The sequence below is a fragment of the Moschus berezovskii genome, chromosome 11 (genome assembly GCF_049115385.1).
Source record: "Moschus berezovskii isolate FMDL1 chromosome 11, NW_MosBer_1.0, whole genome shotgun sequence".
NCBI classification, from domain to species: Eukaryota; Metazoa; Chordata; class Mammalia; order Artiodactyla; family Moschidae; genus Moschus; species Moschus berezovskii.
In genome coordinates, this window is record NC_142470.1 from 24914706 (window position 1) to 25058884 (window position 144179).

Genomic DNA, 144179 nt, shown 5'->3' on the forward strand with positions numbered 1-144179 from the left:
ACAGTTTCCCTTTGATTTGTGGGGTACATCTATGAGCAGATCCCCAGTGTGTTCCACAGGCATTTCAATGACTGACTTCCTTGTCAGGCCCGCACATGGTAGGTTTCCCGCTTGCCAGTCATTGCTGTGGGTCCCTGCCCATCTATTTCTATCTACTTGTTCCTAGATGGAGTATTTCCTGTTGGTCACTTTCAGTTGCAGCTCCCTGCCCACCGGCCTCAGCAGGGTATCTGTGGACCAGCTCTTTTAGCAACACAATGAACTTCGCTGCCATCCAGCAGAGTACAAACCACACCTTCTTCAATGAGGTGAGCTCCATGCTGAGAGAGGGCCCCAGGCTTTCAAGTTTATTTCTTCTTTAGAGGATTTCTATCAACCTTAGGAAGTTCTTTAGAGTAGTCTTTGTGTGTGTGCGTGCTAAGTTGCTTCAGTCACGTCCAACTCTTTGCAGCCCCTTGGACTGTAGCCAGTCAGGCTCCTTGTTCATGGGATCCTCCAGGCAAGAATACTGGAGTGGATTGCCATGCGCTCTTCCAGGTGTTCTTCCCCACCCAGGGATCGAACCCATATCTCATGTCTCCAGCATTGGCAGGCAGGTTCTTTATCACTAGCGCCACCTGGCAAGTCCAGAGTAATGTTTACTTCTTTTCAAAGTAACTGTAACTGTTATAGTTAATAATTCCTTATATTATTATTTTTTTCTGTTCAAATAGCTGTTTGCTACCTGTCTCCTGATTCAACCCTAACTGAGAATGGTTTCAGGAGATAGATATACAACGTTGAGATTCAGGGTTGCTTCGGTTGTGTCTTTGAACTTGTGGGCAGTGCTGTATTTTTTTGCTAATAGAAAATGAGATGTGTGCAACAGCATTGCCATTAGTCCACTGCCGCCTGTGGTTGAATGTGTTAAAGTGCCAATTGAAGATGCGGCCTATGTGGCAGTAATGATGACAGTAGGCACAGTGGTGTGGGATGACTCTTCAGAGTGCGCTCGAGCAATTATAGAAAGAAAGTGACAAACTCTACTCCTATAACTGTCAGCTCAAGTCACAGATTGAGGAGCAAAGAGCTTACAAGATGGTTCTAAAATACGTTCTTATTTCTTATAGCTGCAGGGCTGATATTGTGAAAAAAATCAACAAAAAATGTATTATGCAAGTTGTTGGATTACAGTAACAGTTGAACTCAGAGTCTTGCCAAATTTCTCATGTGAGAGTGAAGACACTCATTCGGAAAGATTAGGAGACTAAAACTAGGATTGAGACCATCTGGTTGGCCCCGGATGCAACTGACAATCTTGACCTGCCAAGTCACTCTGGATTTCCCTTAGCACTGAAATGACCTAGTTCTGTACACAGAAGTCAGACTTACATTCCTGTACTGAAAATCTTATTATTTAATCTTACCTGGGGTAGGTGCTTCAATAGTGGACAATCTCTCTTTTTAAAATCTATCACCATCACCTTCTGTTGCCAACAAACCCATAGTTAGGGCTAAGTTGCTTCAGTCATGTCCGATTCTTTACAACCCTATAGACTATAGTCTTCCATGGTCCTCTGTCCATGGAATTCTCCAGGCAAGAATACTGGAGTGGGTTGCTGTGCCCACCTCCAGGGGATCTTCCCCACCCAGGGATCGAACCCGTGTCTCTTACATCTCCTGCATTGGCAGGCAGGTTCTTTACTACTAGCGCCATATTAAGGCCCTGATGGAAACAGCTTACACCAAGAAAAACGAAAATTGTGCTACTATATTGTTAGAAACTTGGGGAACATGAGTAGGAATGGATTTTTTGGGTGTTCAGCCAAGGAGGGTAGACTATAGCAATAAATTGGGTCAAATTCATTGGTTTTAATAGGCGTTTCAGAGAAAGCATTAGATCATGCATTGTGGGTAGTTCTAACAGCTTATTATGAAACTGTGAGCCAGACGGAGAGGCAGGATTTGTACAATGAAGAGATCCAGAGGATTTCTGGCCTCATCTCACCCTCCAAAAGACTGTAACTCTGCTGGGGAGAAAAACCACATAAATCCATGTGAAAGCAAATAAAAACCAGTCTCTTAGGAAGGCAGTCACTTTGAAACAATAGGAAAACAAGGAGCACAAGCAGTTAGAACTGTGGTGCTCAGGAGAGAGAAGCTTTCATGGACTGGAGGAGTCAGGAACTGTTTCTTTGAAGGAAGAAAAGGGCTATTTGGAGCTGAAGATGCCTGGGTTTGTGGAGGTCAAGACAATAGAGGTCAGTGAATGGGAGAGACAGGTTTTTACATCGAGACTGAAAGTGTGGCCACAAAACAGGGATCAAGAGATCTGCGGAGCTTGTCAAATATCCTACAGATGCCTAGGGCAACTCAAGATCCCAACAGGGCACTGACTCCCAATGTGTAAAGTACACCCTATGACCTCAGTGTCTTCAGTCTATGCCCAGGGCCGTCATACCTCCTTTCCAGATCCTAACACATAGTCTGATCGCTGAAGAATTGATGCTTTTGAACTGTGGTGCTGGAGAAGACTCTTGAGAGTCCCTTGGACTGCAAGCAGATCCAACCAGTCCATTCTGAAGGAGATCAGTCCTGGGTGTTCATTGGAAGGACTGATGTCAAAGCTGAAACTCCAATACTTTGGCCACCTCATGCGATGAGTTGACTCACTGGAAAAGACTCTGATGCTGGGAAGGATTGGGGACGGGAGGAGACGGGGAAGACAGAGAATGAGATGGCTGGATGGCATCACCGACTCGATGGACATGAGTTTGAGTGAACTCCAGGAGTTGGTGATGGACAGGGAGGCCTGGCGTGCTGTGATTCATGGGGTCGCAAAAAGTCAGACACGACTGAGAGACTGAACTGAACTGAACATATAGTAGGCCTGAACTTCACATTTTACTCCCAGGAGCCCAACACATCCACCATTTACCATCATCATGGTCTGGATCCAAGAGCATTCAGCCTCCAAACAGTAGAAATCACTACAGCTGCACGTTAACCTCCTTATTGATTCTAGTTTTGAGGAACAGACCTCTTTCCCCAGGTGGCTGGGTGGAAATGGCCTGTTCTTTTCAGGAGAAATGCTGCTCCTACCCTAGAAGTTTTGCTAACACTCATACCAAAGGCTGATTATCACAGCAACAGGACTTTGACAAGATACAGTAGACCTCTCAGAAGAGGTCACCCAATTATCATCAGCATGGAAAGAAAAAGCAGTGGACTACTCTCTTTATTCTGCCTTTTGGACACTGATGTTCATGATACTGTCTTGCTTGAGTCTTCTGAGCACTTTTCACAGTTGATTAGTCAAAACTGCCACTGAAGAACAATAATCCTTTCAGGGCAAGGAGCATGGCAGAGAGGAGGAGATGCACCGTATCTGGCTCCAGGTCAGGGTGCATTACAATCTGTCACCGTCTAATGTTGCATCTTCCCTCCAGAAGCTGAGCTGCTCTTCAACTGGAGACAGTGGGATCAGTGCTATGGTGAGTGACTCAGTGGGACAGCGGGAGCCGAAAAGTCTAGCTGACCTTGCAAGAGGAGGTTCTCTTCCATTCTTGTCTTGGATGATCTGATTTCTATCTTTGGTAATAAAAGGAGCTCCTGATAGAGGCGTGTTGTGTTAGAGACAGCAGAAAACAGGCAGGGATCTAGCCTTCAGCAGTAGGTTGGTCACCATCGCAAACTGAAGGAAAAAGATGGGAGGTGAAGGAGCTGGACAATGGCCACAGGAAGGAGATCTGAAGGAGAGAGGGGAAGAAGAGGAACATATTAAGGGCTTAGTCAGTGTCCCTGGAGCTCTGGGAACTGGGAATAAACTCACTTTGTTTGGCTTCAGTTTAGATCCATTCTGTTCCTTCCAGTGAAATGTAGTGGAAAGTAAATAAATACTTGAATAATGAATGAAGATCCCAAAAGTAGATCCAGAAATAAATGAAGGTAAGGGAAAAATAAGATATGTTTTAGTTGAATAGGAAGACATTAAAAATCAACGTCAAATAGTTGATTGACCAATGTTCCTTTGGAATAATAAGCTCCTCACCACTGGGGTATACAGACATTAGCAGAATGACCCTCCCTTAGGAATGCCATGAAAGGGCATTTCTGAATGGTGTCACACTCAGGGATACATGCCAAGCTGTTGCCCACTGGATTTATGCTAATCAGGCTGTGAGTTACGTATGTGAGGTGGTCACTTGGGGTGGCCTAACTCCACAGACCACAGCAGGAAAAGGAGGATTTCCTTTGCTCATGGATCCATTGATAAATTTCATGGATATTATAACCCTGATTTATCAATACTTCAAAATTTGTCTGAAGTAAAGCACAGACTTGTGGAAAGAAATAAGAGAAGACACATAAAGCTGGGTGACTGCCACAAGGCTAAATTGGATATGCCATGAATAATAAAATAAAGATGAAATATGCCTTATTATTTGCAAATTTTAACTAAACCTATTAGAAATATTTAATTACAGCTATAAATGTTGTCATCAAAATGGCCTACCCTAATGTGAACATAAAAAGAATAGACAATGAAATCTTCATTAGTTAATGAAAATTTCGTAATTTGATGAAGTGTCATCCTGATAGATTAAGTTAAATAAATATGGTATGCTCTGTAGTTTACAAATGAAACCCTCAGAATAAAAACCATTCAAAAGCATAGCCTTCTCTCTGTGTTTTGTTCATTCACTCATTCCATGCCCCATCATCACTGCAACACACATGCTATAAAATGTCAGAGCTGAAAGGACCCAAGACGATGGATGGGACTCAGTAAACATATCTCTATGCATGGTTGATCTTCAACACCGGCGCTCAACCGTGGCTCATACAGAGGAAGAAGCACTTGGGGCCAAAAGCACGTGCATTTTATTAAAGGATAAAAAATGTCATCTACAAGGATTTTGCTTTAGTGGCAGCATTACAGACATGATCTGACATCACTGGGTAAAGTGTTCCGCATAGATGCTAATGACTGCGTTAGGTTGAACATTGGGTAAAAGAATGAGGATGCCTAGATGCCTGTCTCTCCCATGGTTGCACGGCCCTCATCTTTTACAGATGGCAAATTGAGTTTGGAAACTCCGTTAACGGATAAAATTGTAAGCACAAGACTTACTGCACGTGAATGAAATAACATTGACTCCTGTAAAAAAGTGGGCCAACCTCAAGAACCCAGCAGGAGGCATTATTGTGTCCAGATCCACTTGGTAAAGGATTTCCTTTCCCCTTCCATGAGTGCCTGTGCTTTGACTGAGTGACAGTTGAGCATAACACCTGAGTTGAAATATATCCTGGATCTAGGTCAAGTCTTCAGAGATTACCTGACATCATCATTTCTCAACCATTCATTCATATCTGCTCATCACCTCATGAGGCTTTGCTTGCCCTAGCTCTATAATATATCAGTCCCTAGACTGTGGCAATGACATCCCACTCCAGTATTCTTGCCTGGAAAATCCCATGGACAGAGGAGCCTAGTGGGCTGCCATCTATGGGGTCACTAAGAGTCGGACATGACTGAGCGACTTCACTTTCACTTTTCATTTTCCTGCATTGGAGACGGAAATGGCAACCCCCTCCAGTGTTCTTGCCTGGAGAATCCCAGGGATGGGGGAGCCTGGTGGGCTGCCGTCTATGGGGTCGCACAGAGTCAGACACGACTGACGTGACTTAACAGCAGCAGCAGCAGACTGTGGAGTCCCCAAGGCTCAATATTCAGTTTTGAGTTTACTTAGGGCCACGTGTGGCTCAGTCATGTCTGACTCTTTGCGACCCCAAGGACTGGAGCCCACCAGGCTCCTCTGTCCAAGGAGTTCTCCAGGCAAGAATACTGGAGTAGGTTGCCATTTCCTCCTCCAGGGGTTCTTCCCAACCCAGGGGTCGAATCCAGGTCTCCTGTATTGCAGGCATATTCTTTACCGTCTGAGCCACCAGGGAAGTCCAAGAATATTGGAGTGGGTAGCCTATCCCTTCTCCAGGTGATCTTCCTGACCCAGGAATCCAACCAGGGTTTCCTGCATTGCAGGCGGATTCTTTTACCAGCTGAGCTACCAGGGAAGTCCCATTCTCTGGGGAGTCAGCACCCTGGAGTTCCTGGGAAGCTCCTATAATCTCTGGACCAGTAGTTTTCAAACCATGAAGTTCAATGTCTTTGTTTTTCAGTGTTCCATGGAGATCAGGCAGTGGGCAAGTACTTATCCAGACCCATCCTCTTCTCCGAGTCAAGCAGCCCTACTTGTGTTTGTTTTACCTGCTGGCACTCTAGTTAAGCTTTTATTTGAACAAAGGGGCTTTTAGGCAACAATATGAAAGTCCAAATATCTAAGCCAGTGTTTCTTAAAATAAACCATATAAACACATATGGAAAATTAGAGTTCCTTGACTCTTTGCAAAGAAATTCTGATTCAGTAGGTCTTGGATAGAACCCAGAAAAACGCTTTGTGGAAAATTGCTCAGGAGGTTCTGACAGTGACATTTCAATACCTGGATAACATGAAAGCTCTCTTCCATAGAATTTTGGTCATGTAGTTCTTCTTCAATAGAACTTTCTGCCATGATGGAAATGCTCTCTCCGGGTGTCACCACGTTAGTTATCATATGTGACTACTGAGCATTTGAAATGTGGCTAGCAGGACTGAGGAATTAAATTTTAAAATTTACTTAATTTTACCTGATTTGAAAGTACTGAGGCTGAAGCTGAAGCTCCAATACTTTGGCCACCTGATGAAAAGAGCCGACTCACTGGAAAAGACCCTGTTGCTGGGAAAGATTGAAGGCAGGAGGAGAAGGGGATGAAAGAGGATGAGATAGTTGAATGGCATCACCAATTTAATGGACATGATTTTGAGCAACTCTGAGAGATAGTGAAGGACAGGGAAGCCTGGCATGCTGCAGTCCATGGGGTGCAAATAGTCCAACATGATTGAGTGACTGAAAAACAACAAAGTCACATGTGATTAGTGGCTGTAGCTTCCTGAACAGTCAGACACTTCTTTTTTTACTCAAAGACCTCTTTGCCTATGCTGAAACACTTTCGGGTTGGGTTGCCTTAATTAACTTTCTTAAGTAAGTAAGTATTAGTCGCTCAGTCATGCCCGACTCTTTGTGACCCCGTGGATTGCAGCCCACCAGGCTCCTTTATCCATGAGATTTTCCAGGCAAAGATACTGGAGTGGGTTGCCATTTCTTATGTCCTATTTAGTATGTATCTGGAATACAAGGATAAATAATTTATGGTCCTTTTGCTCAAAAAGCTCAGAACCTAGTAAGGAAGATTCTAGTCAGGGAAATCAGCAAGCCCGGTCATGTCAAAAGAAATAAAGATTCCAGTCTTGGCAGATGATTTTCATTCTTTCTGAATCCTTCAATTTCTAACATGGATGAGGGCTTTATATCAGTAAGTTTCTCCTTCAATAGAATCTCTCTGAAATTCCAGCAACCACTTGTTGATGGGGAGATCACAGTAATTAAAAGAATAGGCTCTGGAATGAGACAGCCTGGGTCCCCATCCTCAGTCTGACCTGTTTTAGCTGTGTGCCCTTGGGAAACTTCTCCAACCTCTCTGTGCTTCACTTTCCTCATCTATAAAATGGGGATAATATTATCACCTATTCAGAGCCATTGCTGTGAAGAGTAATAAAGTATGCTAAGTGCTGAACCACTGCCTACACACAGTGACAGCCCATAAACAGGCAAATTTCCTTAGCATGGAGATTAAGAGCATGAACTCTGGAACTCAGCTGCCAGGTTTAGAATCCCAGACCTGCCACTTACAGCTCTGAGAACCTGGATCATTCACTTTACCTCTTTGGGCCTCAATTTTCTCCACTGTAGAAATGGGATTTATTAAGCAGTAGGAATCGTGTAGAGAGGTTAGTATGCATAATTCACTAACTGAGTCTAGCTCCTGGTATGTGCTTTTACAAGCATTTGTACTTATTTGTACCTTTATTAATTGTTGGTTTCCTCTCTTCAGTCTATATTTTCCAGATTGTCCTCCCACACAGAAGTCAGAATAATCTCTGGAATGCATAAAATGACCATGTCACTTCTCAAAGAGTCTTTCCATATCTTCCTATCAGTCTCTTAACCTTTCACTTTCTTGTTTGACCTCCCTTCTAATTGGGTTCTCATCTTTTATCTCTCACCCCTGGGGAGGGGGCAGAACAAAAGCATGTGCTCCATCCATACAAAGCCCCCTGCTGGTATTATGGTCTCTTACCTTTGCATGTGATGCTATTCCTATCTGAAACAATCTCCCTTTAGCCCTGGTCCTTCTGGAGTTCTCCCTCTAGTTTTCAAACCTCAGCTGCCTTTGCCAAGAGTAACTTTCTTGACTCCATCCAAACCAATTAGGCTAGATTAGGTTCCCATGTCCTTCCTAACAGGTAACTTTGCATTTATCTTTATCATAATAATTATCAAATTGAATCATATTTATATCCCCTCACCAGACTGTTAATTCTCTGACTTTCATAACCATATCCTTGGCAATTAGCACATGGGGCTTATACTCAGTGTAAGTAACTCAGTAAGTGAGCAATGAGAAATAAGTGACTGAATTCTGAGTAAGAAATGAAGGCTGTTTTCACTGAGAACCTCCTCCCTTTTGTCCAGTGTTCAGTGATCTTCACTTATCACCACAAGAATCCTGAGATGCTAATTTGACAACACTTCAAAAAAGTTGCATAGTACATGGAAAACTACAATTCCACAGATACGGTCTAGCTATCTTGAGGTTACAAGATGAGTTAATAACAGGTAGTTTAAGTCAGCATACCATGCAAGGCTACTTCTCAAATAGCTCAACTCTGTCTAAGGCTAGAAGGGGACATTTATTAAAAACACTGGCAAAGGCTGTCAGAGTGAGACCTTTCATATCCATAATTCCTACCATCTGTAACATCTTATGTTACATAAGATCCCCAATTACCAGTAGCAGTGTTAATCCATCATCTGTCCTAAACATTTTTAGATATTCTTTATATATTCTATTTAGCTCCCTTTTCTGTTTTTATAAATGCACGTTCTTAACTTGCCACAGTTAATTTTATGCTGACTTTATCATATCACAGGACAATCCAAAACCCTTTGGGATGATTTTTCAGAAGCAGTATAGGGTATAGTAACAAGTTATACTGAAACCAAAGAAAAAATTCCAAATCGTTTAAGTAAAAAGAGACATTCAAGTTTTCTCTTCCAATCATAAAATATTACAAATATAATTTCTTACAGGGTTATTATTTCTATCTAGATAAGTTACCCTATAAAATCTTCTATTATTTGTAATAATAAGGAAAACACACTTCCAGTTAATGCTGATGATTTCAGATTGTATCTATTCCATCTGCTCATAATCAGTATGAGAGAGTTATTTACTATTCAAGTTACATTTGACATAAAGAAACTCTTAGCCAAATAAATTTGATTAGTTATTTACCATCTGATAAATAAGAAGGTTCTACTCCTCTGCACCTCTGTCTTTTTTAATGGCAATACGATCATATATTCCTGAATAGAGCTGTCTGCCTTGTGAAATATTGAGCTACTCCTTCATACAAATTTAGAAGCAAAGACTGGAAATTATACTCCAAGAGTCTTTAAAAAAAAAGTAAAACAAACAAAAAAAATTCCTTACCATTGGCACACTTTAAAAATGGAGATGATCTTATGTGTAACCTACAAGATGGGTTCCCATACCAGATCACTTAGGCTTGTCCAACTGTCTCTCCACCTTTCTATTTCCTGACTTTCTCTGAAATGAAGAAAGGTTGCTCAGCCCATGCACAGATGGAGCCTCAGCATTCAGTCCTTCAGGGAGACAATATTTGGGAGTTTCTATATAGTTCCCTAGAGAGTGTTCAGAAGGACTGGGCTCCACTTGTCCTCAGAAGTAAGTTTCTCAAAGAAGCATCTGTTATTACATCCTCCTCCTACCCCATTTCTTTCTGTCTCCCAGCCCTGCTTCCTGGGGCCATCTCCTAAATAAACTACCTGTACGACTCTTTGTGACCCCATGGACTGCAGCATTCCAGGCCTCCCTGTCCATCATCAACTTCCAGAGTTTACTCAACCTCGTGTCCATTGAGTCGACCATCTTCTGTCGTCCACTTCTCCTCCCGCCTTCAATCTTTCCTAGCATCAGGGTTTTTATCAGTGAGTCAGTTCTTCACATCAAGTGGCCAAAGTATTGGAGTTCCAGCTTCAACATCAGTCCTTCCAATGAATATTCAGGATTGATCTCCTTTAGGATGGACTAGTTGGATCTTCTTGCAGTCCAAGGGACTCTCAAGAGTCTTCTCCAACACCACAGCTCAAAAGCATCAGTTCTTTGGCACTCAGCTTTCTTTATAATCCAACTCTCACATCCATACATGACCACTGAAAAAACCATAGCCTTGACTAGACGGACCTTTCTTGGCAAAGTAATGTCTCTGTTTTTTAATATGCTATCTAGGTTGGTCATAACTTTTCTTCCAAGAAGTAAGCATCTTTTAATTTCATGGTTGCAGTCAAGATCTGCAGTGATTTTGGAGCCCCCCAAAATAAAGTCTGTTACTGTTACCATTGTTTCCCCATCTATTTCCCATGAAGTGATGGGACCAGATGCCATGATCTTAGTTTTCTGAATGTTGAGTTTTAAATCAACTTTTTCACTCTCCTCTTTCACTTTCATCAAGAGGCTCTTTAGTTCTTTTTCGCTTTCTGCCCTAAGGGTGCTGTCATCTGCATATCTGAGGTTATTGATATAATTCCTGGCAATCTTGATTCCAGCTTGTGCTTGATCCAGCCCAGTGTGTCTCATGATGTACTCTGCATGTAAGTTAAATAAGCAGGGTGACAATATACAACCTTGATGTACTCCTTTCCCTATTTGGAACCAGTCTGTTGTTCCATGTCCAGTTCTAACTGTTGCTTCCTGACTTGCATAACAGATTCCTCAAGAGGCAGATCGGGTGGTCTGGTATTTTCATCCATTTAGGAATTTTCCACAGTTTGTTATGATTCACAGAATCAAAGGCTTTGGCATAGTAATTAAAGCAGAAATAGATGTTTTTCTGGAACTTTCTTGCTTTTTCGATGATATAATAAGTATAAGTAACAATTATTGATTTGTTACTACATGAAAGACCCTTTGTCGTGTTTTTATAATTAATATAATTCCACAGATGATAAAACTGAGGCACGAATAAAGTTCTCCAAGATTATACATTTAGTAAGTCATGTAACCTGAATGAAAACCTAGTGTGTTTTTTGGACTTTGAGTGACCCTCCCTTCAGTAAAACCATGAACTGCTATCCAATAGCTACTTCTTAAAACATACACTAATGTACCCATGTGCATATATATACACATAGGAACAGATGAATCATGTATTTGTCATATTTTATAATTTGTAAATTCAAAAATGTTTATTCTAAAGAAGTAGAAACAACCACAGGTAAAGAGAAAATAATAAAATAATGAATAATTTGTAGAATTGTCTTGCTAAATACTTTTTAAAGTTGATAAAATGTACCATTTTCTATGAAAATGCAAGTTACTAAAAATCAAATGAAATGTATAGACTACACTAACACGCCTCACAAATACTGAAAATATTAAGACTTTACTGAAAATATCTGCCTAAAAATGTCAGTTGAGATGGTTTCTTAAGTGACTAGTTTCAGATCTTCAAAATAATACATTCTTTTTTTTTAAATTATAGAGTTGATTGAAAAAAGTTGAGTCTTTTAAAGAAGTCTAAGATATGGGTTCGGAGAAGGCAATGGCAAGCCACTCCAGTACTATTGCCTAGAAAATCCCATGGATGGAGGAGCCTGGTAGGCTGCAGTCTGTGGGGTCGCTAAGGGTCGGACACGACTGAGCGACTTCACTTTCACTTTTCACTTTCACACATTGGAGAAGGAAATGGCAACCCACTCCAGTGTTCTTGCCTGGAGAATCCCAGGGACGGGGGAGCCTGGTGGGCTGCCGTCTATGGCGTCGCACAGAGTCGGACACGACTGAAGTGACTTAGCAGCAGCAAGATATGGGTTATCATTTTAGTGATTTATTTGAGCAAGAGAAAAAAATGAGACCTAAGCACAGGTTCTCACTGTTAATCTCTCCAGTAGTACCTAAATCTGAAACTGGAACAGGGGACATGCAGGAAAGAGTAACTAACTCTGCTTGGGGAAAGCATGGAAAGAGTCAAATAATAAGAGTCACTTAAGCAATGTCTTAAATGCATGAATAGGATTTCACAAGACAAAGTAGGGGAAATAGAGTTTCAGGCAGAAAGAATAGCATTATTATCAGTGTTACAAGTATGGAAAAAATACATATGTCAGAAAATTATGAATGCTTTTTATAGCATGGGAAAGTGAGATGCATGTTTGATAGAAGGTAAGTGAGATGGTCCACACAGTCAAAGGCTTTGGCATAGTCAATGAAGCAGAAATAGATGTTTTTTTGGAACTCTCTTGCTTTCTCCATGATCCAGCGGATGTTGGCAATTTGATCTCTGGTGCCTCTGCCTTTTCTAAAACCTCCTTGAACATCTGGGAGTTCACAGTTCACATATTGCTGAAGCCTGGCTTGGAGAATTTTGAGCATGACTTTACTAGCGTGTGAGATAAGTGCAATTGTGCGGTAGTTTGAGCATTCTTTGGCATTCCCTTTCTTTAGGATTGGAATGAAGACTGACCTTTTCCAGTCCTGTGGCCACTGCTGAGTTTTCCAAATTTGCTGGCATATTGGGTGCAGCACTTTCACAGCATCATCTTTCAAGATTTGAAATAGCTCAACTGGAATTCCATCACCGCCACTAGCCTTGTTCGTAGTGATGCTTTCTAAGGCCCACTTGACTTCATATTCCAAGATGTCTGGCTCTAGGTCAGTGATCACGTTATCGTGACTATTTTGGTCGTGAAGATCTTTTTTACAGTTCTTCTGTGTATTCTTGCCACCTCTTCTTAATATCTTCTGCTTCTGTTAGGTCCATACCATTTCTGTCCTTTATCGAGCCCATCTTTGCATGAAATGTTCCCTTGGAATCTCTAATTTTCTTGAAGAGATCTCTTGTTTTTCCTGTTCTGTTGTTTTCCTCTATTTCTTTGCATTGATCACTGAGGAAGGCTTTCTTATCTCTCTCCTTGATATTCTTTGGAACTCTGCATTCAGATGCTTATATCTTTCCTTTTCTCCTTTGCTTTTCGCTTCTCTTCTTTTCACAGCTATTTGTAAGGCCTCCTCAGACAGCCATTTTGCTTTTTTGCATTTCTTTTCCATGGGGATGGTCTTGGTCCCTGTCTCCTGTGCAATGTCACGAACCTCTTTTTTTGGCTCCAAAATCACTGCAGATGCTGATTGCAGCCATGAAATTAAAAGACGCTTACTCCTTGGAAGGAAAGTTATGACCAACCTTGATAGTATATTAAAAAGCAGAGACATTACTTTGCCAACCAAGGTCCGTCTAGTCAAGGCTATGGTTTTTCCTGTGGCCATGTATGGATGTGAGAATTGGACTGTGAAGAAAGCTGATCGCCGAAGAATTGATGCTTTTGAACTGTGGTGTTGGAGAAGACTCTTGAGAGTCCCTTGTACTGCAAGGAGATCCAACCAGTCCATTCTAAAAGAGCTCAATCCTGGGTGTTCATTGGAAGGACTGATGTTAAAGCTGAAACTGCAATACTTTGGCCACCTCATGCGACGAGTTGACTCACTGGAAAAGACTCTGATGCTGGGAAAGGTTGGGGGCAGGAGGAGAAGGGGGCAACAGAGAATGAGATGGCTGGATGGTATCACCGACTCTGTGGACATGAGTTTGAGTGTACTCCGGGAGTTGGTGATGGACAGGGAGGCCTGGCATGCTGTGATTCATGGGGTTGCAAAGAGTCGGACACGACTGAGCGACTGAACTGAACTGAACTGAACTGAAATGAGATGGAAAAATTAAGCTATTGGGTTTGCTTAAACAGTGTTTCTGCGGAATGCTGATGTCCATAAGAAATCATAGATGTTCTGTGGCATATGAGTTCTGTAGACAAATACACTTGAGAATTGCTACATATCACATGCTTTACCCTCCTGTGGAGATCTACAATTAACAAAAAATTCTAGTAGTAAAAAAATAAGTAGATAAAATAATTTGTTTAAACTTTTTCCACAAGTACTTGAAAATTGATTTTCTTTTCATGGAATACCAATTAGCATCTGCAAGAAGATATTTCAAGAAACATGATAAAGGCAATAATATAGCACAGACATTGTCAAGTGTATGTCACAGAAATATGAATGTTAGCTGTATGCAAAATGAATTGAAGGAAGGAGAAAGTAAAGACTTAGTGACCTTCTAAAGAAGAGATGGTGTAAACAAAGCTAAATGAAGTGAGGAGAACTTGACAGATCTTTCCTTTAAAAAGGGTCCTAATTATCAGCTGGAGGAGTAGGGACAAAGAAGAAAGATTTATTAGTATGAGTCTGATCTGAATCTAAAAGCATTATGAACATGAAAATGCAAGATGATATATGGGCCTTTCCAAAACTATTTTTTATGTAATATTCAGAATTCCCTATCATGGAAAAATTATTTTCCAGCTGCCAAAAAAACTTTAATTTTATGAAGGGCATATTGTCTTTGATAAGCAGAGTTCAAGAAATAAAGTTGAACCAACAAATAGGGCTTCTAGATTCCAGGATACATGGCTGTGGACAGCCAGGGCAACAAGCATCGGTTGCTATCCAAGGTGCTGAACCGACCTGTCTCACTACTGAAAACTGCTTCTCTTGAAAACTGCTTCTCTTGCCTTTCTGCCTCTGTCTCAAGCTCTCTGATGGAGTAACAGCCTAGCACCAGACTGAGCAAGACTTAATCTGACTAGTATGCCTGCCTTTGTCAGAACTAGATGACTCTGACTTTTGATCAAGACAACAGCTTGATTTCTCAGCTGGACTCCTGGCATATCTGCTGCAAGCTACAGGCTCTGTGTTCACATAGGTTAAAAATACCCTGACAAGTAGGTAAAAAATTCCTCCAGGAATAAAGCTGACCAGCCAGAGGATCAGGTAATTTGTGGCTGTGGATGGCTGTGAGCCGTAGAAATTAATTCTCAAGTTCTCATTTCAGCACACTCAGCCTTCAGGACCCAGGAGTTTTCCCTTTGCAGACACGTACTGGCTATTGAACTAAGTTGAGCTTCACACTCTTTAGGACACATTTTCTGCCCACAGGAACTTAAATGTCTAATGGACAAATTAAACACATAATTTATGTTTTTAATTGATTTATTTATTACAATTGGAGGGTATTTTCTTACAATATGTTGGTGGTTTTTGCCATATATCGACATGAATCACCCACAGGTGCACATGTGTCCTCCCAACCTGAACCCCCTCCCACCTCTCTTCCCTCCCCATCCCTCTGGGGTCCCAGAGCACCGGCTTTAAGTGCCCTGCTTCATGCATCAAACTTGCACTGGTCATCTATTTTACATATGGCAATATATATGTTTCAATACTATTCTCTCAAATCATCCCACCCTCCCCTTCTCCTACATAGTCCAAAAGTCTGTTCTTTACACCTGTGTCTCTTTTGCTGCCTTGCATTTAGGATCATTGCTACCATCTTTCAAAATTCCATATATATGTGTTAATATGCTGTATTAGTGTTTCTCTTTCTGACTTACTTCACTTTGTATAATAGGCTCCAGTTTCGTCCACCTCATTAGAACTGACTCAAATGTGTTCTTTTTTATAGCTGAGTAATATTCCATTGTGTATATGTACTACAACTTCCTTATCCATTTGTCTGATGATGGACATCTTGGTTGCTTCCATGTCCTAGCTGTTGTAAACAGTGTTGCAATGAACTTTATTAGGGTACATCTATCTCTTTCAATTCTGGTTTCCTCAGGGTGTATGCCCAGCAGTGGCATTGCTGGGTTATATGGCAGTTCTATTTCCAGTTTTTTAAGGCATCTTCCCATTGTTCTCCATAGTGGCTGCACCAGTTTGCATTGCCACCAGCAGTGTAAAGAGGGTTTCCTTTTCTCCACACCCTCTCCAGCATTTATTGTCTGTAGACTTTTTGATGGTGGCCATTCTGATGGGCATGAGATGATACCTCATTGTGGGTTTGACTTGCATTTCTCTAATAATGAGTGATGCTGAGCATCTTTTCATGTGTTTACTAGCTATCTGTATGTTTTCTTTGGAGAAATGTCTGTTTAGTTCTTTGACCCACTTTTTGATTGGGGTGTACTCCGGGAGTTGGTGATGGACAGGGAGGCCTGGCGTGCTGTGATTCATGGGGTCGCGGAGAGTCGGACACGACTGAGCGACTGAACTGAACTGAACTGAACTGTGCATTTTTCTGGTATTGAGCTGATTGAGCTGCTTGTATATTTTGTCAGTTGGTTTGCTTGCTATTATTTTCTCGCATTCTGAAGGCTGCCTTTTCACCTTGCTTATAGTTTCCTTAGTTGTACAAAAGCTTTTAAGTTTAATTAGGTCATATTTGTTTACTTTTGTTTTTATTTCCATTACTTTGGTGGATGGATCATAGAGGATCTTGCTGTGATTTGTGTCTGAGCAGGTTCTGCCTATGTTTTCCTGTAAGAGTTTTATAGTTTCTGGCCTTACCTTTAGATCTTTAATCCATTTTGAGTTTATTTTTGTGTAAGGTGTTAGAAAGTGTTCTGGCAAACACATAGTTTAAATTGCTGTGAAGTGGCCTATATTTAGCATCAAATACATTAAATCCATTAAGAACCAAAAAAGAGAGGTTTAGCATCCTTCTCACTCATATTCATATGTGGCACCACCACCTTTATAACATCTCCCCATAGTGATTACATTACTTCTGTCACATAAAAGGAATTTAAAAATCCTTTTAAATCTATTTAAATTTGGAAGGAAAGAATTTTATGACCTCCTCCAAGTGCTTTTGATAATTTCTAGAGATAAGCTTCTTCAAAGTGTAGGAAGCCTTTTAGAACTACCAGTTCTCAAATCACAATATTAAAGACTTTAGCTCTTGGATGGCTTAGGGGTGTTAATAAAATATAGCTCATGACTTGAGAAAAAGCTTGTTGTGGGGCAAACAAGGACAATTAAAAACTGTAGGCAGAGGGAAAGAGGAGTCTAGAAATGTGCAATTTGATAGTGAAAACTGGAACATTTTATACAGAAAAGACTATCATGATTTTACAAGAACTTTGAGCCAAAAAGACACTCTCTAAAGGAAATTCTGGGACATCAGGCAAGGGACGAACTAGAGAGGTAAAAATACAGCCCGAGGAACTTGATGAGACCTAGGAAGAAAAATTCCCTTCTTTGGAATTTGACTTTTGAGCTGGAGCAGACAGAATGGCCAAGACCTTTTTATTTACCGAGTAAGAGTACATGTACGTGTACTTAGTCAGGGTGGAGGTAACCAGCAGTGACCAGGATTTTGGTATTGGATATATTAATGTACTTAATTAATACAAATAGTTTAAATAAATCAATCAACATTATACAATATTATTTGATTGGTCATTTATATTGTGACGACTAATTACCCTTACAGACCTTTCAAATAGCAAACATCTAGAAGTTCTGCCTGCTTATTGATAATTGAGCAGCATCATCATTTTGCCAACAAAGGTCCCTCTAGTCAAAGCTATGGTTTTTCTAGTAGTCGTGTATGGATATGAGAGTTGGACCATAAAGAAAGTTGAGTGCTGAAGAATTGATACTTTTGAAGTGTGGTGCAGGAGAAGACTCTTGAAAATTGCTTGGACTGCAAGGAGATCAAACCAGTCAATCCTAAGGGAAATCAACCCTGAATATTCACTGGAAGGACTGATGCTGAAGCTGAAACTCCAGTAATTTAGCCACCTGATGCGAAGAGCCAACTCACTGGAAACGACCCTGATGCCGGGAAAGATTGAAGGTAGGAGGACAAGGAGATGATAGAAGATGAGATGGTTGGATGGCATCACGGACTCAATGGGCATAAATTTGAGCAAACTCTAGGAGATGGTGAAGGACGGGGAAGCCTGGCATATTGTAGTCCATGGGGTTGCAAAGAGTTGGACATGACTCAGCACCTGAACAACTGATAACTGATAACTCAAAGCACAAAATCAGGTATGGACTACTGACTGCAAATATTCATTAGGTTTCAGGAATGTATCAGCTGAGCGCTCCTTTACCATCCTTCCAGGAGAACTCTGATTAGCAACCAAATTTCTGGTTGGTATGAAGCATGTGCAATTCCCTATCAGTTGTGTTCCTTTTGACAATCACTCATATGCTTACTCATTTTTTTTTCATGTCTTTTGACTCTCAGCATTTAATTAGGGTCTCTCTCTCCCTTTCTACTCTCTCGAAGGCCTCTTTCTTTTTCCTTCTTTCCAGCTTTTGTCCACACAGCTTTTGTCTGTGTGTCAATTTACAGAAAAATCATTCTTATTCATTTCCCTTTGTATTTTGTATATAGACTCATGGAAAGTCTCTCTTGGAGACTCTGACCCATTGAAAACACACACAATTAGGTCTTAGGTGATCAGCTTAAGAGGTTCAGGGATTAAAAGTAGTGCTCTAGAAAACTTTCAGTGTTTAATCATTAGGAGAGTTGCTTTACAGTTTAAATTGCCTGAAAAATGTGCTTTTATGGAATAGGTTATTATTAATTTTGCCAAACCCAGAAAGTGCTACTACATTCAAGAGAAAAAATAAAAGAGCAAATAAATGCTCTTTTACTTCTTAGTATCCTTGAATAAGTAGGTCTCATGCATCTCTAGTACGTTATGCATCTCTGTAGTTTATGCCTTTTTAAAAAATGGGGGTCTTTGTTGAAGCGCATAAATACAGCTGGTACCAAGAGGAGTTCATTTTGGATGTTTCAGACTTTGGGTATATGAAGAAACGGAGGCTTAGAGAGGTGAAGGCAATTGGTGTGATTTCCTGATCCCCAGAGCAGACATTTAACAAATATCTATGTGCAGCAAGCATCTAGAGCTTCCCTGGTGTCTCATATGGTAAAGAATCTACCTGCAATGCAGGAGACCTGGGTTTGATGCCTGGGTTGGGAAGATCCCCTGGAGAAGGGAATGCTACCCACTCCAGTATTCTTGCCTGGAGAATTCCATGGACAGAGGAGCCTGGTGGTCTAGTCCATGGGCTGCAAAGAGTCGGCCACAACCGAGCGACTAACACTTAGCATAGCAAGTATTTATGACTGTGTGCTTATTACCCACTCAATCTTGAACATCATATAAAAGAAGTGTATCTTTAAATATATGTACCAAACTTTAATTTTCATTTCACACTCAAAACTTCTGTACAAAAAGAGGCAAAGCAGGCAAAAAAATTACAAAGACTTCAGCAAACAACATATGACAATTTTTAAACAGCTTTGTGTATGCAACAGCCTTTACAGATGTAGTGGGAAAATTGGGTTCCAAAGTTTTTGTTTCTTTAAGACAAAATTCCAATGTTTATTATTAACATCTACAAAAATTTGTAGCTGTCTGGGATACAAGATTGAATGAGAAGTAGTTAGATCCCAAGACTGAGTAAGATTCATTTTTCTTTTGAAGAAGCATGAAATTATTGTTACTTAAATGTGATAATGTATTAAAAACCTCAGTTTACCATTAATATCTTGATACAATGGTGATGACTAGGAGCAGACACCGATGAAGCATGATATTAACTAATAGTTAAAGGATAGTATCTAGGAGTTTCTTTCTGGTTCTTGATTAAAACTCCAGCCCCAATGGGTCACCACAATTCAAAACATTGTCACTTTCTTTTTTAACTAATGCCTAGTGGCACATAAAAGGTTTCTGAGAACAAAATTATAATGCCAAAGTAGCAGTGCATCTAAGAAATGTAATTTTCACCTTGTCATTCGCCCAAAAATAAATATCTGAGTAATGGAGTACACTTTTGTTCGAAAATTATGAGACCTCAAATATGAAAGATAGCTAACATTGACATGAATACCGTGGCTAGCACTTTCCCCTGAACAGCTCATGGATCCTGGACACACGTGCATGCAGCACACAAAAATGTGATTGTTCAAGGACACCTGAAGGACAGTCTGTTAAAAGAATTTGTCTCCCACTATAGCTCTGGAGTGGAACCAAGGCCCACCACCTGCTAGTGATCACAGACATTCAGTTAACCTGTCCTGCTGCTAACCAGAGGCAATAGTTCAGGCCCTGGGCTTTTCAGAATCCATGTACTGGTGAATCTTGGCTTTGAAACAAGGTGGCCTGGCTAAACTGGGGCAGGTGAGCAGCTCCTCCCCCCATATGTTTGGTCCCACTTGTAAGAAAGTCGAATTAAAAATTATAAATGTTCTCAGCCATTTACTCTGCAAGTCCTCTCTCTGCTATGGGAGGAAAATAGATCCCATGACAATAAATACTGAGTACTTCTACATTTCTAGTCTTGACAGTTGTTGCTCAAAGACAACATGTGGCTTCCAAGTAAAAGAAGCTGAGTATCTAATGAATTTGTTCATCCAGTGTTATCCCAACTTTTGGCTTCCTCTAGGGTTTTAGAATCCCTAGGTTTGGAAAGGTCTTTGAAAGCCATTTAGTGCATTTCTGTTATGATGACAGAACCCTCATCCAACCAGCTGTACTTGTTCAGCTTGGAAAGCTCCAAGGAAAAGGGCTTTTCCTCTCTTTGTTGACTAACATTTAGATATAGACCAGGGAATCCGTTCTGCCACTGAATGGATTTGTTAAAAATAAACAAAACCTAAGTATGTCTCTCCTTTTCTTAGAGGACTCAAGGGACTGCCACCTGGCTACCAAAATCCAGAAAGTAATGGTGTGACAGCTCATTCCTTGGGACAATGTCATCAAATCCTGATGTACCCTAAGCCAACTTCTGGAATTATCATTCTGTGGGCCACTCTCTGCTTCCATCAGAAATAGGCAAGCAATTAAACAGGCCAGGTTGAAGGTTTATTTAAAAGTGTCCAAAATCACCCTATAGTATGTATGCATAGGCCACATGGTGAAAAGAAAAGGACATGGAATCAGGAATGAGGCATCCTGGGTTCTAGTCCTACAGAGGGGTGACGCTGTTTGACTTCATCCTCACTGGAGACCAGAATAGAAGATTTCCAATATTACACTCTAAACTCTGATCTGCAGACAGAATAACCCTTGTCATATCGCTAATCATCAGGGAAGGTGAGGTGATGCTTACCAGATTCTATTTACAAAGGAAGGATGCGAGAGTCAGTCTTCTTATTGGCTCATGGTCTTATAGGAGTATTGGAGGTTATCTATTTTATTTGCCCATTTTATAGATGAGGAAAGTGAGACACAGAGAATTTAAGTGAATTTTCCAAGATCACTCTGAATCAACAAGTCTAGGATTTAATCCCAATACTCAGGCCCGAGTTTATATATTGTAACAAGCTGGCAGTTCTGTCCTGGAGGAGCTGTCTTTTAAATATCAGATAATCAGAAAATAAAAATCTCCCCTCTAAATTCCCTAAGCTTTCTGATAACTAGTTAAGTTCTAGCTAGATCTCTGCTGCCACATGAATGGTCCCCAGAGGCCATGGCTCCTATTAGGAGGAGTTGTGTGCCCAGCACTCCACAGACAACTGGAATATTAGCAACCTCACCCACAATTTTAGCCAGAGCTCCACTTCCCTGATCCTGGAGACAGAGGGTGGAAGCAGAGAGATGACTGTCATTGTTGCTTGGATGCCCTTCTTCCCCACCTGTCCCCACTTCCACAACAGTCACCAGCCCAGCCACAAAAGCATATCTTTCTATTCTCCCTTCTCCTCCACAAACTGATGCAAACACGCTGATTTTTTCCCCTTGAAAAATGGAAGGGGAACGTTACAGGGTATAAATCAAAATAGAAAAAGAATGCTGATAAATAAAATAGGTGCAAACAGAAAAGTTGCAAGGGTGCGGTGCCGTCTGAGGAAAGAGGGGGGATGTGCTGCATTCCAGACAATGGCGTTTGTATCTCCACCTGCATTTTTCTTTTCTGGGATTCCCCCTCTCTCTGTGTCAGGATAACAGATGTGTTTCTTGTAGCTGGGCTGACCCAGGAAATCAAACTCTTCATGTTTCTCTAACTATACTTCCCAGAGAGATCACACATCTAGAATTAAAACATGACCACAAACTGTTGGGAAGTTCTGATTGTTACAGGCGTAAGGAACTCCAATAGCAAAGATCAACGTCTCCAAATTCTGCCTTTTGGAGACAGGGTTTTTGTTTTAGACATCGAAGGTAAGGCTCTCCAGTCAATTTATGATCTCTGGGTTGAGTCAGTCAGGATACAAATTAAGGTCCATATATTTCAGTGACAAGAAGGAAACGGTTATGTAAATACACAAGTATTAACATCAATCTGTATTAAATTATGTAAACATATACATCTTCTGAGGTCAGTTCAAAGATCCTCTTCACTGAGCAAGGCTTTACTGAAGCATCGCTCGAATCTGTTTGGAAGTCGATTCATCATTCAAGTGCTTTGTCGTGAACCTGGATGGAGAGAAAATGACAGCAGTCAGTGTGCAAGCAGTGTGCTCTGAGAAAGCTTTGATCAGAGTTGTCAGCTCATCTTTAGCTTGGGAGGCACAGCTGATATTTAGAAATCAAACTTGGCATCCGTTCTTTACACAAAGAGCCACACTTCAGCGCCCAACTTAGTCTCAGATTTAATATTCGATCCTTCCTTCCAAAGAAGTTTATATTTTGGTTATTAAGCAAATAGATCTTCTACCTAATCAAATAATTACATGAAGGAGATACAAGCAATCTCGTTTTCCAGGGAGACAGATTTCACATGCTTGAGTGCAGGGTCTTGGTCATCTAGGGCACACTTCCTTAGTCACAGATTGTAAAAGGTTGTTTGCATATAACAACACTGTTTTTTAGTTGCTAAGTCGTGTGTGACTCTTTTGCTACCCTATGGAGGAGCTCACAGGCTCCTCTGTCCATGGGATTCCCCAGGCAAGGATACTGGAATGGGTTGCCATTTCCTCCACCAGGGATCGAACCCACATCTCCTGCACTGGCAGGAGGATTCTTCACCACTGAGTCACCATAACAACATTATCCAACTCTCTTGTTACTGTTTTCTCCTTTTGTGAGAGTGCTTATCCTCATTACCACCGCAAGGGGGCACTAAGGCAGACCCATTCAGAAAAGAAAAGTGGTGTAATGTGTATCCTTACATTTACTGGTCATGAAAAGGAAGGAAAGGAGAATTAACATATAATAAAATCTTGACCGTGATCTAGGCACTATGTGTAAGTTTTTATTTCACTCACACTCACACTAACTCTTTGCAGGACAGGTTATTACTTCCATTTTACAGATGAGCAAACTGAGATTTAGAGATGTTAAATGACCCAGTCCAGATGACAAATATAACAATGCATGATTTATGAACAACTTGTGGTTTCTGATGTGGATCCAGGACTGGCTGCCTCAAAGGTCTGTACCCTCTGACTTCATCACAGTGCCTAGAGGAGACACAAAATGCCAAGAACCCAATGGAACTCGCAGTCTACCACAGTGCCCTGGTCTCCAAGCCGTGCTTAACTGAGTAACACTGGACTTCCCTGATGGTCCAGTGGTGTTAACCTTTCAATGCAAGGGGCACGGGTTCGATCCCTGGTCAGGGAGCCAAGATTCCCACACACCTCGTGGCCAAAAAACCAAACATAAAACAAAAGCAATATTGTCATGAATTTAACAAAGACTTCAAATGGTCTGCATCAAAAAAATCTTAAAAAAATCAGAAGTCAAAAGGTTTCTTAGTGAGTGTGGAAAGTCTGCCTTCTATGAAATGGGCACCAATGAAGGAAAACCTTGGTTTACCCACAGAATTTGAAAGACTCTTAGGTTAATGCTACATCTGTTCTGAAGAATGGTGACTTAGCAGCTGCACCTAAAAGTATCAGCCTGGGTGTACAATTTATTCATGTCATGTGCATCTGAGTTTCTTCCTTTATTAGATGGGGATAATAGATCTTACCATTCTGACTTGTGATGATTAAATGAGAGCATGAAACATACGTGTTGTACATCATAGAGTATCACTGCTCCATTTCACTTATTGAACATTCACTACATGAATGGCATTGAGAGGAACAGAGGGAAATCAACAATGAGTAAGACAGTAGGGACCATAAACTATTCCAGATGGCAATCCAATTGGCATGATTCAACAAACTATACAGACGTGTCACAGCTAAACAAATAAGAATCCTGCCCCTGCAGTGGATTAAGTGCATGTGTTCTTGGGAAGAGCAGGTGCTTTAGCATGGCTCAGGAGCAGTGAGGAGCTGTCAGGAGCATTGGCCAGATACAAGGGCATCCAGACGGGGGAGCAGGGTTCTCAGTATTGGCAACTGTACAGATGCCTCATGCAGGGACCTTCAGAACAAACCCACAAACCCAAACTGGATGCCTGAGCCCCTATCCCAGCAATTAAAATTCATCTGATCTGGGTTGGACCCAAGCATCAGTGTTGGAAAAAGCTACCCACCTAATTCTCATATGCAGCCAGGTCTGGGGAGCAGGGGTGGAGGGGGAAGTGAGACCCAGGAGGCTTCTTCTCCTGACAAGTCCCCACCAACCACAAAAAGTGTGGCCAGGATCTGGTCTTTGACCTGCAGGGTCACCTAGACCAGGGTTTAATCTTGGCTCAGCCATCTGTTGTGAGAACTTTTGCCAAGTGAGTTGACTTCTCTAAATTTCAGTTTCTTCCTTCTGTGAAAAGGGGATGATAAAAATGGGGCTGACCTCAACATGTGTTAGTAGATGTAAGAGGTTAAGCTTGGTGTTTTTAGCCCTCAGACCCTAGCAGTATCTAAATTAGCAGTGGATCTGAAGGGTTGCTACCCCACAGGGCTGAGGCTCACCTGAGGGCATTCAGCAGCCCCTCCACACTGTCTGGGGCCTGCTCCTTCAAAACCTTTATGCAGCCTTTCATCTAGGAAGAGAAAGCATAAGATCTGGTTAATATCTTAGCAATTCTGCCCACCATAGTATCTGTCCATAACAACATCTGCCCGTAATAATACCACATTGTTTGGACTCATAGAAACCAAACATTGAAATGACCAATAAACCTTCCTCCTCCGTCAGGCCAATGAGTTGCTTCTGTGGGTTTCTAGAAGCTTCTAGGTCAGTTTTCATATTATGCCACAATTGAATGTCTTCTGTGTCCGGTCTTTGGGGACAAAGACTTGAGACTGATTTTCTTGTCTTGGCCACCACAGTCAAGAGCAGATCTTTTCGTGTCTGTGCTCAGGGGAGGCTGAGCAAATGAACCGCAAACCTGGTCATTTTACACCACCCTTCTGCCCAGAATGCATTTCTTCCTTTAGCTGTTTGGTAATCTCTTTAAAAATTGTTTAGGACTCAGCTGGAGCTCACCAACGCCAGGAAGCCTCTTCTGATCGCATTACCTTCACCACCTAGAAGTAACCACCACGTATTTGTATCCCTGACAGTACACTGGCATTTCTCAGAGAACCTTAGACATTTTAGCACTCAGATTAATTTGTCTCCCTCCCTAGGCCAGGAGAGGGCCAGTAAAGGACAACAGTTAGGAATATGAAGCACATGGAGGCAGAATGCCTGGGTTTCATCCATCCTTCTTTATTTATCATCTTCATAAACCTGGGTAAATTTCTTAGCTTTTTGTGTCCTTGCAATATAATCTATTCATCATTTGGGAAATACACAAAAGCTAAATCTACATTGTAATAGATCATATTATATTACTCATATACGGGAATATTTTTGGCAAAGGACGAATCCTTCTGGAAAGAATACAGTCAGTCATTTTAAACTCACAGATATTTATGCACTGACTGGGTAAACAGTGCTAAGGACCTCTCTTACAATGGTTACTTAGAAAATGTTCTTGTAGGTTGAAAGCTTTTTCCCAAAGACTTGATACAGGTTGTTGGATTGATGGGGGCAGCCAGAAGCACAGGGCTGAGAATCATTTGGGGGTATGTTTAGGCTCATCCACAAAGAATGTCGTGGTCAATCAGAGACTCCTGTCACAGGTGCAGGATGGGGACAAGCACACAATGAAGAGATTCAGTCCCTCTCCCAAGAGAGCTCAGAGCCCCGTGGGAGAAGAGAGACAAATGGCTCCTTGTCATCCCTTGATATGTGTTCTTATAAAAAGTGCCCAGGGAGAAATGGGGACACAGATTAGAAAAGAGGCAGAAGTGTGGTGGATACTCTATGGGAATTTCTAGTTCAATCTCAGGCTGATGAAAGCCTGGGGTGTGAATAACAAGACACAGTCAGAGATGCATTCAGGACCAGATTCAATATGCGTTTAACAACATGGTCAGGACTTGAGCCCTTGACCTGTGGAAAATACCCTTGATAGGTGTTCAACAATGTAACAATGTGGTTAATACTGAAAGGGGTCTGAGGGAGCAGAGCTGGAGATGGGAGGGCCAGTGGGAGCCCCTGAGAGTGCGGGTGTGAGTGAGCGTGTGAGAGCGGCAGTAGGCACAGCGGGTCAGGGCGAGACGAGAGGATGCGCTGAGGTCCAGGCCACAGGGCTCGGTGTCTGAGGAGGTGTGGAGGTGAAGAGCGAAGACTGTTCCGAGGTTCTGCGGAAAAGCCCCAGGTCTGGCTTTGACCCCGAGTGGAAAGGAGGTGAACTACCTGAGACGGGAGCCCACGAGGAGGAGCAGGTCTGTGTGAGAGTGAGAGCCTTTGATTTGAGGCCGGCCACACGTCAGGTGTCCAGAGGAGGTGGGAGTCTGGGATTCTGGGTGAGGTGTGGGCTGGGGACCGGGCTTAAAGAGTGATTCTGTATTGGATCGCTCCATGCAGTTTTAAGGAAATCAGTTGAAAACGCCGTCTCACTCCAGCCTGCATCCCTCACACCCACAAACACGATCTGTTCTCTAAATGATGAACATCCCTCTGGGCCGTGATGACTCTGCTGGGATGGATCCTCTGCCCGGAGGACTCTTCCTTCTCTCCGTCCACTTGGCAAGATGCCCCAGATCCACCTGAAACATCGCCCTCTTTCTTTGCCTCTCTACAGAATTTGAATATTTGAATTTCTCCCTCATCTGGGTGTCTAGAGCTCAGAACTTCCATTTTGGGCTCCAAAACACATTCTCCGTAAGGGCAGGGGACAGGATCTAGTTCATTATCTGCTTCTTCATAGTTGATGCTGATACCCTGAGGGTTTATAAACCCTGTGCCTGTAACTGTTGACTTCGAAGCAGACTGGTATCTGGAAGGAGAGCCTTTATGTCATCAGAGAAAAATGGCCCATTATATAGTATACATACTGTGCTCTGTAAACCTGAAACTTTCTTAGAGACATGGGTGAGCTTCAATACAAGCAAGCCATTCTTAGTGAGACTGACATGAACAAACAGACTTCATCAGGACTGGGGAGGGTTAGAACTAACATCACATAATGTTCACTGCCTCCGCAGAAAGAGTCAGTGAATGACAAGCAAGGACGAGCTTTTTTTAAAGGTTAAGGCTACAAGACATAATGGTACTTAGTGTATTTTTAATTATTGACTCTCTGACAAGTTAACAAATGGCTGTGGTAAATGAGAATGTCCTATGAGTACTAGGTAATAAATTCAATCCATATTCAAATGATATTCATGGGTTATTAATAGAGCTATTTATGCTCAATCTATAGCATAAAAATGTTAAAGCCTCATGAAGAATACAGTAAAATATTTATTGGTATGGAAAAAACTCTGTAATATACTGCTATGCAAATTATATATGCTTTTAAATAACAATTATAGCAGGGTGCTAATCTGCTAAGTATTAATACATACACACAGACACCCAAACATTTATATAAAATGAAGGGACAAACATATGTGACATATTGATGACACATGATGTCCATGGTGAGGTTAGCACAGATATGTTTAATTCTCTGTATATTAATGTCCTTAATTTTCCCCAAATTTTTATATAAATATTTATTTTCTTGAGAAATAAAAATAATTATATTAAAAATAAGGAAGACTCTACAGAGAACTATGGCTAGCTATGCTATGTAGCCAGACCCTCAAAATGAGTAAACTGAGTTGCATTACGAACTGATAAATTTTCTTATACTCTTCAGACTCACAGCCCCTCTGGGTGTCTGGACCTTCTGTCTGCACAGAACTAGAGCATCAAAGATGCTGCTGTCTATGCATGAATGAGCTGAGAGTGTGCATGCCCCTACTTAGCCATGTCAGAATAAGTTAGTACCAAAGGGTCCTATTCTGTACTTAAAAGGTTTTAAATTAATACAGGGATACACTGCTGGGTGCTGCTGCAGGCAAACACTGGGCTGAGAGGAGTGTCTTTATCCCACAATCAACAGAAAATCACTTGCATACCACCATCGTTTGTCTTCCAATCCTATTCATTCACTCAGCAAAAATTTTATGAGCACTATGCTCTGTGGATCAAAGGCACTGTTAGGCAGTGGAGTGGGCACCAGGTGTATAGATCCTGGTGTCCGCTCTTGTCAACAAACTCAGAATCTGTGTTTGTTGTTTATTCACCAAGTCGTATCCAACTCTTTGTGACCCCATGGGCTACAACCCGCCAGGCTCCTCTGCCCATGGCATTTCCCAGGCAATAATATTGGAATGGCTTGCCATTTCCTTCTCCAGAGGATCTTCCCTACCCACGGATCAACCTGTGTCTCCTGCACTGCAGGCAGATGCTTTATCGTGGAGCCACCAGGGAAGCCCCAGAGTCTGTGAGGGAGTCAGAAAATCCAAAATGGTGGGTGTTCTGGGGCCAAGGAGAAGCAAAGGCTCTGCTCCATGCAGGGCGCTGGAGACGTGTTCCACATGAGAGGACATGTGAGGAGTGTCTTAAAGGAATCCCCCTACCAGAGAAGAGGGCGGGCGCTCTGGGCAGGGCTCAAGCATAGTCCAAGGACAAGAAAAAGCATGAGAATCAGGTAGTGCTCTCTGCCGGGCAATGGGACAGGAAGTGGGAACATTGTCTGGGATTTGACCATGGTGTCTTGTAATCCAGTTATCTCCTGATGCTATTCACATTGAGACACATATATACAAATAAATATGTATATGGCGCATGGGTAAGCTGAAGGGGCAACTAGCAGCTAAGTGACTGTTCACCCCTCAGCCCCTCTTCAGGCGGAGGGGATCAGCGTCTCCACTCTCCTTCTGTGCCTTTGAGGCTGGATGCGTTTGTTGCATGCCTGTGAAGAGGACTGGATTTTTTGCTACGAGGAGAGAATGCCCCGATGGATTTGCAATGGGGAGAGCTCACTCATGGGCAGTTGGTGGGGGATGGATGGAGGGGAGGGAGAGAGAGAAGCAAGGTCTGTTTGGCGACATTCACGAGCCCCTACTGGGAAATCAGCTATCATAACTGTTCTTACATCGATCTTGGATGTCTTGCAGAAAGCTCCCACGGGGTGCACGTGGTCGTAGAGGATGATGACCCCCACCATGACCCTCATGCAGAACATCAGCGTTTCTTCACTGGTAAACCTACTCCTGTATTCCCTGGAAGAGACGAGAAATGGCAAAGGTGTTACTTCTGTGACAGAATGCGTTTGTTTTTGGCTCCACAACTGGCTAGTTTAGCCTCCTCCAATCCTCTCTCGAGAACAATCCTAGACCTGCAAGAACCAGGTTAATAAGCTCTTAAAGAAATCGGCAATGATAATTCTCCTTGAATCTATCCAACCAATGTGAAAACAAGTACATTGGAGGGCAGTAAATTCTCTTCTCTTCTGCCTTCAGCAAGCCAGCTCATCACGTATCTAACTCCCCCACCCATCAATCATGAATATTTTATAGCAGGTCTCTCTGGCTGTCCTAGATTATAGAGAATAATGGCTTCATTATAGAGAAAACGAATCAAGCTCATTTCTATAGAGCAGCTACTGCATCGCCAGTCAGGATAACTTCCTTTGTTAAGATACAGGCTGCAGATTGAATTAGATTAGCAAAGATACCTAAAAGAGATTACATACCATTCACTGGGTTGAGAGTATTTGTGGAGCCTGAATTCTGTTCACTTACCTTGACAGGGTCATTGATGATTCAGATAATTCAGCCAATTCTAGAGGCTTTCTTAACATCAACTTCATTCTGACTTGGCTCCACAATGATGATGATTACTATTTCCATCTTGGAATAAATATTAACTTAAATATAAATGAAATATCTGAAAGGAATGCCATCTTACATTTGAACAGAGCATCACATTTTAGAAGGCACTCTTGACGCCTTTGGCACTCCCAAACTTTCTGCCTTGTAGGTGGCATTATGGGGATCTCATCAGGTAAGGAAAACAAGATCCAGACAGGTCGGACCACTTGTCAGTGGGCACAGAAGGGGCTACAAAATAAATAGAATAAGGGGAAACCTGACACTGGAGTGAAGATTTCCTCATTGCCAAATTGCCTCACCTCAACAACTCAAGCATTTTTTAAAGCTAGCATCTAATTGAAGTACAAAGAAACTGCCACATGCATGAGAGACAGATTTCCATTATCATTTTTACAATAGTCTTACCACTTCTACTCTTGGTTTTAAATAGTCTCTCAAATCTTTTCTCCAACATACTTATAACAATACCCAGTCATTTAACTCAATCCACCATTTGATCTGCATACAACTTCTCCTGCATCTTTGATTCAAGTTTTGATTCAGCCATCTAACAAACCATGCGATCTTTGGGAAGATGTCAGTTAACCAATTTCAGCCTTGTCTTCTTTAGCTTTAAGATGGGGATAACTATACCTATCACCAGAGTTCTTTATGAAATTAATTCAGTTAATATATAATGAAATGTTGACATGCTAACCCAAAAGTTAGAAGCTGTCATCACCACCATCATCATTGTTAGAGATATGTGAATTCTTGACACGGATACACCTCTGATTTAACTTACGGAGTTTCCAGCATGACTTTACAAACGCTTGTCATCGTACTGAGACAGTCTGTGGTGTTCTCTATTGGCAGGGTTTTGTTCTAAATGGGAGACACAAAGGGTGTTAGCCTGTTAGCAGCTTTTATGGGCAACTGGGCAGAAGGCACTTTGTTGCTCAACATCACTTACTTCGGAGACAAAGTGCATGGTGGCGTTGCTGAGGGTTTTCAGCATTGGCGTGGCTTCTGCATAGAACAGGGACATTCGATTGGCCATCTCATTGTTGACTTCATTCTCAATGTCTAGCTGATGAAAAGAAGATGAGAAGATGCGATTGATAAAGAGGTGGTCAACATCTCAAATTGTATCTTCTGGAAAATGAATCACAAAGGCTCTGTCTTCTCCCTGTGCCCCTCCTGATGCAGAAATTAAAAGAGATCTGGAACCTGGGGCTGTCGACCCAGGAGATCCAGGGACTCACATGCATGTTGTTGATGCGATTGCGACTGATGGTCCTTCTGTAGTAGCTGAAGTCATTCTGAATAGCTGGGTTCCTCATCTGAAGTTCAGAAAAGAAGAAAGAAGGTCATTTCTCAGCTTCAGAGGGGGGTTATGCACCCAAAGTCCAGGCACTATATTTTGCACAGATACCAGGACTTCCCTTTGTTACCCAAGAGTCAAAACAACTTTGGGTTAAAAATAGACTCAGAGCTTCATTATTTAAGAATATGCCCTATTTTTACCCTAGGCTAGATTTGAGGGAAAGCACAGTTGCTTCCAAAGAGGAACAGACACTTGAGATGTTTTCTCTGGTTGCATTTGGCAGATTTTGAATTTCCATGTACAAACCACCATCGTAAATAACTTTGACCACAAGGAGTGTGAATTCTTACCACATCACACGTCTATTGAGGAAAGGAGCTACTTCCCTCGTCTTTTTCCCCCGCCCCACAGCCCTGCAAAGCACCTGGACATGCAGGTGCTCAGTATGAATCTGTTAAATTGTCCAAGCACACATGGCCTAACCTTTAGCTCATCGAATCGAAGGGTGAAATGCAGAATTTCCGCAAATTCCTTGGCCAGGGCCTGCTCCCGCTCCAGGTGCTGGGTTGGTGTGTAGGGTGGACAGGTCAGAGATTCCAATAAACTCTGAAGAGCTTTTTCTAAAAGTCAGAGGGATACATACATATTTGAGGTGGACCACAGAGATTTTTCAAAAAGCCCAATTTGAAGCCCCAGTTGACATTCTCAGAGATAACCTGTGTGAGTCTTTCCTCTCCACCTTCCCCCCCAAAACAGTGTGAAATGTGACGTGTGTGGATAAGGAGGAAAAGGAACCCCCCTGCCCTCCATGCCAGAGAAGACTGCCTCCACTGCAGAACTGCCCCGTGGTCCCAAAGCTCAGCTGGACCCTCCCATGTTCTGTTGTCCCAAATCCTAACACTGTAGAAAACCACAAATAGGATCATGTGCATGAGACAGCCATCTATGACCCAGGATGAGATGAGATGGACCTGCATGCATGGGTTAAATTGCTTGCTTTGCAGGGAGAGACTTCCAGTCCACACCAGCCCTTCTCCGCAATGACACTCTTAGCAAATCCCAGGAATATTTTTCTACAAACCTGCTGCCATACCTACCTCCATTACTACCCTGAAAACAGTTTCATTACTCTCACTTGTCTGTTTCTAAACCTTCCTCCCTGCTTTTTCTTCAATATATTTTTCTTGGCATCAAGTCATTTTATCAATCCTCTACAGAAGAGGTAGGAAAACTATGGCCCATAGGCTAAATCTGGTCCACAGTCACTGCTTTTTTGCAAATAAAGTTTTATTAAAACACAGCCATTCTTCATTAATATTTTCATTCTGTGCCACAATGGCAGGACTGAGTGGCTGTAATGACAGGATAGCCCACAAGCCTAAAATATTTATTATCTGGCTCTTTACAGAAGGGTTTGCTAGTGCTGACTTTATCATCCCTAGAAGCCTTTTTCAGTTTATTTCTGAGGACATCACTAGCATTTTCTATCTACAGAAACACACTGTCTTCTGAGGCAGCCTGCTTGACCTTGGTGGATCTTTTTCCGTCTGCTGAGCTGACACTTGGCTCCTTATGATTTCAGTTCAAGGGGTCTAGACACACACTTTGAGGAAACTGAGAAGTTGATCCCTCTTCAACCTGAGAGTCTTCAGGAGCTCTTCTTGAAAAACTGGTTAAGTTCATTGAACTATTCCCTTGGAGTCTCAGTTTCAAATTCTCTCAACATGATGGCGATTATTCCCCCAGGGTACTTCACTTTCTCTGTTTAATTCTTAAAATGTGGCATTCACTTATGGCAGAAGTAGAATAAACATGACCACACACTTCCTAAAGGAAATCAACCCTGAATACTCATTGGAAGGACTGATGCTGAAGCTGAAGCTCCAATACTTTGGCCATCTGATGCAAAGAGCCGACTCTTTGGAAAAGACCCTGATGCTGGGAAAGGTTGAAGGCAGGAGAAGAAGGGGACGATAGAGGATGAGATAGGTGAATGGCATCACCAACTCAATGGACATGAATTTGAGCACACTGCAGGAGACAGTGAAGGACAGGGAAGCCTTGAGTGCTGCAGTCCATGCGGTCGCAGAGACTCGGACATGACTGAGCGACTGAACAATAATAAATCCCCCTTCCTCATTCTAGACATATCATACGTTTTAACCAGTGAAACCTCAGATAGCTTTACTGGTGGGGGAGGGGTTATACCATATCGACGGTCACATGGAGCCTATTGTCAACCAGACTTGATTTTACTCTGACCTCTGCAAAGCTGTCCTGTACCTGCACAGTTTTTTTTTTTTTAAGCTTAAGAACAGAACATTATATTTGTCTTTCTTGTATTTTGCTATATTATTGGGTTGGCCAAAAAGCTCATTTGGGTTTCTCTGAGCTGTCATCTGGAAAATCCGAATTAACTTTTTTTGGCCAGCCAAATAAATTTAACACATGATTCCAGCCAACCAACTTCTTTTTGAGTTAGCAGGTAACATGGATTTTCCAACTTCTCTGTCCTTTGGAAATGTGATCAGGACTTAAGAATAGGACTTAGCTGAGAACAAAACCAAAGGGAAAGCCATTAGTAAAGACACTCAAAACATGCCAATAAATGCAGGGGAAGAAACTCTGAGGCATGTTGTCAGAAATGGACATGACCACAGTTTTTGTATCTGAGTGGCCTCTGATGATGCACAAGAGTGGATGTGGGGCAGTTTCCAATCCCTTGAGCTTTTCCTGCTACTTTCTCAAACACCATCACAGAGTTTCACAAGAAGGACATGAAAATCATAAATACATACTCACCTAGCCTGATGGAAAACTCATAAAATCTCTTCAGCCTCACGACCAAAGGACACACTGCATTCCAAGCTTTTTCCTGAAGCTGAATGTCATTGGGATTTTGGATGGCCTGCCAAAACATGATGGAACTGTCTGCTTAAAAAGAAGTGGTAGGCTCCACATCAAAATGACTTAAGATTGAGAAAGAATTTGAGTTAAAAAAAAGTTCCTGCTGTCTTTTGCTAATGTGTACTGCCTCAATCAGTTCATGGAAGTGTTGTCCAAGATGCTCAATTAGGATGGTGATTTTAGCACTTGAACATAATGCAAATGGCTCAACAATTAGATACCATGTCATTTGACTTGCTTCTCGTATCTTCAATGCAAAAAGAAAAAAAGATGCATGTCTAATTGGAAGCAATTCAGATCTCTTCCATGACCGTTTGATTCTTCTAAAGTAGAGCTAGTGCTCATTATGAAGTGCAGATTCTGTAGATGTTTTCCTTTCTCCATAATATGTATTACATTCTTGACAGTCTGAGATGGCACCTAAATTACCTAAATTAAATGGTGACCCTTAAGTAGAAAAATAACCTCTTAATAGGCTGCTACTTTCTTTGAAATGCTGTTTTGCCTGGGTTTCAGCAGTTTGAGGATTATGATGCTAGCAACATTTTATTGTTGTTGCTATGTCTTGGTTTTTTTCAGAAAATGGTGATGGCAATGTGTGTGTGTGCTGATACTTCCACAAAACTAATTATTTCAAACAAAAGGAGTGTGAGGTTTCTTGCCTTGAAGGCATGACAAACTCTCAAAAGCCACACTGCCAATTTTTTTGTTTGTTTGTTTTGGTCACTGTTTTCTTTTTCCTGCACTTATTATTTTGATCTTACACGTCATTTCAGGATGACAGATGAGCAGGCTCCTTAAGGGAGGTTGTTTATGTCTCTTGATTGTGATAGTCATGAAACCTGCCAAAAATCATTACAGAATGTTGGAAAATTCACATACACCCAGACCTCATGACTCATATTTCAACTACCGTTCACAGATTTCATATGTATGTTTGTCTTATACGAAGCAACATATTGACAAATTATTGTTTAAATGTGAGTCCCACAATTTCAAACTTATGTCAGAGGAGAGAATGGCTTGCACTTTACATGGTCCACAGCATTATATGCTCAGATCAGTGGACTCGAATAAAAGGAACCATTCATACATTTTTAAGGACACATTACCCTCCTTGTTCTTCCTGGTATGCTAGGAAAAACTAGGGCTATTACTTAATCTTGGTGTGTGCGTGCGTGTGTGGGTTTCCCTTCTCCACCAAGGGCGTTGTCAGCTTAGTGTTATTGGCATACATCTCGGATCTCTGGCCCTGCGCCCTTGTACGCCTGCAGGTCTGCGAGGATGCTCTCGGAATCCTGGAGCACGGCGCTGATCTGGTTCCATATTTCCCTCTCTCCTTCTGTGGGCTGGGCATCTAGGCAGACAGGAAACCAAGAGACACAGAGGTTTGTGTTTATAAACAGCCTAGGAAGAGGCTCGGCATTCAATTCTACCCGCTAGACAATCCTATGTGACTTCTGCAGGCATGGTATTTCCTCTTTAACATAATAAGGTGCTAAGAAATGAAAACTAACAGAAGTTTTGGCCATTACTCAGTTCACAATAGTTACAAATATTTCACTCACATTCAACAAAGCTTGTTGGAATCACTGTGTGTGCACAGTCGCTCGGTTGTATCTGATTCTTTGAGACCTCATAGACTCCTCTGTCCATTTGATTTCCCAGGCAAGCATACTGGAGTGGGTTGCCATTTCCTTCTCCAGGGGATCTTCCTGACCCAGAGATCAAGCCCATGTCTCCTGAAGTGCAGGTGGATTCTTTATCACTGAGCCACCTAAGAAGCCCATGGAATCATTGTAGGCACCCCTTTATTTGTATAGATCACTTTTTTTTTGCACATATATTATGTGTCAAGTGGTACACTAGGTAATAGGAAGAATAAACATTACCTTTTGGGATCCAATTCTAATATTTAATAGAAGTGATTGTGACTGAAAGTCTGTGACTCTGAGTCTAGAAGGGAAAGTAGTCCCCCTTATATTTCCATACTAAAAAAACCTTAAAATTTTCCATAATTAATCCTTCAGAGCTATGGCATAGATGTATCTTTGCAGAACACAATGATGTAGAAAACAATAGAGTTCCTTTTTGAACATGAGCTCAAGAAGTGCAGAGAGTTCATTTTAAAGACTCCTGTACTATTCATCTTTGGTCTTAACCATGAAACTTATCCACAAAAATAAGTACTGCATTTAAACTTAAATACTGAAGAACAAATTTTAACAGTCACAGAGACATCCACTTAGTTCCTCAATGAATTCTGACTTGTTTACATTTCTGGAGCCAATGTATGTTCTTGCCTGCAGGATTATTTTGTGAGGGCTGGTGGGTGGAAGTTGAATAGCGGTAAAGATAGTGTTTTATTTATCTCACAATGCCTATAAAATAGGTTTCTTGCCTGGTCTAGTTAGGAAATTAATCTCCATCTAAAACAAAGGCATTGCTAATACAGGAAGAGGACAGATGCCATCTCCTAAAATCTGTTTTCAAAAATCCAAGTCCTAAGGGACTGTATTCTCCCAGCAGACTTCACTAATAAAAGGGTACCTGCATACGTATTCAGTCACTTCAGTCATGTCCCACTCTTTGCAACCCTATGGACTGTAGCCCGCCAGGCTCCTCTGTCTATGGGATTCTCCAGGCAAGAATCCTGGAGTGGGCTGCCATGCCCTCGTCCAGGGGAATCTTCCAAAGCAAGATTCAAACTCGCGTCTCCTGCATTACAGGCTCATTTTCTTCCATAATTGGTTGGGCTTATTTCAAGTCCTAGGCTTTTCCACTTTTCTCTGTCAGAACTGAATCACCTTTTCTTCCAGCTATTAATTAAGCCCTTGGTGTTGATTGCACAGTCCCTGGCTTCTGGGCCAGGTTGCTATGAGTCTAGAGGACTCAAATCACAAGTGGCTGGAAAGAAACTTGTGGAAAGTACTAGCTGGGAGAAGCCCTAATCTGACTGTCTTGGTTTTCAAAGGGAAAAGGACCATGTAACCCTAAGTGACACGTGGTCTTGGCCCATATCCCTAAGTTCATAATTCACCCCACTTTGATCCCCCAGGTAAAGGAACAGACAGGACTAATAAAGTGAGAATCTGATCCACAAGACTGTAAGACTCAGACCTTATTTGCCTAATTTGACACTGTATCTCCAGGATCTAACACAGTGCCTGGCACACAGTAATGGCAGTAGAAAAATGGGCTGAATGGTTGAAACATAGAGTCAAAGCTATGATGTTTCCAGTAGTCATGTATGGATGTGAGAGTTGGACCATAAAGCAGGTTGAGTGTCAAAGAATTGAGGCTTTCAAACTGTGGTGTGGAGAAGACTCTTGAGAGCCCCTGGACTGGAAGAAGATCAAACCAGTTAATCCTAAAGAAAAATCAAACCTAAATATTCATTGGAAGGACTGACACTAAAGCTGAAGCACCAATACTTCGGCTATCTGATTCAAAGATCCTGATGATGGGAAAGATTGAAGGCAAAAGGAGAGGGGACGACAGAGGATGAGGTGGTTAGACAGCATCACTGACTCAGTGGACATGACTTTGAGCAAATTCTGGAAGATAGTGAAGGACATGGAGGCCTGGCTTGCTGCAGTCCATGGGGTCGCAAAGAATCAGACGCAACTTAGCAACTGAACAGCAATTCATATTGTTTTGTGATGGTTTCCTGCTCGTCTTTGAATACCAAGCTATCTGAAGACTGGGCCGGTATGCTTGTCCTCAGTGCTCCCATATGCCCTAACCACTGGAGAAACTTACTAAACGTGTCGTCTGCTTCAATGGATAAATGATGAAATTGACCATATGACAGAGAACTTGGGTGTTGAGAAGCAGTGGAAAAAAATAAAGATCTTACTACCTCCAGATCCTCTCCTCTGTCTTGTCTCCTAAAATGGCTTTACCACTGCTGCATGTCTCACTGTCACCATGAAGATAATATGCATTTACCTACAATCAGACTGGCTATTCACACTTTAGTTAGCATGTTTTTAAATCCTCCATCATTTATCTATGGCCTCAATGTTTCCTTAGTGTGGTTAACATATTAATAGAATATTTGATGAGTGCAAAACTGCATTAATGTTACTCTCCTAATTCTAAAGCTATTATTTCACCTTCTGGAATAGTCCTTTGAGAGACTTTCGGGTCAGCACTTTTGGCATTCTCCAAATTGAGATTCAGTCAGTCACCATGCTTTTAAAATGTCTTGTATCTTCAGATGTCAAGGACAGATGTCTTGAAAAAGACCCAGAAGAATTAGTGATTGGAAAGGTTACTATTTAACCTATCAGCAACCTCCTAGAGCATTTGTTGAGTGAACAGGAACTCTGAATTAAGGTTTCTGTTTTTCTATTTTTATCACAAAGATTGATCTTAAGTCAAAGGTACATACACACACTAATAATAATAATGATGATAGAAATGGGTCTCTGTTTCCAGTTGTTGCCAGTGAATTGTTTAGTGACATTTCTTCTAAGAATCACATTCTAAATTCCTAATCATCACCAGTTATTTCATCGAAATTGAGAATGGTTATAGAAAGCTGGACTGTTCCTGTCTAACAGTGAAGCTGCTAAAAGTGCCTGTGATTTACACAGGCAATTTCAGAAACCAACACTTCTAGGAGCCCTGGAACAAGCCTCTCCAGGCGATGATTTAAACCCCTACTCTAGCTGTTGTGGAAAGAATGAAAATGTATCATGTGCCCTGTGACCTTGAATACATATATTTATTGTCAAGAATTTGCTGAATTCCAAGTGCCTAGAATTTTTAATGGAAAAAGCACCATCTTATCAATTAACAAAGTTCAACAGTATTCGTTTTGTTTATAGGGGACCTATTTATCCTCCTTTGACTCAATTTCCCAGTGACAGTGGATATTAACTGTCAGCATTTTAGAGTCACTGGGGTCAGGGGTAGGTTTCGTGCTGAAGGACTGTGATATTTACTGAGAGCAGAATTCTCGGCATTCCACTGTGCCGATGCAAAGCAAGGTGGCCACCAGCTTTGTTTGTCAGAAAGAAACATCTTTGGTGAACATACCCCAGGGCACAGGCGGCAGGGCTCAACCCTGAGCAAGGCTGTCAAATCAAAGAGTTCTTATCTTTGTAAATCAGCCAAGGATTCACTCTGTCTCCACAAGCCCCGGGAACACATACACCTACCCCTAAAGACCTATTCAAGACTGTGTGGAAAAGCTGACAGAGAATCAAACAAATTAACTGAAGAAAATGTGAATGGAATACAATTTATTTGGAGATGTCTCTGGTTTTGAAGGAAGCCCTGGCATTTCATCATTAGGAGTCATCCCTATCTCTGCACCCACCAGCGGTTGTATAAACACCAAAGCAAGGTAGCACAGGAAGGGTCTGCCAAACCATAAATTAAATCTATAGCTCTTCTTCTCCACCTACTTCCTCATTTCACCCTTCACCCCTTCAGGATAAACTCAGAAGCGTAATAACTAATATTAACATTATATGCGTGTGTGTGTGTGTGAGTCTTTCAGTCAGGTCAACGCTTTAAGACCCCGTGGACTGTAACCCACCTGGCTCCTCTGTCCATGGAATTCTCCAGGCAAGAACACTGATGTGGGTTGCCGTTCCCTTCTCCAGGGGATTTTTCTGACCCAGGGATCGAACCTGGGTCTCCTGCATTGCAGGCAGATTCTTTACTGTCTGAGCCACCAGGGAAGCCCTGATAGGCACATTGGGGGATGTAAAAATGAAAACGATTTATAGCACGATACTGTTTACAAAAAAACAACCTAAAATTGCAAAGGTCTGTCAGAAGATATAAGTGGGATGAGACTGACATATTTATTTGTACAGGAACATCAGCCATCCTATGCCAGAGCCCTGTCCCAAGGGACAGTCAGATGAGGGACTGCAAAAAGCAGGGAAGTTTAAGACACTTTAAGGCTTGTTTATTTCATTCACATGCTGAGGCATCCCTGTGATGTCATGAGGGGAAGAGAGAGTTCCAGGGATGTAATTTTTGAAGAACCAGATCCTATAATAAGTTTTCACTCACTAAATATGAGACCTCAGGGCAAGCCAATTAATTTCTCTTGGTCTCAGATAAATTCTTGGTAGAGGGAGGGGAGCTAGCAAGAGCCTCGTCTCCTCCCTATATGGTCCTGTGGGGGTCTGTGACGTATAGGATCATAAAGAGGATGTTGACAGCTGAAAAGCACTTAAAAAGTGAAAGTGCTAGAAACTGAAAGAATCTTTCTGAATGAATCCCTGCCTTGGCATAAACAAATTGCTTCCCAGGTCTGTTCTGTTCCTTTGCTTATTGTTTGTTTGGGTTTCATTTGTAAAGTGACCAAAGACATCCTTTATTTTCCTCCTTTCCCTTTCCAAGATTATCTAGCCCCCTCTGCACAAAACGGCAGATACAAGAGTACCAGAGAGGGGGAGATGAAAGAAGAGATCAGAAGCAGTAAGAACCATTCTGCATCCCCCCAAGAAATTCCAGCTGATTGCCTAATCTGACATGCACCCACACCCTTGCTCTAAAGAGCAGGAGACTGTAGTTGCAACAAGTCAAAATACGCAGAGCCTTTCTGGAAGTACCAAGGCTTGGGAGTTTTAGAATTTCCCTCTTGACTAACCCCATCAACCACCATTATGGTTTGTGGCATTCCTATTATGCTCATAAAGGTGGATTTTTCTTATAAGAAAATCACTTTTCGGTTACTATAGCCTAAGAAACGTATCTTCATCCCAGCCTAGAACCTGTACTTTTGGCTAGTCCATCACTTTCTCTTTGTTCTAGCTATTACAGATTTCCTCTCTGCTGCCTGTACTATTGTCTCTTTATTGTGTTTGCATCTGACCTCCCCAATAGTTACATACTCCTTGAAAAAGAGTTTGTGCTCTTCTAATGTTCCTTTATTTATGTACCTTATGTCATTCCCCCTCATGCCCCTCTGCTCCACTAAGACCCGACCCCCACTTCTGCTGGTCCTGCCTGAAGCTAGGATACAGAAGATGCTCTGCACATAGTTACTGAATTAGCATCAATGAAGAAGCCAAGGTTCCTAAGCTTATGCTTCATGCCCAGGTCTATGTCAGATACTGAATAGGTCACACATGACATAAGCATAAGATGCCATCTAAATCTTTTCCACAGAGAAGTTCTTTAGGCTAAAGTGAAATAATACCAAAGAGACCTAGCTATGTCAGAAGGAATGGAGAACACTGAAAAATATGTCAGTAAATATAAAAGATCTATTAAGATTACAAATATAAACATACAGAGACTATTTGAGAGTTTAAATGAAAAAAAAAAAAGACACTGCAATGAGTTTATAACATATGTACACAGAAATAAAACATCTAAGAATAGCACAGAGAGTGAGTGGAAGGGTGGTGATTGAAAGTCTACTGTGACAAGTTTCTTAAATTCTTCATGAAGTAAACAATGCATTTTGAAGGCCGATGGCAGTAAGTTAAAGATGTATATAATAATCTCTAAAGCAAGAACCAAGAAGCACAACTAAAAAGTCAGCAGAAAGGACACAAAAGAGTACTAAAAATTATTTGGTTTACTTAAAAGACAGAAAGGCACTGAAAAACAAAGAGGAAAAAAATAATGAATGGAAACAACACCAAGATACACAAATACAAACATTAATTAAATGCACATACAATAATTAAAAGTAAATGGACTAGACATACCAATTAAAAGGCTGATATTATCAGCTTGGATAAAAAAGCTTGGGGCAACTACATATTGTTTATAAGAAACACACTATAAAGAAAGGCAGACAAAATAGGGAAACACATACTGCTGATAATACTAAGGGTAAGAAAACTGTTATGGTCAAAATATGACAAGATTAAAGGTAAATTTAACAAAAGATATGACAGATTTCTAAAAACTGTCAAATATTTCTGAGTGAAATTAAAGAATATCTAAAAAACAGACTATATGCATCCATTCCGTTCCGTTCAGTCACTCAGAAGTATCCGATTCTTTGCGACCCCGTGGACTGTAGCCTACCAAGCTTCTCCGTCCATGGGATTCTCCAGGCAAGAATACTGGAGTGGGTTACCATTTCCTTCTCCAGGGGATCTTCCTGACCCAGGGACCGAACCCGGGTCTCCCGCATTGGAAGCAGACGCTTTAACCTCTGAGCCACCAGGGAAGCATAGATGGGACAAATTAATATTGCCTAGAAGTCAATGACCTTCAAACTGATTTACATAATTATAATCAGTACCCCAGCAAGATTGTTTTTGGACATTAAAAGCTAGTTTTGAAGGATACATAAAATTATATAGAAAAATAAATGTACTAGAATAGTCAGAACATCTTGGGAAAGAACAAAGTTGAAGCACTTCTTTTCCTGACTTCACAACTTATTAGTTGCTATGTTTTGGTATTAATTGGTGAAATGGATCAAGAAGCAATGAGAGAGAATAAAAGGTCCCTAAGTAGCCCCACACATATCATAAATAGTTAACAAATTTATGATAAGGGCATTAAAGCAATCCGCCTGTGCTAGAATAATTTTGTATCACATGAAAAAAGAAATAAATTCAATACCTCTTTCACAACATATGCAAAAACTTGCTAAGATTGATCATTGACTTAAATGTAAAGCTTAAAATTCTAAAGCTTTCATAGGGAAATGTAGTTGAGTACGTTTATGACCATGGAATAGGCATGATTTCTTAAAGAAGATACAGAATACACTTACTGAAAAAGGAAGAAAATGATGAATCATACTTCATCAAAATATAACATTTCTGTTCACAGAAAGAAAATACTCATGGGATGAAAAAACAATAGAAAGATGCTAAGTGGCTGTGTAGAAATATGAGCATAGACTGTAGAACCCACTACAAAGGTCAAACAAATTTAAATCAGATCTACACAACTGGAAAACCTAAGGACAGATGTGTCTAATTTTGTATTAAATTTTGACGCAGCTTAATTATATCTATTTGACCCAGTTCAATTATATTCCATCACTGACTTCAAAAAGAATATTCAACACTCAAAGCAGAGGTGCCACATGTATTTAAGCTGTGGCTACACCCTGTTCAGCCTGCCTTCCTCCCTTTACTGCTGACTCCCTCCTTAACTCTTTGCAACCCAACCTCTGTATTTAAAGCAATAAATCCTGAATCTGTTAGGCAGCTAACTGCCCAACTCATCATTCCCTTTTCAAGCCTTCTTGACTACTCTCAGCATCTGAATCTATTTACACTCCCTCCTTCTTGAAAGTCTGTGTCTCCTGGCTGCTTTATCGAGCCTGTTCTATTCTGTTTCTTCACATGGCCAGCATCTGTTACTTGGGCTCATTCGATTTCTTAGCTCAACACAGGCTGATGGCTGGGTCACCAAACTGGGTGGGGCCCAAGCCCTGCCATCAGGAATCTCAATGAAGTTGCCCTGCTTCTCCCTCAGTGTAGCCTCTCTCCTACTCAAGCTCCCTTGAAACACAAGCCTGCCTGAAGTTCTCATCCACTCAGTTCTTATCTTCTGTAGTTGTCCTTCAGGGATTTCAACTATTCTCTTTGGAAAAGTCTTCAGAAAGTGAAGGTGTTAATTGCTCAGTTGTGTTCGATCTTTGCGACCCCACAGACTGTCTGTAGCCCACCAGGCACCTCTGTCCATGGGATTCCCCAGGCAAGAATGCTGGAGTGGGTAGCCTTTCCTTTCTCTAGGGGACCTTCACAATCCAGAGAATGAACCCAGGTCTTCTGGGTCTTCGGAAAAAAATACACATTGTTTTAAGTCCATTCCAAATGCCACCTTTGTAAGAAAACTTCTCTAATTCCTCTTGAGGTCATCCATTTCTCGAAACTGGAAGTTTCTCCCTCTATTCCCAGGCTGCACCACGCCTCTTCTAAGCCCCTTATTTTATTTTGTCTTTGAACCGTCTGCCTATATTGCCCTCCACACCAGCCTGGGGCTTCATTAGGCAGTGGCTGCTCTTGTTTAGTTCTGTCTCCCTGATGTCACCAGGCTTACACGGATGCTCATGACCATACTCAACATACTATTGCCAGAATGAGCCGAAATCTACACACTCAAGGAAAAATCATGACCTCAGCCCATCTTCCCCACCCTTCCAGTCGTTCATCCTTCTTTCTTGAAAGCCAGCTTTAGGAAATAAGATTGGAAGAATCAAGACATGAAAACAATTTTTTTTTCATGAGACATCTCATCTCCCTCTCTAATTAGGCAGAAAATGATGGCTGTATTACTTCCTGGAAGCTGCCTATGATGAGCACTTAAGGGAATCAAAGCAAAGGGAGGAAGAGGGCCAAAGACATCTGTGCTCCCACCTCAATTCCCCAATCATTCCCTGTGTGACTTCAGCCCAGTGACTCATCTTCTCAGACTCAGTGAAATAATGTTAATCTTCTCTCTGGCAGTAAGGGGGATATAAACAGGATTTTATATATGTCTATAAACTCATAGTTTTATATTTTCCTTAAATACTCTAGTTCTAGTCCTAGTAATAGGCCACCAGACATGGAAATCCAGTCTACACTTCCCCTTCCTGAAGAACTTGGAGCATATCTATAAACGGAGTTTGATACTATGTTATTACCAAAATTGAAATTATTTAAATGTTTTCTTTGGCCACCATGATCTTTCTTTAAATAACATATTAAGAAAATGGCCAGAGTACAAGACTGAGTAGGTCAGAGTCCTCGGGTTGCAGGAGAGAGGAAGTGAGGCCCCTTGGCAATGTTGCTGGGGAAGGGGATGCCCTGAGATTTTGTCTCAGAATTCTGGTGCTTCGGAGAACACCAGCTGAAAACTACTGCTTTAAATTCCTCTAGATTTTACTTCTATCACGTTAAAGGGTTTTCATATTAGACTTGACAAAGAACTCAATATTCTTTGTGGAAGCATGGGAAGGCCAAAGTTCAAGAACAGCTACACAGGCAAATGGGGCCACTGAATTCTAGGTGACACTGTGAGAAGCATGCACACAGGCATGTGGAATTTAGATCTTCCAAAAAAGTAAAGCAGGCAACTCCCTTAGCTGTTCATATGCCCCTGAAGCTGGGAGTGAATGCTGTTTTACCACTATTGGCCTTTGTGCACGCTGAATGAAACAGTGTAAAATACATATGACAAGAAGTAGACAGGACCAATTAAAGATGCAAGGAGTAAAATTAGGGTGTTGGAATAATAGGTAGTTCATTCTGCAACAATTTTTAAAATTATTAATAAATTCTCCTGTAATAACAAAGATATGTATATTATAGAAGAGTAGCAAAAGCCACACCAGTAAAAGAAAAAAAAAAACATTCTTTTTGAAGTATCATATCAATCTGGCTCTTGAGGTCCCAGGTGCCCTCCTTACTAAACTGAACCAAACCCAGCATAGCCCAACCAAACCCAAACAAACCCAGCTAAAACCAAATCAGTTCAGTTCAGTTCAGTTCAGTCGCTCAGTCGTGTCCGACTCTTTGCAACCCCATGAATCACAGCACGCCAGGCCTCCCTGTCCATCACCAACTCCCAGAGTGCACTCAAACTCATATCCACAGAGTCGGTGATGCCATCCAGCCATCTCATTCTCTGTTGTCCCCTTCTCCTCCCGCCCCCAACCTTTCCCAGCATCAGAGTCTTTTCCAGTGAGTCAACTCATCGCATGAGGTGGCCAAAGTATTGCAGTTTCAGCTTTAGCATCAGTCCTTCCAATGAACACCCAGGATTGATCTCCTTTAGAATGGACTGGTTGGATCTCCTTGCAGTCCAAGGGACTCTCAAGAGTCTTCTCCAACACCACAGTTCAAAAGCATCAATTCTTCGGCGATCAGCTTTCTTCACAGTCCAACTCTCACATCCATACATGACCACGGGAAAAACCATAGCCTTGACTAGACGGACCTTTGTTGTCAAAGTAATGTCTCTGCTTTTTAATATACTATCAAGGTTGGTCATAACTTTCCTTCCAAGGAGTAAGCGTTTTTTAATTTCATGGCTGCAATCAGCATCTGCAGTAGCCCAAACAAATCCAGCCAAACCAAATTAAGTCCAGCCAAACCCAATGAAATCCCACCAAACCCAACCAAGCCTAACCAAACCCAATCAAACTCAGCCAAACCCAGACAAGCTCAGCCAAACACAACCAAACTCAGCCAAACCCAGCTAAATTCAACCAAAATCAACCACACCCAATCAAATCCAGCCAAACTTAGCAAAATAACAAGAGAAATAACAAACTGAGTTAAACCACAAGTTAAATCACAATTGAATATAATTTGCATTAAAAATTTTTTCAGAATGTATGAGTTTTGGGAATACTTTTCCTTTTTAAGTAGGTATTTAGGCATACCAAAGATTTTAAAAAGATACCTCCAGAGAGCTTTCGTAGTTTGCTTTGCTGTATCTTAGAAAGTTATTCTAGCATTTACTTAGAAAATCTGTTAGAAGGTTTAATATATATGCAAGGAAGTTTCAACGTATTTTTAATATGAATAAAATACTTGAAACTATAGTTTAAAGCAGATTAAGGTTTGCAACAGATGGTGACTACCAGGACAAAGGACATTTAATTGTGCTTGGTGTTGTGGAATTGCAATTCAAAAGGAGGAGAACACAAGAGTAAGTATAGACACATGAGATCAGTTGCATAAAATGAATGTGTCACTCATTAATAAACATATTCAAACAATGAACAATATAAGAAAGAATCTCTGTCTGTATTCAGCCATGATTCATAAGCCGTTTTCCCTAATTTAAAGTTTTTGATTTGAAAAAAACCTTTCAAATGAAAGCTGCATCTCAAAATTCTGAAACAGTTCTGTATTATCGAATAATACACAAAGAAAAGACAGAGATTACTCCAAAACTACAAAATCTCTAAGTCTCATTTCTGATTTCTGGTATCACTTTTTCTTTTACATCTAGTGATATTTGTTTTATATTACTATGTGTCAATTACTATGTGTACTATTTTTCTTTGGATTATGACATAATAATTCATGAAAATTATTAGGAAAATACACGATGATGATTGACGTTAGGCCTACAATAGCTGACTGCTTCTAAAATCAAAGAAAAGCATGAGCATATTAAAAAGATGTTCTTTGTTTTTTTTTAAAAAATAATATATGAAAAGAAAGGAGGAAATGGTCTTTGAAGACTCAGAGAAATGCAGAGAGACATTTGGATGTGGTTTATGTATTACATAACAATTTTTATAACTCCCCTATCAACAAACTATAAAGAAAGTGAAGATTTTTCATCATACTCTTTTAATTTTTGGAACTTACTTTCAAAATCCAGGAAAAAATGTGGGTAGTTTTCAATTTCCCTGGTAAGGACTTTGAGCAGGTTTCCCATCCCAGCAAGCCTAGGAGAGGGAACACAAAACCAAACACCATTAGCATAAAAAAATATATACTTCTTAAAAGGTTAGATATTTTTTAAATACTATTGAACCCCTATAACTACATCAGAAGACCTAATAGAAAGTATTTTTATACCAGGTGACAAGTGATAATTCAGCAATTAGTTATTGTTCAAAGAATTGGGTAATGGTCATAGGAGGCAGAGTTCAGGTGTATTCTAGAATTTTTTTTCCCCTTTCCCTTTCACTAATCCCCAGAATCCTTACAGTTAATATTTCATCCTTGCTTTATTTCTGTTCCATTGGTGTGAAAACATACCATGTCAATGGACAAGCAGAACAGTGAGGGCATTATTAAATTACCTATCCAGAAAGGTAAATTTCTCAAAGTTCCCAAGAAAAAGAGTTTAGAAAACAGATTTACACTCCCAGGAATCCCTTTTAGCCTGTACAAGAGGTCCTGTTTCCCAGATAAGTCAGAGATTCCTGTGATTTGAAATTTCAATAGTTATGAGATTAGTACTTCATGAAGTGTAAAAATGAAAAGTTGTAACATCCCAAAAGTTATTCACAATGAAACTGCAGCCTGAGGCATTTGCAACAGTGAATCCAACCTACAGAGAAATACAAATCTGTGACATATCTGCAACCCCAACCTGAAAGAATAGGGAAAATGTAGCTATTATTGACGACAGAAGATGAGAGGGTTGGACGGAATCATTGACTCAATGGACATGAGTTTGAGCAAACTCTGGGAGATGGTGAAGGACAGGGAAGCCTGGCATGCTGCAGTCCATGGGGTTGCAGAGTCACACATGACTTAGTGACTGAACTGAACTGACTTAAATAAATAGCAACATGTCTACTGCTCTCAGTTCTAGACATTAAACCTTCTTCTTCTTCAGGAGGCCATTGTGCCTTCATTCATTTTACACGTATTTATGGAGCTGTGATCTGATGTTGGGTGCTGAAGGCATTCCTCTAACTCCTGACTCAGACACCTCAGCTTATGAGGGATAACGGAGCTCAGGGCTGTAATTTTCTACGCACATGGATCCTGAAAGTGTTTATGTTGCTGTGGGGATTAAAAATAACAACAAAAATGCCACTGTAAGAAAGATGTGGTGGAAGAAGAATAAACAAAAAGGATGCTGTGCATTAAAGTACATAACAAACAGTTCTCTTGGGTGCAGCAGGTGGTATAAGTCTCCATAATCCTCCCTCTGAGAAAATACTCACATTCACTTACAGATATCACCCAAGGTCACCCATGTCACTAATGTAAAGCTAGAAGAACTTAGGGAGGACCACTTGCAATCCTACATCTGTTTCCTGTTAGCTCTGTTATCCAAGGCAAGGCACTGACTCTCTAAGCCTGTTTTCTCATCTATAAAAAGTTTTTGAAATGTATCTATTTCATCAGTTCATGGATATTAATGAGACTGAAGATATAAAATGCCTAGCACAGTACTTCTAAGAAGTGCTCAAGAAGCAATATGTGATAATTACCACTGTCATCATTATGATGATTATCTTAATGCCTTCAAATACTTACTCAGAATTCGCCTATGGAAGGCAAATCAGAGAGGTGTTATGCAGCTCTAGGGAAGAGAACTAGAACCAATGAGGGAATAATGAGTGAGATCTTCATTCAATGTCGTGAAAACATTTCTCACCATTAGGGTTGTCAGACTATTGGGTGATTTGCCCTGTGAAATAGTGAGTTTCCTGTCACTGGTGGTGGTGAAGTAGAAATTAAAAATATTGTGAAAATGAGTTGAGCAGAAGATTGGGATACATACTTCTTCAACCTTGCTGATCTTGAAGTATATGAATATTGGGCACGCGTGCATGTGTATTAAGTCGCTTCAGTTATGTCCGTCTCTGTGCAACCCTGTGGACTGTAACCCACAAGCTCCTCTGTCCATGGGATTCTCCAGGCCAGAATACTGGAGTGGGTTGCCATGTCCTCCTCCAGGGGATCTTCCCAAACCAGGGATCGAACTTGTGTCTCTTGCATTGACAGGCAGGTTCTTTATCACTAGTGTCACCTGAGCATGTGTGCACAAGTACACAGACACACAGTAGGAGGCAAACACCATGCCACTCTTGTCCAAAAGAATCCTCCCTCTTTTATGTTCCTTCTGTCATTGTTTTTTTATCCTCCCTTGCTTTGATTCGTGTTTCCTTTTAAGATATTTTTGAGCAAAGCTGTGTGTGAGACAGGATCTGCCAACTTGAAACTCACAACTAGTGTAGTCCATCCTTGTCACTGGGCAACATTCAGCAACCATCCTGAGTCTCTAGGAAACAATGTGTTTCCAATTTAATCAACACTTCCAACTCAGACCCCAAGGCAAATCTTGCAGGAAGATGATTCTACTGTTTAGTAGCAGCCCCGACTTTCATATAAAATGCCTTAATGGAAGTTAAATATTCTTAATTTCCCTAGTTTTGTGCTATTAACATGTCACAAGAGACCTGAATGAGTTTAGCTTCCTCCTAAAAGTCTGCCTTGTGTAGGATTTTACTGTCAGAGTTCCTGGGTGGGAAATACGTTAAGCCTTTAAAATTAGTAACAGACTAAAACACACGTGGAAATACATCCAAATATTAGCCAGCTGCAGAGTGCTATCTGTTCAGAAGGTTACTTAAGCTGGTTGGCTGATGTGGTCAAGTATCTTGAGACGTGATTCTAACAGCTGAGGTCAATTAACTGGAATTATTCTAGATTTCTAGATGTTGACATCCCAAACAGGAACTGTCTGGAATGATAAAATTGGGGAACTTATGTAGCATTATGGAACCTAGAAAACATGCATTTCAATACAAGCTTCTTGAACAGATACAAAAATAGTTCATCTCCTTCATGGCAAAAAAAAAAAAAAAAAATTGCTCCCCTCCAAGGGGACAAGAACATGCACATTTTACTGAGTGCCCACGGTGTGCCTGGCACTGTGCTTGGACCTTTCACACACTTAAATTCACTAAAACCTTACACCAACTCTTTGGGTAGCTACAACTGTCTTCATTTATTGGAAGAAAAAGAGGTTCAGATGGTTAAGTATATTTCTAAAGATGACAGGAGAATAAAAGATGGAGTCACATTTGAACTTGAGGGTCTGGGAACCCTATGTCCACATTCTTTTCCCGACAAGAAGGAACCTGGGGCTTCAGACCCCTAGCAGGTCCCTGGTTGAGAACGCTGAGTCCATGGTCTGCAGAAAGTGTCTGCAGGATAATTCAGTACTGTAGGTTTATGCTCCTTTTTCTGGGGACAGAGTCTACAGTTTCTGTTAAGATTCCAAAGCAGCCTGTTTCTCACTAGTATTGCTCCATGTACAGGGAAAAACATACTTCTTGAGGAATTCATGCTTTCTTTAGGAAACCATGTTGGGGTGGAGTCTTCCAGAAAAGTTGGCTTCATAGAAGAAGTGAACTCCACCCAGGCATGAAGGACCCTGGGAATCTGTAATGGCAGAGAGGAGGCCCCCAGCACGGGGTGAGAGGTGAGAAGGGAACAGCAGACACAAGTTGGGTGACTGCTGAAGTCTTCCCCAAACAGAAGGCTTATTTCTCCAGGTTTATTTACTTAGTACAATTTTGAAATGGATCCTTTCACTTTTTTTTTTCCAAATCGAAGGAGGGTGTTTCTCTAGTCCTGGTAAGAGTGTTAACAGTGTCTGTAAAGACAGCCTGCGTGTCTCTGCCAAGGGAGGCTCTCATGTCTCAGTGGTGATGATTCGGGATGTATACTGGTGTTTTCTATGACTGCTTTCTTGGCTCTCAGCTTAAAACCACTTCCATGGGAGTTGGCTCATAGGCTGCTCAGTAGAAAATGATGACTTTCCTAAAGAAGTCGTTTTCTAACACTTCAGTTCCAAAAATTAGAAGAGAAGCAAAACACGCACACAGACACCACATACACACACACACATACACGTGCAATTATTTTTTTGTCCTATTTATAACTCTGCTCTTGTTTGGAAGAAAAAAATAAATAAACAATACGATTAGCTGTATTTCCAGAGTGTAAAACCAAATAAAATCAACCAGAGGTGATTTTAAAAAATATGGGGCCATCTCTGGTGAGGAAATTTGTTTACCAGAAGTAAGACATAGCAGAACTCAAGTGCAGGGCATGGGCATTGTGAATTCTGACCTTTGTCTGTGTACACCAACATTTCAATGCCCGATTTTCATGATTAGAGAACAAGCACTTACAAAATTTCTTTTGTAGCTACAACTATTGCAAAGGAGAATTTCTAAGCCAATAGAACAGAAAGTGAGAAAACATAGAGCAACAGCCCTACATGGTTTTATTTGCTAGTATTTTTCTTAAGGTCTAAGATGGTAAAGACTCAATGCCTCTACTAGAGAGATGGGTTTCCTTAGCATTTTGAGTGAGCCAATCCCTTCCAGCATCTACAAATTTTTTAGCATTCCTGGTACAATAATTTAAGAAATCCAAGACTTAGATTCTTTTATCTATAACTCTCTATTTTGGAGATTAAGAGGTTCTGTTGAGCCTAATATTTTTCTGTCACACAGTTATTAGCATATAGTGACAGTATTCGTTGCTCAGTCCTGTCTGACTCTTTGCGACCCCATGACCTGTAGGCCACCGTGTGCCTCTGTCCATGGGATTCTTCAGGTAAGAACAACGGACTGAGTTTCCATGTCCTCCTCCAGGGGATCTTCCCAACCCGGGGATAGAACCCACGTCTCCTGCATTATAGGCAGATTCTTTACCAGTCTGAACCACCATAAGCCCCAGACAAATCACGAATACACAATAACATATATTTATATAACATCGTATCTTTGTCAAAGATGTTTCTGGACTCATTTATCCTCAACATGAGCATGTGTCAAAGGCAGGGAAGGTGATATTGGACCCATTGTACAGATGAGAACTTGTGGATCAGGTACAATAAATGTCCTTTTCAAAGTCATCCAGATGGAAGTCCCAAATGTCATCAGAACACAATCCACATTAGAACCGGGGTTATCTTTTTAAAGCTCTTGTTTTATGAAAGAGCACTTGCCCCAGGACTTCAGTTCAAAGGAGGGTTTGGAAGAAAAGTGTCCTGACTGTCCATCTCTTGCTCTGTCCACTAATGCAAAAAGTAAATGGGACATCAAGTTCACTTTTTTAAAGACATTAAAATATAAGGTGCAGTGTGTCGCTGCCCCTGGAGAGTTTCTGCTCCATGTCAGTAGGGTCTCCCCAGAACATGCTAAACAGCTACTAAACAAGGACATCCCCACTGGTGATTCATTGCATTGGACACACTCTCTCCTTCCTTGTCTAGATTATCCTAATTCAGACCCCCAGCAGTGCTTGTCTGCGTCCTAGAGAGAGCCCCCAGGCTGATCCTCTTAATTCCAGTCTTCTCTCTCGCCCATTCATTTCCAGCTTTCTAAACACAAATCTGACAATGTTCCTTCCTTGCTTAATATACTTCCAAGACTGCAGAACCTCCAAGACTGCAGAACCCACGGGATACAAGGCATGCAAATGGGTGCATTGGGTCCAGAAAACCTGGCCCCAGCCTCTGCCGGCTCCTCTGTCTCCTCTCTTCCTCTGGGCCAGTGGGCCCAGCACTCATCACACCCTGCACTTCTCAAAAGCAGCCTGCCTCTGTTGCCTCAGGGCCCTTGCCCACATTGCTCCTTCTGTTTACAATTAGAATGACAGCTAACATTTTTAAATGATCCCCAGGCCATAGCAATCAGAGTTTTTCATGTATTATCATATTTTAATTTTCACAACCACCATATGAGGAAGCAAATGTTACTATCCCAATTTAAGAGATACAGAAATAATCCTGGAGATTTAAAAAGTTTCTCAAGCCCCAGAGTCATAGAGCTGAGTCTGGACTCCAATTTCATCTGACCTCTAAGCACTGGCCCTCGACCACTGCCTCCCCGGAATTTCCTTTCAAGTATGAGTTTGGAAATAAGGGCCTTCAGAAGGAACTGCCTAAGTCTTCCCTCGTCTTCGACTCCAGTTCAAAGAAAACAAAACCCACTCCCTTGGGTGAGCTCTGCTTCTCTTTGCTCACCTAACATGCTGTTTTTACTGTGTCACACAGCCTACGGTGTGGGTGGTTATTACACACTTTCTCCCCAGCTCTGAATGAAAGGCCTTCTTGGGCAGGGCTGATTTTATGCCTCTTTGGATGCCCAGCACTTAGCACCAGGATTCAACACACAGTTATCACTGGCAAAGAAATCCTTAAGATTGTCCTGTCCAGTGATTCCAAAGCAAAATGAGGAATAAAAGCTACAGCATGAATCTTGCAGAAAGCTGAAGTTCTGCGAACAACTCTAGGCTACAGTGTTTTAATTTACTTTATAAGATGACAGAGACAGTTACATCCTAAATCCCCAAAGTTTATTTTGAAATTTTACAGGTTTATGAAATTCTAAAGACTAGAGGTCGTTAACCTGGTCAATTACTCGGCTCAGCTGGGAAGCTGAGCTGCTGATCTCTGCTCTGAGGCTGGTACCTCCAGGGGCATCCTGTGGAGGGCCTTACTTAGTTTTACCAGGAGTCTGACCTCCTAACTCCAACGGAGCCTCAAATTTCCCCACCAGAGTGGTGGAAAGAAGTCCAGTTCTGGCTTTCTGAGTGTTTCTGGTGACTGGATGTGATTTTAGGAGGGCTATTAAGACAATCTGCTCTTCAACCTGATCAATGAAGTTCACAGTTGGCGAAATCTTGACAGCAGCTAGGGTGGCAGCTGATGCCAGCAACAGAAGAGGTCTGCAGGCTTCCCATACCACCCCCCAAAAGTGAGTGACCCCTCTGGCTTGTCTCCCATGAACCATCCAGGGAGCCACCTGGGAGGGGAGAGTATAACCCCGATACATCAACTATTCACACAACTCGGGGATAATTGCTCCTAGTGATCACACAACCCCATCATACACCATTTATATTCCTTGACTGTTTTGAATGATAAGCAAAACTGGTTGACCATCAGCCTATAATATATCGAATACAAAATAGGTGGCTTACAAAACTACTTCTCAACCAAGGGAAAGGTACATTTCTTAAATGTTAGAAGCACCTGTTTTTCTAGGAAGGAAAAATGTACCAATGGAATGCATGGAAGTAGTTCAGCCTATAAATTCCAGGAGCCTGAATCTGCTAAACCAGGTTAGCGATTTTAGATAGCTGGGCTGGGCTGGAATTCCCCGCCCCAGCTGCCTCTTCTGCAATGAATTCGTAACGTACTCTGTTCCATTGCCGAATGTGGTGCCAAGAATCCAACAGATGATTTCATTCCAAGACGAAGGAGGGAAACTAGAGTGAGTCTATTAAGCACTTTCATCTGACAATAAAAATGAGTTAATGGCTAAAATGTGTTTTTGAAACGTTTTAACACCACAAGTAATGGCACTCAAATGGGAAAATGCCTTGAATATTCTCATCCATCATTAATACCACGGTGTCCCTCAAAAGGGCTGGGCGTTCCCAGCGGAATATAAGCTGCTAGAGTCGAGTCAGAAGGCAATCCATGGGAATTCTCCAAAAAAATAACCCAGAGACCATTACAGAGCTGAACGATTAAGCGCAGGTTTAAAATAGTCCTTTCAATATCTGAGTTCAGTTTTCTAAAATAGACTATTACCTCATCAGAGCTAATTTCCCCTTAAACATCAATATTATAGCAGCAAAAAGTCTCCAAGAAATGAGGGCAAAATTAGATTCTTTTTTAGGGAATGAAAGTCAATGTGTTCCCCTCTGCCCCAATTTCCAGTAAGAGTGAACATGGAAACGATGAACCTGCTTCATTATGGACCGGCCCACCACTGGGGCGTCATTAGTGAACTTGTTTCCTTCTGGTTGTGAAATCAAGAACCTGGTGGTGGGGAGACTGCTCGGTGAGCTCGCCCCTTTCCTGGAAAGAAGGCTGGCAGTCGCAGCCCACTCGGTAGTAGTAGCAGTTTGTTGTTGGGTCGTGTCCGACTCTTCGCGATCCCAAAGACTATAGCCCGCCAGGCTTCTCTGTCCACTGGATTCTCCAGTCAAGAATACTGGAGTGGGTTGCCATTTCCTTCTCCAGGGGATCTTCCTGATCCAGGGATCGCACATGGGTCTCCTGGATTGCAGGCAGATTCTTTACCGTCTGAATCACCAGGGAAGCCCACCCAGCTCACTTCCCAATTTCAAAGGGAGAGTGACCCCTGCAGCAGCCCAGGGCCCTGAGCTCTAGTCTTGGAAATGCCTTCCACGGACTGAGTGGTGTTGGGAAAGCTATTGATTCCCTTTCTCAGATGGCTTAGCTTCAGTTCTAGAACCCAAGAGGGAACTCGGGGAAGTTGCCCAAAGTTTGGGCTGCTCCAACGGGCAAATGACTTAGATTAAACAGACTAGAGTTTCTCTTGGATTCCAGATCTCCTTTTCCCAGAATTGCTTCTCGGCTACTTAAACTGACAGAAGCCAGGCTCCTGCTGCTCAGAGCTGGGGCTGAGGACAAGTCTTGCCCTGTGCGCCGCTGGCCAAGCCCTCCTCCCTGGGCGCTGGAGGACGACTTGCATCCCCTCATCTCTGAGTGGTCCTTCTTCCGTCTCCGCTTGCTCCATCTAACCTTTCAGTGTCTGTCTCCAATGATCGTCCTTAAAACCTTTCCTCCTGCTCCCAGGTGAGACCCCCTGGACTGCGATTTTCATTCAATGCAGAAGACTTCTCAACCTTTAGCCCCAAACTGGACCTCCCTCCTCAATTCCAGGCTGGTAACTCTAAAGCATATCAACGTGGGGAAGGCCCTGATATCCTTAAGTTCTGCTCTTCCCAAATGTCCTCCTCCTTCCTTGTTCAAAGAAATACCTCATTGCCTAATGAATTATGAGCCAACAACCCGAGTGTCCCCGAGACTTCTGCATCCGCTGCCCGCCTTAACCAGTCTCTCACCAAACTCTATCCAGGTACTTTCCACATTGACCCAAGCCCTGATGCTTCTCTAAGCCCTTCTCCTGGTGCAATCTCTCTCCATCATCTTTGGTCACTATCTCAGGCTCTCTCCTGTCTTCCCCCAACCCAACACCAGATACCCCCAAGCACCTTGGATTACACAGCAGACTCTGTGCCCATTACAGGAAATGTCCTGTGTAAAATGCACACTGGTGAACTAAATCTCTTCTATTTCTGCAATCTCACAATCCAGCCTTTAAAAAAAAAAAAAAAAAAGGCTCTCCTCAGTCCCAGTCCCTGGCTGGCTGGCTCTTATTCCGTGGGCAGCCGGTACACACATTTGTGCCTGGGGTCTCTTTGCCTCCATACTTTACTGTCAGGTGGTAAAACATGACCTCTCATATCAGGGCACCGTCAGGCATGGTGCTCATAGATGGGGGTCCTTCTGGGAAGTGAAAGCCCCCTAAAGAGTCCCACCCCTCCCAGAATCACGGACTGACCTGATCCATAAGTCTAGGGTTTCAGACCCTGAATCTCCTTAAACGGAGGTTGACCTATGCACCAAAGGAGACTCTGGAGTTGACTCGAATGTCAAAGCATCAGGGATGTTACCTCCCAGTTCAAATTTATTGGGGGGTTTTATAGTTTGTAGTGTTGATCAGTCGTGTCCAACTCTTTGCCACCCTATGGACTATAGCCCACCAGGCTCCTCTGTCCATGACATTTTCCAGGCAAGAATATTAGGGTGGGTTTCCATTTCCTTCTCCAAGGGATCTCCCCAGAGATCGAACCCGGATCTCCTGTGTCTCCTGCATTGCAGGCAGACTACTCACTGAGCCATCAGAGAAGCCCAGGGTTGGGGGAAGAGGATGTCAAAAATTACAGAAGTACCAACAAATCAACAAAAGTATATTTCATATACTGATAACCTGAAGAATTGGAAGCCAAGGATGGGTTGGTGGGATTAATCACATCTCAAGCTCATCCTAAGGGCCGAAAACCTCCTTTGAAATCTCAGAGGCTGGAGGGGCTCTGCTTTGGTCTCAAGTTTCTGAAAGGAGCAAGTGCCTTGATTTTTCAGTACCCTTCATTGCAAACCAAAGTAAAGTTTTAAAATAAAATCCTTTGTTTGAAACCCAACCAAGGGGAGACCATCACTGTACGCTGGGACAGGAAAGGTAGGGTGGGGTAGGGGTGGGGTGCGCTGAGTGCCTGAAGACAGACCCTCTCCTACAGGGAGCTGCTTCTCAAGGTGACACCCTGGCCTGGAGGGATACCGGGTAGCGAGGTGAAAGGAGAAAAGCACTTTCAGTGTAAGCACTTCCCAAGCTGACTGTCAGAGTTAGATGCATGCAATTTTTCACCTGGTACTGAAACCTGACCCGAATCGCTCTTTCAAGTTTCAGCTCCTCGGAACACTCTACCTGTGTCACATCAGAACACAGACGGTGCCCAGAGCTCTGGCCTCGTTCTTGCTTCTGTTTTTTTGGCTCATGTTGCTTCCTTTGCCTGTTAAGTCTTCCCTTCCCCTCGGCCTGTGGAGGTCCTATCTTTCAAGGCCCAAATCAAACATTTCCTCCCAGAAACCTCCGCCTTGACCTCCTGGGCTTGCCGTGAATTCTTTCAAGGGCTGTGTCTTCTTCATCTTCAGAATGTTACCCCACTTCTGCCAGTCCACTCCTCTCCCCTTCACCCCTCCCCACCCAAACTCCAAGTGGGGTCGGGCACACAGCCTCTGCACTGATGGCTACTGAAACAGAATGGGAGTTTCTGTAAGGAGACACTGTATATCTACAACCATATGATTGTCAGCTGCACACGAGACCAACAGAGGAATTGTTGTTCAGTTGCTCAGCCGTGTCTGACTCTTTGTGACCCCATGGACTGCAGCAGCACGCCAGGCTTCCTTGTCCTTCAATTTCCTGGAGCTTGCTCAAACTCAAGTCCATTGAGTCGATGATGCCATCCGACCATCTCGTCCTCTGTCATCCCCTTCTCAAACAGTAAAGAATCTAAAGGAAACCTGGGTTCAACCCCTGGGTCAGGAAGATCCCCTGGAGAAGGAAATGGCAACACATTCCAGTATTCTTGCCTAGAGAATCCCATGGACAGAGGAGCCTGGCAGGCTTCAGTCCATAAGGTCCATGGGGTCACAAAAGGTCAGACACGTCTAGGTGATTAACAGAGGAATAGGTGGGAGAAAATAAGCATTTCCCAAAACAGAGATATTATGGGGGGCTCAACTCTGTTGTCTTATGATCACAGGTGACTTTGAGAATCTGATGAAAAGCTGCCTTCTTAGGAAGATGTACCTATGCTCAGACCTAAATATGTCTTCACATTATTCCAGGAAGTACAACACACACACACTGACACTCAAGAGTAGAAATCTCTCATTTATTTTAAATCGCCGATTCCATCATATGGGCGGCCAGGCCGGGAGACAGTTCCAAGTGCGTGGACAGTGGACCACGCTGAAAAAGAAAAAGAGTCCTTTAGCGGCAACCACACAGACTGTGGAGACTTTGGGCAAGTCCTGTACTCTTCTGTTTGGGGGAATCTCTTTTGTTTGATTATTTTTAAAATATGTATTTATTTAGGCTGCACCAGGTCTTCAGTGCTGCATGAGGGCTCTAGTTCCCCTGACCAAGGGATTGAACCTGGGCCCCCCTGCATTGGGAGCGCAGAGTCTTAGCCACTAGGCCACCAAGCAAGTCCTAGGTCTTCGACTCTTTTGAATCTGAGCTTTTCTCATCTGTAAAATGCACATCATAATAGTTCCCAAGCAGGGTTGTTATTGAGAGAGATAATGTACAGAAAGCAACGAGGAAAGCATCCTGCATGCAGCTAGCCTCCAGCAACAAATGGTCGTTTTCTGCACCTCCTGTCTAGCATATGAAAAAAACTGCAACCACAATGCAAACAAGTCATTTCCCTTTTAGCCATAAATTCTGCACGGCTGCTTTGGAGCGAGGGAAGAAAGCGCCTGAGACCACCGCCTCGCAAGGAGGTGAGGCGGGCGCTGCACGGCGGCTGCAGGCGCGCTCGCGTGGCGATTAATCATACAAGAGCCCGTTTATGACAAACAGGTCACTCCTTTTGCATGACAAGGCCTATGGGTCCACAGAGGCCCATTATCCAAAAAAAAAAAAAAAAAACCCAGAGCATTGTGGGCGACGCGGGCGAAGCCGAGTGCACACACACAAGCGGACATTGTGAGGCTGTTTGCACAACCCCGCGGTGCTCCTCACGGATTTCCTGCCAAGGAGACATTTCCATCTCGCGGAGGCGGCTGCAGACGTTTGCTCATTCAACATGCCTTCGGGCCGCCGGCTGCGAGAGCCGGGGCCGTGGCGCCCTCTGCCGGCCGTCCTCGGAACTGCAGCCGGGGAGGGGCGGAGGATAACGCAAGCCATTCTCAGCATTCCATCTAGCCTCTTCTCTCCCTTCTTAAGGACAGCGGTGTAACGGGCATGAACTTTGGGGTCTAGAAAGCCTATAACATGCGCTGCCTGCAGGTCCTTGGACAAGCCCTGTCACCCCTCAGGTCTTATTTTCCTAGGTGGAAAATAAGATTTTCAGCTCTTGTTTGGCTATGCATGCTCAGTCACTCTTTCGTGTCTTCTGCATGGACTGTAGCCTGCCAAGCTCTTCTGTCCATGGAACTTTCCAAGCAAGAATACTGGAGTGGGCTTCCCTTTTCTCCTCCAGGGAATCAAACCTGTATCTGCTGCATCTCCTGCATTAGCAGGTGGATTCTTTACCACTAGCGCCATCTGGGAAGCCCCATTCGGCTGTGGCAAGCTTGAAAGGATATGATAGATACACTCAGACAGGGTGAAAAAAATACCTGTATTCCCCTTCTCCACCTGTCTCCAGTAGGGTGGGTACTGTCATCTGATATCTGGAACTAGGAAAGGAAATCAAGGGTAACATCTTGGCTTAAACTGTGGCCAGTGTTCAGATGTGTTAAGAGCATGTGATTTATCTTCCTGATGTGTCATCTCTTCTTTCAAATTGTTCTCCCTTCCTTGCTTTACAGTGTGTTCCATGTTGGCAAGGACAGCCCCGACATGCAGTATTTTACCCAGCATCTGAAAGGCCCCATCTTTCGGACAGGTTCCTCGAAGGTGGGGGGAAAGCTGGCAGAAATTCTGAGCTAAGTTGTCTTTCTCAAAGATAAAAGACTTCTGAAACTGAGCTGTGATGTTGAGCATAGCAACAAGAATATGAACTTGAGTTTGAATCCCAGCTCAACTATTTATTGGCTGGGTGGTCTTAATCAATGTATTTAAAAACATTGACTTACCCTCCCAGAATCGGAGCTTCAGTATGAGTAAAACAGGGATGATTTCAACCTCTTCAAGGCTGATTTTTAGAAATAATGACATAAAACATATATAAATGGCCAGATGCATAAATAGTAGTTGCCATAATTCCCCGAGTGGCTCAGTGCTAAAGATTCCACCTGCAATGCAGAAGCCATAGGAGACTCGGGTTTGATGCCTGGGTCGGGAAGATAACCTGAAGAAGGAAATAGGAACCCACTCCAGTACTCTTGCCTGAGAAATCCCATGTACAGAGGAGCCTGGTGGTCTACAGTCCATGGGGTCGCAAAGAGTCAGACACAACTGAAGTGACTGAGAACATAATACTATTACTATCTTTATTCTTCTTGTTTTGACCACTGGTCTTGGTGCTACCCTCCTGGCCATGAAGAGAAGTTTCCCTTTCTGACACAACTATTAATATCGGATGGCTTAAAATACCACGTTAGAAGATGTATGCTGATGACTTCCAAATTTATAACTGTCACCTTGACCTTGATCCCCTTGCCTGAACTCCAGACTCATTTATCTGATTAACTGCTTGACTTCTAACAGACCCCTCACATGTCACACATCCAAAATTAAAGTTTTTATTTTCCCCCTAGGAATCTGCCCCCTCTCCAGTCCTTCTCTCAGTAAACGGCATTTCCCTGTTTTCAGACACTCATTCTAAAAAACCCATGTCATCCTTGACTTTTCTTTCTCTTATACCCCATATCTAAGCTAACAAATCCCATCAGCTTTCCTTTTAGGATACTGCTTGAATTTGAACATCTCTCAGACATGAAGGTGTTATCAGAGTCCTCGACCAGCCCACAGGCCATCCCATCTCTTGCCAGGAGTATCATACTCACTTCTTAAAAGATTTCCCAGCTTCTAATCACTCATAATATAGACAGCAAGTGGGAATTTGCTGTGTGATAGAGGGAGCTTTACCCAGTGGTCTGTGGAAACCTAGAGGGGTGGGAGGTGGGAGGTGGGAGGGGGCTTCAGGATGGAGGGGACACGTGTATACTTGTGGGGGAGTCATGCTGATGGATGGCAGAGGCTAACACAATATTGTAAAGCAATTATCCTCCCATTAACAAAATTTGAAAATAATAATTTCTTTTTTAAAGTTTCAGCATGTCACTCCCCTGGTAAAGTCCCTTCAATGGCTTCCTGTTTCACTTAGAATAAAATACACAATTCTTATCATAGTCACCAAGGCCTGAGGTGACATTTCCACAAGGTAGTTCATTGCCTGCAATTCCTCATTCCATCGCTGGCTACTCACTGCTTCTGGCCTCTTTCTTCCCTTTTCACTCTTGAACTTATCACATGCATTTCTGACACAGGAGCTTTGCTAATCTTTAGGCTTAGGATGCTTTCCCCCAATATGTCTGCATGGTTTTCCTTTAGGCCTCTGTTCAGGACTTACTTTTCGGTGGAGCTCAATCTAACCAACCTCTCCAACACTGTACTTCGCCAAAGTCCCCACTCACTGTTTTTATGTTTCTTTTTCATCTCTATCGCCACTGACATATACCCTCCAGCTCCTAGACAAGGGCCTGGCACACAATAGGAACTCCATCCCTAGAGTAAATGAATGAAGTCATCAGTTCAGAAACACAACTCCGATGACCCCTTGGAGCTTCTCCTCCCATAGAGCATACGTTTCTTCCGCTAGGCTCATGGAAGGAGAGGCTCTCAGGTCATCTGTTATTTAGGTCAGACAGTCTTTTCTGTTGTTTGTTTTTTGAACTTTTTATTTTGTGTTTGAACCCCAATTAGAGCTTCCCTGATAGCTCAGTTGGTAAAGAATCTGCCTGTAATGTAGGAGATCCCGGTTCGACTCCTGGAGATCCGCTGGAGAAAGGAGAGGCTACCCACTCCAGTATTCTTGGGCTTTCCTTGTGGCTCAGCTGGTAAAGAATCTGCCTGCAATACAGGAGACCTGGGTTTGATCCTTGGGTTGGGAAGATCCCCTGGAGAAGGGATAAGCTACCCTCTTCAGTATTCTTGGGCTTTCCTTGTGGCTCAGCTGATAAAGAATCCACCTGCAATGTGGGAGACCTGTGTTCGACCCCTGGGTTGGGAAGATCCCTTGGAGAAGGGAAAGGCTACCCAACTAACAGTTTTGTGAGAGTCTCAACAGGTGAATGGCGAAGGGAGTCAGCCATACATATACAGGTATCCATTCTCCCCCAAACTCCCTTCCCGTCCAGGCTGCCACACATACCATTGAGCAGAGTTCTCTGTGTTGTGCACTAAGTCCTTGGTGTTTTCCATGTTAACTACAGGAGTGTGTACACTAGGTCGGACACTCTTATTTGGATAACAAAAAGGGAGAAGTAGTCATTCCGGGGGATGAGAAAGTGCGTGGTCAGTGAGCCTGGTCCCAGTGAGGAACAGTATGAACCTCTAAAACAGAAACTGTGTTTTGCGGGGAAAGCAGAGGAAGAGACAGTCAGGAGAATCTGCTGAGGACTGATTACATAGGAACTCTGAATTCAGAAAGCAGAAGCAAGGACACTCCTGGGAAGAAATGCAACTTGGTGCCTCGAGTGGGTTAGATGGTTACTGTGTAACCCAGGGCCTGAAGGTCATGAAAGCTACCATGACTGTCAAAGTGAAAGTCACTCATTCACGACCGACTCTTTGCCACCCCATGGACTATACCGTCCATGGAATTCTCCAGGCCAGAATACTGGAGTGGGTAGGCCACCCACTGCAGTGGTACAGGGAGTCACTGCCTCTCGTCCTAATCTTTTTTCAGCCACGTGTTCACCACCAGACCCTGGGGAGGGTCATCATCCCCTTCCGGCTGCCCCCACCCCCCAGCTCTCGCTCTGAGTCTCATCCTCACAGTCTATAGCCCTCTAGGACTGGCTAGATGACCTGGAAAACTCCTCTCTGCTCCAGCATCCTGAGGTTTTAATGCAATGAGAATGTCCAACAATTTCTAAAAATGTATTCAGGCAACCTAAAGTCACACCAGGAGCTACGTTAATTAGAAACAGGACGAGACTTCCATTTAAGAAGCAGAACTGCGTGCTGACTGTTTTTCCACAGAACCTCCCTGGTCTTGGTCCATGGAGCCCTTTGGATTTCCAGCTATTTGGGAAGGATGGTGGGGGCAGCTTCCCAACAGTGGAGAATACAACACGCTATCTGGAAATTGGCCACTGCTGCAGACAGAGAGGGAGAAGGCAATGGCACCCACTCCAGTGCTCTTGCCTGGAAAATCCCATCGATGAAGGAGCCTGGTGGGCTGCAGTCCATGGGGTCTCAAAGAGTCGGACACGCCTGAGCGACTTCACTTTCACTTTTCACTTTCATGCATTGGAGAAGGAAATGGCAATCCATTCCAGTATCATTGCCTGGGAAATCACATGGACAGAGGAGCCTGGTGGGCTACAGTCCATGGGGTCACAAAAGAGTCTTGTACACGACTTAGCAATTAAACAACAACTAATTTTCATACATAGATAAAGTGGCTCCCAAAGTACCTAATAAGGCAATGCTTAGGCAGCTGGGTTTCATCTATCACGTGTATTCAAAGGTCTAACGTGATCTTTAATTCAAACTTTTTTCCTTTGGAATTCCAGAAGCAACTGACGACCTGCCAGCCCTTGGACCCCAAATGAGGTCTCACTGCAATGACGATAATAGTAAAGTTGTAACATTGGAAGGACTGATGCTAAAGCTGAAACTCCAATACTTTGGCCACCTCATGTGACAAGTTGACTCACTGGAAAAGACTCTGATGCTGGGAGGGATTGGGGGTGGGAGGAGAAGAGGACGACAGAGAATGAGATGGCTGGATGGTATCACCGACTCGATGGACATGAGTTTGAGTGAACTCCAGGAGTTGGTGATGGACAGGGAGGCCTGGCGTGCTGTAATTCACGGGGTTGCAAAGATTCGGACACGACTGAGCAACTGAACTGAACATGAAGGGAAGAGGTAGGGGATAATTTGAAAACACCAAAGCTATGTCCACTGACTTTCAAAAAAAAATTCCAAGAGATGGTGAAATGATGCTGTTTACTGCTGAGACTTTGGAAGTCTTCTTACTTTGCCCAGGAAATGGCAGTTGAAACAAGTAATGAATTCTTTCAACATTTCTACAAATGACCAGTAACACTGAAGATTCTGTGTAGTTGGCAAAACTCTGTTGGTTCTGCTGAGTGACCTGTCCACCTACTTTTCACTTCACATGTGACTTGATTCAGCTGATGCCCACCTCCACCCAATCCAACATCCCTCTTCTCCTTTGTCACAAGCTCCCAAGTTAGACCTGGCCTCTTCCTTGTTATGGTCCTAATATATACACTCTGTATATCCTGTAAATATTTCTATCAAAATATAATATTCTTATGTGTCTCCTGAGCTTCCTGGAGGCAGGTGTTAATCAGTGGTCCAGCTTCCATACCCAGCACAGTCCTTAATAGAGGACAGGAAAGTTGGCACATAGAGAAGTAAAGGCACAAACATTTGTTCTTCTTAGAGACTAGAGCTACATAAGCCATGGTCCCTGCAGTGGCCTGGTAGCAGAGAGAAGCCATGTTTAAAGGTGGCTATAAAGGGCTTTCCCTGGTGGTCCAGGGGTTAAGAATTCACCTTCCGATGTGGGGGGTGCAAGTTCAATCCCTGGTTGAGAAGCTAAGATCCCACATGCAGTGAGGCAACAAAGCCTGCACACTGCGGCTGGAGAGCCTGTGCATTTAGGAACCCGTGCTCCGCAACAGGAGAAGCCCATGTGTGCAATGAAGACCCAGTGCAGCCAAATCCAGAGAGGTGGCTACAAAGGCTGGAAGGTTCTAGTGATGACTGGTATCTGGGAAGAGGGTGGAAGAGAGGAGAGGACTCCTCTGGCTGGAAGGACCTGGGAGGGCTTCCTGTAGGAGGGGGCTGTGGAGTGGGAAGACAATTGCTCCCTCAATTGTCAGTGGGCCTTTGGTGGCTGCGGAGGTCTGGGGTTGGGAGGATGGGAAGCCCCAAGTCCCCCGTGGCTGCAATGACATTCTCTGTGGATAGAGAAGAGAGGTCTTTGAAGTGACAGCTGGGCAGAGGCCCGGCTGTGAGACCTGTTGGCACATCCATCTTCGGGTTATGATGAAGTGGTGGGACCAGTCTTCCTAGGTGGCATTTAAAACTGCTACAGAGATGGTTCTCTGCCAAGCAAACTTACGTCTACCACCAGCCTGGGGCCGGTGCTGCTGCTGGTGCCGGTCTGGGGCTGGTCCGGGGCGGGGGCCTGCCCTCTGCTCCTCCGCCCGCCTGGGAGCCCTATTCCAGCACCTTCCCTCAGTCTTGCCATTCTCGTTCACCTGTCTGCCTCTCTTCCTAAAGGATGAATCCTCACAGCACAGGGACTGGGACTGACTCATGTTTGAATCCAAAATAGGCCGTTCAGGGAATACGCATATCCGAATACACAGAAAAGTGAGTGGATGGAAGAAAGTGTGGATGCCAAAGTCTGTATCTAAGGACCTCTCACCGGAGTGCCGGCCATCACCTTAGAGCAAGAGGGAAGGAGAGAGGAGGGATCAGTGGGAGAGGAGGGAAATGTGAGCGAGAAGGAGGAATGAATGAAAGGAAGAAAGGGCAGAAGGAAGAAAGAAAGAAGAAAGGAAGGGGAGAGGGAAGGAAAATTGTTCCCCCCACGTCCACATCTAGTCTAATAAAGATGTAACTGGATTCAGACTCCTAGGGGTCACATCTTAGGTCTGACAATTAAAAGAAAGAAAACTTGAGTCATCAGAAGAGCAAAATACAGCCTCAGTGATGCCCAAATTAACTTCCAAAAAAGATATCTTCTCCCGCAGCTAGGAGGAGTTGGCCAGTGAGTCACTTTCACAAAAGGAGACTTGTGGAGCTGTCTCAGCATCACTGGGAGGCTGAGCTGGGGGAAGTCCAAGGTCAAGGACAGATGTGGCAAAGGAATAGTGTCTCCTCACCAAATGGGGGTGGAGTTGCACTGTGGGATGCTCTGTGGAATAAAAGCTCTGGCAAGGCAAGAAGGCCTGCACTCTGAAGTGGTCCTCACTGCTTTTGGCCTCGTAGCAGGTGGGCTGGCAGTGGGTCCCGTCCCAGGTAAGTCCTGTCCACTACTCTCCATTCATCTTTCCAGGTATCAGTGTGGGCACCGAGGGACCTGAAGACTCCCAAAATGACGTCACTCAGCGCCCTGCTTCCCAAATCCTCATTCTCAGATAAACACGATTAATCAGCAGCTGCTGACCCTCAATCCTGAACTCAATGGCATTTTAAGTGCTGCCCACAAACAGCCTCACTTAAATCTCACAATAACGCTCCAATATAGGTAAGTAGTTGGCTTTCAGAGATACTAAATCTATGTATTTCTGCCACAGCCAAGAGCTTTTCTTTGGGCAAATGTAAGAGCTTGCAGTTAAGTACTTTCTCCACTAAGGGGCGTGCTCATCTCCCGTTAAAAGTGCCGGTCAGGCTTTGCTGCTGGCTCAGATGGTAAAGAACCTGCCTGCCAACGCAGGAGACATGAGATTCAGGTTCTGTCCCTGGGTTTAGAAGATCCCCTAGAGAAGGGAATGGCTATTCACTCCAGTATGCTTGCCTGGAGAATTCTGTGGACAGAGGAGCCTGGCGGGCTACAGTCCCTGGTGTCGCAGACTCACTACTAAGAGACTAACACTTTTCACAAAAGGGACAAAGCAGAGGGATCAGGTTCAACACCCTGAATATATTCTAAACGTCGCTCGTCTTGGTAGTAATATGGGCTCTCATTCACAGTTGCGGCACCCAGTGCTAACCGACTTCATTACGGTTCACGGTCACTTCAAAAGCCCTGGTCTCGACCACTTTGCTGGAAATGGAGCCGTGACATTTGGTGGGAAATAAAAATGAATAGATTCACTCATTTGGCTTAGGAAGCATCCTCCTTCCCAGCCTCTTCCCCTAAATTTCTCAAATTACCTTTTCCACCCAGGGAAGCGTGTCTGGTGGCTGAATCAACTTGACTCCAGTTGCAAAAGGGGAAGAAAGGAAGGAAGGAAGGGCTGAAATCCTATCCAAGCTGATCAGAATGAACTCTGACTGCTCATTTTCATGCAACATCCACTTAAAATTATATTGCGGATCTGGAAAATTCTCTGGGAGTGTAAACCGGGATAGCAGGAGATCCTCCATTAGCGATCGGTACCCCACCCTGTACGTATAAACAGAGGCAGGAGGTGTACAGAAGTGGAGTGTTGTTTTCACAAAGGATGCTCCAGCAGGAAACTCGACATACACAGAGGAGTTAGCAGAGTGACTGTGGAACTTCCCTGTTTGAGCTCATCCAGCAAGACCACAATTAATCCAAACAAACAAGCTGACCAAGTTTATCTCCAGATTTCTGTTTAAGTCCAGCCCTGCTCTTGATGACTCAACCATGCGCTATCCTGGTTTAAACTTGACCCTGCAGCCGGGGTTCCCAGGCTGGTGTCTGTGGCCACAAGTGACTAAGTTTGAAAGCCGTGCCCTGCGTATGCTCCAGGGTTGCCAGCTCTCACAGACAGATCAAGTATTGTTTAGGTTATTCCTAAATTCCACTTGAAGATAGCAAATTGTTAACTCGAGCACCAGGTCAGGGGCTGCTCCGCAGTTCCTAGCAGCTGAGAACCCAGGTCAACAAAGCAATCCCAGGTCATTTGGTGGAGTGGAGGGCGGAATGTGGGAAACACACTGAAGAGACCGTGGGGACACTGGCTCCCCTTTAACTCACTAGCCTATGGCCTTGGCCATGAATCTGACCCAGGTGGTAAAGAACCCATCTCCCGATGTAGGAGACATAAGAGACACAGCTTCAATCCCTGGGTCGAGAAGATCCCCTGGAGGAGGGCATGGCAACCCACTCCAGTATTCTTGTCTGGAGAATCCCATGGACAGAGGCACCTGGAGGGCTACAGTCCATGGGGTCGCAGAGAGTTGGACACAACTGAAGCGACTGAGCACGCATACTTGCAGGCAAGCACTACATTAAGGATGTGAAGTTCCAGTGTCAAATCTCCCTTTCATCCTGTATATCACAAGTAAATGGTTGTTTTAGGACTGATTGTCTTAAGATACATGAAACCAGGGGCTCCCCTTGAACTACTTTCATATTCACTTTGTTTTAAGGGTGAGTTCATTTACTGACAGTCCTCTTCCTGCCCCCACCACCCATGCCGCCTGGCACAAATCACAGCAAAAGAAGTAAGCAGGGATGGCATTCAGGGAGCCCCCACCTCGGACCAGGTCTTAGGCTGAGGGCTTGTCATACCAGGATCTGCATCCTGGAGCCTGGGACAAGAAGGCTATACAATCTTTACTGCTGCCACTTTCCACAATGCCTCCCATTCTCCTGGCCTCAGTTAACTCATCTGAAAAAAGGATCAGACAGAAGCAAGGCCGAGTGATCTCACAGAACCCTCTAAAGACAACTTTCATGAAATTTCCAAGGCAGAGCTCTCTCAATAAATCTTTGTTGAAATAACAAATAGAAAACCAGGTGTTTCAATGCAACACTTAAGATAAAACACACACACACACACCAACAGAAAACAGGCAACCCACTGTCTGCAGCAATTAATCAAAGTGACTCACTAATATTTTGTCTGTCACTGACCAGGCTACTAGCATCTCTCAGAACCAACACCAGCAGCTCCCGTTTGTCTCCAACCAGGCTGTCAGCAGATCAGGGCCGTCCCTGCCAGGGTGTGACCCAAAAGATGCCCAGGGCGCACACGGCTGGCGCCCCCTTCCTACCCTCTGCCTGGGGAGCCGGTTGGCATGGTGATGCCTGAGACATTCTTCACTCCTTCCCTTTCACTCTATTATCAATGTGTGAGATCTTGCCCCAGAAGAACAGAGAAATCCTGAGGGTGAGGTCTGATGTCAGGGGAGAACAAGCAAGTCTTTGTCAGGCCGTTCAAGGAGGAGGCCCAGCCCTGGCTCTCCAGCCGCACACAGAGGGGCCTGTGCTCGCTCTGCCCAGAGCTGGGGGGCCTCTTCACCGGGGCATCCTGAGCCCTCTTCCTCGCCTGACATCGGAGCTGAGCATAGTGGACGGGTTTCCACTTGGGAGCAGGTATTTCACACCAAAAGGGCTTAAAGCAGAGCTTCCACCCACAGCCACGCCAGACAACTACCCACGAGAAATCCGCTCGCTAAGCTGCTCCTCCCACTTAGCACAGTAGCCCCTTCCCTATTCATCCTTGGTCAACTCCTCCATCCTGCTCTCCGCCTACTTTCCACTCCCCCGAGCCAGGCTCCCGCCTCCATCTCCTCCTTGCTACCCCCTCCTCTCCAGACTCCCAGCTCCTCTGAGAAGCCACCTGGTTCAAGGAACTCTCCAGCCTCTGGTCTGCTACGAGACTTCACTTTTTCCATTGGACAGAGGAGGTGTCCCACACTCGTGATGTCTCACTGTGTTTATTGTGTTGCTGACTTCAGCTTTGAAATGTCATCATCTAGGAAAAGTTCTGCTTGGGGGTGGGGGGTGGGGTGGATTTCCCCTGGTGGCTCAGACATTGCAAGAATCTGCCTGCAATGCAGGAGACCCCAGTTTGACTCCTGGGTGGGGAAGATCCCTTGGAGAAGGGAATGACAACCCACTCCAGTATTCTTGTCTGGAGAATTCCATGGACAGATGAGCCTGGCAGGCTATAGAATCCATGGGGTCACAAAAAGTCGGATACCACTGAATGACTCATTTTCACTTTTTCACAGGACAAGTTCTGCACGCAGGAGATGCCTAATAAACAGCCATTCAATGATTGAACCCACAGCTCATCCCAGAAACGGAATTGAATATTGAAGTGAGGTTTTAGCAAGGAGATCAAACCAATCAGTCCTAAGGGAAATCAACCCTTCAGGGTTTATTCTTCATTTGGAAGGACGGATGCTGAAGCTGAGGCTCCAATATTTTGGCCACCTGATGTGAAGAGCCGACTTCCTGGAAGAGACCTTGATGCTGGGAAAGATTGAGGGCAGGAGGAGAAGGGGACGACAGAGGATGAGATGGTTGGATGGCATCATCTACTCAACGGACATGAGTTTGAGCAAATTCCAGGAGATGGTGAAGCACAAGAAAGCCTGCGTGCTGCAGTCCATGGGGTCGCAAAGAGTCGGATATGACTGAGTGACTGAACAATAAATTGCCCCAGAACCCTGGCTAGCAGCAGGGTCAGGGCAGAGAGAGCTGACTGGCAGGAAGGGGAGCCCGTGGGGCGTTGATGGCCAAAGTCGCGCCCACATGGATGACTCCACAGGACTCCTCTCTCCGCCAGTTTGCAGCCTGCTCCTGTGCCCGGCTTCCTTCCTGCTTTCCAGGTCAGTTGCAGGCTCCCTCCTGGGACTTCTGGGCTGGCAGCTTACAAGTCCCCAGGGAAGAAAGGAAGTTCGCCGTCAGGGCCAAGCCCAGCAACTTGAACTTCTCCGGGCTGGAAGACTGAGCTGCCAGGAGGCTGGGGGGCTGGAATGGGGGACAGAACAAGGGAGCAGCTACCCTGAGGCTCCTGGCCGAAGGCTGGGAGGACAGGGTGCAGCTGAGCCCTCCGTGTACTCTGTACTGGCTCGGCTGTTCTGGTTCCAGGGCTGCGGGAGGCCCTCCATGAGGAGGTGGGGGCTCTCGTTTCTCACCTTCTAAAGCTTTCTGGTGGTGATAATGCAAATTCAAGTCCTACACAGGGGTCCTGTGGGACTACAGGGGAATTCAAGGACCCTCCTTAGGGACAAGTTCAGAAACAGGAGTTGGACAATCAAGCCCAATCCCCTCCTAGTAATGATGGAGGAGGGAAGGGGTGTCCAGGGTCAAAGGTGTGTCCATGCCAGGCCTGGACTAGAACCCAAGTTCACCCTGATGCCTGTCCTTCATCCTATCCCTCCTTCCCTTCCTCCCTCTTCCTCCTTCTCCCTCCCTCCCTCCCTCCCTCCCTTCTTCTTCCCCTGCACAACAGGGTACAGTGTGTTGCCAGCATCAGAGGGATCTACAGAGGATTTCTGGGCACACGTATCCCTGACTCCACAATGAGTTGCTGCTGCAGTCTGAAGCCCTATTTATAGGCTTCCCCAGTGGCGCAGTGGTAAAGAACTTGCCTGCCAATGCAGGAGATGCAGGAGATGGGGGTTTGATCCCTGGCTTTCGAAGATTCAGGAAATGGCAACCCACTCCAGTATTTCTTGCCTTGGAAATCCCATGGACAGAGGAGCCTGGTGGGCAATAGTCCATGGAGTCACAAAGAGTTGGACATGACTGAGCATGCATGCACACTTTCTCCTATTCATAGATAGGGTGACACACAGCATGGGGGTGTGGGAGAGGGACAGTTAGAAGAGGGCCTGAATCCTGACCGACTGATAGCTATGGGCCTCAGGTGAGATGCTTCCTCTTCCTGAGCTACAGGCTCCTCCTCTGCTGTGGCCAGTATCCAGACTCCTCCTGCTGTGCTTCTGAACATACAATACCATGGCCTTCAGTGACCTTGGCACATAGGGGATGTGTGCACATCAGCAAGGTCAATTCTCACCTGCATCCATCTCCAGACAGCAAGCGTGCCTGAAGGTCATGGGCACCAGGCTCTGTGCTCGGTTAAAACAAATTCTATATAATATGAATGTCTGCATACTTGTATGTTGGCTTCCCAGGTGGCACAGTGGTAAAGAATCTGCCTGCCAGTGTAGGACCCAAGAGATGCAGGTTTGATCCCTGGGCTGGGAAGATCCCCTGGAGTAGGAAATGGCAACCCACTCCAGGATTCCTGCTGCAAAATTCCACGGACAGAGGAGCTTGGCGGGCTACAGTTCATGGGGCTGCAGAGAGTTGGACACAACTGATGGGCTACGCGTGCACACATACATGTATGTACATGTACTTTCATATATATCAGACCCGTTTACACATGAGAATGTGCATATACATAACATCTATATCTAGATTTTTTTTCCTAAGAGAAACATAGGACAGATACAGTTTCAAAAATCTCCTGCCTCCTCCTTTCTACTTCTTTTCTTGGTCCCCTTTATCCAATTCTGATCACTAACAATCTCCATGCAGTCAGAGAAGGGATGAACTCAAATTAGTCAATGATTATTTTTAGTTATTGTCGGGAATGAGGTGGGAGGATGAGGAGGTAGCAACTAAAAAATGTATTTTTTCAAAGCAGAGCTGAGGCATTATCTGTGCTACTTCCTCCCCAGTGTCATCACGGAGGACTGAGTGTTCGCCCTTATTTATGACAATGCTGTTTTGTACTTTCTCCCAGCCCCCAACTCCTACTCATCCTTCAAAACCTAGCTCACATGGCCCCTGTTGGAAGAATTCCCTGACTTGTCTGAGCAGAGGGCAGGCTCCCTCTCTGCACCACATCACTTTGTTTACACTGAGGCTCTTGCCCACCATCTCCTCCTGTTACTGCTGGTTCCTCTGTCTTTGTCACGAGCTATGAATTACTTGGCGGGCCTGACCGGGCTTGATTTGTCTGGATGCTCCCAGGCCTAGCATGGTGCCTGGTGCATCGTGAGGGTTCAGGTATTGTCTGTTTAATGCATGTGTACAATTCCATTCACCTGCTGGGAAAGACTGAAGGCAGGAGAAGGGGGCGACAGAAGATGAGATGGTTGGATGGCACCACCGATTCAATGAACATGAGTTTGAACAAGCTCCAGGAGACGATGAAGGACAGGAAGCCTGGTGTGCTGTAGTCCAGGGGATCGCAAAGAGTCGGACAGAACTGAGCTATTGAACAACAATGACAACAATGATTCTAAAGAGAACACTCTTGTTTTAGTGTTCAACAGAGAGCGAGGGTTCAGAAATGGATATCACCACTTGCTTACTGACTAGAGAAAACAGACCGAGATCTAAATTCCATTATTTCTACTAGAACAGCATGGACTTTTGTCAGCCACTCTCTCCCATGAGAGACAAGACTCGTGTTCTAACCATTTACCAGTAATTTGTGCACCAAGATCCAGGTGCAGTGCCACCAGCATTCACCATCCCCAGGGACCTCGTGGTGGAAAGGTTGGGTACCCTCACAAGCATCTCAGTTGATCTGTATGAATCTGTTTTACAGCTGAGCTATGATCATATACCATTACAAGGAATAGAAGTAAAATCAGCACTTCACAGAACAGGGGGTCAAATAAAAGCTGACTCTCTGCTTTGTAAAACTTCTGCATCAAGTCCATCCGTCTTCACTTAAGGTTCTGTTACCAGCTCTGAGCTGTCTTCAGGATTCACCCAAACCTCTCAGCCTGACATTCAAGGCCCCTGGTTAGTCCTCCCATCCTCTGTCTCTGAATGAGTCTTTCTCGCTCAGACTCACCTCACCTTCACAGCCACAGGGCCACCAAGAGGCAGCCCTTGTGTACGCCTCTCTTCTGCCTGGAAATGCCCAAGCTTTCCCTGAAGTTTCCCGCCCTCCCTGCTATTCACCTGGCAGACTACTCCTCTCAATTCCAGGACTCAGTGCAGATAGCGTGTCCCTAGGAAGCTTCCTAGCTATGCCCTTCATTCTGCTTACATTCTCCCAGGGACAGGGAGCTCACTACCTCAAATGCTCCATCTCTTGGCTCCCTCACACCCACTCTCATCTGATAAGTGGTGTGCTGTATAATTACTAGCAGGCTTCTCAGGAAAACCATAAACCACCTGAGGGCAGGGGCTGGATCTCAGCATCTTTTCCCCAGGTATCTAGCACTGGTACCAACACAGAATAGGCACTCACAGGTTTGCTGAATGGATTGGTCCTCCCTCAACCCAAAAGGTCAGGCTTGGCAACAGTCTAGGTGAATGAATTCTAAGAGAATTGGTACCAGTGACTTATGGGAGGTACCAGCAGAAAATTCCCACTCTGGAAAATTGTTTCCAAAGTAACCAAATTAGGACAACTGCTCACTTGGACCTGATTTATCGATACATATTCTCCAAGCAGCCTTGAATGAGTGCCTGGCCACAGGCTCCTAGAACGGGGCCAAATCTCATTTATCTCCAGAGTCTCACTACCGAGTGCCCAATACAGGTTTGGGAATGAGTGGTGAGTACTCTATTGGGCAAGAACATCCATCTTTATTTCTATTTCAGGATGTTTCAGGGATGAGGCCCTTGAGATATTCTGGGGAAGAGGGAGGAAGGGTAGAGGAGGCTCTGGAAAAGTCAACCAGAACGTAAAAGCCAAAGTCTTCACAGCGGCTCACAAGGCCAGCACCACCTGCCCACTCCTCCTGTCCTCACCTCCTTCCACTGTCCCTCGTTCCTTCTGTTCCAATCCTATTGGCCACTTGTAGCCCAAGCACATCGCCGCTTCACAGCCTTTGTTCCCACTTTCCTTCAAGCCTCCATCCCCAACTTTGTTCAGATCCTGCTCCAGTGACACCTAGTCAGGGGGGCTTCCCTGGTATCCTGCCAAAAACAGGAGGCTGGGGGCTACAGGCATACAGGCACTGCTATCACTCTGAATTGGCTTTATGGTCATTATTTTCTGCTTTATTTTTTCCATAACACTTAATACTACCTGGGATAATATATGCTTGTTTATTTACTGACATGCCCTTGATCCCATCAGAATGCAAGCTCAAAGGGAACAGGAATTATGCTTTGTTTTGCACAGATCTCTAACCCCAAGAATGCCCCTGCTGTGTAGACATGCTCCATTCATATTTGTGGAATGCATGGATGGCTGGATAAATTAATGCCCCATAAGAGCTAACAGTTAAGGAAGAAAACCAGTGCCATGGCCCTGGACAAACACGTGCTTGAAACCTAACTGTCTCATTGAGGGGCCAGAAAACCTGCCCCCAAATCAGCTGATCCCAGCTGTAAGGACATTCGTCTGGATCTTGGAAGTACGCTGGTCTGAAGTGGAAAAGCTGCTAGCAGTGAGTTAGTTTTCAGCTACTATCTGATGGGACAAAAGACGTACTCAAGAGGCTGGGAGGGTGGTGAGATAACGAGCAAACCTTCAAATGGTTGAACCGCAGAGGGTGGTCTGTCAAAGCTAGAAGAGGGAAGGCTGCTACTGAAGAGGAACGCTGAATCGAGCTGTTAACAGGTCTTCTCTTCTTTAACCTGTCCCTAGGGTTTTGGCCACAGGTTCAAAGGGAGCCCAATGGGGGCTCAAAGCTGTACTGAAATACCTCTGAATATGGTTGACCAGGGAAAGAAGCTGACATTTTTTTTTGAGGTTTACCATCAGCAAGAACCCACGCCAATGCATTATTGTGTCCTTAGAGCCTAAGGACAAGCCTTCAACACAGCAGGGACTGTCCCCATCTTACAGTGGGGAAACTGAAGCTCAGGAATTTACGATGATCTAAGCAAAAATCACTCAACCAATAAATAGCAGAACTGAGATGTGAAATCAAGTCTGTCTAATTTCAAAAGCTCTTCTCCTTCCTCTGAATTATGCTACAACTCAGGGACCCCTCGGGGGAAAGAAATCATAAGAGGAAGAAAGGCAAGGAGCACAAGACAAATCAGTTCCCCTAAGAATGAGAATCTGGTATAAGGAACTAGTCTGGGACAAAATAACCCCAGGACCTCAGAACTGGAAAATACCTGAGAAATCACCTGGCCTTACCTTCTGTACTATCAAGCTTTATGAAATGCTTCTGATTTTGCTTTTCAGGGAAAAATCAAAATATGTAAATGAAAAAGAAGAGCTTTAGGAGAAGACAGCAGACGCTAACAGCGGCAAGCACTGAAAGAGCAGCAAACGGGCGTGTGGTCATCACGGTGTATCGTCACCTCCGTCGTGACTGCTGACCTTGGATGTGTGGGGGCCCTGGGCCAGCTTAAAGGAGATGCACTAATACCCCAAAGTCCCAGCAGACGAAATCAGCGATCTTAAGTCACCTGGGAAGAACGTCAGCTTGTGAGGTCCGTGTTCAAAGAAGAGTAGGTGTGACCCTCTCCCCTTCCAGGTGAGAAGAAAAGGACCCAAAACTGACTCGGAGGCGGTGGGAGAGGAAAAAACCAACATGCTGGCGACGAGGGAAGAGGCAAGGGGCACAGTAGCGGTGCACCGCGGTGCCAAATTTACCTCGAAATTCAGCTGATTCTCCCTCTCAAAATATTATGCCAAGTGAGACACCAGCCAGGCCTCTGGCATGAGACTTAAATTCATGTCAGATCACCTACTTCTCTCCTTGCTGGTCTTAATCTGGATGGCCAGGATGGGCAGAAAGAAACCCTCAGATGGATTCTGTAGGGACAGAGGAACCTACAACGACAGCTCTGGGCTGCTCCCCCTCCATGTTTCAAGCTCCTCTGTTTCTTGCCTCAACACTCAGAAGATTCATATAGCAAATGCTCCCACTCAAAATGCAGTTACAAAACCTGGGGACAGTTCACGACTTCAGAATGTCAGCTGCTTTGAAATACACATCAGTTCTTCATTATAGCCTTGTTTTTCTCTTTTTTCTCCTTGTACATGTATGCGGTGTAAGGAAGCATGACTTCCAATCAGAGACGAGAAATCTGGCAGAAGGACCATCCTTGAGACTTCTGGGTATTCCGGAAGCCCGAATATCACAGATTCTCTGCACTAAAAATGCTGGTCATCACTGTGCTTTCGGCTAAAGGCAAAGACAGTTGTTTCTTACCTGGAGATCTCTCCCGTGACTCGGAGTCACCAATCCAGGCTGATGGAATGAACCAGATGAGCAGCTGTTCGGCCAAGACAAGTCTGGCTCCCCAGATCAGGGCTGTGGCCCCTGAGAGTACTGTGGTTTCTCTGTCTCTGGTGAATGATAATCTGCAGAAAGGGAACACAAGTCATGTTACTAGGAGAGGCCATTTCCTCTTCTACTCTGGCCATAACACATTCGTTTACACAGAGCAGAGAGAGCCGCAGAATCACCGATTACCAGGGACGGAAGAAACGCAACAACCTTAACACAGGTAGTTGGGGAAACTGAGGCTCAGAGAAGAAAAGCGCCTCACTCAAGGGTCCTGCCACTTGGAGGGAGACTCCAGATCAGAACGTGTCTCTGATTCTTCGGTCTCTGGAATTTTAAAACAAATTTTTAAAAAGCAGCCACATGACCCATCTGACTTCTCAAACAAGTGGTCATTGACCCTGAATGGAACTCTCTGTTTTTCTTTTTCTTTTTTAAAACAGATTTTCCAAAAGAGAGGTGGCACTTTTTCCAGAATGCTGTTTTTGTAGTTTTTTGTAGTATTACCCCCTGGGAGCTGAATGAGTAAAACAGTCCACCTCAGGCATGTGGTTGGGATGGTTCTCCCTGTTTCCCATTAGAAAAATACTATTATGGAAGAGATTGACCCACGAGCACAGTGGTGGGTGGACTCGGTTTTTTAATGAGAGTTGTCTGTATACCCAGACCCTAGGTCTGCTGATCTGTCTCTGTCTTTTTTTTGTCTATCTATCACTGCATGTTTCAGGAAAACACAGAAATACACATGGACTCTGCTCCCATGAATATCATCCATTATGTGATTTTCCCTTTTTTTTTTTTATTAAACTGTAATTGATTTACAATATTGTGTTAGTTTCTGGTATACAGCAAAGTTATTCAGCTATGGTGGTGGTGAAGTCACTCAGTTGTGTTCAACTCTCACGACCCCATCGACTGTAGCCTGCCAGGTTCCTCTGACCATGGGATTTCCCAGACAAGAATACTGGAATGGGTGCCATTTCCTCCTCTAGGGGATTTTCCTGACCCAGGGATCAAACCCACATCTCCTGCATTTCAGGTAGATTCTTTACCAACTGAGCTACCAGAGAAGCCAATTCAGTTATACATATATACATGTATGTGAGTATATCCATTATGGTTTATTACTGGATATTGAACCTAGATCCCTGTGATACACAGTTCAGTTCAGTTCAGTTCAGTTCAGTCGCTCAGTCATATTTGACTCTTTACAACCCCATGGACTGCAGCACACCAGGCTTCCCGGTCCATCACCAACTCCCGGAGCTTGCTCAAACTCATGTACATCGAGTCCAGTGATGCCCTCCAACAATCTCATCCTCTGTCATCCCCTTCTCCTCCCGCCATCAATCTTTCCCAGCACCAGGGTCTTTTCAAATGAGTCAGCTCTTCACATCAGCTGGCCAAAGGATTGGAGTTTCAGCTTCAACATCAGTCCTTCCAATGAATATTCAGGACTGATTTCCTTCAGGATTGACTGGTTGGATCTCCTTGCAGTCCAAGGGACTCTCAAGAGTCTTCTCCAACACCACAGTTCAAAAGCCTCAATTCTTCAGTGCTCAGCTTTCTTTATAGTCCAACTCTCACATCCATACATGACTACTGGAAAAACCATAGCTTTGACCAGATAGACCTTTGTCAGCAAAGCAATGTCTCTGCTACACAGTAGGACCTTGTTGTTTTATTATGTGATTTTTCTGAACACTGTACATTTGAACAGCCACTCCTCTATGCAAAACATCAAAACCAAAGAAGGGATCCCACATTTATGAAGCAAAGCATTCACATCATGTGAATCTTATAGTTTCCTAATTTATCCTCAAAAACTTCCCCTAAAGGTACCATGAGCTCCATTTTCCCAAAAGGTTAGACCTAGAGCCAGGTTGGAGAGAATTAGAATGCCCTGCAGAGTCATAAAGAAAATTCAGTGCAGAATTAGGCATGGACTCATCTCTGACTCTGAAATCCATGTTTTGTTCATCTAAACTGGACTAAGTTATTAGGCCAAAAAACACTAGGATCTGTCTTATTTTCCAGTGTGTTAGCTTGAAGGCAGGCGAAAGTTCTCTGGCAGCTGTTAATGCTGTCAGGACATGAAGGGTTATTCTCGTTAGATTCTCATTCAGACAGGAGGCTCGAAGGGCCCTGGCTTCCTGTGTGCTGCCAACCAGAGCTCACGTGCCCCAGAGACGCTGGGCTGGCCCTGGTCCTGAGCAGCCAGAGGGCCTGTCAGGAAATCATGATTATCAACGGCTGGCCTCTGTTCCTGGTCTTGGACAACAAGGGACAGGCTGGAGAGATGGTGGGGGGTGGAGAAAGGGGAAGAAAAAACAGGAAGTGGTGGGGGAAGGGAAGGAAATGACAGAGAAAACACAGCAACTCCTGCCTGATGAGAAAGGGATTTATGAGCCCTGCATTTTGGGAAACCAGGTCACGGTGGTAGCGGACTGGGGAGTGGGGGGATCAGGGACAGGCCGGGGAGAGAAGTTAGCTTCCTCCACGTTTGGGGTCGTGCCTGTTGAATTCCCAGCAGAGCACAGGCCAAGGAGAAGGGTGCCCACCACAGGTGCTGTGTCCCAGGGGCACCTGACAGTAGACCTGGAGAAGGTGGCTTTCTAAAGAAGAATCCAGGGGAGACCACCTCTCTCACCTCTTGGTTGTGGCTGAGGCCAGATGTGTCACAAAAGGACCTGGAAACTTTCGAGGCAATCAGTATCAGGGGGTATGATCCCGTCCCCACCCCTGTCCAGCTCAAATGCTCTCAAAATTAGAACCATTTTCACGTGTTTGATTAGGACTTGATCTCCCCCAGTGGGGTCCAGCAAGGATCACACTTTCTTCTATCGCAATACTAAGACAGTCAAGGCCAGCAGAATCCTGGGTCTCCTCCAGACCATTACTCTAAGTACTTCCAGAATCTTTTCCTACCATTTTGTTCACTTTACTTAATTACAGACACAACGAAAGTCCCCCAAGTCCCAGTGGGCACCATTGAGGCTGGCAGTCACCTGGTAAGCTGAACAACCACACAAATAGAAAGCTAAACTAATAACCTAATCACTCTGTAATATCAATACTAATAATACTTTACAGGATCCGAATGGGTACTAGAGGGTAGGCAGGGAACACAGAGGCCCCCCATCAGGCAAGTCCCAGATACCAGTCCTACCCACTCCAGTCATTCCCCAAACTTGTTGTGCATCTAGGGAAGCTAAAAAAAAAGAAAAAAGTACAGCCCAACCTGGAGTAGGGGCCAAGCTTCTGGAGAGATCTATGTCATCACTGGCTCTGGCCCACAGACCAGCATTTAGATAGCTTGGGTCCTCACTCAGCCCTCACAGGGTCCCACCTCCTTCCATCTTGTCCATTCAATCATGGAGACCCTCCCAAGGAGAAGCCTGCTCCAGGGTTCTGGCCTTGATTCTGTAAATACTCCCCCACCATCCAAATAAACACAGAGCAATGAAAAGCAAGCGTATCTTTGAGAGGAGTCCAAGCTTTCTGAAGGGATGGCTGGCGATTTCCTGTCTGAGTCACCCAGAGGCCAGAGATCCGTCAGGGAGCGCAGAGTCAAGTGGAGAAAGACACTGACAACTTCCGCCTCTGGTCCCCACCAGCAGCCCAACCTCACACAACATCAGCACGGGTTTGCTCCTGTTGCCATGGTTACGAATGACCGGAGACACAGCCACTGTCCCTTTGCCCCAGGGAGGAAACCAGCACCACCCGAGACCACCAGCAGGCGGCGCTGTGGCAGCACCTGAGTGCTCGTGCTCAGCCGTGTCTGATTCTGCGACCCCATGACCTGTGGCCCACCAGATGCCTCTGTCCATGGGATTCTCCAGGCAAGAATATTGGAGTGGGTTGCCATGCCCTCCTCCAGGGGATCTTCCTGACCCAGTGATCAAACCCATGTCTCCTGCATTGCAGGCAGCTTCTTTATCACCTGAGCCCCAGGGAAGCCTCTTGTCAATATCTTGTCTTCTTTGGTCATTTTAACAGCTTTTTGACCAGAGACGTATTAATACATCCTTTGTTACCCAAACGTTATTGACAAGAGTGTTCCAATATTCACTTACAATACAAATCGCTGGTCACAGGTGTCAGTTTCTGCAAAAAACTCCCGGATCAATAATGTGTTAAGAGAGGGACAAAGCACGGTGTTATTAGCCCATGTTAACGATGGGGAAGCTAAAACCCAGAGACATAAAATGACTTCTCCAGGTTCACAGGACAGAACCGAAACTAGAACGGGCATCTCCTCATCTGCTCCTGTCTAGTGACCTGGGACCTTTTCACTACCTCCTGTCAACCCCCCTCCTCACCTCCCCCATTCAGGGGAGGGACTGAGAAATAGCTTAGGACGTCTGTGTGTCTTCCATTTTTGAATGGTTCTAAAAGTGGTATCACAGAGAGAAGGTGATACCTACAGACGGAGAGGGAAGTGGAGAGCCTAGAAGACCACCTGCCTGCCGTCCAAGCTGAGGGGACTCAGAATCCAGAGCAGGGCAGAAGCCTACTTGTTCCAGCCACAAGTCAACCAGCAGCAGGGCCTACACCCCGAGTCAGAGAACCCCAGAACGCTCTCTCCCACAGCAGCAGGGGCCCCAGTCAAAGTGAAGAATGACAAAAGGTAAGTGTGTAGATAATAAATATGACTCCTGCACATCAGGTTCCTACAGTGCATCAGGCGTCACTGAACACTGGAGACCTGGTGCCTCCCTGACTCACTGGACAGATAGGCGTTCTTCCAGCTGCTTTTACAGATGAGGAAACTGAGGCCTTGTCCAAGGCACTTGGCTTTTGAGCGGTAGAGACAAGATCTGAATTCCTGCAGTCTGGCTCCATTCCTCCTCTTAACTACTATGTTGTTAATAGTCCATCTCCCCATGTGGCGCTGGTGGTAAAGAACCTGTCCGCCAATACAGGAGACTTAAGAGATGTGGGTTCGATCCCTGAGTCGGGAAGATCCCCTGGAGAAGGGCATGGCAGCCCACTCAAGTATTCTTGCCTGGAGAATCTCATGGACAGAGGAGTCTGGCAGGCTACAGTCCACAGGGTCTCAAAGAGTCAGACATGAATGAAGTGACTTAGCAGGCACATACTCCATCTCAGTTACATTTAAAAAAAAAGAAAAAGGAAAGAAAGGCAGAGGCACACAGAACAGTCAATTAGTGGAAAGAAACAGGGAACAAAGGAGGTGCACTAGAAGCAGACACTACCTTCATGCCAAAGCGGGAGGAAAGGAGAACACTCTCCAGGGTGGGAACTAGTGATTGAAAGGTGCTGAGCAGGCAGGACCAGGATTCTGGTCCCCAGCCCTTCCTGGGTGGCAGCCCTGCCCCCCCACCCCCTCGGTGTCAGCCAGCACCAGTAAAGGACTTCCTGGCTTCAGTACTGACACAGCACCACTCGTGGGAAGAGGAAGTGGGGTGGGCTGTGGAGGGTTGGAGGGAGGACCCAAGATGGGAGAGTCATCAGGGTGGCTGGAAGGGATGGTGTTCTTGAGAACTCAGTGCCCACGTCACAGAGGGAGGGACCCACTGATCAGCTAGTGAGTGAGACTCTGACAGAAGTTCCCACCCAGAGCAGTGAGTGCACACACTATCAGGGAGCCTGGGTTCTAGTGCTGGATGAATTCAGACTCAGGAAGATCTGGGGAGCAGGGCAGGACAGAGAACATCCTTCCTCATTTCACGGACAGGGAGACTAGAGCCAAAATAACAACAGTCATGACGTCATCATCATCATCATGGCAGCCACCATTTATTGACACCTGTCGTTTATCAGAAATGAACTAAATGCTTCATATAGGTTACACAGTAATAACATCAACTCTAAGAAGGCCATATGATCATTCTTATAGTTGAGATAAGCTAAATCATATCCTAAAGGTCAAGTAGCTAGTTGGTTAGGAGCAAGGATCTGAACTGTTTGTTGTCTAACATTTTTGTCCATGGTCTTACCTCTAAGCTACTTGTGTCATGAAATGGTGACAGGCTTTGCCCATAACTGATGGTGCTAACCCACAACCAACTTTTGAACTGTTAAAGCACAAAGGTACAGGTCTTTAAACTTAGACATATCATCCACACTTTATCCATACTATGGATCCACTTAAGTATCCACACTACGTATCCACCTATGTGGTTACATACAATTAAGGTAAACAAGCTGCTTATGAGCCAAACCTGGTTCTTGCCAGAGTGAAAAGGGCCTATTAATAATGCTGCTGGGGAACTTCCCTGGTGGTCCAGCAGTTAAGACCCCACTCTTCTGATGCAGGGGGAGTGAGTTCAATCCCTGGTCAGGGAGCAAAGATCCCACGTGCTGCACGGTGCAGCCAAAAAAATAAATAAAAAATAACCTGAGGGACAGCAACAGAAATCAATGAATCAGAAAACAGGAAAAAATTAAAATAATAATGATGCCGCTGGGACAACAGGCATTAACCAGTCCTGTCCCAGGCACACAAAGACGTTTTGTCACCCTGCTATAACCACAGTTGCAGGGGTGGGTTCTTTTAAGCCTCACTGATTCAGTGGAGAATGCTACTGCATGATCTCCTGCTTTCTAATTTACCCAAACACTCCTTTGCAACAATCCACTCTCCCTTTGCTCACCAGAAAATCCTCTACATCCACTGGCCTCATGGGCCTTACGTATAAAACAGGCAGGCTGATGATAAAGTGGATACCCTATGACTTGGGAAGCAAGGGTGTGACTTGTTCAGCAATAGATTTTGAAAGCACTGCTGGGCGCCTGGTGCCCTCGCACCCAGAACCTCAACGGGCAGGTGTTCTGATAACCAGCCAGTCCCCCAGACCTGAGGGCTCGGCGTCTCTCTCATCTCTGGCAGCCCAAGGCAACAGGACAGGAAACACAGTGCAAACAGAAGCTGCTGCATCCTGCTGGAGAAACCGCCGCCCACTGACAGGACCCAAGACCCTGCTTCCTTGGAAGGGGGCGCATGGCTGGGACAGGTGCCCTGTCTCCATTGCCAGTAGGCACCGATCCCCCAACCCCTGGAGGGTGTGGGGTTATACCCACCTGTCCAGGGATCTCTCCTCTGACTCTATGAGCCTGGGGAGGAGGGAGGCTGCACTTAAAGCTTGGTTTTTGTGTCTTAAGCCTTTTGTTTCTTTTCCGCCTTCTTAAGAATCTCTGATCAAGAGGAAAAAAGAATCTGCTGTTCTTTTGAAACCAGGAAGTCAGTCTTAAATCAATCTCACACATCAATACAAGTGAAATGCTAACAAGAGAGCAACGGGCACTATTAGTCCATTCTCTGAAGAGATGTTTCCTGCAGTTATTTAACCAGGGGCATCCCAGGACCTCTGGACCAGCGATTCTCTGACAGCTCAGGGAAGCTCAGTGGTGCTGGGGAGCCCAGAGACCCCTGGAGGGACTGGTGAAGACACAGGCCACGGGGCCCTGCAATAATACACACAGCCAGCCTCTTGCTTTGCATAGAAGTTTCTGCCAGTGATGATTTTTGATCAAGAGGAAGACCTTTTTTTTCCCCCAAATTAGGTCACATTCATATGCCATTGGGGTTTAGGGCATGGACTTATCTTTTGTGGATCACTTATCTTATTCAACCCTCTGGGGTTCCCTGGTGGCCGGGGTTCCCTGCCTGCCAAAGCAGGAGACGCCGAGATATGGGTTCAATCCCTGGGTGGGGAAGATACCCTGGAGTAGGAAATGGCAACGCACTCCATTATTCTTGGCTGTAAAATCTGATGAACAGAGGAGCCTGGCAGGCCACAGTCTATGGGGTCGCACAGAGTTCGACACGACTGAGAGACTAAACCACAATTCAAGCCACTACTGCTATCAAGTTATTGTTATTACTATTATTATCGGTCATGCCACTTAGGGATGGCTGAAACCTCGGGGAGGTAAGGGACTTAGTTAACGGCACCCAGCAAGTAGGTGGCAAAACCAAGAGCAGAACACAGTTCTCCTGACTGGCTCCTGCTGCTTCTATCTCAGCACGTGACCCCTTGAGCTAGGGGCTAAGGGCAAGGAGCCCAGACTGGAGCAGGAAACAGCCCATAGACAGACAGAGACACAGCCTGGACTCAGGCCATCCCAGACTGTCAAGAGAGCAACGGGGGCAAGCGTGACACAACCATCACTCTTCTTCACTCACTCCTGCCGGACATCGGGTGCACATCACATGACTGCCTCATGTATGACAGTCACGAGGTTGGTTCCATCAGGTCGTCCCCTGGGGTCAGAGAGTGGGAGACACCTTAGAGAGACAACGAGATCAGCCTCCTCTCCCTGACAAGCCTGAGTACCAGCACAGTCAAATCGCAGATTGCTGGGGCTCCTTCATGTTCCCGCCTCCCTTCCCAAGGCTACAACTCCAGGAACATCCCCTTTCTGGAAGGACGAGGGCACAACTTAACAGGCTTGCATGCGTGGCCATCAGCAGTGGTGCAAGCCTAGACACCCTGAATGCTTCACGGTGGGGCCAGGAAACCTTGGTGTACCCTGAACTTGGTCTTGCTTGGGCTGCGTGACCTTTGGTCCCTCACTACCTCTCTCTGATCTTCAGATGCAAAGTCTGCTCAGTGCAGACTTAGAGCCACAAACACGAGCAAGCCTCTCCCGGCTACTCTGAAGATCAAATGAGCCTCGAAAGCACCACAGCTATTTACGTTCATACGCTCTCTGTGCCACTGAGGTAAAGTGCCTTGAGAGGTGGGGCCCACGTCTTCCTGATTTTCACAAGCTATCACAATGAGTTCAAAGTCCTGCACAAATGACAAACACTGATGGCCGAGTTTGTAAAATTCAGCCTCCCTGGGGGCAGGGAGGGAGAAAGAGGCAGCAGAGACACAGTAGAAAGAGGCTGGCATCTGGCTGCAGAGGACTCTCCACATGCCCATGCTTTCCGTGTGCCCAAGTAATGATCTCGTCTATCAGATGTTTCTGTGCTAGTGGGAGGATGGCGCTGCGGAAAGAGCCTGGGGTCTTGTGCCCAACAGTCATGAGCTGTAACTTTCGGACACCTGGCTGCCCTGTCTGTTCAGTGGGAATGATCTCTCTCTTTTAGGCATCTGGGCGACCCGACATAAATAGTGGCCAGTCCAAAAAGAAAAAAAAAAAAAAAAGTAGCCAGTGCAGTGTATGTGTGCTCAGTCATGTTCAACTTCTTGTGACCCCATAGGCTGTAGCCCACCAGGCTCCTGTCCATGGGATTTCCCAGGAGTGGGTTGCCACTCCTTCTCCAGGGGATCTTCCCAACCCAGGAATCGAACCCAGGTCTCCTGCACGGCAGGCAGATTCTTTACCATCTGAGCCACAAGGGAAGCCCTCAAATTCCACAAATACAACTGCCCCCTACATAAATGGAGCAAAAACCTGGGCTATCAGAGTCAATGATTGTTATGGAAGTTCGAAGTCAGTGCTGCCTGCAGATAACGAAGAAACGGTACCTCAGCCAGACTGGACTGAGCACAGCCTGAGAGCCAGTCTGGCTGGAGGCATTTGTTGTGCAAGTTCCCAATGACCCTGTTGCACTCCAGCACCTCGTGCAAAACCTGGCTACACTCCAGCACCCAAAAGCCACAAGGGTCTCACAGGACAAGTATCACCCAAGGACCACAAACCACCTGCGAACTCCCAGCAGCCCCTGGTCATTGACACAGGGCACCTTTGAAGTGGTTTGGGTTGGGTGTTCTACAGAGACCTTGCTTACGCCATGAGGCTAGGAGGGGTGGGGTTGGGGGTGGGGGTCAGCAAAGCACAGGGGGTTGAGAAGCGAGAGATCTGAGCTCCAGTTTCTGCTCTGACCCTAAATCTCTCTCAGAGCCCAAGTACATCGCTCAGCACTATCTGCATAATGATTGCAGAGGTCTTTGGAACTTAGGGCTCTCAAGGTCTAAGACAGCCCTTCAGTGGAGTGTTTCTAAAAGAGCTTAGTCTGGGATATATATTATATACTGCCCTTGGAGAGAGTGGTTTTCTGACAAGCCAGGCCTCTGCTGAAAACACTGTGAAAGCGGAGGTCCTCCTGCAGACACCGCAGGCCAAATTCAACAGGTTCTAGTTCTCACCCCACTGACTCTTGCTGTGCAATCCTGGGTGAGTCGCTTTATTTCTCTGAGCCTCAGTTTTCCTTATGTGAGACTCAGCGGTAATGACATTCTGCTCATGTCATTTCCCAGCAAACTCTGTTTTCTAAAACTTCATAGAAAGTATAAATCTCCTTTCTCTCGGACGTGACAAGGCTAGTCAGACTCCACCCTCCCAGACAGAGCCAGACACACCTTCACAAAGCAGGGACGGGAGAAATGAGGGGCTGTCCATTACACTCAGGAAGAGGAGAGGATCCCGGTCAATAGCAGCAGGAGTGATGAGAACAGCCTGCAGTGACAGCTGGGAGCCGGCTTATCTGAGCTGATGACAAGATGCCGGTCACCCTGGCCCAGGCAGACAAATACTGGGGACCCTCAGACAATAGCACAGCTGCTCCAGTTCCTGGGCCCCCCTCTGTTGCGAGGCAAATTAGGAATCGTTAAATCAGCATTCATCCTCAATATGCACAGGGCTTCTGCCTTTCTTAATAGCACAGGGATGTAGTGGGCAAACACACACACCTCCCCATCAGGATCCCAGACACCCTTCACCTGGCCCTGGGGAAGAGAGAAGGGGGAACCGTGGACATAAACAATGCCTGGGATGCGATCAGACCGACTACAGAAAAATGCATCGTCCTTCTGAGACCCACTAATTTCTAATGAAATCCATATTCCTAAGACTAGTGTTCAAATCTCTCCATGATCAGGTCCATATTGAAAGAAAACCACACTTATATGAGCCCTCAATTTAAGCCCAGTGTTCGTCCGCCCTGTTGTGCAGCCTAGACTTACCTCTCCACACACCTCCATCCTTTTTACCACCCATCCAGGTCAGCAGCAGTCTCACCTCCTCCAAGAAGTCTTCTCTGATACTTTTCTGATACCCAGTCCACACAGACCTCTGTTTTGTCTGAACTCTCATAGCAGTTTCGGCCTGCACCAATCAGCATTTTTGCTTCATCGCTTTTTGACTGTTCTCTTACACCAGCCTCCCAACTGGTTTCATCCTGCCTGGACTCAGACCCATGTTCTGCAGAAAGAGCTTTCTAAAGCTTATCAGATGATGTATGTTCCCTGTTGAAAACTCTGCTAGTACTTTCTACCACTTCTAAGGTCAAATTCAAATGCCACGGCACACTCCCGCCCCTCCCCTGAGGCTGCCCAGGCTCCAGTGATGCCAAAGTACTCCTGAGTTTATATATTGAGGTGGTACCAAGAGTGGGATAAGAACTCAGTTGCGAACTCCTCCCAGTTTCAAGCTCCCCTCCCCAGGTCAAATGCTGGACCACAGAGAAGATGGCTAGGAGCAAATGGCATTGAACCGTGGCCAAGGTAAAAACAGTCAAGACCAACTAAGTGCTCAGTCATGTCCGACTCCTTGCAATCCCATAAACTGTAACCAACCAGGCTCTTGATCTTAATAAGCTTACAGCATTATAGTCTTCAGTCAATCCACTGACCAACCAAAAGGGAGAGTAGGCATCTGGGACTGGGACATAAGACAGTTCATTTGTCCTTTACAACCACAGTGATGAGGCAGTGTTCACAGTCATGGAAATTGAGGCTTACAGAAGCTGAGCTCATGCCTGAACTAAAACTCCAGCCAAGATCCTACCTAGATATTCTGGAATGGTATATGGAACACTGCAGCCCAGTGGCCATCACGACCTTGTACCTCTAAGTACCTCCCATTCAACTTGTCTGATGCTGAGCCAAACACTTCGTTCCTGCCTGAGTTCATTCTGTCCAGGAGACCCTCCCAATGAGCTCCTGTAACTCCTTAGATGGAAAAATTGTGAAACTGGATGTTCATCTAAGAGAAAAGGGAGAAAATTCCACTCTAGCTGTTCTATTGTTATCCAGAGGTGATCAGAAAGCCCGACTAGCCTAATCGTATCCCCAGTCGTACCTCATAGTCATAAGAGTGTGTGTTTATGGTAGAAAGGGTAGAAGAACAAGGTTCGGAAGACAGAAAGACCACTGTGTGGACACTGTGTGGACAGAAGCACACGTGGCACCAGCTCACCAGAGCCAATTATATGTATGTCTTCCCAACTTCATATTCAGTGAGGTCTTACAATTAGAAACTGGCAATGTGGGCATACTTGCACTGTGGAAATTGGCAAACACTCCTAGTGAGGTTTGTTTATGTTTTTCCCCAGAGGGTCAGTTATTAAACATTAACCAGGCACCACTCAATGGATCCATCAGAAGTCACTGAGTTAGGATGATGGGGGATTTAAACTGTAGCTACAGCTGTGCCCCCAACTCACTATTTGACCTGAGCACGTTTCTCTCCTTCTTGATCCTCAATGACTTTAACTGTAGGCTGGGAGCAAAGAATCCTTGCTTTCCTGACACACAACTATATAAAGTAGGACAGTGGACCTAAGGGCATTTTAGTAAATGTAAAGATAGCTTGGTTGGTAAAGAATCTGCCTGCAGTGCAGGAGACCCCAGTTCAATTCCTGGATCAGGAAGATCTGCTAGAGAAGGGATGGGTTACCCACTCCAGTATTCTTGGGCTTCCCTTGTGTTTCAGCTGGTAAAGAATTCACCTGCAACGCGGGAGACCTGAGTTCGATCCCTGGGTTGAGAAGATCCCCTGGAGAAGGGAAAGGCTACCCACTCCAGTATTCCGGCCTGGAGATGTCCATGGCCTAGAGAAGTCCATGGGGCTGCAAAGAGTCGGACATGACTGAGAGACTTTCACCTTCAAAGTTGTGAGGATGTATTTGGCAATGTCTGCAGGCATTTCTGGTTGTCACAGCTGGAGTGTGTGCAGTGCCACTGGCATCTCGTGTGTAGAGGCCAGAGACACTGCTAAACACCCTACAATGCACAGGACATTTCCCACAATAAAGACTTATTTTGCCCCAAATGTCAGTAGTGCCAAAGTTGAGAAGCCCTGAACTAAAGACACTTAAACACGTGGCCTGTTGAAGTTCCCTAAACACACCAGCATCCAGGAGGAAAATAAAGGCAACTCGGGTCAGTTCGAGGAACCCTGGAGGGTCAGTGGGTGCAGAACAGCGTGATACGTGCTACAGGGTGACAGACCAAGGACACGACAGAGTTTCTGCACCAGCACAGTGCCTGGCATACAGTAGGTGCTCAGTAGTGATCTGTGGGAAAAGCAATGAGTCTAGCTGGACCCACAGTGTAGTCTCTCTAGTAGACTCACACTCGTGTGTGTGCACCCTCCATCACAGGGACACCAGCTAGAAGAAACTGACAAGAGGGATTTCACCTCCTCTGGGAGGGAGATGGGAGGAAATGGTGTGACATCCCAGCCCCAGGGACTCGGCTTAGACAAATAATCACCAGCCTGACAGTCACAGCAGCCAGTCGTGGTCAGAAAAGCAATCTTATTTAAGTCGCTTTCTAATAGGAGTTGAAACATCTTGAAAGGTGAGGTTTTTGAACTCTCTCTGGAGAGGTGATTGTTAAAAACACACAGCACACAGTCTTGCTTTCCACACGTTCACAAACCACTTTTTTTTTTTTTTTAAGACAATCCTTTTATCCCTTGTACCACTTGGGACTGCAAATGCATTTAGCACAAACCACCCGAAGCAGAAACGGCGTTGGTTAAGAAACCCTCCAAGCACCAGGGGAAGCGGGCTGGCATGGCACAGATGCTCACAAGAGAAAAGCGATGACATGCCACATACCAACTGCCCCAACTCCTCTGGGGCCTGAAGTCAGCAGGGCTGTGAGGAGAAGTTTTGCCACAAGTCTTTCCTGGAAGACCCCCAGTGAGCCTCTCGGTTCCCTGTCCCTGGGCTGGACTGGGAGAGGTGGCCCATTTCTCAGGGAGCAGATGACAGGATGGGACCCCCCTCGGTGTCTCCCTGACTATGAGTCATCTGACTCACAAAGCCTTTTAATTAAAATCCCAAGGGTTCAGAGCTAGTTCTAGATGTAGCCGGACCCAGTGGCTTCTCAGGCACCAGAGCTGCCAGCAGAATGACGAGGGTCAATTGGTTTCTCCTGGTCTACCGATGACAGCTCACTCAGCTACCAATTAGGCTGGAAGCCACCTGAATACCTGCTCCCCTCCCCCACACCCCTTTGAGAATGAGGGGCCCCTGGTCCAGGGGAGGGGTGGACTGACCCAGGCCTCCTGTGGGGTTTCCTATTGACTCTTAGTCAAGGGCACTTTTGTGACTGCTTAGTGAGTCTTTTTGTTCAGGTCTCTGAACTCTAAAAGGTGAACCCTACTTGGAGCATTCAGTTCAGTTCAGTCGCTCAGTCGTATCTGACTCCTTGCAACTCCATGGACAGCACACTTAGTACACCAGGCTTCCCTGTCCATCACCAACTCCCAGAGCTCACTCAAACTCATGTCCATCATGTCAGTGATGCCATCCAACAATCTCATTCTCTGTCGTCCCCTTCTCCTCCCACCGTCAATCTTTCCCAACATCAGGGTCTTTTCCAATAAGTCAGTTCTTTACATCAGGTGGCCAAAGTATTGGAGTTTCAGCTTCAGCATCAGTCCTTCCAATGAATAGTCAGGACTGATTTCCTTTACAATTGTCTGGGTGGATCTCCTTGCAGTCCAAGGGACTCTCAAGAGTCTTCCTGGAGCATAGGCATAAGCTAGTTATGGTCCAGGTAGGACTTGGGGCCACAGGATGGAAGCAGGGCAGTTTCGGGGAAAGAAATTTACAAAGTAACCAGCACTCAGTGAGAACTTGGTTCCATCCTTGGCTGAATTTGGCCCCTTCCATCCTCATCTCTCATTCATTTCTCATGTCCATGACCCAACAACAGGTCATGACACAGACTAAGAAAAGTAAAGAAAGGCACTAAAGCCCAAAGGAAGGACTGAAACTAGTGAATCCCTTTGATTCCAATGCTCTTGTCTTAAATTATTTTCTTTTTCATTTAGAGTCATAATACTGAAAGAAACAGTACAATAATGTCTTCAGTAACGCCTGAATTTTATTTTACAAAATAAAAAATCACTTTGCTTCATTATTAGTAATCTTCAGAATGACCTGACGGCAAGGTTGACTTTTTTTCCTACTAAAAAATTCCTACAAAAGTGGTCAGTATCTCTAGATGTGGTCCCAAGGGCCTGGGTCAGTAGAAGGGATAAATAAGATCTCGGGACCTCATCTTGGAATCTGAAAGCAGTTATGCAACTGAACGACACAGGAGACAATATACAACCCTGCCTAGTGGGCTGAACCCTTGAATAGGGGTGCATTCAGATATAAGGAGGAGGAATCTCACTGAGGTCTGCCCTACAACCTGTCACTAGCTTCCTGTGTTTCTTCCATTTGGGGATAAAGATTCTGAGAACAAAGTATGGCCCCCTCACCTGTTTACTGGGAACTCAGGAGCTGCCAGGAAAGATAAAGAAAAGAAACAAGAATTAAAATACAGTTTTGGTGGTTGCTGTAAGGGGGAAGCAGAGGCTGGTATGGGAGCCCTAAAGGGGGACCCTGAACTCCATCCACATGGTGGGAAGCCAATGAGTCAAGGCTTCGTGGAGGGGTCAATGTCTGAGCTAAGTCTGGAATCCACACTGGACTTAGCCAGGCCAATAGGGGGGTTGAGAAGGAGAGGGGGGAAAGAGGACAGAGGTCACAAGGCAATAAAAATGAATGGAGGTGATGAAGCTCCTGACGTAAGGACCTACGTGAGTTGGGTATGGCTGGTTCAGTTCAGTTCAGCTGCTCAGTCTTGTCTGACCTTTTGTGACCCCATGGACTGTAGCACGCCAGACCTCCCTGACCATCACCAACTCCCAGAGCCTACTCAAACCCATGTCCATCGTGTCGGTGATGCCATCCAACCATCTCATCCTCTGTTGTATGGTTGGACTATGAGACAATAACAGGTCAGGTGGGAGGGAAACCTGGGCTGAAATGGAAGCCAGACCACAGGGGCCAGCAGAGCTTTGTAAAGGAATCTACCCTTCACATGGGAGCTGGATCCTACTGTTCACCCTTCACTGTTTGTCAGGGAGGGACAGGGTGACATGGTCAGGTTTATCTTTTACATCATGCCAGCGTGTGTGTGTGTGCGTGAGCGTGTGCATGAGCACACATGTGTGGACACACTATTCCATCCTGGCTGTCAATTATTTCATCTCTAAAATGAGGAAAACACATTGTGTGCTCCATATCTCCAACGTGTTACAGGAATGAAATGAGATATTTAATAAAAGGTTTATTAAAGATTTAAAAATCTGAGAAGCCTCTATGAAGAACGACCCCCAGCTTATCTCAAGGCTATCAAATATGAAAATATACTCCCCAGAAGAATAAACAGAGAGTAGGTCATAGCGCTCAGAGCAGAGGAGCCCACAACCCGCAGCCCCAGGCCTTCTTCTCTGGAAGGCCCTCTAGGATTCTGCACCCAGGGAGCGTCTTGCCCAGGGCACCTGTGTTCAGGACTCACTTTCCAATTCACGGGTCAGCAGTAAGGAGGCAAAAAAAATCAAACACCAAACACCCAGCTTTTTTGTTTATCCAGTTAATGTCCCCAGTTTCAGATAAAATAATTATTTTCACAATCCTCAGCTTGGATCTTACAGAACACATAGGTGGGTAAAATACTTGCTATTCAAATGAAATGGCAAGTCCTTGCCAGAAAAGGTGGGCAGAGAGACCTGCCCAGTGGATCTGTTTTCTTCTCTCCACCAGTCCGGCCTCTGGGAATGGCTGTTGGGTTAGTCACTCAGTCGTGTCTAACTTCTTGGGACACCATGGACTGTAGCCCGCCAGGCTCCTTTGTCCTTGGGATTCTCCAGGCAAAAATACTGGAGTGGGTTGCCATTTCCTTCTCCAGGGGATATTCCTAGACCCAGGGATCGAACCCAGGTCTCCTGCACTGCAGGCAGATTCTTTACCATCTGAGCCACCAGGGAAACCCTGGGGATGTCGGACTCCTGTTGAAATCAGCAAAGACAAAAGCCGTGACAAGCTGCTCACCCGAGTACCTGGAGTGCAGGGCTTAACGCTGCCTTCACAGGGGAGTGTTTCCAAGCCTTGCACAATTACCTTTATTAGCATAACGTTTTGTCCTGCCTTTTGTAAAACACTTTCTATTTCCATCTCAGGAAGAATGCAGCAACAGAAATTACTGCTACTGTGGGGAGGTGAGCTAGACTATAAAATTTAAACCATGGGGCATTCGTTCAAGGCTCCTGGGTAAGGATGTCTCTTGATACATAATTCATGATAGCCTTAAAGCTTGGCCTACTTCTGACACAGGGATCATATATTTTGGAGAAGTCAGGTGGAAGGCAGGGAGAAGGAGAAAAATCACTTTTAAATGGTTCTGTTGTGTTCCGCCTTGTGGGTAAAGCCAGACCATATTTTGGACCGCTCTTTTCTACCAGAAGGGCTTCCCTCAAAGACATTTAAAAAAATGTTTTTCCTCTTAAACTGAAAAGACAGCATATCACCCGGTTTCAGTTTTATCTTCTGTAACACTAGATAAAGATGAGGCTGAATCCATCTGTTAACACATATAGGCTGCAAACTGTGTGAAAGCGTGCACGCACATAAACACACATACACTCACATGCGAGCACTCACACACACACACTCATTGCAAAAAGGGAGAAAAATCCACACTTTTAAAAAATTTATCATCCAGCAATGCTACCCAATGCAGATGAGATAGCACCACTTTTATTCTTTCATGGCAGATTCAGGAGGAAGTCAGCCTCGCCCCAAAGGCTGCTCCCCCAGTGTTGCTGCCACTTGCACTGGGATCCTGGGACTGGCTGCAGGCCAGGCCCTTCCCCCCACAGCCTGGGGTTCCATTCTCGCAGCCGAACTCAGTAATGATCCCCTGGGCACCATTACCTGCCGTGTCTCAGCCCACTCTAGCTGATGCTGAAAGAATCACTGGGCAGGGAGGGGGTTTCTATCCTCTGGTACAAAGGCTACACTCTTGAGGCTGGATTTTCAGGGGGAGAATAATCAAGCAGGCTGCCTGGACCCCATCTGGGCCACTTGGCACTTCCTAGGGCACCGCTGGTGGGGGTGGCACTGCACATTACCCTCTTGAGGCTTTGAGAACTGCTTTTGCTCAACTATTCCTGAAAATGCTGTATGCAACTGATCAGATCAGATGAAACAGATCAGAGATTGGCGGTTGGAGGTGACCTAGAGGAGCCCTTGCCAGAGCACACATTGCTCACATCTCCACAATACCTCTTTTGAGTGGGCACCATGCAGGTGGAAAGTCCTAAAATGCACAGCGTTAATTTGTTTCTTAAATGCAGAGACCATGGGCATCACAGCGTTCCAAAAATAAGCCAGCTTCATTTCACTAATGAGGTGAAGGTTGAGCACCCACAGTTTGGAAGAGGATGGGGGTGGAGGTGATAAGCAAGAGGGGCCGCCAAGGCCACCTGGCACTTGAAGAAGGGGGCTTCCCAGGTGTCGCTAATGTGAAGAATCGCCTGCTAATGCAGGGAACATAAGAGACATGAGTTCAATCCCAGTGTCAGGAAGATCTCCTGGAGGAGGGCATGGCAACCCACTCCAGTATTCTTGCCTAGAGAATCCCATGGACAGAGAAGCCTGGCGGGCTGCAGTCTATAGGGACACGACTGAAGTGACTCAGCAAGCACACACGCATGCATGTGGTCTTTAGGGAGGGCCCAGAGCCCCAGCTACAATCCAGGCAGCCCACACTCTCCAACGCCAGGTCCTGGGGATTCTGCTTCTGTGCATTCCCACATGGCCCCTCCCCACCCTCCCACTGCAGCTGCCCTAATTTAGGTCTTCATTATCTTTCTCCTGGATGGTTTTGCACAGGCAGCCAGATGACTCTTCCTGAAGCAGCAGAGCTATGATCACGCCACTCCATGGCTCAAAGACCTTTAATGATTTCTCCATGGGCTAAAAAATAAAAGCCAAGCTTCAAATTTTTAAGGTCCTCTTCACCAGGTCCCAGACAAAATTCTAGCCTCACCTTTTCTTTCTTTCCTGTACCCCGCCGTCCAGCTCAGGGTCACCTTTCCAGCTGTCCCACCTGCATGCCCTTGCTCTTCTATTTCCCTCTATCTAAAACACTCTTCTCTCTATTCCATCTCCTGAAATCCAAATCCTATTGATCGTTTAAGACCAAACTCAAAAGCTACTTCCGCATGGTTTCAACACTGATCCCCAGGGAAAATCTCTCTGTCCTCTGAATCCTGTAATTTTACTGTATCAACCACATTCTTTTGTGATAACAGATTCTGATTAAGTGTTGCTGTACTCCTTAAAATATGAGAAGAGGGCAGAGGAGAACACGACTGACTTAGCAGCTTTATTCTATCTCGATCAGTCCTGCACACAGTAGGTGCTCATTTATGTTACATAAGTGAATCACCCATGTGAAGATGTCTGCAAGACTGCAGACATGCAGCTATTTTGTGCAGGCACAGCTATTTAAAGAGATCAAATGAGTACAGTCTAGAGGCGCATCATGAAAGGACCGTGCGGTATGCAGAGGAAGCAAGCTGGGTGGTCTGGGGTCAGAGGTAGATGACGCTAATGACCTCCTTGATGATAAATCCAATGGTCAATTCTCAGCCTACATCTTTACTAGACCATCAGCAATTCTGCAAGATTGAGTCATCATTCCTTCTAGAAAGTCTTAGGAGATTACAGTTTCTTATTTTTCCTCCTAGTTAATCTCTGTTTCCTCCCTGTCTCCCTGGTTGATTCCCTTTCTTTTTTTCTAGAACTCTTGATATTGGCATTCCCTAGGACTCAGTCCTTTAGTCCCTCTCTTCCTTACCAGGACTCATGACTTTAGTGACCTCACCCGGTTTCACAGCTTTCAAGTTGTCTATATTTTGATAAATCTCAAATGCGTATTTCCATTTTTGACCTCTTCCTTGCTTGCACTAACCACAGTCTGCTCAAAATCCACACCTGGATGCTGAACTCAAACTTAATGTGGCCCCACACTGAACTCCTCCCTGCTCCCTAGCCTACTTCATCCAGTCTTTCTCATCTCAGCTAATGACATTTCCATCTATCCAGTTTCTTAGCACAAAACATTGAGTCATCTTAGCCGCCTCTTTATTTCACATCCCACATCCAACCTTCCAGGAAGTTCTTTTGGTTTTACCTTTAAAGGACATCCAGCACAGATCCAAATGTATCCCCTCACTCCACATTGTCCCATGCTCTTTTGACCTAATAAGCTAGAAGGCAATAAACATTATTTTATTACCTTTGCCTGAGTCATACTAATTTTATTATCTACTTTTTCTCACTAATGTCTCATAGGCCCAGTACATGGCACAAAGTAGGCATTCAATTAATATTTATCAAATGCATGAATGAATGATTTTAGCTGATCATCTCTGAACTGTAGCTTAAACAATAAATAGCATTTAGCCCCAGAGAAAGGCAGCCACAGCCAAAAGGCATCTGTAGGCATGGGGCACGAAAAAGCCAGGGGCTAGAGATAGAACCTTCACCAACATCTTAGGATTTGACAGTGTCACAAGCCTGCCTGCATGATACAAAACCATGAAAGAAGCAGACTTGAGCAGTTTCCAGCTTATCCAGACCAGCCAAGGACGTTTTCAAGGGACTTCAATGGACAGCATGCTTCTTTTGTTAAAAAGACATGCAATCAAAATGAAATGAGACATACAAAAGTTGGTAAATAATTGTGTAGAAACATCCCCTGTACAATTTTATTTACAGTACACATCTTTTTCCCTACAAAGACTTTATCCCTAGTTCTATTCATGCTGTGCTACGAGCTTAGTCACTCAGTCGTGTTCAACTCTTTGCAACCCCATGGACTGTAGCCCGCCATGCTCTTGTATCCATGGACTTCTCCAGGCAAGAATACTGGAGTGGGTTGCCATTCCCTTCTCCAGGGGATCTTCCCAATCCAGGGATCAAACTCGGGTCTCTTGTATCTTCTGTACTGCAGGCAGGTTCTTTACCTTCTGAGCCACCAGGGAAGCCCAGTTCTTGCCATATCCACCCAGAATTAGACATCCTGTAAGTGCATGTTCAGAACCTAGCCATGTCAGCCCTGCTCCCTGTCATACTTTTGGGGCCCACCCAGGCATAGTGTTTTAAAATGATTCGTCTGATGAATGAGGAAATGAATGAATGCCTTCTGATCATCTCCCGCCAGGACCAGTTCCTTGATGTAAGAATATACTCTAAGAAAGAACGCTCCTTGAGACATGTCTTCAAGGCAGAATATACATCACTCTTCATTTCCACCCAGTACCTTACACTGGAAAGATCTGGTGTCTAGAAGTCAAATTCATCTACATGCAGACCTGCAAGCAGGCAAGGGCACCAGGGCACATCCATCTTCATGACCCTCTGCCAGCATCTCAGCATCTCTACTCTGTTGCTGGGATTTGACCCGAGGTGGAGAGTTGGTGTGAACCTCTCAGTCGTGGGGTCTACCTGCCATAAAAGGAGGTTAGGACTGGAACCAGAAAGACTCCACTCTACAGCCAGTCCTTGTAGTGGAAGGGTTGAGTCAGAGATGCCTCAGTGTATGCATCTCTAAAATGGGAATTATCACACCAGAGGGCCGCCAGAGGACTGGGAACCCCGTGGAAAACTAGCCTCACTGAGTTCTAGCCATGGATGACCATTCCTCCGCTGGGCACTCTCTGCCATGTTCCCCAGGGAGATGGGGCTTCTCCTGCTATTCAAGATGCATCTGTCCAGCAGGTGCTGTGGCCTAACCACTGTCATCCAGCAGCAGCTTCCTCTTGGCGTGTTTTCTTCGCAGATGGTCATGAAGACACTTGCCATCACAAAACTCAGAAGCCTGATTAGGGGCTTTGGGGCTCTGATTAGAGTCAGGAATTAACGGGGCTGGAGAAATTACTTCCTTGGAGGCCACACTTAGATAATCACATGGACGATGAATCCAGTATCACTGTGCGTGTTTTCTGCTACCTTTGGGGGTGAGGTCTTTAACTTGGAATGGGGTCAGTGATTGCCACGGGAAATAAGGGGAAAGTAGAGCAGAAAAATAAGCAGGATTTTCATAGCTCTGCTGCACACATAAACACACACCACACACACACACACACACAAAGACGCAACCATTAAGTCTCCTGGAGAACAGTAGCTGATTAGATTTACCTCATCTATCAAGGAAACTGATTCTCAAGGAATCCGGTTAACAGCAAAACAAAAATGTATAAATTCCCTTTGTTTTCATTGCAGGAGAGAAAGACTTGGGTCAGTTAGAACATTCTTTCATCTGAAAGTCATATTTCATCTGAACTTGCAGATGTTCTGGGGACAACTGGCAGGCAAGCAGAACACATTCATAAGAACCAACATTCTTTCCATTTTTTCCCCAACACGAGGGTACTCTTCTGGCCACTAACAAAAATCACACAAGACTTATGCCCGGCCTTTATCAGCCTCTAAACTAATGAAGTCCCGTCTTCTTGGCTTGTATTTCTACTCAGCAAACATTCGTTGTGAGCAACGACGAGGAGCTAAGGGTATGGAATTTGGAGTGCAGGGTCCTGGCTTCAACTTAAAGTGAAAAGTGAAAGTGAAGTCGCTCAGTCGTGTCCGACTCTTCACGACCCCATGGACTGCAGCCTACCAGGCTCCTCCATCCATGGGATTTTCCAGGCAAGAGTACTGGAGTGGCTTGCCATTGCCTTAAACAGCCTTAAATAGGCACTTCCTATCCTGCAGTCTCAGTTTCCTTACAGTATCAAATGAAGCTAATATACGCCACCCATCTCACATGGCTGCTAAAATTTAAGTGAGCTCCCATATTACAGCCCTGGTGCAGCGTCTGATATGTGAGAGGCTTGCAAGAACACTGAATATGAATTGAATGCCTGTTAAGTAAATGCCACTCTGTTACGTGAACCACACGTAACAGAACCTGATTTCAAAGTGGTCGTATTACTGGAAAAGGAGATGGAATACATTCACCAACGATTCTAACATAAGATAAAAACTAGTAAAAGCTCTAAGATGTCACCAAGAAAATGTGCTGGAGGGTGAGACAAGGCAGAGATTATTTACAGCCAGGGGCATTTGGGAATGTGTTCCGGAAGAAGAGATACTTGACGTAGGAGGATGCCACAGTTTATTTTAAAGGAAAAGGACGGATGATAGTTTATTTATACTTTAATACATAGAAAAGTCCAAGCCATTATGCTTGGTAATTTTGGGGGGGGCAGTAAGAAAAGAAAGGGAACATGACCAAGACCTTGTCCCTAGATAATGTATAACCCAACTGGGAAGAGATCATGTGAATATACATATACACACAGTCAAGTCAGCTGTCCCTGACAATTTGTAACAAATGGTTGATGGATAATTCAGAAAGCTGGAGTGACTAAAATGTTATGGCAAGCCACGTAATGTAATCGCAAGTGCCACCAGGTCGCTCTAGGGTTTCCCTCCCCAGGTGTCAGCATTACCATCTGTGAAACAGACCCAGCCGTGTGTGGCAAAGATGTCCTTAGTCTAGGAAGATAGCTGATGAGGTCAGGGTGGCCAGGCCACTCACTCTCTTACAACCACAAGCAGCTTCCACGAGCACACCATTTCCTCCGTGTACTGCACACACATTACCATTTCCCAAGTGGCTATGACATCAAACACTGAAAATCCCTGGTCTAGATGATCTCAAAGAATCCTGCCTGTTTGGTCAACCTATCAAGCAGAGGTCTAGTGTGGCCCTGAAAATGGAGAGGTCCTGAACTGTCTAAAAGCAGAGTCTCAGAAATCCAGAGAAGCTGGTCCATGCACAAGGAGCTAGGGTTCTGGGCACAGCCCTGGTCAGTGAGCTCAAGTCTCACGTGGCTGCTCCATTTAGCAGCTACCATAACCTGGGTCGAATGTTCCTATGAGCCCCTGAGCCTTAGTTTCCTCTTCTATAAAATGGGCATAAGTCATAAAGCATGATGTCCAGGATTGTTGGGAAGACGAAGGAAGACCATGCAGGTGTAATCCTCCTGAACATCCGCGTCCTTGAACTTGAATGCGACATCAGAGGCACCTACAGAATGTCCTCCCCCACTAGCCAACAGAACGGAAAGTGATAAAGATGTAAATAAGGCCTGTATTTTCCCAGCTATTAATAAAACACCGCATTCTAAATGAGCTGCTGTGTCTTGCAAAAACCTGTTAGTGCTGGTGACAAAAGGCTTAGATGCTAAAGTGGATTTTGAAATTCCTGGACGCTCAGGATGAAGTTATTTAAATTAAAGGTGTTAGAGAAAAGGTAACCCACAATTACAGAATAAAAAGCAAAACAATGTTTCATAATTTGCAGGTTAAAAATGCAATTTACACTGGCCTCTTAGAAGTTGTCTACTCAAGGTCTGATGGGGAAATAGAGGGTGATGTTTATTTACAAGGACCCCCAGAGGGTTGCAGGGCTCCCACCTGCCTTTGAACCGGCCCTCGGGGGTCTCCTGAGCCTTCCTGCCTGATGTTGGCTCTGAGCGTGTTTCTTGAGCTCCATTTCACATGTAGAGGCCTCACACCTTGGACAAGCTGGTCGGACACAGTCTGACCTGGGCTGTCAGCAAGACACAATCAGGGGCCCAGAACAAGCGTTCTTGTGAACATTCCTTGTGCCTGCTATGGCAGGGCTTCTAGTCAGTTCCAGTTGGGGGCCTCCAACCGGAACTGTCTAGAAGTCCTGCCCAAACAGGAAGCCCAGCAGGCCCCAGACCCCTTAGGCTCAGGTTCAGCCCAGGCAAGGACCTTGAGGAATCTCCCAGTCTCTGCACCACGTCAGGGGGCTGTTCGGACAGGAGCGTGGCCTCAACACTTCCTTCCTCTCCCATTCATGGAGTCCCACATCCCAGCCTCAATCAAACGCCTCATCACTAGACCTGTCACATGGAGGACCCGACCGCTGTGCTACTCTGCCTACCACTCTCTCTCCTGTGCCCAGAGCTAAAACCTAAAATGGGTCATGAGTACACTGTGCCAAGCACAGCCCCACTAAATAATCACAGCACCCCCAGGAGGAAGACGCAGGGATTAACACTCATATCTTGCAGATGTGAACAATGAGGCACAAGAGGCCAAGTCACTAGCCCAAGGTCACACAGTTGGGGAGGGAAGTATTGATGTCCACACCTCCTGCTTGGCCTTTGGCCCCGCCCTCACATCTCTGGGCCTTGGTTTTTATTTCTTTAAATTTAAGAGGCTACCGTTGTTTCCATCAAGACAGAGACAGTACAACAAGATATGAAGAATAATAGTGTTCTGGAAAGCCCCAAAGAGAGACACAACAATGGTCAAAAGTGTGGTTATTACTGTCCCTCACAAGGACACTGATCCTGAACAATGCTGGGGACCTTGGGTTATGTTTGCACTCTGAACCATCTTTGATGTCATGATATGAGTTCCAGTGTAAGAGCCAACAAGGCTTCAGAAATGTGATTATATTTGAATTAAAGAACTAAATTGATAAACCTGTTGATCTAGCATAGAGTTAAAATTCATGCATTGCCAAATGTTCTCATCTTAAATGGGCTGGAAACCTTAATCCTACTTGATTCTTTGGCTCCAGAGTACTGGAGTAGCTGTGACTCTGTAGAATTATTCAGAGCAGCTAGTCTGTATCCAGTACTTACTATTTGCCAGGCACACTGCTAGGCTTTACCTCGAGCAGAAGGGAGTAAATGACCTCAAATTTCTTCTCCTGGAGAGACAACATTTGAATGTCCTGGCAAAGTCTAGTCCAGTTGACATAAATATCAACACCAGATATGAGCTCAGTTCCTACTATGCCATCAATTATTATTTTACTAAGAACATAACATCCACATCCGGTTGAATAGGTTTACAGTGTCTGGGGTTGTAGAAAGAATATACAGCCTTTTTGGTTGCCATATGACTTCATGTATTCATATCACCTTCCCTCCCATGGCAGGGGGACACAATCGATACAGGACATGGCCATTTGCCCTTTTTAGGAAAAGGAATGTGAGGAGCAGAAGCTTCAAGAAGCATGTCAGGTCTCTGCCACCTTGTTCACTCTCTTCCCTGTCAAGAGGAGGACACTTTCCAAGAAGGAGCTGCCCAGTCAGACTCTGTCTCAGATTGAGAACTGTGGGCCAGCGACATGGAAGCCAAACAGCAGGCCCCTGATGTATGACGTAAGTGAAAGGCTTGTTACTACCAGCCACTAAAACTTGGGGGTTATTTCTTACTGCATCAAAACTGACTAATACACCACCTGATGGCATATTAAGTCATTTCATATTCACAGGTATTATGTTGAGGTCAGCAAAGAAAGAATCAGGTCCATTCTATGACTGAGGTCCCAAAGACTTAAGAGTGATTAAGTGATGGCCCAGAATTAAACAGCAAAGAGATTTAAGTCATGGAACAAAACTATATGTTTTATCACTGCTGCATATATTAAAAACAAGATTGGCTCACCTTTAGTGTAAAAATCTGCAGATCAATCCAAACACTAGCCAATCACAAAGATCTGACTGGTCTCTGGGTCAGTTCCTGGTATCAGGGATGATGTAGTCAAAGAACATGATACAAACAATAAAAGAAACGCAGAACCAAAGGACAAGGCTTCCATCTCTATTGAATTGAACTGGCTACAAGCCTCAGCCCTTCTGCCCATGGCTGAGAGACTGTTCTCTGGCGAAGGGAAGGCTTCCTAGACTGGACAGTGTAGTCCTGCAGTGGCTTACATGACAAATATCCCCAGAATGCCCATCACAGACCCTGGACCAGCCCCAGGAATGGTGTGTTATTTCACCAGGAAATTCAGACATCAGGAGACCCTGACCTTAAAACTTTCACAGGGCGGTAGTCATTCAGAACAGAGGCTCACAGGATCTGAAACAAGTGACTAATTCAATTTTCTTTTTCCTATTGTTTAAAATTCAAATCCTATTGTTCTTTGCCTCTGCTTTATTCTCTTCTTTCCCTCTTACTTTCCCTTTTTCAAAAAGCTCTTTTCAATGGGGAATGAGTGAGTCACCTTAATCATTTATTTAGACACGTTTCAGGCTGGCTCAACGCTCTGTCCCAGCTCGCTGACATATAAGGAAAGCATTCTAGATTCTGCAGCAACTGATCTTTTCACCAGAAAGCTCCATTTTAAACAGCTATTTTTGGGGGGATCTGACAGAGCCAGCATCCTACATGCTTTTACAAGATAATAATTCACACTGCTGGTTTCTTACCCTGACCGGAGCAAGGTTGACTTCTGACACCTCCCACCCCCTACTTATCCACTGGTGCTGTTTTCATACAAAACCCAAGTCCTTTCATATTCTGAGCAACAATCCTGACCTTTTTCTTCCATTTGTATAATACTGGTCAAAAAAGCAATCGGCCCCACGGTGTTTAGGTAAATACATATATGTGTACACTTCTAAAGCATTGCACTGAATTGCAAAAACCAGACACTAATAAAAAGTCAGGAAAAGCAGTTCTGAAAGCTGGAAGAAAGCCCAAACAAGCAGTCATAGACATAGCAGGAGCAGCAAAGTTTAGAAAAATTAAGTTGTGAACGAATATTAGACTTGATCCAGACCTCTCATCAGGTACCTCATTGCTAACAGAGGTCTCTCACAGCCCTGTGAGTAACACCTAGGAATTTGTACAGAATTTTTCATTTGTTGGCAAAGCTTGTTATGTTCCTAATACCCCTGGGAGGGAAAGCTGAAGATCAAGTCTACCAGTGGGTGAGGAGATGAAGGCTCTGAAAGGCTGTCACCCACTTTACACAGATCATTGGCAGGTACAGAAGAAAATCCCCAGCCCTTCAATATCAGATACAGTGACTTTTTATTTCCCCACCTTTATATCTCTGCAACATGCATTTGAAGCCAGGTCATTGAAAGGGTCTTATCCCATGTGTTTTGAAGTATGGTTTCTCTAGCAAGGCTCATAAGGAATGTGTTGATATGCTTTGTCTACACGAGCACCTGGTTTGATGCCTGAGCACAGCCCAATGTCCAAAAAGAGTTGCTGAATAACAACAAGACATCCAAATAACAGGAAAAATCTTTGATTTTTCTTTTTTTTAATTTTTAAACCAACCTATCCTCTGACACACCAGTGGAAAAAAAATCACTCCCCCCAGTATCTCTCATGAATGAACACTAAGTCATTTCCAACTACGTCATACACACCTGGACACACACACACACACATCTGGTTGGAAACCCTCTTTCATCAGTGCCTTGTTGAAAGACCCTAACAGCTTCCAAATAATTTCAGAACATCCTCCAGCCTCAATATCCACGAATTGCAACCCTCTCCCCCAAGGATCCAACCCTAGTGAGTGACTTGGACCAATTGCTCTGAGTTGGGACAACTCTGTCCTACAAGGATCTTAAAGATGCAAGATTCGAATTGGGAGCAGATATGAAGGTGGGAGGGCTTCCCAGGTGGTGCTAGTGGTAAAGAACCCACCTGCCAATGCAGGAGATCTGAGATGAGGGTTCAATCCTTGGGTCGGGAAGATCCCCTGGAGGAGGGCATGACCACCCACTCCAGTATTCTTGCCTGGAGAATCCCATGGACAGAGGATCCTGGTGGGCTACAGTCCATAGGGACTAAATGGACCAAATGGACTTAGTCCATTGCTAAGAGTTGGACACAACTGAAGTGACTTAGCACGCACACACGCATGAAGGAGCAGCCAGTGGAGGGGAGTTCCCTGATGTTGACATGCCATGGGAGACCCAAGGCTTCTGCTCAGCCCTCTTCTCGCCCCTGTTTCAGCTGATTTCCTAGGTGTTCTTTCTTTGCCTCAGAAGCAGCCCCTCAGAGACCAGCGTGGAGCTCTGCAAGGGAAACTCCCTACCAGGGAGAATGCTCTTTACTTTCCTGAAAGGTCTCCAGAGACAAGGCCTTCCAGGTCCCTCTGAGTCAGCAAAGTGGTGAGTGGAAAGTCCTGGCTGGACTCCCGACACGCTCTGAGGGTTTCACTCCGAGGCTTTCTCAAGAGCTCCTTGCTCAGCCTGCGGTCACTCTCTGTAAACACTGGCCCCCAGCAGTGATCCTGGCAGCCCCGCTAATCCCGGGGCTTTCTGGTGAAGTCCTCTTCCTCTCGACTCCAGTTAACACTCTCCTCGCCACAGTTTCCACTTCCAGCTTTTTCCTGCCCCTTCTTTCTTTTCCTGGCAACTCTTTGATGGTTGTCCAAAAAGGAACTCACTAATTGGGATGCGTTCAGAAGCAGCATACCTTCAAAATTCCCATGTTACCCAAAGAATCACAAATAAACTTTTCATTAGCATTCCTGGCTTTTAGAAAAAGGAAAGGAATATATTAAAAAAGAATGCATATATATGTATGATTGAATCACTTTGCTGTACAGCAGAAAGTAATACAACGTTGTACATCAACCATATGTCAATAAAAAAGTTAAAACTGAAGAAAAAGACAAAGAGTAAAAAATGAGCACAGTTATCATCAGTGCTGCACTCTCCGTCCACCCCAGGCCTGGGGCTAGGTGCCTTCCCTCCAGGGTGCACAGGCCAGGTTGGGGACAGACCAGTGGAAAAGCAGGCTGTAAAAATACAGCAAAAGTTCTCAGTTGGAAGGAGAAGTTCTGAAGTTGCTGGCCAGCCCTTGGCTGTCTCCCCAACCTCCCCACCTGCCTCTTGTTCACTCAACCACAGCCCTGGCCTCCGTGCTGTTCCATCGCCAAGCCAGCATCACCCACTCCACGTTTTAAAGTCCTGCACTTGCCCTGTGTTCTGAGGTTTTGACTCTCCGCCTGGAACATGTTTCTCCAAGTGAGCTGTGGGGTTCACCCTGTCATTCTCTGCAGGTCTTCCCTGCAGCATCCCCCTCTCTGAGACGTTCCTTGACCATCCAACTTAAAATAGCAACTCTTTTCCCTCAAACTCTCCCACCGACCCCTCACTATGTATACCCATCTCTGCTTCATGTTCCTTCATTAACTTGCAACCATCTAACATCATCTCCATTTTCCTTGCTTATATTATTTATGGTCCATTTTCCCCCAATTGATTGTAAGCTCCATGAAGCAGGGGGGTTTGGCTGTTTGGTTCACTGTTGACTCTCCAGATACTGACCCAAAAACGTACCTGACTCGTTGTGGGTGCTCAATAAGTTTTTACTGAATAAGTGGATGGATGATGGATGGGTGGACGAATTTGTTGGGTAGTTGGGGAGGTTTTTAGGTGAATGTAATACCGGAAGTGAATCTCAGAGAATCTGTTCAGGAAAGGAAAGAGCATATGTAACTCATGTGCAATCTTGGGTAAACATATCACCATGATCCCTTCCATAATATGAAGCTAATGCATAATATTGGCAAGTCAGTGATAAGCCATGAAACTAGAACAGGAGTTGGGGCCAGCTCAAACGGTCAAGGATGGTGCAGGCTGATGCAAGATGGAGAAAGACAAGAGGAACCATGCTTACTTCACAACCACCAGACTGGGTTCTGACCGCAACAGACACAGACAATGAGGCTGAGAGACGGGTGGGTCAGTTGGGGCTCCATTTCATGACTCAACATGGGGTACTTTGGTCCTCAGCCAAAGGAAAAATCCCAAGCCCCCTACAAAGCCATACTCCAAAACGTTAACTCACAAAGCAAGCCACAAAATAAATAATAAAATAAATAACTGCATCTCCCTGAGACTTAGTTTTGACCTCTGTAAAATAAAGTCACAACATCTTCTCCCATTGAATGACACAGGAAAGTTGCTAGAACTTGACACATGCATGACAAAAGTTTGTTACATGGAAATATATTATTTGCATGAAGTTTACATTAAAGAAGGAAGCACCGTGGGACTCCACTGGAAGGAGACAAAGAACTCCAGCTATGATCGCATTTTCTGAGGCTTAAGTAGAACCATGTCAGGAAAAAAAAGATTTGATTTTCCTAAGAAAAAAATAAAATTGTGGCCTGGAATCAATATGAAATATGTGGTGTGGGAAAGAGTAGGACTCTGAGAGCCAGACAGTCTTGAATCCAAATCCTGGTGCCCCACTTTCAATCCTCTGTCTTAAAGAAAGTTTATAAACAGCTGTCTTGGTTTCAGTCTTTATCTGTAAAAGAGACAGAAATATATCTACCTTGCAAGGTTGTCTGTAGGGTGAGGAATGTATACAGACAGACTAGCAAAACAGAATTGATGGGTATTAAAGGCATGCTAAAGATCACAACTCGCTGTTACAAGTATAACTTAAAATATGGTAGACTTGGAAACATTAGGGCCATGGCGGTATAGGGTAACCTGTAAATAACTATGTAGAAAAAAATAACTCATGCACATATACGACGAAACAGCAAGCTCACTGCTGCTATTTTAGCTGATATGAGGTATTCAAATCATTTCCTGAATTTGAGGTGGAACAGATAGATTCACACAGCCCACAGCCTTACTAGCGGGTTACAGAGTGGACAGGGGGAAAGGGGCCTTCACACAGGTGGTTTAAAGGGAGGGAAAATGGAGGAGATGCACAGAGCATCTCATCCCCACCCACAGGTGCTGACACCCTCACCCCCAGTCCCATGGGAGCAAGCCTGCAATTTGCACCCATGGAGAAGAACGTTCTCAGCAGCTGCAGGCTGAGGAGCCGAGGGACAGATGGTTACAGAAGGTTAGGTGGGTCAGTGGGACACCTCGGCCCCTAGGGGACTCCCTGGACAGGGCACTCTCCATCACCCCAGGGGTCTTCCTGATCCTCGGAAGCGTAGACACAAACTTTGCAAGTATCCTCTACCCCCTTCTCCCTGTGTTCCTCCCCCACCTTCGCCTCTAGCCTCCTGACTCTCTCAGCTCAGCCTGGGCTTGGCCCAGAAGAATCTGGACCAGGAGACGGGCCCCCCCGCCTACCACAGGGCAAAGGCAGCTCAGTTTCTCTTCCGGTTCTCTTTCTGCTTCTCTTCCTTTTCGCTTTCATAATCTTTTCCAACCTTCCCCCAACCGATTGCTAAATAACACTGGATGTATTGCTTTCTATTTTCTCTAGTCCTTCATTTTTAAAACCTGTATTAGGCTTTTCTCTTATTTTTAAAGTTGCGTCCTCAAACACTGTGCGTCTTTTCAAACATGTATAAAATCAGCTTTGACAGTGGTCTGGGTTTCCAAAGTTGAAAGATTAGATATTTCTCCCTAAGAAAACATAATTTAGTTGCTTCCTGCCAGTTAAGCTCTGAATTGCTTTTGTCGGTGGCCATTGGTCCCTGAAATATCAGAGATCCCTCAGCCTCAGGGACCCTCTGGGAGGTCAGTTCCCATTCGTGAGCTACACAAAGGCCAGGAGTCAGACTGAGGGGGAGCCTTGTCCAAAGAAGCTAGACCCAGGTCTGGGCAGCATCTCCCAGGATCCGAAAGGACCTCCAAATCCATGCTGTTCACACTGTTCAAATCACACCTGTTCACACTGACCCACACACATCTGCATACATTTGCATACACACCACATACCACGAACACAATGACATACCATGCACCCTCACACACCCACATACCAGGCATACCCTCACACTCATACATGTTTACCCACCGGAGCCCAGGCCTTGTTAATTTATGAAGACCAGCCACTCCAGGGCTGCCCTCCGCTCAGTATGCCCTGGTGTCAGTGATGTTTACAACTGCCCAGTGGCTCCCACAGTCTGTGTGAACTGAAGGACTTCAGGATCCCCAAAGTCAAGATCACTTCTCCATTGGGGAAAGCCCCCTGTGCAAGGTCAAGGCCCCAGCTCCTAATATGAGTTACTGCCAAGTGAGAATCTCCTGGATGAGCACAGTGGGACCTCTGAGAGACACAAACACCAAGTTTTTAAACCACATCAGACTCTGGAGGAAACTTTCAACCTGGCAAAAGTCAGAATGATGGACTTTAAGTTTAAACTCCAAAGAGAAAGAAAGAAAGTGAGAAAGAAGGAAGAGAAGGCAGAAAGGAAGAAAGAAAGGGAGAAAGGGGAGAAGGACAGGGAATTAGACGGGTCCCCAGCATCCTTTACCTAAATGCTCTACATTTCAACCCCTTGCCCACACGGGCCATGGCAGGGACCTACTCCAACTCCCTGTCTCCCTGGGTAGATCTTGCACTGGTCCTGTGCTCTGCAACAGGGAACTCCCTCCCTCCTTCCTTACATCCCCTCAACCGTGGCCGGCATGGCCTCGACCATGGCCCAGTGACGCAGAGCAAGCCCTGGTGCTGGCCATCACCAGCAGTTCAGTGTCACCTGCACAGCTGCGATAAACATCCCTAGGAAGCAAGGGAGGTGCAGGGGTCAAGGTGAGTCCCACACAAGCCAGGGCGCAGCATCAAAGGATCATGTTGTGAGAGAAGCAGAGAGGACGGGCCCAGAGGAGACCAAAGCAGAGCCTTTCGCCTCCTCTGGTCCACCTTGAGCCAGATGGAAGCTGGGAGGATGCAGTCAAGGAGGCAGATCACTTTTCACTCTCTTTGGAGGCCCCAGCTTCAACTCCTAGACTCTCAGAAAGAAAGAAAGAATTAGTTGACTTTGAAATGGAGTTCCGAGGGCCCAGAGAAGGGAGGCAAGGAGCCCAAATCCCTCAACAAATCAAGAGCGAAACCAAGATAAGAATGGAGACCTTCTCACGCCTACTTGGGTCTTTTGACTTCCTCCTGCTCACTCTCCAAGGCCTGCTTCCTCCTCACAAGGCTAAAAGGATGAGTAGGAGTGAAAAATTCCCTCGTACCTTCCCCCCAAAGCCAATGACGAAACAATTATAAGCCACTCTAGACCAAAAATTCCCAGTTTAATTTTAGTTCTATGGAATTTTTAAAAAAATACTTGGACCCCATGAAATTTTGAAACCCGTGCTTTAAAAGGTTTTGTTATTGGTTTTTTTGTTTTGTTTTGTTTTGTTTTTGTGCCAAGCCTGGTCATTTAATTTATATCCTCTTATTTAAATTGAGGAAATAGAAAACTGGCCACAAAAGCTTTTCATGAGCACAGGACGAACCATGTCACTATAGCACCTGGAATCGGGCAGATGTTGGAGGACCCCTCTGGTGTCTCCCCAACACCAAGGGTCCTGTGAGTTCCTCCAGGCTTTCAGAGAAATTCACAAAAATGCTTCTTTGAAACTCTTTGCTCAGATGTGCTGCCAAATTCAGAATTTTTCAGATTTTAAAAAGGTAATAGAGTACAGATACCATGTTCCATGTACCCCCAGCGGGGTCTGGAGCATTCATTCTTCTGATGAAAAACGTATTCATCCTGAGTGGGATAAATACAAACTAAAAATAGTCTCCTGTACCATCAGGCCAGCTTTTGCACCCACGTGAGTTATGAAAAAAGAAATAAAAACTTTGCATTTTCAGAGCATTTTGGATTTTCGACTTGCAAATAAGGGAATGTAACAAAACAGCTTACAGCTCCATTGATTACTTCTGAAGGTGCTCGAGGGCACAGATGTGAAGCCTTTAAGGGAAAAATACATATGCATTTACAAAATCAAGGAAAGACAGGAGGCAAGACTGATCATACAGTAGGCGTAATGCTGGATGTCTACTGGAAGTCTTATCCTTGTTACAGTCCAGTAAGGAACATGGTCAGGTTCATTTCAAGTATAAAACAAAGGCTCATGAGCTAGAAACATAGGTCCAGCAGAGTGGACTTGGGTGGCTTTGCCAAGGCAATTCAGGAACGCATCTTTTAGAGAAAGAAGTTCCCTGCTGTTTCCAATCAAAAACAACAAATAAAAAGGAGCCAAGGAGGTAGATGAACTTTTCAAACACATTTTTCTTAAAAGATCAGGCAAAATGAAGACTGACATGTTTATTTATGGCACACTTCAGAGATATTGTGAGTTTGGTTTCAGACCACCTCAGAAAGTGAGTCACCAGAAATTTTTGGGTTCCCAGTGCATATAAATGTTATGTTTACACTAAACTGTAGACTATTAAGTGTGCAAAAGTACTATATCTAAAAAATGTACATATCTTAGTTGACAAAATTTACATTTTATTGCTAAAAAATGCTAACCATCATCTGAGCTTTCAGCCAGTTGAAGCAGTCACATCAAAGATCACTGATCACAGAGGACCAGAACAAATTCAGTAATATTGAAAAAGCTTGAAATATTGCCATAATTACCAAAATGTAACAGGGACACAGGAAGTGAGCAAATGTTGCTGGAAAAACAGCACAGACTTGATTAACTGAGGGTTGCCACAAACTTTCAATCTGTTAAACAAACAAAAAAAAAGCAATATCTGGGAAGTGCAGTAAAACAAGGTATGCCTGTATTCTTTGCAATATTTCTGGGCCACAAATATTATTAAATCCAGTTCAAAACTTGAAAAACTCATAAGTTTAAGGCATCGGCCCAAGGGAAAAGGTAGGATTCTACCCAAGTCTGTGCACTTCAGACGTACTCACGCTGTAGCCCTGGGATGCTCCCACGTAATTTCCATGTGCCCATTTCACCTCTCTGGATCTCAAAGTATTGGCATCATCTCATTTCTAGGGTGGGAGGTAGAGACAGGCCACACTTTGAAAGCACACAGACATGGTTTCAGGTACCAGCTATGCAGTCTTCCGAATGAATGATGTGACATTATGCAAGTTTCCTAACACCTGTGGACCTCAGTTTTCCCATCCATAGAATGGGTATATCTGCTTCTAAAGCTCTTTGTGGAAGTGTCAGTCGCTCAGTCGTATGACCCCATGGACTGTCGCTCTTTGTGACCTGATGGACCATAGCCCACCAGGATCCTCTGTCCATGGGCTTCCCCAGGCAAGAATACTGGAGTGGGTTGCCATTCCCTTCTCCAGGAGATCTTCCTGACTCAGAGATTGAACTCAGGTTTCTTGCAGTGCAAGCAGATTCTTTGCCATTTGAGCCACCTGGGAAGTCCTCTAAAGCTCTTTAGAGGACTACTAAAAATGGATATTAAATGCTCATTATTCAGAAGGTACTGCTGCTGCCTGTGTTTTACAAGGGTAAACACGAGACTCAAGAGAGAGGGAATAACTTGCCAAAGCCCAGGCAGCTCTGAGTGGGTCTTCTCTGCTTCTTTACTCCAGGAGCAGGGGATCTGGCCTCATCACTACAACTGGAAGACCCTGAGTTTGGATGACACTAGGAATGAGACAGTTTGATGGTGTGTTGAGGTAGTTGTGTGCTTGTCACTGTTTCTGAGGTCCCATGGCGATTATGCATTTTAATGCATTCCAAAATCCAGAAATCATCAGATCAAATGATTTTAAAATGGATATTAACTTAAAACATTCTGCAGGAACCAAAGCATCCTCTACCGACTGGAATATGGAGGACAGACCACATTCAATGTGGTCACAACGTGGAGGTCAACCCCCCACGTTCCAGTTGGTGGACACTCTGGAACATGGGAGTGAGCTGGGAAAGGTCCTTCTCACCTCTACTGAGTTCCTGGGGCCCTTCTGTGTCTCCCTTTTGTCATCAGCCTTGACCTTCAACTATGTATCAGGATGTTCAATCAGACTTGGCCCCCTTTCTACGAGGGAGAGCAAGATTTCTGTGTTCTTTGAAAACACCTGTGGTTCTCTCCACTCCAGCTCTGTTTTTGAATCCTTGCTGACTAAGGCTGCCAGGCTTTGCTTCTTCACCTGTCACTTTGGGACAGAAGATCAAATCATTGGCTAGATGTGGAAGCTCGCTTCTAAGTCACCAAATCAACCTTCCTGTTTTACCAACAGAAAGTACAGTGGTCCCCTTTATCCTCAGGGGATCCATCCATTCCAAGCTTGCCAGCGGAAACCACAAATAGTACTGAACGCTATATATACCATCTTTTTTCCGATACTCATACGCCAATAATAAAGTTTATAAATTAGTCACAGTCAGGGATGAACACCAATAACTAATAAAAATGTAGATCCATTATAACAATCTGATGTAACAAAAGTTATGGAAATATGGCCTCTCTCTAAAAGTACATTATTGTACAAACTCAATGCCTTTTCCATCTTAACTAAACACTCTTCATGTAGCTGTGACTTGCAGTTTGAGGTGTGACAGCAAAACTAGCATAAATTTCTTACTCTCGATCTTACCAACCTCAGCAAATATTTTTTTTTCTTTCTTTCTTTATTAAGTTGAGAATTTTCACCTTTTCACTGAAAGGAAACACTTTACAGCTTCCTTTGTTGGAACATCCAAATTGCCAGCATCACTACTCTTGCACATTTGTGCCATTATTAAGTAAAATAAGACTTTCTTGAACAACAGTAATGCAAGGCCACCAGAGTCTATCTAATAATTGAGATGGGTACTAAGTGACTGGAGGAATACGCTGGACAAAGGGATGATTCACAGTGCAGGTAGGACTGAGCGGGAAGGTGTTAGATTTCATCACACTCCTCAGAATGGTGCACGACATAAAATTTATGAATTGCTTAGTTTTGGAATTTTTCAGACTGAGGTTGAGAATGGGTAACTGAAACGATGGCTGTGTGCCTGCTTGCACAGTCACTCTGTCGTGTCTGACTCTCTGAGACCCCAAGGACTGCAGCCTGAGTCTGCCAGGCTCCTCCAAACATGGGATTCTCCAGGCAAGAATACTGGAGTGGTTTGCCATTTCCTTCTCCAGGGAGAATCTTCCTGACCCAGGGATCGAACCCACATCTCCTGCGGCTTCTGCATTGGCAGGCGGGTTCTTTACCACTGAGCCACCTGGGAAGCCGGAAACGGTAGCTATGGGGGGGTCTCCTACAGAGAACTGCTCCTCCTCCCAAGTGAAGGAAGCTAGGAATAGAGCTGAGTCGTTCACCATCCAGGCTTTAACTTTTCTCTTCCAGGCTTCTTCTCCCTGCAGTGTCAGGTGTGATAGAGGTGTACTGCAGACAATGCCCATGGAGAGCAAAATGGACTGTGTCGCAATAAGAGTTGAAACAATGACACTTCCCCACTCCCCACCCCCTTGCACTGCTTTTCTTTCTGACATTCTCCAAGCTCCATTTCAGGTGTGTGTTTCCTCCCCTGCCCCTCCTGGAGTGAGCCACTACCTGCGGGCAGGGACAAAACCATCCTGATCTTTGTGTTCTGTCTAGCAGAGCCAGTCTCATACACATTTGCTAAGTGAATGAGTGAATGATCCCATTTTTTACGCTTGATCCATCATAAAACTGCAATTCAACTCTTCGGGGGCATCCCATTTCCCCAGTTTCATTTTAAAGATCTAATTATCTATGCCATATAGAATTTTTATTAGAAAGTGAAGTCATTAAACAAGCAGACACCAGACTCAGGCCTTGAGATAATTGCAAATAGAAACGATCTGTCAGCAGAGCTAAGCTGGACCAGGAAGCATGTTGCCGGCAAACATGGCACCGTTTTCAGAACAATGGGGTCCTTGGACCAGAGAAATTTGACTTCTAAATCACCCAGGAAAGAAATGCTGGGTGGGGGCCATTCTGTAATCACTTTCCTACCTTCATCTCCCAGCCATGAGTTACACCGATAGACTGAATCCCAACCACCCCTGTATTTATTGGGCCGCTGACCCAGGTTTTCTGACCTTCTTGCTTCTGTCCCCTTATCCTTAGGATGCACCTGCCATGCTTTCCATTCATACGTTCAGTACGAAAATCAGTTCAATTTATGTCAATGACAAACCGGCAACCCATTCTTAGGCAAAGGAAGCTATTTCAAGCATCATCAAAATTTTCTCTGAATTTGTACATGCCAAACTCCTCTCCTCTTCACCACTTCTAGGAACGACACCTCAGCCAACTGCCAAAAACCCTGATAATGCTGTGATGAGAGCAAAACACCATAAAGTCTCTAAATATTTACTATGAGCCTGGGTCTGAGTTACAGCCCTGACCAGTCTCACCCCTGTTAAAATCTGCTCCCATGCTCCAAACACAATTATTTTAGGTCACTGACACACCAGCCAAGGAGATGACAACGCTGTGTACCTTGGCACGAAGAGCAAGTAGGACCCAGTTTTAAATTCTGGCCCTGCCACTTACTAGTTGCTGGACTCTGTGCCAGAGACCTTTGCCAATTTCCTTCACTGTCCAAAGGGCACGACAAATACTAATATCACAGGGTTGCAGTGATGATTTGAGAAAATGTTTTTCCATAGGTAGTGTAACTTAAGAAAATAAAAAGAAGCTAAACAGGCCAGAATAAAAATGTGAAGCACTCATTTCAAAGTGTTGTCTGACAGAGAAGCCAGGGTGTACAATGGAGAAAGGACAGTCTCTTCCATAAATCGTGTTGGGAAAACTACAGCCATGTGCAAAAGAACCAAACTGGACCACTCCCTTACACTGCACACAAAGAGTAACTCAAAAAATAGATTGAATGTAAGACCTAAAACCATAAAACTTCTAGAAGAAAACATACACAGTAATCTCCTCAATGGCAATGTTTTTTTTTTTTTTTTTGGACGTGACACCAAAAGCAAAAGAAGCAAGTGGAACTACATCAAATTATTCTCATAGTGACACATTTCTTAAAGCCAGGGTGTTTGCTTCTGTTTCAAATTTGTTCCCTTTTGAGGACATCAAACACCAGGTTGCTCAGCATAGTTTATCTGGTGAGAGAGAACTCAAAGATTAACCAGCAGTGCTTAAAACAGGAGTGTGGGCAATTTTTAACTTTCCCCGATAATGAATCTCTGAAGGCCAGAATTAGATCAAAAAGCTCCCCACCATGGCTCTAAGAGGACCCAGAGGGTCAGTAACTGAGAACTCATTTCTAATCAATGTAACTAAATAACAGCAAGTGTGAGGTGGGCAGCAGGCCAGACCCTATAAAAGCATAAGATCATTCACTTCCTAGAAGGCAAAGTCTCCTTATTACCATTTTACAGGTGCAACAGCCAAGGCTCAGGGAGGTCAGATACTCTTCAGAAGCCCATCCCTAGGACACAGCAAGGAGAGTTTGAATTCATGGCTGACTCCAAAAGTCCACTTTCTTACCAGTCACCACGCTGCCTTGTCAACCTTGGAGAAAGGATTTTGACCAAGACGAACTCGGAGCCAGAGGCTACAGTGAGTGAATGAGTCAAAAGTCAGGAAGGAAGGCAGGACTGGCCCCTGCCACACACCTGACGCTGCTCACAGAGCTGATGCTGCTGGGAGGGCCGGGCCGAAGGCTTGACCCGTGGGAAGAGGGAAGAGAATCGTGTTTCAGTCACAAAGCACAGGATGAACGATTCAACCCTAACATGAGGGCCAAGTCAAGTCACCATCTCTGGGCCCCCATCACCCCGCCTTTTCCTTGATCACCCACCTCTCCTACGGCACTGTAAGGCTCTCCTTTCACATCTGTCTTTACCCCAAGACTACATTCTTTGAAAACAGAAATAGTGTTCACTTTTTAAAATCCCCAGTTCCCCAAACTACATTTGGTACAGAGTAGATGCTCAGTTAACAGAAGGTGCATAACTAAAAAACAGATTGATCCAACATCAACTCTGGACCTGCGGACTAGAGAATGCCTCTGATCCTAAGATTTCACAGCTTAATTATTCTTAAATCAATTCTTCATCTCTGAGCAGTGGTTTGGGGGTCTCTTTAACACGGAGACCTCCCAAGAGGAAGAGGACATGATGGGCCCCTCAGGCTTTCAATTTTGCAAAAAAAAAAGCACTCCCTGTAAGCTACTGCATTCCATCCTACAAAAACACACCAACTGTGGCCGGGAGGAGAGATGCTATCGACCCCATTTTAAAGGTTAAAACTGAGGTCCACGTGAGTGACTGCCCCAGGGCTGGAATTTGACAATGGGCTGCTGACTCCCTGTTTTTTCCCTGCCACTATAACACTTTTCCAGCTCATTACTAACAGGCCAAAAGCACTCGCAAAGTAAAGGGTGGGGGGCTAGGGTGGGGAAGAAAAGAGTGTGTGGTGAAGGGAAAAATAAAAGGGTGGACAGCTTCTCTGGGAGAGTGTCACTGACAGCTGACAGTCGGCGACCCATCGCCTGGACAGCTCTGAACTCCTCGCCCAGGGTTGGCTTGGGAAGATCTCCTGGGCTCTCTGTGTCCCCGACTCACCCGGCTCTGAGAGTAAAAGCAAACCGAACGCTTCTGGGTGCTAAGCAAAAACAGGAAGTCCCAAGTGGCTTGACTCTCCTCCCAACTTCAGCTCCCCCAACCTGACGAGTCAAAGGTACACAAAGGACCTGACAGGTAGCTCTCTGGCAGGGGCCTCTGGAGGGGTCTACCAGAGAAACTAAGGAACACCCTTCCTTCCCACTTGAGCCTCCCAGCACAAAGGTTTAGGGAGCTCAGTTATCCCTCTCCTGGGACCAGTACATGGAAGCCTGCAGGGTGGCCAGGGAGCGAGCTGGGTGTTTGCCCACCAGCTCCATCACTTTTCCATCCATTCAACAAAAAAGCTCAGCGCCCACTGTGTGCTGAAAGCAAGTGAACCTGAGGGAAAGAGCTCACTCTGAGCTTAGTCTTGTCATCTGCAAGGTGGAGACGGCCCCGACACCACAGAACTGCCTTGAAGATGAAAGGAAATAATATTCCCGGGCTTCCGCATCACACGTGGGTGTATTATTAGCACTGGGGCCCCGGTGCTATCCACTGTGAGCCCCAAGCTGTGACGCCGCCGACCCCATCCCAGAGCTGGGGACAGGAGACGGTGCCAGGTCTGTCTCTACCTCTCTCCTCTACCCTCCCCTCACTGGAGCCTGGGGGCCAGGAGGAGGTGAGATTCTGCCAGTCCCCCAGCCTGGGGCCCAGGTTTATGACTGTTTATTTCAGAGCAAATAGAAAGGAGAAATTAGAGCCATAAAAGACAGGACAACAGACCAATAAAAACCAGCTCCCAGAAGAGTCAGAAGAAGGAAGAGAGGCAAAACTGTCACCATAGCAACACAAGACAGTCAGAAGCACGCAGGAAAAACAGCCCCTGCTCTGCCTTCTCTCTCTACAGCAAAGCAAGCTCTTGGACCTCCTTCAGTGCTCAGGGAAAGCCAATGGCCCACCCTAAACCTTGCCCGTCCGCACCCCCCACAACCCCCGGGCCCAGATGCCCAGCCTGACCTGGCTGTCAGCCACCCTCCTCGCACTGGCCCAGCACACGTCCCAGCCTGCGGTCCCAGCCCAGTTTTCTGTGCCCTGGGGACACGGCGCTGTGCAGATGGCCCCGGGCCCAACCAGAGTGATGGTGACTGGAGAGAGGCGGAAAGTTTCTAACAGGGAAGGGAAGGAGGGCCAAAGGGCTGCTGGGGAGACTGAGGCCCTGCATACAGGCTCCAGGACTCTGCCCTGGGTTCCCTGGGGGGAGCGGAGGGGGAAACAGGGGCACGGGAGGGGAGGCCAGGGCCAGTACTATTGCCCGTCAGTGCTAGACCCTACAGGGGAGGGGAATTCTGGAGAACAGGGGTGGGGTCAGCAAATGACAAAAGCTCGTGGCCCCAGTCTCTGGGAACAAAATCAGGGCAGCTTGGAGAAGGAGCCAGGGACCCTCTGGCTCAGTATAACAGAGGCTCTTCGGTCCTTCGGCTGGCAGGCGTGACAGGTGTTGCCACCAAATAGCCTGGCTGGCTTGGGACCAGTCTTTTGGGAAGTGGGTCAAATTGTTCCCAAAGCTAAGGATCCAGTGAAGTCCCTTTCTTCAGACTGGGATTCTAAGCGGGGGAGGGGGAGGGTGATGGCAAGGCGGTCTGAGTCCCCGCACAGCTGCGGGCTGTCTGGCTGGCAAAGAATCTCCCTGGCAGGTGGCAGCACAAACGTCCAGGTGTGCAGGCCCCAGGGGGCGGGGGCGCGTCCCTGCCTCTGGGGGCGGTAGGGAGTGGTGGGGAGCCGGGTCTCTGGTGGTGGGAACCGGGAAGCAGAGTTGAGGATCTTCTGGAAGAACTGGCTTTGGAGCCGAAGCTACCTGGCGCTGGGGTTGAAGGGGAAAGATGTTGAGCAGCTGAGCGACGAGGGAGATGATCCGGGGCACAATCACGAGGCTGTGCTCCGCAGAAGGGGCAAAGGGGCTCCAAGCCGGACATCTGGACGGCGATCTCCCGAGACCGGCTAAATTGACTGGGTCCTCGGCTCGCCCTCCCATCCGCCCTTCCCCGAAGGCTGCGTCGGGAGCTGGGGAAGGATGGCAGGGTTCTCCGGGCGCCTCCGGAGTCCGCGTCCCTGCAGGCCCCCGGCCGCGAACCCCGCCGCGCCCGCGCCGCGCTCACCCCGAGTCGCCGCCGCCCTGCTCCGCCGCCCGTCCGCCGCTGCCCCAGCCGCCGCCGCTGTGGACGCCTCTCTCGCGGCCGCCGCAGCCTGCGACCCGGTCCCGAGCCCCGCCCCAGCCCCGCCCCCAGCCCCGCCCGCTGCGGCCGCCCCGCCCCGGCCCCCGGGGAGCCCCACCCCTGCCGTCATCCGTCCGGTCCCCTTCCCAGACCCATAGTGCTGACCACCTCCGCACGCGGTCACTCCTGCTCTTTTTTTCGGCCTTGGCCTCTGGCTTTGCCCTCCAAGGGGAAGCCCGCATCTGCCCCTGCTGCTTCAACACTCGGAATTCCTCCATACCCACTATTTCTCTTAAAAAAAAAAAATAAGGACGGGGGACAGGTCTTTTGATTAATCTCTAGCCGCACTTCCAAATGTGTGCCCATGCACCCAGCCAGACCATCCCAGCCTCAACCACCCCCTTCCAAATTACCCTCGATTTTGAATACAGTTCTCCTCCCTGCCACTCCCGGAACAGACTGTTAACAGATTCCCAGCCCTGGGGGCTGCCCTTATCTGAAGGGACACCCACAAGTCTTTGCAAATGCTTAGTCCAAAAAATGTTATTACCCTTCAGAGCAAATCTGCAAAAACGCTTGAAAAAACCCTATGATGCAAGGGAAAGTAGGGGATTACAGTGTCATTGTCACGATCATTGTTTTAAAACATCTGCCATTAAGAGAGAGAGATTCAGGAAACCAAAGAGGGTTGCTCAGTGCCAAACAGGTTGTGAGTCAGAGCTCCTGTTGGGGGGGCCCTCCTGCAGGCACAGGCCTCTCCTGCTTCCTTTCCCAGTCAATCAGACAGAGCATCGGTGAAACTTTATTAAACCCCTACAAGGGGTCAGGCCACGAACGTGCTGGGGGCTGCAGCAGTTGCTCCAGGAATGTGTTGTTTGGGCACATCAGGCAGTCCTGGTTCTGGAGTGCAGAAAGCTTCAGGAGACCTCAGTCAAGTTTTTCTTCTTGACAGAGCTCCTGCTCTAAGTTTTGGCAAGAATTCAGGCAGGGGCCAGGAAGGCACAGTCTAGTTAGAATGAAATAGTCTTCCCATTGGTAGGGGTCCTTCAGATCAGAATGCACAGGTCCCCATTTTTTGTTTTTGCCAGTCAGATTGCCTGTGCTTGAACCAAACCATGTTATCAATCCCTGCAAAGACCTGTTTTATCTTTGGGTGGCTCTACTGGATAATCCTTCTTGCTCCACCCCTGTACATATACACAGCAAAGTTTCCGACTTATTCTATCCACCGTGAACCTGGTCAGGGTCTGAGGAGGGCAAGGACAAGCCAGCCACAGACACCATTCACCCACGTGACACCGTCATTTCAGACCACGGGAGGACTCCTTACTTTACACTCGTCTGTCTCTAATAACACAGCTGAAGTTGGTGAGAAGAGACTATTTGATGTATGAAATTTCACTTCCACACACTTAAAGAGGGCTCTGTTTCAGTAATTGAGGGCTACCTGCGTCGTGTTGCCTAGACCATTGTGAAATAATAGGGTTTCTAATTATTAGTGTGGAATTTAATAATTATGTGTTTCCTAAGACACAATAATCAGATGAAATGGTCTTTCAACTTTGTCAGTAATACTAATAACAAGTTTAGAGGTTACTATAATAAAGATTACAGTGAAATTAAGCTGTCAGTGAGGGGGCAGGTAGGTTGAGATGAAATTTCAGTGGTCTTTCTTCAAAATATACATTTTCTAAAATGAACCTTAATTAAATTTAAACCAGACTTTCTAATTTCAAGGACATCCTTGTCATGTATGTATTTTTTTTAAAGAGATACCTTGAGCTTTGACAAAGGGTCAGGCACTGTGCTAAACCAAATGATGGCGTCATGACACATGCCCCTGGCCTGAGAATTAGACAGACTGATTGCCAGCCCAGTTTATGACAAGGCAGAAGAGAAAATAGGCTAAAACAGAGGAATTTTCATGTGGGCTCAGGACAAGGAGTTCATTGTGATTGGGGAATATTGGGTTCAGATTCTTTTAAGCTGAACCTTGAAGGATGACTAGACTTCAGGAGGCAGGAAATGAGGTCAAGGACCCTCCAGGTAGAGGGACAAAGAGGTCTGGTGCGGTTGCAATGTCAGGGGTTGGACAAAGTGCAGCTGAGTATGGAGACCCTGAACATCAACCTGAGAAGGCTACATTTGATTCTGGGAACTCCCATGGGCTGGGCAGCATTGACTGGAACCTCAAATAAGGAGGCTGACTGCAGTTTGGAGGAAGAAAAGGAGACAGTGATGAGAAAGACCAGGAGAGAAGTGCCATCATCACTCAGGGGCTCTGCATTGCTCTCCATGGACCAGTTCTACTCTCTGACATTTTTAAACACATTCTCTGAAGCATCCCCAGTGCTGAGAGCAATACTTGGCACAAACTGGTCTCCAATAATATTCGTTGAGTGAGTAATAAGGTTGAAAGTGATGAGTGCAAGTGATCCCCTGTGGAGACCATGCAACAAGAGCTGATCCCACCCAGGGCTCACCTCCATCCACTGAGATTCATCCTAGGGCAGGTGGAACATTCCTTCTAAATCCCTGGACACATAAGATTTCCCCTTCTCAGCATGGGCTTCCCTGATAGCTCAGTTGGTAAAGAATCCACCTGCAACACAGGAGACCCCGGTTTGATTCCTGGGTCGGGAGGATCCCCTGGAGAAGGGATAGGCTACCCATTCCAGCATTCCTGGGCTTCCCTTGTGCCTCAGCTGGTGAAGAATCCATCTGCAATGTGGGAGACCTGGGTTTGATCCCTGGGTTGGAAAGATCCCCTGGAGAAGGGAAAGGCTACCTACTCCAGTATTCTGGCCTGGAGAGTTCCATGGAATAAGTCCATGGGGTCGTAAAGAGTCGGACACGACTGAGCGACTTTCACTTCACTTCACTTCTCAGCATAGCTCCCCTTGTTGCTTCCAAAGACATTTCTGCTCTGACCCTTGCTTGTGTGTATAAACATATACACACCTCCAATGACTTACTCCCCTATCTCCAGCTTTCAAAGACCACTGGTTCCAAGGCTAATGATGCCTTCAGGACAATGGTGGACTATAGGCTCACACTTCTTTCTTCTAAATTCCTGTGAAGTTGACAATCTGAGCCATCACTCTTTGCTTCATCACATGTGCAAGTTTCTTGAGGACAAGGATCTTATCTGAGACACAGAGAAAACCTTTACTTTATTTGGAATCAAAGCTGAGCATACATTCTGATTCTGTCACTCACTGGCTGTATGAACCTATGTTACTTCATCCTTTGGAGTTTCAGTTTTCTCATCTCTAAAATTAGAGTAATAGAACTTATCTCAGCAGATAGATGGGAGAGCTGATGTCAGCTCTGAAACTGTGAAAGAAAGAATCGTTTTGTGTGTGTGTGTGTTTTCCTCCCAGTGCGGTGAATAACTGGCCATTCGGTAAGTGCTCATGTCAGACTTGGTGTCTGGTGTGTCGATTCATAGATTAGAACTTGGAATGGAGGCTGAACCCCTGCAGCGCTCTCAGCTTGCTACTTCACAGGAAGAAATCTTTATTTTTGCCCTCCCACTTCACTTAGTTCCGCAGGCGAATTATATCACGCCTTCCCTCTAGTATGACGATAATGGCTTCCAAGGGTGGTGGGGTTTCTTGCCCATTACAGGCCAGGGTTCTTTTATGTAACTGAGTGTTTCTACGGAAACATGGCCCTGGCTTCAGAGGGAGCATAATAGATTTGATTATGAATATTGAGCCAATTTTCACAGCTGACACGCTGCACACTTCCTCGTTGCTGGATAAAAAGAAAAATCACAGCCCAAACTATGTACAGAAACTTGGTAATGGCTGAAAATCATTGCCTGTGGCTGAATTGGAGCCTATGACTTAAGACGGCTGAAATCATCATGTTTCAATTGACAGCGTGTCAGGCTCCCCTTCTTTGCACATGGCTCTCTCCCTTAAATGACCTTCCAGCCTGCTCCATTCATTGAGTTTCTATTCATTTTAAACATCCTGGTTCAAAAACAACCCATCTGAAAAGCTTCCTTCAATTCTCCAGGGCCAAGTCAAATGTTCGCTCTTGTGGGCTTTCAGAGTGGTGTATTCATACCTTTATCATATCACTCAAAAAGTTGTGTAAATCTGATAAATTTATATGTAGTTGATTTTTGTTATTCCCAGTAACTGTGTTCTTTGAAATCACCACAAACGTTGACCTAACAAATATTGAACCAATGCTCATAGGAAAAATTCAAGATTAGTTTCCTGTGAGCTTCTGGTGATAACGATTTCATCCTTCACTAACTCCCATAGTTTGCTCAAATTCATGTCCATTGAGTTGGTGATGCTATCTAACCATCTCATCCTAGGCCTCTGCCTTCTCCTTTTGCCTTGAATCTTTCCCAGCTTCAGGGTCTTCTCCAACGAGCTGGCTTTTCGTATCAATGGCCAAAGTTTTGGAACTTCAGCTTCAGCGTTAGTCTTTCCAATGAATATTCAGGGTTGGTTTCCTTTAGGATTGACTGTTTCGATCTCCTTATGGTCCAATGAACTCTCAAGAGTCTTATCCAGCACCAGGATTTGAAAGCATAAGTTCTTTGGTGTTTAGCCTTCTTTATGGTCTAACTCTCACATCCATACATGACTACTGGAAAAACCATAGCTTTGACTAGATAGACCTTTGTCAGCAAAGTGATTTCTCTGCTTTTTAATACTCTGTCTAGGGTTGTCATAGCTTTCCTTCCAAGACACATCTTTTAATTTCATGGCTGCAATCACCATCTGTAGTGATTTTGGAGCCCAAAATCTGTTTAAAAATACCGATTTAATATATACTGTTGATTCATTAACATTGAACTCACAGTCAACAGCACTGTAATTCATGATTGAGTGAAGCTTGTCTAACACAGGCATTTTCTTCTTAAGGCACAGCACCACCTTCTTGCATTTAGGAACACCAGACAGCACTTCATCGCAATGATTGAGGACCATTTTAGACAGTGAAATCATCAACAAAAAAATACAACAATGTGAAAACATGGTACTATTAATACACAGACAACAAAACATGACACTTGTCTACAGTGTGCCATGAATCAAGAAGGTAGAGCTTTCTCTCAATTGATCTCAACTAGGAACATGCTCATTGGTGGTTCAAGTTTTTGTTGCTTGGTGCGTGTTGACAAATGACACAAAAGCTCTGAGAATAGTATTGATTTAAATGTTAGCAAGTAGGCAAATTCACAAATACAGAATCCACAAATGACAAATGTAGACTGTATGCACCTCTGGACGAGTCTATGAACTCTGCCTCCAGGATCTCTGTCTTATTGGTCTTTGTATCTCTTCAGAATCTCAAAGAATCCTGATACATGAAAAAAATTGATGCTCAATAAATGACAATTGAATGAGTGAAGCATTCAATCCAGTCTTGCATTTCTTTAGTGATTTTTCCCAACCATTCATAAACTTCTGTTAATAAAACAGCAAAATGTCTCAGTTCTTCTCCCATATGAATGAGCATCTCATTAGGTTTCTGTCAGTTACTAAGAAGAGTCCTGCTTTTCAATGTAAGTGAAAGTGAAATCGTTCAGTCGTGTCTGACTCTTTGCAACCCCGTGGACTGTAGCCCACCAGGCTCCTCTGTCCATGGGATTCTCCAGGCAAGAATATTGGAGTGGGTTGCCATTTCCTTCTCCAGGGGATCTTCCCGACCCAGGGATCGAACCCAGGTCTCCCGCATTGCAGGCAGGGAGTGGCTTTGAATGTAAAGAATATTCCAAATGAAGTAGATCCCTCTTGTGTGGCAAGTGTGGGCGATACAGATATTGACTTCCAAGATGGGTAAATGTTATAAACAGCACCATCCATCCGTCCCCCAGAAAAGAGGGAACAATAAATTCTCAGGATCTGGAGAAATAGTGTCAAATGATGGTCAAGAATCGAGAAAAATTACCTAGTTCAGAAATAGAAAGGCAGCACCAGCGATGAAGCACGGAGTGGTAATAGGGAAGGAAAGTGACATCTGGAGGCAGGGAGACCTGGGGCCTTGTAGGAGTTTTGCAGAGGTCAGGTTTAAATCTGGGCTCTTCTGCACTTCTGACACCATGACTTTGGGCAGAACTTCCCTCTCCCTTGTTTCTCACATAAATAAAAATGAGGACAATAGGACTTACCATACAGTCGTTTATGCAGCTGACATTTACTGGGTGTCCACTGTGTATCAGACTGGTTCCAAATAGGAAAAGGAGTACGTCAAGGCTGTATATGGAGAAGGAAACGGCAACCCACTCCAGTATTCTTGCCTGGGGTATTCTGTGGACTGAGGAGCCTAGTGGACTGCCGTCTATGGGGTCGCACAGAGTTGGACACGACTGAAGCGACTTAGCGGCATCAGCAGTTGCAAGGCTGTATATTGTATATTGTCACCCTGCTTATTTAACTTATATGCAGAGTACATCATGAGAAATGCTGGGCTGGATGAAGCACAAGCTGGAATGAATATTGCCAGGATAAATATCAATAACCTCAGATATGCACATGACACCACCTTTATGGCAGAAAGTGAAGAAGAACTAAAGAGCCTCTTGATGAAAGTGAAAGAGGAGAGTGAAAAAGTTGACTTAAAGCTCAACATTCAGAACACGAAGATCATGGCATCTGGTCCCATCACTTCATGGGAAATAGATGGGGAAAAAGTGGAAACAAGGTCACACTTTATTTTTGGGGGGCTCGAAAATCACTGCAGATGGTGATTATAGCCATAAAATTAAAAGACATTTACTCCTTGGAAGGAAAGCTATGACCAATCTAGATAGCATATTAAAAAGCAGAGACATTACTTTGCCAACAAAGGTCCATCTAGTCAAGGCTATGGTTTTTCCAGTGGTCATGTATGGATGTGAGAGTTGGACTGTGAAGAAAGCTGATCGCCGAAGAATTGATGCTTTTGAACTGTGGTGCTGGAGAAGACTCTTGAGAGTCCCTTGGACTTCAAGGAGATCCAACCAGTCCATTCTAAAGGAGATCAGTCCTGGGTGTTCATTGGAAGGACTGATGCTAAAGCTGAAACTCCAATACTTTGACCACCTCATGCGAAGAGTTGACTTATTGGAAAAGACCCTGATGCTGGGAGGGATTGGGGGCGGAAGGAGAAGGGGATGACAGAGGGTGAGATGGCTGGATGGCATCACCGACTCGATGGACATGAGTTTGGGTAAACTCCGGGAGTTGGTGATGGGCAGGGAGGCCTGTGTGCTGCGATTCATGGGGTCCCAAAGAGTCAGACACGACTGAGCAACTGAACTGAACTGAGTGACTAAACTGAACTGAACTGAACTGTGTATCAGTTGGAAGCATGAATGAGATATTGAACGTGAAGCTACAGTGAATATTTAGGCAAATTTTAAAAGCGATTTTAGTTATTTGCATTATAAACTTATTTCTGCTTTTGATTCTCTCTTACTTCTTTCTCTGATTTGCAAGAATATATGACTTGAACCATTCTCTTCTAACCATTCTTTCCTAAACCCTTTAATATTCTTTCATAGGTCAGTTGATGTCAATCTTTGATGGACCAGGTAAGACCAGGTTTTGCTGATTCCATCATCTTTTGGCACCTTTGACCAAATGAGTCAGCCCCTCTAGGGTACTCAATCTCACCACCCACAAAGCTCACACCGACTCCACAATCACTGTCAACAAAGTAATGACACATGTAAGAGGGCCTTTGAGCAAAGTCTGAGAGCATTTTATAGGCATAGGCCAGTGATCTATGCAGCATCACAAACAGTTAAGTAGGGATCACTTTTGACTATACCCACTTTATAGCCAGGGAAATTAAGGCTTGATGTAACTTGTTCACGTCATCAACTGAGTCCTAACCACAGTCATAAAAATAGAACAGGTGTCATGGATCACAGTTTAAGACCAAGCCTTGAATTCCTTGGACTACCAGATCTTCCTTTTCTTGGCAAATAATTTCTTTGCTTTATCAGTGAGCAAACAGACAGGTTGATTCAGACATAGACCAGGACTCTCTCTTGTTATCAGAGATTGTGTCCAATGTAGGGAGCTGAAAACAGCACTGGACACTAGGATGATGTGAAACTTCCCACCAAACAGAATGGTTGACTCTGCAGAGTTTCTTTACAAGCCCTGAGAGCAGTATATGAATGTTTCATGTTTAAATGCACATAGCTACTATATATAATAATTACCAAAAATGGCCTTTTTAAATGGTTTTCATCCTATTGTGTTTGCCTTTTGACTCTTTAATCACTTGAGAAATGCCTTAGAATAGTGATGCTAGCAGGAACTTTGATATATTTAGGTCTCATACTTATCTTCTTTTTTTATCCTCCCTTGAACTACTGCCCAGACCAACCCCTTATCAGCTCTTGCCTGAGTTATTTTGACAGCATTATGATTGGTCTCTCTGTCTTCATATTCAGATCATCTAATACACTGTCCAGTGATCTTTCCAAGAGATACATATGATCATGGCAGCCCCTTTATTCATACCCCCAGTGGTTCCCCATCACCTCAGGACAGTCGGACATTCTTTGGAGAACTCATATGGTCACAGCATATGACTCATGTGGTCATTTGTAATCTGGTATTGGTTGTTCCTTCTGCTGCATTTCTTTCTTCTCTTAAAGTATTATATCACTCCTCTCTTCCTTTGTCCCTGCTATTTCTTCTTCCTGGAATGCCCCATTCTCCCTTGTCAAATAGATGAAGTCCAAGATATCCTTTCAGGTGGGAGAAATATCAGTAGCACTTTGTAGTGAAATCTTTTCAGAACTCTGATCCTCAACATTCCCAGATCCTGTAACTCACTTTATCTCAGAGTTTTTTAATTCTCCCATCACTTCCTGAGCCCCTGGAATTTATGAATTATACATATTTATGAGCTATCTCATATAATATATGTTATATGCAATTATATATATGATATATAAAATATCACATATTAAATGAAATAGCTCATAAATTACATATATAACAAAATACCTGTGTTCTCAGTGCTTGAAATTTAATGTACACTTAGTAGTAAGTATCTCTTGAGTTAATCTCAAATGGAATCCCTCAAGATCTGGAGACTAGAAAAACTGCTCTTTCAAGTTATTTCTCAAAAAGTAAAGTATAAAAATACAGTCAATCTCAGAAGAGGTTTAGCCATACAGGAACTTTTTAGTAGAAAAGTCAGTTTCAGGGTGCTTTTTTATGCATAAAACAAAACTCCTGCACTCTGCTTTTTTAGCTGAATGATCTTAAAATCCACATTAGTGATTATTAATCAAATCCAACAAATATTTCTCAGCTTCTGATGTTCAAATGCTTCATTTCCTCATATGCTTGCACCTCTATATTTTCTTTGTTTTAATTATACTAAGCATCTTTTTGTTCTTCCCCAGACATTTGCCTGGGAGGCTGGGGCAAGCTATAAATAATAGTCATCATCATTATAAGCCTTATTATTAACACAGCCTATTTTTAGAGCTGAGGACTAACTCACAAACATCCCCACTATGACCCTGATAGAGGTGCAGTGATTTCTTGGGGGGGGAGTCTTGGACTCTTGAATATTTCACCGGTCTCATTAGTGTCACTCATGTGGTGTGATGCTCAGATAGCAGCTGCTTCATCCAATAAACTCCATCAAACTGCTCCCATCTGTTAATGGGAGAAGAAATGGAAGCGTTTTTAAAATATGGTGATTTTTATGTTGCTATACACAAAGGCAATTGGTTTTCTGATTTCCACATTTCATCTATACCCAGGTATTCCTGAATCTATTTAATATTTTTTAGAATAAAAGGAACGTTACCTTTTATAACATATATTTAGACATTTTAGGATCTTCAGGGAATCTCAGAGCAGAAGGGCCTTAGAGAAACGGAGATCCAGGAAAGAAAGGTGATTTCCCAAGGTCATATGGGAAATGAATGGAAGAGGTATGATTTAAAATATAGTGTGCTGGTTCCAGACTGGTTTCTCTCTCTGAAACTGAACATATCTTCACCAAAATGCTGATTTAAACACTGAAGATTTCACTCTGTCATATATCTAGGATGCTAGCCTCCTGTACATAGATGATCCAGTTTCTCATAAATCCCAAATCTATTTTACTGGCCTGCATTGGATCTTGTCCCCAGGAGGGCTGAATCTATCTGGGGAAAGTGTTAGTGAAAGTGTTAGTCGCTCAGTCCTGTCCAACTCCTTGCAACCCCATGGACTGAAGCCCGTAAGGCTCCTCTGTCCATGGGATTTTCCAGGCAAGAATACTGTAGTGTGTTGCCATTCCCTTCTCCAGAGGATCTTCTTGACCCAGAGATCGAACCTGGGTCTCCTGCATTACAGGTGGATTCTTTAACATCTGAGCCACCAGGGAAGCCCTTTGCTGCTGCTGCTGCTGCTAAGTCACTTCAGTCGTGTCCGACTCTGTGTGACCCCATAGACGGCAGCCCACCAGGCTCCCCCGTCCCTGGGATTCTCCAGGCAAGAACACTGGAGTGGGTTGCCATTTCCTTCTCCAATTCAGGAAAGTGAAAAGTGAAAGTGAAGTCGCTCAGTCATGTCCGACCCTTAAGTGTATAAATGATTGTGTGTGTATGCTTAGTCGCTTCAGTCGTGTCTGACTTCATGAGACCTCATGAACTGCAGCCCACCAGGCTCCTTTGTCCACGGGGATTCTCCAGGCAAGAATACTGGAGTGGGTTGCCATGCCCTCCTCAAGGGGATTTTTCCGACCCAGGGATTGAACCCAGATCTTCCACAATGCAGGCGGATTCTTTACCATCTGAGCTACCAGGGAAACCCAATAATACTGAGGTGAGTAGCCTATCCCTTCTCCAGGGGATCTTCCTGACCCAGGAATCAAACCAGGGTCTCATGCATTGCAAGCAAATTCTTTACCAGCTAAACTACCGTGGAAGCCCTGTCTAGGGAAAGACCCAAGTCAATTCTGGAGACAAGACTCTGAAACTGCCATTGTAACCAGACAGTGTGATCTAGTGGGAAGAGCTTGTTGTCCTAAATTCTAGGTTCTAAAACCAGTTCTGCTTTATTTGTTGTATGATTTAGGGCAGGTGAGTAGACTTCTCTCCTTTCAGTGTTTTATTTTGTTCATTATGGAAAATAAACACCTGTTCTGCCTACCGGAGAGGAATTTTGAGAGAATCCAGTGAAATGACAGATGTGAAAAGATTGTGAGGAAAGTTAAATGAAACATCATTATCTCATGTAGCAACAGAAAGCAGGGTAGAATATTTTGCTTTTGCTAATTGCCAAAGTGGCATGCATGGTAATTTGATGCTGATTTCCTGCAGGTGGTCAAGTTTTCTTTGGCCTTTGCTTTTTCTCCTACCAAGGATCACTGAGGTTTGGTACAAATTTTGCATTTTCACACATTTAAGGATTTATTTAGCACTACATACTAGACATTTTGATAGGTGCCAATGATACAAGAATACTCTTGTGAACTCACTGCCCATAGGGGAAGCAGACATGAAAAACCCCTAAGAAGTTGCCTCTTAGTATGAGAAGGATGTTTAGGAGCTTAGGGTCTAACATTTAACCTAGCCTGTGAGAAGGGCTTTCAGTAAAAATTGTATTTTTTCCTGAGTAGTACTGATCCAGGGAAGAAAAGGGAAAGTTAGTAATAACAAATGCATTGCAGGACTTTGCTATCCAGCGCTCGGGGTTCAATCCCTGGTTGGGAAGCTAAGATCCCATATGACTCGTGATCAAAAAACCAAAACATAAAACAGAAACAATAATGTAACGAATTCAGTTGAGGGCAGGAGGAGAAAGGGGTGGCAGAGGATGAGATGGCTGGATGGCATCATCAACATTATGAATACTTTGGTTTGACAGTAGATTGGGAAACAAGACTAGATTTCTACGGTAGTCATTACAGAGAGATTTTCTGATATTCTAAGGCGCTTATCGGAGAAGGCAACGGCAAGCCACTCCAGTACTCTTGCCTAGAAAATCCCATGGATGGAGGAGCCTGGTAGGCTGCAGTCCGTGGGGTCGCTAGGGGTCGGACACGACTGAGCGACTTTACTTTCACTTTTCCCTTTCACACATTGGAGAAGGAAATGGCAACCCACTCCAGTGTTCTTGCCTGGAGAATCCCAGGGACGGGGGAGCCTGGTGGGCTTCCATCTATGGGGTCACACAGAGTCGGACACGACTGAAGTGACTTAGCAGCAGCAGCAGCAAGGCGCTTATACCAGTTGTTGAAAGTGAACAGGAAATTTTCATTTAAGTTTGCTTTTACCATTCATCCATTTCTTCTTTCCTATCTTTTATCCTGATCCAAAGCACTGATACTCTATCAGGGGTCCCCAACCTCTGGGGTCTGATGTCTGATGATCTGAAGTGGAGCTGATGAAATAATAATAGAAATGAAGTGCACAATAAATGTAATGTGCTTGAATCATCCTGAAACCACCCTCTCCCTATCAGTGGAAAAATTGTCTTCCATGAAACCCATCTCTGCTGCCAAAAATGCTGGGCACCGCTGCATCAGAGTCATGATGGAGACATGCTTACTCAATTCTAGAGAATATGCACACAAAGAATAATGTCACAAATAGCTATGTTACCGTCACCCAAAATACTAGCATTTTGTAATTAGCACTTCAATCTTTTTAAACAGTAGGATATTAATGATCAACTGGAAATTCTTATGTTCCCATGGGTGAAAGAAACTTCTAATGCTAAATCACTTCTGGTTCTCTCCTTCTGGCCATCAGGAGGATAACATTTCTCTGCTCCCCCTGTAGCACCATATCACCAGTTCTGGCCAATGGTTTGTGAGCAGACATGTCACCACTTGGTTGGAACATTTAACACAGTGTAAGACCTTTCAACAACTTGTATCCTCCTGTTGCAAAATACCATGTTCATTTTCCTGAGTCCTAGAATAAGAATGACATTGAGAAGCTACCCTGCCACCACCAACAACGCATGGCAGACATACAGTGTAAGTTGTAAATACATCCTTGTTGTTTATGGTACTGAGATTTTAAAGTTTTGTTTTCATTATTATTATTTTTAATCACAGCATAGTCAGTTTTTAGAAACAGTTCTTATGTACCTAAAGTGAATGCAGAGAAACCTTGTTTGGGGTGTCATGAGTTTTTCATTGACTTATATTTCTAGAATTTATTATTCTTCTTTTCCCATATTGACTTTCTTTACAGTGTGATTTCTATGTACTTCTCTATTTCCTCAAACAGTCTTAAAAGTTGCCCCTTTATCTCTAGGATTATTGTTCTTCTTGCCTCTTCTTCCGGGTCATTCATCTTCTCATATGGTTTACGATTTTGGCTATGACCTTGCTGTCCGTGAGGATATTTTACATAGGCAAACCTTGTGACTTGCTTTTGGTGACAGTTTCTCATTTGCATTTTGCTGGGTCTTTATGGATTTGAGTAAACTGGTCTAATGTTTACACTGACTTATTCCTTTTGGGTCCTGAACTACTTAGTTGGCTTAAATTTGGACCCTGTCCTGTATCCTGATCACTTGCAGGTGTGTTTTTTTCCATCCATTGGCCTAGGTGGGTAGGGAGCTTTATTACCTCTTTCTTGGCTTAGATGGGCAGTGATTTTCTTACAAAAGCCAATGTTAAGAGCTGCAGAATCAATTCAGGCCACTGAGTTCCAGCTGCCCACCCACATGGGGTTCCTGGATAAATTTCCCTCTCTGTGTGGGCATTAATCCCTAGTCCCAGCTGTTAAGGCATGCAAGGAGTTCCAAGTTCCCTATAACACTTTTCAATTTTAACTGCCACTTACCCATTTGGGGATTCCTTTCTTAATTTGTTTTTTCAGTTTGGAAATTTTTCTCTTTTGGTCTCAGGCTATGAATTTACAATTAGTAGGTAATTTATTTTTCCATCTTAACACCAACATTTCTATCGTATTTTAAGTAAGGGAGTGTCTCCCTCTTCAGCTCAGCCTGCCTTCCTTGTCAGAGGATGGGGGACATATATCCTCTGAAAGGAATACACCGCATCTCTGAGCAGATCTTTGAGGAAGGCTCTCCTGGGGGCAGCTGGACCACCTCTAGGTGCACTGGAAACTCTGGTCTGAAGTTGGCTTATTCTTGACTCTCAAATCATGCCACCTATTTAGCTGATAGTCAGCCCTGGTGGCTCAGTGGTAAAGAACCCGCTTGCCCATGCAGGGGATGCAGACTAGGTCAGGAATATCACTGGAGAAGGAAATGGCAAACCACTCCAGTATTCTTGCTTGGGAAATCCCATGGATAGAGGAGCCCAACGGGTTACGGTCCATAGGGTCGCAAAGAGTCAGACACAGGTTAAACAATTAAACAACAACTTCCTTGTTGATGCTACAGCCAAGACTTCCATGCAGTTTTCTTTTGGCTTCTGAATTCACTGAAGACCATGTCTGACTCTCCAGGATGCATTCAACAAATGCCTGCTCTGTGCGGTACCCTATTTGACTCCAAGGACATACCTCCTCCTGCTGTGTGTGTTTAGCCCCTGTGAAGCCCTGGCTGTCCCCACAGGAGGACGCGATGCCTCCCCTTTGAGTTGCAGCCACAGCTGTCCCAGATGTTCATGCCTTTAGAACACATGTCCTATTTTTTTCTCAATCTGGGTCAGTCCCTGGGCTTAATGACGTTAGTTACAATATGTGATAGAAGCTAAAGATATCCGAAGATAAAGAAGACTTTTTTCTGTCCCCAAATTCGTAAACTTCAAAAGGAAAAAGTTATCACTCTAGTGTGATGTCTGATGTCTTCAACTTAAAAAGTGTGCCTTTTAGTTCACATTTAAAAATTTGTTTAAAGAAAATTATCCATTCCCTGAGGCTGCAAAGGAATGAAAACACCACCATGTAAGTTTATTAGTCTCTAATATGACGTTTCTCCTCTTTTTATTTCTCAATAAGGAAAGATTCTCCAAAAGATGTATTTCAGAGGCTGAGGAGAAGGAATTATGATTAGTTTCGTTATGGCTATGATCAACTGTAAGAGAAAAATTCTGTGAGTTTTCAATTTTCAAAGAAGTGGAGAGATTACTTTGTTAATGTCTATTCAGTTCATTTCTATTTGGGGAACTGAAAATTTGAGTGTGGTTTCAGGGAACTGAGTGCAGAAAGCTTAAATTGCAATATTAGGGGCGTTGCTCCAACTATAGACCTCTTTGAAGTTGCTTATAGTACATGTGGGAATGTGACTAAGAACTGTAGCCTTGTTCTCAATTTGCCCACTTATCCTAAATGAAGACTTTTGGTAAAAATCACTGTTGTCATCAAAAAGACAATTATTAAGTGGCCATCTACGCAGAGTTCTTCACAAAGTCTGGAAATAAAGGCTCAATTAGCAATGGTATATGAACTTGTTGTCATTATTAAAAGGAGATGATCATGTTATTCAGAGATTGTACAGAAACCTTAACAGGTAAGTTGTTTACATGAAGGCCTGATGTGTTGAAATTCTGTATAGATCAGGGGATGTCTTAAAAAAAATACTGGAATGAGAGTCAGGAGAACTGGGTTTTAGTCTGCTTTGATGTCATTCAGCCAAGAGAACTGGGAATTACCCAGCCTCTCTGGGCTTCACCTCTTTCACATGAAGTTGGATAAAATTCAGAAGATAGACAATTACCAATGAAAAAGTCATACCTGGCTTCTTTACACATAGGTAATACCCCCATGAGTTCCTGCCTCTAGGAATATCTGTGTATTCAAGAAAAACAAAAACCAGAAGTGACACGGTCAAGACAATGACAACGCTAGAAAGATTTCTGTCTGACGTTACTGAACAGCTACAGAATTAAGTAGGAATTGGAGAAGTTACCAGGCAGGCCTTCCAGAGGGAGGTCCTGGGAACTGTATCTGAGAAGGATGGTCTATGAACCAGTAAAAAGAAGAATCCAGGTTGGGTGAAGGCATGAGTAAGAGCCTGGGTGGGGTTGTTGTCGGCTTAGGGATCAACCACAGGGCTCTGAGCCTGGGGAAGAGAAGGCGCCAGGAACCCATGACAATAATTTCCATAAAGAACAGTTGTGCAAGGTCTGTCAGGGAGGGAAGGAAGCTGGGCTTGCTGTGGCCCAGAGGACAGCAACATGGCTAGGTGACATTAGAGGGAGGCCGATCTTGGCAGACCTGAGGGTTCCACTTGGGGTTTGGAAAGCAGCATAGCTGTTCCAGCCCTGAAGCTGCACTGACTGGCTGAGTGACCGGGCAGCCCCTTGTAGCTTTCTGGCCCCATGTCACCCGTGTACCACAATAGATGTGTGTTCCAAGAACTTTTCAAGGTCCTTTTAACTTCTCTTTTGATTCCGAGGAAGAATTTTCTGCTAGAGCAGCACAAATTGGAGAGGAATAACTAGTGTGGCAGGAATTTCACTTTCACTGGAGACATGCAGGCAGGGCTGCTTGGCCACCTGGCAAGGCTGCTGGGGTTGGGTTGTGGGGAGGCGGTGGGTAGGTTCTACACTGGGTCAGCTCCTTCTGTTGTTGAGATTTTCTGAGTTCTCAAAAGCATCAGAGGGTGGGGAGAGCTGATAGGGAGAGGACTTGGGTCATCCTGAACTTGAACGCAGGTCTGGAAACACACTCTTGGCAGCAACAAGAGGATCCAGGGAGCCAAAGTTGTCTTAGAGAAGGCTGCAGTGGCCTGGGCTAGCAGAGATGAGGGATGGAGGAAGGTGGATGCTGATGAGGCTCTGATGGAAGGCCAGAGCCAATTGGCTGAGCACTCACTGTAGAGGGGAGGGGAGACCGAGCCATTCCCAGAATGGGAGGAGAGACTCCACATGGGCAAACATGACCCAGGCAAGATGAACGAATGTTTCTGTCCCTGCCAAGTTCACTGGGCGGTGGGATGGAACCTCTGGTTTATGATTCAATTTCATGCATCTTTGCAGAGGCCTGAAGGCTGTTCAGGGCATCACTGGGAGGGCACAGACACCACCCACCCAGTTGTGACACATACAGCTCAGCCCTCTAAGGAGAGATGAGCCATGTACTCAGAGTTGGCAAAGAGGTAGTCAAGGAACAGGCCCAAACTGAAGATGGAAGTAGGATATGTTGATGCATCCAGTACAACTTTTCTGTAGAGCTGGAGGCCTTAAAATCTGTGCCTCGATCCCAATGCCAACCCTCAGATTTTCCCTGGAAGCTCAAGGATAGATAGTCATCTGGGAGACATGAAACTGGGGAATTGGATGAAAATATTCTGCTATTACTTGATATGGAAAACAACTTAAATGTCAATAGTTTTCAAAATAGCTGTGTTAAAGCAACCACTGATAATCAGGAATCTCAAGAACTACCTGATCATCCTCATGACAAAATAGCACAGACACAGGAGAGGAATGAATGGGAGAATGGGGTTCTGTAGGGGCACAGAGGAGAGAGACAGAGGGGGTGGTTTGAGCAAGGCATTAGCCCAGGTAGGCTCACCTTAATGGGTGCTGGAGAAGAGTCCCTTGGACTGCAAGAAGATCAAACCAGTCAATCCTAAAGGAAATCAACCCTGAATATTCACTGGAAGAACTGATGCTGAAGCTAAAGCTTCAATACTTTGGCCACCTGATGTAAAGAGCAGACTCACTGGAAAAGACCCTATTGTTGGGAACGACTGAGGGCAAGAGGAGGAGGGGCGACAGAGGGTAAAATGATTGGATGGCATCACTGACTCAGTGGACATAAGTCTGAGCAAACTCTAGGAGGTGATGAAGGACAGGGAACCTGGCATGCTGCAGGCCATGGGGTCACAAAGAGTCAAACACAGCTTAGTGACTGAGCAAAAACAACAATAAATAATAATTCAGAAGAGAGTTCAGGAAAACTTGTCTCTGGGTAGGAATTTTCTGTTCACACAGTGGTACCAATGTCATTGCCAGTTTATTCTGATCTGTGGCTGTCAATGCATTCCAGCCCCACCACACACAATCCCACTGGCAAAGATGACTTCCAGCCAACTCTCCCAGCACACACAGTGCTGGACACACAGCAGCCAACACTCAATGCAGATTTAGAAGTTTCTCAAATTGTTTTCGGAAAGAAACTTGCTTCATAACCAGATTTTTTCTTCTCTCTGTTGCTGAGTGCCCCAGCTCATATGAGCCTGGAGCCTGACACCTGCGGACAGAGAAACTTGACCAGCAAACAAGGCCAGAGGCCACTGGTGGAATGTTCTGGAATTCCTGAAAATGGCCAGCAAGGGGCTATTTCCTCAGCCCCAGGTAATGACGGTTCTACACAAAGGCCATTGTGTGCCGCTTGTATCGAGACCCTTCTCGCTTATTCTGCCTGCTGGTTCTTATCTGATCTCCTGTCTCTGCCAGGCGGATGTTCCAGTTTCTACTCATCTCCACTTCCGTGGGCACTGAGGCTCAGCCCTCAATACTCTGGGTCTAAGAACTCTGAACAAAGAGGGGAAGACAAACGGGCTAAGAAGAGGCTTTAGGACAGATGGGAGGAGGGGGAGGCCCCTGTTTCCAATAAAAAGCTATTTCCTGGTTAGGAAGCTGTATCGCATCTTGTGAGAGGCTCTAATTTTGGAAGAACAAAATACCCTTGGAAAAGGATTGGGTCAATTAAAGGAAGACATGAGAAAATACTTGAAGGTGGTTGGGATATCCGTGTGTGTCTATTCTCAGTCACGTCCGACTCTGCGACACCATGGCAGGTAACACACCAGACTCCTTTGTCCATGGAATTTTCCAGGCAAGAACACTGGAGTGGATTGCCATTTTCTTATCCAGGGGACCTTCCTAACTCAGGGATCGAGCCCGAGGCTCCTGCATATTCTTTACCACTGAACCACCTGGGAAGCCCTGGGACAGATCAGGAAGTTAGCTAAATGTCAGGTTAAGGCATTTCCCAGGATTTTATCCCAGTTTCCTCCTCTTCCTACTCATCTTTCTCCTCAGTATAATTTATTTTGAAAGGCTACTATAGGAGGAAGGCACAAGCAACTTGGATTTGCAAAGAAAATTGTATTTTTTTTAACACAAATTTGCATGTAACTGAACAGTTTTGCTGCCCAATCTCTACATGCTGGCTAGTTAGAAAAAAGCAAACCACACCTACCCACATGCCAAACACATGCCTTATACGCACACGTTATAGAACAAAACAAAAACTATCCAGACCTAAATTTAAGTCTAGTATAAAGCTTTGTCTGATCTTAAAACTTAAATCATTCTTGAGACATTATTCAATCTCTTGGATAAAAACTGTTCGATTATTTGGGGAACTCCCCCCTTACCCCACCACCATGCTGCTCTGTGTTGGGACAGAGCCTGGGCAGATGGGGGAAATTAACGTGGTCTCTGGCATTGGGAGGGCTGAGGACCCTAGTATTATCCTGTTCCTTGGAGTTGTACCTGGTCCTACCGAAGAAACCACTGCTCTTTAAGCAGTTGGCAGCAGAAATGTCAAAGAGACAGTTCACATCTTACTCCCTAGAAGTTAAAGGAGGACAGAATCTTTAAATCTAAAGACCCAAAAGGTGCTGCTTGGGATGGATTTTAAAAATAAATAAATAAATAATGATGGACATCCAGAGCCATGCTGGTAAAATCTCAGACTAAAAAGAAAAGAGAAATTCTTCTAAGAATCCAAAGCCAGGGAAGAGAAAGTTATCAGGACATTTCAGGGGCTTGAAAATTAGATTATCACCTAACCTCTTGGCAACATTGGATGCAAAAAACTACACAACACAGTGTTTCAAAGCTATGAGACTAAATTTTTTTGAGACTGGAATCCTAGAACTGATTCAAACTATATTCCAATGAGAAAATAATGTAAGGATGTTTGGGGCGATGCAAGGATTCATAAAATGTACCACTCCGCGAAACTTCCAGCATGGATTCTGGCAAAATAGGTAATAAATTCAGGAAAGAAGAAGATACAGGTTTCTAAAAAATTGGCCTTGCAACAAACAAATAAATAACCTAAACAAACAAAATGATACCACACAAACACCAGCAACCAATGAAGCTTACAGTTGAAATGATTATTTTTGCATATTTTAAAAATATTTAAGCACCAATTTGGATCTTACGCTAGAAAGAAGTTAGGGTTAGAGAAGAGGAGAGCAAAACTCTACTGGGGTTTTATCTTTGAGGTAAAGTATATGGACACCAGCAAGCTCAGAGGTTGATATAGAAGGCAATGATTTAAGAGTTTTCACTCTCAAAAGGTAATTAGGAAGTACAAGTATTAAAATATGAGAGAAACAAAACAAATCAACAAATATAATGAAACTGAAGCAGACTCACAGATGCAAAGAATTAATTCATGGTCAGAGATGAGGGGGAAGGGTTAGGGAAACGGTGAAATGGGTGGAGGGAAATAGGTATAAATTAAGAGGAATAGAGAGGGAATTAAGAGTTTTAAAATAGTCAAAAGGAATATAATGAACATTTTATAATAACTTTGTAAGTGTGTATTTCTGTACACTATGTTGTATATCTGAAACTAATGTAATTTTTAAAATTTAAAGTTCAGTTGCTCAGTCGTGTCCGATTCTTGGCGACCCCATGAACCGCAGCAGGACAGGGCTCCCTGTCCATCACCAACTCCCAGAGTTTACCCAAACTCATGTCCATCGAGTCGGTGATGCCGTCCAACCATCTCATCCTCTGTTGTCCCCTTTTCCTCCTGCCCTCAATCTTTCCCAGCATCAGGGTCTTTTCAAATGAGTCAGCTCTCCACTTGAGGTGGCCAAAGTACTGGAGTTTCAGTTTTAGCATCAGTCCTTCCAATGAACACCCAGGACTGATCTCCTTTAGGATGGACTGGTTGGATCTCCTTGCAGTCCAAGGGACACTCAAGAGTCTTCTCCAACACCACAGTTCAAAAACATCAATCCTTCAGCGCTCAGCTTTCTTTATAGTCCAACTCTCATATACATACATGACTACTGGAAAAATCATGCTGCTACTGCTGCTAGGTCACTTCAGTCGTGTCCGACTCTGTGTGACCCCATAGACTGAAGCCCACCAGGCTCCCCCGTCCCTGGGATTCTCCAGGCAAGAACACTGGAGTGGGTTGCCATTTCCTTCTCCAATGTGTGAAAGTGGAAAGTGAAAAGTGAAAGTGAAGTCGCTCAGTCGTGTCTGACCCTTAGCGACCCCACGGACTGCAGCCTACCAGGCTCCTCCATCCATGGGATTTTCTAGGCAATAGTACTGGAGTGGCTTGCCATTGCCTTCTCCGAAAAATCATAGCCTTGACTTAATGGACCTTTGTTGACAAAGTAATGTCTCTGCATGTAATACTATAAGTCAAATATACTTCAATTAAAAAACATACTAGAGAACAAAATGAAAAAAGAAAGCACAATTGATTAAAATAAGAACAGGACAAAAAATAAAAAAGAAACATTGAATAGAAAATATGTGTGCAAAAATAATTCCAGGAGATATAATCTCAAAGAATATGAATAAGAAGAGATCCTTAGATAGGATGCCAGCTCTGAACTGTTCACACGCAGCACACCTGAAATGGAAAGAAACAAACAAACTGCACAATCTAAAGCGACTCTTATCTGTAACAGGCACATGGTGATACAAATGCCAAAACAGAAATGTTAATTTTAGGCAAGAGAGAATTTGAAGTGAAGATTTCAAAGCAAGACAACAGAGAGATGAAATATTTAATAAAAATTATAATCCTTAAGTAGTTAATGAACCAAGGATTTTTAGCCCTCTGACAATCTTGCTTCAAAATATGTGAAGAAAAACAAATGATAAAGGAAATTCACATTCCTGTAGGACATTTTAATACCCATTGTTCTGAAATTAGCAGATGAAGAAACCATGAAAAGGGATTGAAAGCCAGCTTTCCAGCCCTCCCCACAGCCTGGGTCACAGATGGGTCACTCAAGTGCTAGGATATTGATCCCTGCAGCAGGGAGGGCCTGGTGGGACCTGAGACACCACAGCCTCCACTCAGTCACCTCTGATTTCAGTCAGCTTTGTTCATTTTCCCAAGGTGCCATCTGAGCAAATTTCTGTGTGAGTGATACTCTGATCAGAATCAATTTGGAAATGACAGCGTAATTAACTAGAATTTGATGCATGATACGGTGAGACGTGTGTATCGAGACATGTGTGTATATCTTACATATATTTGCATTCTATGTATTTACATATAACTTCTGTGAAACTATATCAATAAAGAGGAAAGTGAAAGTGTTAGTTGCTCAGTTGTGTCCTACTCTTTTGTCACCCTGTGGACTGTAGCCTGCCAGGTTCCTCTCTTCATGGGATACTCCAGGCAAGAATATTGGAGTGGGTAGCCATTCACTTCTCCAGGGTATCTTCCCGACCCAGGAATCGAACCCACGATTCCTGCATTACAGTCTGAGCCACTAGGGAAGCCCAATAAAGAGGAAGGTCACATTCTTTTTTTCAAGAAACGTAAAAACAAAAATTGACAATATGTTACATCTCAAAGAAAATCTTAATAAAATATATAAAAATGAAATATCCATTTAGGCCTCATTCTCTGGCTATAATGTAATAAAATTAGGAAACAAAAGATTGGTTTATGCTAAAAATATATTTCAATTTAAAAATACAGTTTCAAATTAAAAAAAAATTATATACCGTCCTGATACTTTTTGTGTACTTTTTCATATGAATGTTATGTTTTAATAAAAAGCTACTAAAAATTTTAAATGTTTTGAATTAAAGAGAAAATAAAAATATCTGTTTTGTAATTTGAGTGTATTACATTTTAAAACAGTAGAATATTGATTTAGTAGTATTCATAGGAAAGTATATAATATTATTTTCATATAAAAGAAAAAAGAAATATTTAGAAAAATGTAGCAAGCATTCAGCTAAGAGAAAACATCAAAACAAAAATAAAACAGAGCACTTTAATAAACATAAAAACAAAAATACAGAAATTAGAAAAAAGTGGCCCAAAAGACAAATTAAATGAAGTGATGCTTCTTTGAAAACATCAATAAAATAGAAAGTCTCTGACAAATGAATCCAAAAAACAACCAAAAAAAGAAACAAATGAAAAGAAACAAATGTGGATATTAGAAAATGAAAATGATCAAAATTATAGAATAATACTAATTTGCTTTGAGGGAAGCTGAAAAAATGGATAATTTTTCTAATAGCATGTGATTTAGAAATATAGAATCAATAGAAGGTTACACACCTGTCTATTAATATGAGAGAAATGGGAAAATGTAGTCAAGCTCTCACCCTATAAGAGTCCTTCTTGCCTACATTGCTTTTACAAATGAGGTATGTCCTGTATTGTATAAACTACTCTGGAACAGAGAAAAGAGTGGATAATTCAAAGCCAATTTAATGA

The 144179-nt window shown here is 44.5% G+C and overlaps 1 protein-coding gene across 2 annotated transcripts; it reads right to left on the minus strand.

Moving 5' to 3' along the window:
- Positions 1 to 19257: 19257 nt before the first annotated feature.
- On the minus strand, positions 19258 to 120886 carry CYRIA (CYFIP related Rac1 interactor A). 2 transcript variants are annotated; one of them, XM_055399610.2, is made up of 13 exons: positions 120809 to 120886; positions 107765 to 107894; positions 77540 to 77691; positions 47619 to 47698; positions 35592 to 35713; positions 34252 to 34357; positions 31933 to 32069; positions 31388 to 31465; positions 31096 to 31212; positions 30928 to 31007; positions 29405 to 29531; positions 24894 to 24964; positions 19258 to 22503 (listed from the first exon to the last, which is right to left on the minus strand). In XM_055399610.2, exons 4-13 carry the CDS (start codon positions 47686 to 47688, stop codon positions 22440 to 22442), a joined length of 972 nt encoding a protein of 323 aa, XP_055255585.1. In that variant the 5' UTR covers positions 47689 to 47698; positions 77540 to 77691; positions 107765 to 107894; positions 120809 to 120886; the 3' UTR covers positions 19258 to 22439. The 2 variants fall into 2 exon arrangements, with proteins under 2 accessions (XP_055255585.1, XP_088697327.1); XM_088841201.1 differs by lacking the exon at positions 107765 to 107894 and adding an exon at positions 97807 to 97882 and having other exon boundaries at positions 120809 to 120847.
- Between the last annotated feature and the right edge of the window lie 23293 nt (positions 120887 to 144179).

What these genes read in the sequence shown, in the direction of transcription:
- CYRIA (XM_055399610.2), bottom strand. Translation starts at nt 47,688, where the DNA reads ATGGGAAACCTGCTCAAAGTCCTTACCAGGGAAATTGAAAACTACCCA. An exon ending in TTTTTTCCTGGATTTTGAAA is followed by an intron (nt 35,714 to 47,618) that starts GTAAGTTCCAAA and finishes CTGTCTGCCTAG; the next exon opens with ATGCCCAGCCCACAGAAGGA. An exon ending in TTCGATTCGATGAGCTAAAG is followed by an intron (nt 31,466 to 31,932) that starts GTTAGGCCATGT and finishes TCTGAACTTCAG; the next exon opens with ATGAGGAACCCAGCTATTCA.